The sequence below is a fragment of the Xenopus laevis genome, chromosome 1S (assembly GCF_017654675.1).
Source record: "Xenopus laevis strain J_2021 chromosome 1S, Xenopus_laevis_v10.1, whole genome shotgun sequence".
In the NCBI taxonomy this organism is placed as follows: domain Eukaryota; kingdom Metazoa; phylum Chordata; class Amphibia; order Anura; family Pipidae; genus Xenopus; species Xenopus laevis.
The window spans coordinates 143,096,209-143,207,096 of record NC_054372.1 but is presented as its reverse complement, the minus strand read 5'-3'; the positions used below and the strand labels follow the sequence as shown (position 1 = coordinate 143,207,096).

The following is a 110,888-nucleotide window of genomic DNA, read 5'->3' as shown; positions in this document are numbered from 1 at the left end:
TGGCTTTTAGAATAAAACTAAATCCAATGATCCTGACATTCAAAGCAGTTCATAACTCTAGGTTTGCCAGGACTTTTAAGTGAATGGAATAGTGACCAGCTAATCATGGTTTGCCACCTCATAACCCAGCCTACGATGTCATAGCTACACCCAAAAACATTATTCACCCCTGTGTAGACTCCAGAACCACAAAAGGTGGCAACCCTATCTAGGTGTTTACTTCCTACTCATTACCTCCTCACATACATTCAAGACTAGAGCTGCACCTGTTCTCTAAATAGACCTTCCATGTTGTGTCTGACTTTCTCTCTGTCTTTAAAACCCTGCCATTTAAAACACATTTCTTTAAGGAATCTTACCATCATATAGCCCAAAATATTTTCAATGTGCGCTATATGCTGCTGTATGTAATCTGCATATTTCAGAGGCCTGTGTTTATTATTATTATTATATGTTTTTCTAAGGTGATGTTTTCAGTTGAAATTGGCTCTTAGTGATGTCCCTTGTTCTACATGACATGGACCACTAATTGACAACATAAGGCTACCAGACGTCTCATTGGAGCTTACAATCTAATTGATATCTCATTTGTCAGTTGCCCAATGCAAATATAACATTTGTTGTTCAAGAAGAGCTGCAATTCCCCTCAGTGTTTTTCTGGGATAGATTGGGCATCCTGGGGCCCAACAGACAGCCATATGTATAGGGCCAGTTCTCACCATCATTAGACTTGAACATGTTTGATTACACACACTAGTGATGTGTGGGTCAGGGTTTTCCTGACGAGCACCCGACCCTAACCCGCCCTGCTTCAGCCAGGCCCGCCCGCACACGCGCTTCCAGGGTCCTTTTATAGACCCGCGCCGAACCGCCCCGCGCCGAACCGGCCCGCCGATGACGTCACAATGATGTCACAAAAGGGGCGGGGCGAGCAGACGCGTCACGCGAGACTATAAAAACGGAACCCGGAAGTCGGTATTTGAAGGTGACGGGTGGGGAGAGCAGGAGAAGAGCTCAACCCGCACCCGCCACCCGCGAGAAGCAGTGCGAGGTCGACCCAAACCCGCCCGACCCGCAGGTACCGTGGGTATCGGGTTGGCCCGCACATCACTACCCCACACACACACACACGGTGCTTCAACCTGTCCACATGAGATTTCCGTGATGCGCGGCAGGTTCTGGGTGAGCTCTTCCTTCTGCTTTCCCGGCCGCATCCTGCCTCCAGCAGCCTCTATTTAGAGGCACATATGTCGGGTGTGGGTCTTTAAATAGAGGAGACTTGCTGAGTCAGGTTGGGTTTGGGTTTGGTGCGGTTCGACTTTTTGTTAACCAGCAGATCACTACTAAGAAAGCAAATAAGCAATACCCCCAAATCTTCCCCAAACTAACCTCCAGGTTAACCCCCTTTTTAACTTCTCCACAAATGGGGGACCAGTCTTATCATTTGAGAACAGCTGTTATTTGTAAATAACTTTTTAAAATATTTTAAATAAAAAATTGCAGTTGAAAGTAGTATTTGTTTTACCTCCTGTAATTTGGTTTCCGAATTTAGTTTCATCAAAAGCCACCTCTAGGACTGTTTATCAGCTGGTTTCTTCTACATCTTCTGTTTCTGAAGGGAGAATCGACTAGTTTTGCGCCGAGGACCCCTTTAAATGTTACAATATGGAGTATATCTCAATTTTTTCGTAAAAATGAACAAGCTCTGTTGGTAGTGCAGTGTTGTCTGCTATTTGGTCAGTAACTTTATAGAAAGGTTACCAGATCATTTGAAAATGAATAAATGCATGTTGCAGTGCTGATTGTATTTCAGCCCTTCTAGCTGGATTTTCTAGACATGTCCCTATTTTTTAAGTGATCTGTTAAACCTACCTGGAAGAGAACTGGCGTCTGCTACATAAGCAAGAGTCTCACAGCAAAGTGCAGCCCCAGGCCAAGGATGACGGAGGGGGGGGGTGAGTTCAGCCCATGACTAAGCACCCTGAATGGGTGCGAAACGCATAGGGTGGATGGAGATGCAGATTTCTAAACTTTTAACTTTCTATAAATAAAATATTCTTTTAATTCAATTTCTCTGGTCCTGTGGATCCGTTGAGTGCCAGTCGACCCTGCTGCCTTCGTTGCCGTACCGCTCCCTAAAGCTGGGGGTCTGGGGCTGGTGCACCCGGACCACTTTTACTTGCCAATAAGTGGCAATAAGCTGCTCCTGGTATCAGGTTTTCAGATGTAATAAGTAACAAAATAAAATAATGAAATAACAATTTTTTTTAATTTAATTGGCTTCAGACAGTTCACCAGAAATAAAGAGTAGGACTGCATGGATGTTTTCTGCGCGTTCCAACATGCTGCAACAAAACGCCAGCATCAAATCGCATGCGACGGAAATAAGGTAAGTAATGGAAATGTCAGATGAAGTCGCAGTGTTGATCCGATGCGACTGTTGGATGCAGACGCTGAGTGCAGAGTCTGCATCCGACAGTCGTGTCACATTGGATCAACGCTGTGACACCATCTGACAATGCATTCACTTACCTTATTTCCGTTGCATGCAATTTGACGCCGTTGCATGCAATTTGACACAGGCAGGCAATTTGACGCTGTTCTATATTGATACAATTAGTTGATAAATTTGTTATCTTTGTCCCTGCTCAGCAGAATCCCTGTGTTTCATTAAAGGCAGCTGTTGGAATTGATACAATACTTGCTGATATTCCACAGATACTGCTGAGAAAATGTATCAGCTAATGTAGCACCTAAATGTAGCAAATTGTTCAGACTCTGCTCCTGGATCACTGAGCTGCCAGACTGAAACACCAGAGACAGGAACACTGAACTTTAAGCTTAAATTTTGGGAAAATGGCAAATAATAAAATATTGAAAAACTGAAAAAAGTCTTTGTTTATGGTGAACAATCTGAAAAAAATTCAACTGGAAAAAGTGTTTGGAAGATGAACAACTCCTTTAAGATAATTTCCCCCAGATTGTGCAGGCAAACTGGGGGAGCTAAATCACAAGCAGGGGAGGGACAAGTGCCCAAACTAGGGGTAGGCAGACAGAAGAGATACATACCTTTGGCCCTCACCATTGCACCCTAGGCACATGCCTCTGTATCTATAACCCTTAAATAAATGTGGCATGATCCTTGTGTCATGTAACTAGCATTCCATGTGCACTACCATTGTTTATAGTAGATATACTGGAATGTGGGTATGAAAGTAAGTAGAGCTCAGGAAAATGGTTTGTTCTGAGGCCACAGACATTTGCCTCTGCATAGAAGCAATTTCAAATAAAATTGTGATGTTTATTTATCTAGGAGAGACTAATATGTAGCATTCTAAGGCAAATCCTTGCACTTTAGCAAAGGCTATGAAAAGAGATTGCAGAAGCCCAGTGCAGCATCTGTACTACTTCTGGTATCAATAAAACCTCGGCCTGGAGTCAAGCAGGGTGAGTGACATCACCTAAGGAAAAGAGGGAGTAGAAAATATCTTTGGTTTACACATTTTATGATGTTATTACAGCAGTATGTCCCACGTTGGAATCCTTACCAATAGGCAGGCCTCAGCGAACCCTAAGGTGCAGTTCTGTGGCCGACAGAGAGAGATCACACAGTTTCATATTTTGCTAACCCATTTGTGGGAAATATGATCGTTCAAAATTCAGTGCAGTGGATCAAACCAACTGAGCAGTTACAAATTCCTCCCCTTCTTAATCTCATTTACAAACAAAAATCACAATATGCACTTTTCTGATGTATAGGGTAATACTCATAATGTAGTGTTTTGTCAGAATTAGTTGTAGGGCACATGTTAAGTTATGACTATTGCAATTTGCACAATGCACCAGTATGGAGACAAACTGCGTGTTGTTAGGAGTATGTGTTGGCCAGTTACATCTGCGCTCAGTATTTACCCCATTGCTTTGAACTAGCACCAGGGGCATAACTATAGAGGAAGCAGACCCTGCGCCTGCAGGGGGGCCCAGGAGGTATAGGGGCCCCACGAGGCCCTAATTCATATACAGTTTCAATAAATATTGGTAAAACAAGTCAACTGCTAAAAATTTTGGGGGCCTGAAAAATAATTTGCTGTGGTGCCCAGTAATATCTAGTTACGCCACTGACTAGCACGTTGGATTGGAAATAAGGCTTTCTGTCCTTTCACTAATAATCACCTAGACCCATTTGACACTTTTCCTGTGCTGCATCTTTCTACTTACAGGTTTCTTATCTGTATGTTTCACTTAAATTAAAAATGGCTCTTTGAGACTGTGGGCCATGGAAAGATTTTTGCTCCACCTTCAATAATTAAAGGAACAGTAACACCAAAACACTAATATAGTTCATATAAACAAGCTGCTGTGTAGCAATGGCGGAAATTTAAAAAAGGCTTATGGCACAGGATAAATAGTGGATAACAGATGACACCATTATATTCTGCTATCTGCTGTGTAACCTAAGCCTTTTCTCCTTTGAATGGCTGCCCCCATTGTTATACAGCAGCTTATTTATATAAACAATAGTAGTGTTTCTGAATCAAACACGGCTGTTTTACCTGTCAGGGCAACACTGCATTATATTTGTATTACTTTTAGACAAATTCATTTTTTGATGTTACTGTTCCTTTAAGACTATATCTAAGGACATATGGTTCCTTCTGGCCAAGTAGCCCAGGGCTTTAAACTCTAAGCTGTTTCTAGATGATTACACTTGCTCCTTACTAGCCCAGCTAAATTAGCTTTCATCTTTCTGCTCATTTTTGATCCTGTCTTTGTGTACATTACCTTCCATTCCATCTTCTTAATAATTTGGTGCTATATTTTCCCATAAGCTCTTGCCCTATCCTCCTAGGACCATGGCATCTTTAGCTTTGACTCCCTTCTGTATATCTCTTTCTTGCAATGTACGCTCTACCAGGTATGTAACTAAAGGCCAGTGTATACACCGTATGCCTATTCAGCAATAGCATGTACATAAGATGCCCACCAAGATTTTAAATAAATAGTGCTTTTAAACCTATTTTTTGAACATAAATGCACATACTAAATTTGCCTCATGGCAGCAGTATATTAGAGGTAAGTGAAAGTTTTAACACCTTTGTACGTATTGCTGTTTAGCAAACAGGAAGTACTACAACTTTAGTGTTTGCAATACAACCTCCATGGTCTGAGAAGCAGCAGCATGGGGCTAAAGAAGCTGGTAAGATGCAGACACGTGAGTTCTGAGTTAAGTTTTTATTACCACATTAAAGGGGCTATCCATCCAAAAATTATTTTGAACTCACCTCATCCAAGATTTGCAATTTCTACTGTCACTTCTATTTCAGCTCAATAACTGCTTTCGTGGACTAGTACCAGTAGAACACGGGTGACACTGGACTCTCAACCATGGGCCTTCACAAAGTGGAAGAGGAAGTTAAGAGTGTTGTGCAACTATACCTCTCTTGCTGTTATACACAAAAATAAAGACAGCGGACGCCAGAAGTTCTTGCAAACAACGAAACAAAAAAAAGTGTTAATTGAACATACTTAGGGTTTACTCACAGCAGTAGTGGCTCGGATCAACTCAGGGAAATCCTCTATTCTGATTTCCTCTCCACTGGGATTCCTACACTACAGGCAATTTGGCCTGGCCTGGTACAAAACAAATAAAATTAAAAATTTTCAGCTGTGATCCTTTGTTCAAGCATAGTCCCATCACTGTAAAGTTAGACAAGAGTGCTTGTAAAAAATTCAGATAGAATATATGGGAGGAAATGTGATACACTGTATGTAACCTTACCCACTGTTACACATCAGAGCATTTCCCAAGGGTGTAATGATAGGGGCAGCAGACACTGAATATTCCAGTGGCCTCACACAATAAGTGGCCCTGTAGAGTCCAAAGAAAGAACCAGTGCAAAATGGCAGTACAGTATGTCATACATAAACATGATGACCATTATTATTTCAACATCTTCCTAAAAGTCTGATTGAAGCACAGGCTGGTTGAATTCATTTACACGGGGGCCGTAAACATCATGCTGTGGGGTCCTGTAACTTCTAGTGAGATCCTTTGTGCAGTCAGTGTGTGGGTCAGTGATTCAGTATTTAGCACTGTCTCACAATCAATGGTACTGTTCTGGGAATAAGAGCTTTTTCCCCAATCATGTACTAAAATTACTTTATAGGTGGGGGACTAGATGACATTAGGGGTGTCCAGCCCCCCAGAAACCATTCCTTTCTAAACGGTGGCTGTAAGATAGATCTGCCTGTATCCTTTAGAAGTATGTGATCTCCCCTTCATAACCAATATGAGATGCATGGGGTTGTGAACCCCAGGTCAGAAGGTACATGGATCCATTTTTGTAATATGTATATATACAGGTATGGGACCTGTTATCCAGAATGCTTGGAACCTGGGGTATTCCGGATAATGGGTCTTTCTTTAATTTGGATCATCATCCCTTAAATCTATTAGAAAATAATTTAAACATTAAATAAACCCAATAGGCTGGTTTTGCTTCCAATAAGGATTAATTATATCTTAGTTTGGATCCAGTAGAAGGAACTGTTTTATTATTATAGAGAAAAAGGAAATTATTTTAAAAATATGGATTATTTGGATAAAATGGAGTCTATGGGAAACAGCCTTTCCATAATTCCGAGCTTTCTGGATAATGGGTTGCTGGATAACGGATCCCATACCTGTATTGTTCTGTAACTGATTGACCTGCCTTACATCTCTCTGTGCACCTCTGTCCTGCCCTGCATTAAAAGGGAACAAACTGTCTGGCTGTGTTCTATATTTCTGTCTATTATCAGTCTATTGTCTGTTTATCTAGCTTGTAGCCCTGTTCCACTGAGTACATTGCGCAGACTATATTCACTATACTGTGTTTTCATGGGCACACAATCTAAGCTCTCCGGTAACATAACATGTTATGATTTCAGGTGCTTTCATTTTGCAGTAGAGTCATCATTTCAGTTAACAATTTTCCTTTTGTTAAAACAGTTAAATGTCAGCAGTTTTTGAGTATTTCTCATTAAACTTGAGCCCAGTAAAAAATCTAAACATCCTGTTTGTGAAATGGTACTTTCATAGAGATTCTCTCTGTATCATATACAGTTTAAACAGTCCTCTTCATACAAGTGATTCCTCTTCATTCATAACATTATTCTCCACTCAGTGACTTGTTGTTACTGCTGTCACATGATGCCAGTCACTGTGCTTCTTGTACACTGCTTTTGCAACTACTATACTAGGGCTGAATAGGATATCAACACTTGATGAAGGGGCTTGGCCCCGAAACATTTGCTGGGATCTCACCTTAAATAAAAGAAAAGTCTTGGATTTTTTGCAGAAGCATTGAAGGAAATGTGCCTTTGTTTCTATTTTTGTGTGTATTATTATTATTACTACTATATTTTATTTAAATAGCATCCTTATAATCCACAACACTTTAGAGAGGTTCATGTTAGCATATCAGCAACTATTTTCTGAAAACTACCCTTATTTATTAATACAATTTTCTGAAAATTTCTTGTGCGGGGGAAAAAAACTCATCATGAAAAAATCCAAATACTTTTCCACCTGAATACCGCAACTTTTTCGGATACCCAGCGCAGATCAGGATATCTTTGGGACAACTGCCATTGACTTCTACAGGAACTCCGCAGGTCTGAGTTGAAGTACTTTTTTATTCAGACTTTTAACACGAAAAAATTGTGTTTTCCCCCCAATGAGAGAAAATCATACTTTAATAAATAACCCCCTAAATGGACAAATTACATATTATTCCATGCCATGTGACCACTGTTAAATATGTTACTGTACATATAAATTATTATTGTTGTTCTACAACTGACAGCTGAAGGCTGGTGATGGGTGCTATGCATAGTTCCATAAGTAGTTAAGCAACAGCTGAAGGGTTGCATCCCCACCCCATCTGTAATTTCAATCCCCAAATTTGGAGCCCCAGGGGCCAAAGATAAGGGTTATTTATACTAGAGGTCACATGATGCAGTATTATTGCTAAACTAATCCAGGAAGCACATAATCTATTAGGTATGTGAGGAGGATGCTGAAGAATTTAGCCTTCGCTACCATAGATTTTTGACTGTGACATCTAATGAGGAAAAGTGACCTTAAGGCAATATCATGTGCTAGAAACTCGTAAACTTTTAGGCCTTTATAGAGAAAGAAGTAGATTTCAGAAAGAAATTCAAGGCACACCTGGTCTTGGTACTGAGAGATGGAAAATATAAGAAAACAATTGCCTAATTTAAAGGGGTTGTGCACCTTTAAATTAACTTTTAGTACGAAGTAGAGAGTGATATTCTGAGACAATTTGCAACTGTTTTTGTGTTTTATTATTTGTGGCTTTTGAGTTATTTAGCTTTTTATTCAGCAGCTCTCCTGTTTGCAATTTCATCAATGTGGTTGCTAGGTGAACAACCCCTTTCAGATTAAAGCATTTTATTTCTCAGTGACTCGTATATAAAAGTTGCACTAAGAGCTTCATCTGTACTTCTTGGATTATGGACCTTTTTCACACCATAAAGTGCATTTTGCAAATTTGTTAATCCTGTGCTTTTTACAGGAAGTCCACAAGCTTTGCGAATATGAAATACATCTCTCAGGAAACTGATATATATTTTATAACACATTGTCAATAAACAGGCAGCATCATGACTCAGAACAGCTTTGTGCAATTTGCATCTATGCATACTGTATATATATATATATATATATATATATATATATATATATATATATATATATATATATATATACTAAACAAGGTAGCCCCAGCACTCTCAATATATAACCCCCTGAAAAAATATTCTTGCACAACTGAACTGTAACTTTCTTAAAAAAGACACTATGGGTAGGACTCCATGAGCGATGCAGCATCTGCATCCGACAGTCGGATCGCGTCGGATCAACGGTGCGACACCATGCGACGATTCTATCTCTTGCCTTATTTTTGTCGCATGCGACAATTCGCATGCGTTTTGTCGCAGCGCATAGGATCGCGACAAAATCGCTCGTGGAGTCCTACCCTTTTAGTTACAAAGTTTGTACAAAGCATGCATAAGATGAGAGCGCTGGGGCTTCCTTGTTTAGTATGTAAATTAAGCCTTGCCCAGGTGCACCCAATAAGAAAGGTGAGGAGCGGCATTTCAGCTTGTTTGTTTAAACATTTTATATATATATATATATATATATATATATATATAGAGTTATGACAGTCTCTAAGTATATACATGTGTTCTTTTATGAATGCAAAGCTGTAGCACTTCCTCTATATATAGATATGCAAGGACAAAGAGTCATGCAAGAGTTCCATTGAGGTCCTGTTCACAAAACCATCAACACCCCAGTCAGATGTGTGTTACACCTTCACACATGGTATATTAAATAGAACAATGTGCAAGAGGGTTGTAGGGTGTGTACATATTGCAGTTGTAATGAAATGGATTACTCCATGTCAGCAGGTGCTCGGAGCTAACAGTTGAATTGCCACTGGTACAGACCAATGAATGTGCATGTACAGGTAATGGCACCAGTGCATATACATCATTTTTTATTGTCTGAGACCCACCCATAGTTCTACATACACCAAAGTTTATTTTTGCACACATGTCCTGCAAGTGATTAGAGAGAAGATCTCCATAGGATATATACATGATTTGTATTTGACAAGAAACTGAAGTTCAGAGCTAGCCGTTACACCTTTCCTATTTATATAGACTGACATGCACAACATAAAATCTACAGCAAGATAACTGAAAAAGCTTATATTCCATTGAAAAACTGACACCCAGCACAAGTTCAGACAGGCAACATAGTAACCTTACAGATTAGTTCAATACAGGCAGCTCCAGAGGCCAGATGTAAACATTTTGCAACAGGCAAACTTTGTGATCGCCTCCTTTTCAGTGGGCACTAAAATCGTGTGATCTGTTCTGGACATCGATTTCTCCCATGCTGAAAACTTCTTCGTATTTGTGTGACTTTCTGAGATTGTAGTTAATCAAAAACCTGAGGGCTGTTACTTCAGAAGCTCTAAATATATTAACCCAGATAGGGTCCAATTGCACCATACCCCCATCTTGGCCATTCTGCTCACAACCCACTCCTATCACTGATATTTAAAACAAAAGAACTGCACTTTTCTTTCTATCCTTAAGTAGCAGGTAACTTCCATCAATGGTGTGGCCCACTGGCAGAATTCAGACCCTTAAAAACTCTTTCTTTTCTCTGCACTGGTGGCTCAGACTGTTGATACAATTTAAGACAAGCCAGCGCATCTGAGCTGACCTTACTTTGCTGGGGAACTAAGACTTTTGCAACTTTAAAAGCACTGAAAATCTTTCATAAATGTATATTGGAAAGTTGCTTAGAATTATGTTTTCTTTTACTTTTTAAGTTGGGGTTATGTAGTTACATAGTTAAATCTGGTTGAAAAAAGACAAAGTCCATCAAGTTCAACTCCTCCAAATGAAAACCCAGCATCCATACACACACCCCTCCATACTTTCACATAAATTCTATATACCCATACCTATACTAACTATAGAGTTTAGTATCACAATAGCCTTTGATATTATGTCTGTCCAAAAAATCATCCAAGCCATTCTTAAAGGCATTAACTGAATCAGCCATCACAACATCACCCGGCAGTGCATTCCACAACCTCACTGTCCTGACTGTGAAGAACCCCCTACGTTGCTTCAAATGAAAGTTCTTTTCTTCTAGTCTAAAGGGGTGGCCTCTGGTACGGTGATCCACTTTGTGGGTAAAAAGGTCCCCTGCTATTTGTCTATAATGTCCTCTAATGTACTTGTAAAGTCTAATCATGTCCACTCGCAAGCGCCTTTTTTTCCAGAGAAAACAACCCCAACCTTGACACTCTTCCATCCCTTTAAGCACACACTTATAAATAGGCCCCTAAGCTTTTGTTGACAAGACGCAATGTGTCAATGAACAGGCCATCTAGAATTCTATTATGTATTAAATGAGATCAATGCATAGAAAAAGTTGACATGAGCCATATAACAGTTATACAGAAGGCAAACATAGTAAGATGGAATGCTGCAGGCAAAATGATCCCTTTTATAGAAACCAAAAAATGGCAGAAATTACAGGTTTTGTACACTCTTATCGTTCTTCACATAGAATTCTGCCCAGATATCCCGTAAGATGTAAAGACATGTAATTACAATTTACAACCATATGCCAGTCAAATTAAAAGTATCATTCAGCCCAGAGCATTCCATTTCTCTGCCTCTGACTCATTTCAGGAAAGGACCAAACAGGTACAAATCATCATCTCACTTATAAAACAGTTGTTATAATCTATATTTACAGCACAACTCAGAAGCTTATTTATACACAGATCCTAACAAGTAGCAGTTATTTTTCAGTAACATGAGAACTCACACATATACCTTTTACATATGAGTGGGAAAGGAAAGAACATTCTTGCTTTTTTTGCAACCACAATGAGTCAGAAAGGAAAATGGAGTTGGTTTAAATAGAGTCTAGAGAGTTACATGTGACAAACATGTCCAAGGGGAATCGTGAGAGCAAAACCAAGAGCTACTCTTGCAATAGGACCACAGAAATGAGAGTCTTACCAGCAGGATCATCTTATGGATGCTCCCAGGAACAAGCAGCTGGGCTATGGGGAAATGGTATTATGAACACATCACCTGGGTTGGGTAAGGTGTGGAGACTGGAGAACTCATTACAGCTAGGTTTAAGAAAGCAATGCATAAGGATCCTTAACCCCAGAGACATTATCAAAGTATTTGAATGTTGTTACTTTATATTCTCATATTTGCCATCTCATTTACAGGTGAAAGCACTTGATGGTTGTTCATAAGATGTGGTCTGTGGGTTCTAAATGTCACTAAAGGTTTTCTGTAGAAACTGAGAATACAATATGTTTCATAAAATCTACTATAATTTATTTATTCAGTGTCCTTGCCCCTTTTTTTAACATGACAATCATGAGTGGCCTTTAAATCATTGAAGACAACAAACTCCCTAGTAGGCAAAAGTGTGTCTGTGTAACATTGTTTTAAGCTAAAGCGATTTTTGAGCAGAAAAAGTTGTATGGACTTTATACCAAAACATCTGGAGAGGTCTTGTGCTGGGGACATACCCTTGTGCCATCCTTCAGAAAATACACCACTCAGGCTCATTAATTGTTTGTATTCCATTAGAAATCTTAGCCTGCCCACTGTCACCCGCTGTCCCTTATAGCAGCACAATGCAGAATAAATAAACAGGCTCCAAGTTCATGTCCTATATGGGAGTGGGAGCAATGTTAGTAATTATTCATTCTCTCCAGTTGCTGGACAATAGTGATGTGCAGGTCTACAAAAACTCGACCCTGCCCAACCCTAATCTGCACCGCCAGCCTGCTGTTTATATACCCATGCCCACCATGCCGGTGTGAGTATATAAAAAGGAGCACATTCAGGCAGAAGCGGGGCACTAAAAGGTCACACCCCCTCCACCAGACACCCCGCATGCTGCTTGCAAACTTTAAGTGGAAGTCAGTCTGTAGCCCACAGGCTTTGGGTCGGCCTGTACATCACTACTTGGCAATATGTCTGTGCTAAGTAAATGAAGAATAATTATCATAATGCACTATGTAGTCAAATACTCAAAATTTGACTGCCATGAAATAATGATAAATAAATTGAAGGAAATCACATGCCTGAGCTATTCATTTTAATTAACTCTGCAATTTCTTAATGTAAAGATAAAAATACCTGCAGAGTTTGTTGGCCTTTTCTCAGACAGGCAGCTCAAGTCAGCCCTTTGGCACTATATACTAAACCTGTAACTGCACTTACAAAACGGGGATGTGGTGACATGTTTGGTTAAAGAGTATTTAGTATAGTGCTCATGCAGCAAGTATTAAGCCTTCGGGGGTTTCAAGCTGTCTCTGATTTTCTTGGCAACCAGATAAAAAATGGAAAAACAAAAAGAATAATATATAAATGTAAATAAACGAGTCCCTGTTATGGTGTCACAGTGATGTGGAATAGAAAGCTCTGAGATTCATGCATATGAGCACTCAGAGTTGGTCTGTCTCCTTTAATTTAGTCTATAAGGTTCCAGGGACCTGCTCAGAAGACAATAAACACTAAGCCATGGTGGCAGCTCATAACATAACGACTTACTTGACTGACAGGATAACAGAGCCTCTCAGTACCATTACCCATCAGTTAGAAACGTACTTTTTATCAAGTATTTTTTGTATTCAAGGTATATACATTTTGTGGCCACAGTGGCATCGCTGGGGATCTATACCCCCCCCAAGCCCCGGCACAATGACATCCCCGGTTTCCCCCATATTTATGCCACTGGTTACCCCCAATCACTACACCTCATATTACCACTGGATTCATATTCCCTGGCCCCCAGAATGTATAACTATGGGCTCATACTGCAGTTTTCTCTAATATCTTCTAATAGGAAATAATAAATCCTGTGTATCCCCTTTAGATCCATGTGCACCAGTGTAGTCACATCTTCTGCACCTCCTATGTGGCCATCCAGCTGCTGTTCAACTAGATCTGCCAGCTTTCACAGTCAGCAGCAAATTGAGCTGTTGATGAATAACAGCAAAAGGTTCTTATACAGCATATGTTGAATAAAGACACCTTAAAGGAAAGCTATACCCCCAAATAATATAGGTCATGTTTTGACTTTCTTTGCATCACCTAGCAGTTAGGCAGGTTAAAAGGATGAACATGATGGACGTGTGTCTTTTTTCAACCTAACTTACTATGTTACTGTGTATGTTCGGTCACATGATCCAATGAATGAACAAAGTTCTGCCTTTTAGTCCTACACTTCCTTTTACAGTTAGAGCTGTAGCAGTAGTGTAACTAGGAGGGGGCGGGCCCTGGTGCGTGACGCGTAGCTGGGCCCCGCCCTCCTCCATACGGCCCGCTCGCACCCCCTGCTCCCCCGGTAGTTCCGCCACTGAGCTGTAGTATTTCTGGTCAGGTGATCTCTGATGCAGCACAGAGAATATCATTAAATGGGGGCTCAAATGAAAAGATGTACAAGGGCAATATTTACAGATATATATGGTCCAGTTGGGCACAGGTCTGGACTGAGAATTAAAATAGACCCTGGCATTTTAGGTACACAGAGGCCCAATCAGCCACCACCAGCCCACTAAATACTGACTTTCTATGGCACCTTATAGCAGCCCCTCTGGCAGAACCCACAGATTGCCAGTCGGGCCTGGTTGGGCAAGATTCTTTAATAGGCCAGATAAACTGTTGGGTAAGTGTTCATTCTGGGGGTTTGTTTTCCTAGTAAACTGATATTAAATGAACTTGGTAACTCACAACTATGCTTGGGATCTCAGGTTGGACATCATTGATTTATACTTGTTTTTCCCAGAAAGGGCCTCCAAACCTGATGCATTGCCTGGGGCTCCAACTCCTACATACTCATTAACATCTTTTTTGTTGTCAGCAGATATTTCTGTTAGAATGATTTAAATACAGCCCCAAAGACTGGTTAAAGCTGTCTAAAAGTGACCCTGCAATAATACAAGTTAATGATTTATATGACACTCACTATAGCATTCATTTCTAAGGCAATTTAAAAATGTTTAAATGAAATTGAATCATGGCTTTAAAGGAAAACAAAACAAATTGTTGATATTTATTAAGAGCAAATTAAATGACAAACTGTAATGTAAAACATGTGAAAGCTTGCAAGGTCACGTCAATGGATGCCGTCCTAGGCAAAATGAAAACTATTTATTCAATTTGAGTTCTTGAGATTTGTATCTTTTTCATGGCTTTATTCGACCATGGTTTTTATAATCAGATTTTTTTAATAAATAAGGTAAGATTTGTGTATTTTTTTTTAATTTGTAAGTGGAAAAAAACTAAAATTACACAAATACCATTTTTTATAACTAGGCTTCCCCATATCTTCTATACTAATATTACTAACGAATATAATGTTTATGATGTAGACTGGAACCCCCATTTTACGGTTTTAAGGGGACCTAACAAAATTTATGTAAAATATGAAATCAGGGAAGTTCATTATTATATATTGGTGGGACCACAAAAACATCAGTGCATAATGAGGGAAAACTGAAAATCAGAGAATGACAAATTGCCATTTCACTGTATTACAGAGCTTTTATTAGAGGGGATTATGGGGACTCATTTAAAATATATGGGGACAGAATTTTGGGTCATAGGTTAAGAATGAATCTTCTGAATATACTGTACAATCTACCTCAAAGCAATTGTCTCAGAAGATTAATGACAGGATCAATTATTTACCAGGGGGTTCATGCAGAAATTGGTACAGGTGCCTGTACCATTGGAATATACAGTGGCAGCAGAGCCATGCACCTGTTACAAGCATACATTATGTATGGGGCTCCCTAGCACCTTGTGACAGCACTACTCAGCCTGAGTATTCTAAATAACAACAAGCTATGGGGAGTTCTAGATTAGGCCCCTGTGCTGGTTACCCCCCATCCATCATGCATAGAGCCTTATAGCATTGGATGCAGATTAAAGCACAGCTTTTGGTCTATATCTAGGCACTGTACATGTAATTGTAACATAAGCCTTATTAACTAGTAGGAAAGCTAGAAACACAGACAGAGCAAACAAAACCCGTAAAGTTTTACAATCCATTAATATATAAAAGCTACAAGTGTAATATGACACAAAAGTCATACAGTACAAGTATCTGAGTTTTAAAAATTAGAAGAGAAGAAAGAGGGGTAATTAAGTGATGACAGTATCGCTTTAATTACACACTGTAAATCAATCAGAAAACATTTTAAATATTCCACCCGATCTGCTTTGCTGCCTGCAGCACAGACAGTATGTATTACTGTTATACTAAATAAGATATACATAGAATATGCATTTCACAGCAGCTCACTTCTAATGGAGTACTTTTGTGTCGTTTTTTCCCTTGAGCATATTCGTTGTTTCCGCCTGGTTCAGAGCCAGTTTTGCCCCAAAGCCCTGCTGCTACTTTCCCACAAAGCCTGTGACATCTGCTAATGGTAAAGCTGCTGTACATTGCTATTATTATTATTATATACATCGCTCTCTGGCACAGCAGACTCCTGTCTGGTACAAACATTAACAGCAAATACCATTTGTCTTTCTGAGCCAGCTACTTGTTAACTTCTGCTTATGAGCTGAGAAACCGCATCATTCCTAATAACATCATCTCCAAATGTGTAATATATTCCATCCACTAATAGGACCGCCTCCATTTCCACAATAGGACATGAGCAGCACTGACATCAGCAAAGGATTTTCAGTTAGTGGAGCTTGATGCATCACTGCCTTTCTATTGCAGAGCACCAATCAGATGTATGCCAGTTCTGTGGCTTATGCCTAAAGAGACTGCGGAATATAATATTGTGTAAAGCTCCAAAATCAGTCTCAGGTATTGTGCAAGTGGGCATCCAGCACAGTCAAAAACCCTGGAATTAAAAAGATACTTAATAGTTTGATTTTGGCTTGTACATCTGCATTATACATATGATACCAGTCATCCACCAGCTCACATATAAAATAGGATGCTCACAAGGAACTGAATGCAGAACTTCACCCCCGCGAGACTCCCCCTACACACCATAAGCTAGGCCCTTTCAAATGCATATAAATTCAAATTTCCGGAATTCTCTTGTAGCTGAACTGCATGATAGCTGTAGCAGCGAATCCTGGAACACACAGCAGACATAAGAATTGTGGCAAATGGAAATAAACAATTGGCACATATGGAATGTTGATGCACATATAGCAATGACTGACTCACAACATTTATCTTCAGTACAGTGACTGATGTTCTCTATGGGATAATTAGTCCTGAGATATAGTAAATGGATATTCACTTTAAACTGTGTGCAGCCTGATTGTGAATGACAGTTTATGGGTGCAGTGGGGTAACTAAATGGTGGACTAGACGTGTATTACTTTTGATATTGATTTGCCTTTGTAGTTTTCTGTTTACGGATCTTGTATTGTAGAGGCACAAAAGAAGCTGAGGGGTTGCATTAAGTAGGAAAGATATTGTATTAACAAACTGTTCTTCATCCCAAATATATTATTTTGTGACACTATAAAGCCACAGCTATAAACGCATGTTAATTGTAACGTGCCCCACCCAAATAACCACTGAAGTTGGAAATGGAATTGGCATTGCTAAAGTAAAATTGGGACCTTCTGCAAAACAAGGACACACAGTGCTCTCACAGCAAATGTATGGAAAAGTGGATGTATGTATGTATGTATGTATGTATGTATGTATGTATGTATATTTTTATTTGCATAGAGCTCCTTGAGGGCAAAGCACTGTAGAGCAGAACAATAAAATAGTAGAACAAACAGGGGTCATTGCAATAATAAGTACAAATAAAAACAGAACACAATACACATAAATATAAAGTACAGTTACAATACATAACTGACCCCTCACTGGGGTCATTTATCAACACTGGGCAAATTTGCCCATAGGCAGTAATCCAGAGCAACCAATCAAATTGCTGCATTCATTGTTCGACTTGCAGCTGGCTTTAAAAAGCTAATCACTGATTGGTTGCTATAGGTAACTGCCCATGGGCAAATTTGCCCAGTGTTGATAAATGAGCCCCAGTAAGTGCTTATTGTCAAGAAAACAGAAGGATGGAGGTCCATCCTTTTGTTTTCTTGACAATAAGCTTGGTAACTTACAGACACAGATCAGAGGGAAGGATAAACTATCAGTGATGTTTAAAGGCAAATTAGTAAATAATAATTCTCTTTACATGGCAGCTCAGAAACCAGTGTAATTAGCATCAGAATTGTCAGCCCTGTAGCATCAGCTTATATGACAGACAAACCGAATTTCCTGCTTGATGATTTGCCATCACCCCTAATTTGACCCCACCATTTGTTTCTCAACAGAGAACTCTGAGCATGTGTGTGTCGCAGATACTCCTAACAAATTTCAAGATATGGAGCTTATCTTTGAAGGCCTTGAGTATTATTATTATACAGATGCTGAACTTTTAGGCTGGTGCAATAAGTTTAATATATAGAGCATGGTATTTCAAGTCATATTTACTTTTAGGGCTTAGTTCTCCTTTAACATAGTGGCAGCAGGCATGTTGGTTTTAGTAACCCAGGTGTGAGATTTTCTCCACTGCATTGCTGCCACCTACTCCCACTTCTAATATCTATAATCTCCACCAAATTTCTAACCACGTGCCTTTACACACCTATACCTCTTAATCCCTGCATTTGTAATTGAGCATTGGAATTTTTATATTAAAGTTTGCTTAACAGGAATACGCTAATAAAAGCTAGGATCAGTGCCGGACTGGGACACCAGGGGCCCACTCTCAGTACTATTGTTCTCCTAGTCTCTTTTCTGTACATACTCTAATCTATTATTCCATCTATTTAGCCTCTTCTCATAGAAACAGGGAATGACCATGAAATAGGCCAAATGTTTAGCAGCATGAGGGTCCACCAGTTTTCCTGGTATCCCAGTAGGCCAGCCCAACACTGGCTAGGATATACTGTATACTGCAACACTGCTCACTGGTATATGACTAATTGGCAGATTTTGGGCTCGTCATAATGGCACTGTGCCACCTTCAATAGGGGTTGGTTTAAATCTCCTGAAAGTGCTAGGGCTGGAGCTCAATAGATACACAGACAGACAAGTGAATTAGTATTAGGGATGTACCAAATTCAGGATTCGGTTCCGGATTCTGCCTTTTTCAGCAGGATTCGGATTTGGCTGAATCCTTCTGCCTGGCCGAACCGAATCCAAATCCTAATTTGCTTGTGCAAATTAGGGGCAGGGAGGGAAATTGATTTTTTCATCACAATTTGTATATGGAAATTAGGATTCGGATCAGTATTCGGCTGAATCTTTCGCAAAGGATTCAGGGGTTCAGCTGAATCCAAAATAGTGGATTCGGTGCATCCCTAATTAGAACATATTCAGGTTGAAACACTTCACATTTAATACCCTGCGAGGCATCCGTAACATTTTACGGCAAAGCTTGACTTGAGAGGCCTGGTTAAAAAAGGAAGGAAACTACAAGCCCTACTCCATACCCCTCCATAAATATGACCAATCACTGCCAGAACATATTCCAGTGCTAGTAACTTTAGCATAATGTGTATTTCCATCTAGAGAGACAGTCTGCATTTATATACATGACATATACATACATTAGCAGGAGAGATTACGGGTACAGATAAAATTGTAATTTCTCCCAGTCCAACTGCATTCACAGAATTACCAGGAATAAATGTGATCGAGTTACAATCACATTTATTTTAGGGATGCACCGAATCCAAGATTCAGTTCGGTATTCGGCCATTTTCTGCAGGATATGGATTCAGCTGAATCCTTGTGCCTGGCCGAACCGAATCCGAATCCTTAAAATCATGTGACTTTTCATCACAAAACAAGGAAGTAAAAAAATGTTTTGCCGCGCACAATTTTTTCCCTCCCCTCACTGATTTGCAAATGAAAATTAGGATTCGGATTCAGTTCAGTATTCGGCCTAATCTTTCACAAAGGATTCAGGGGTTCGGCCGAATCAAAAAAAGTGGATTTGGTGCATCCCTAATTTATTTGGACAAGAAGTTGTTGAAAGCACACAGCAATTGCCCCCTTGTACTGTGAAAATTGTAAGTCTGCGCGCATCCGTGAAAATCTTGCTGTTGCTAAGAGACTTAGCCAGGTCAATGGATGGCCAGCACCAAAAGTGCAATACGTGTGAATTGCAGGAGTGCGGTGGCTTCCTCACATTTACCCCTTGTACCGTGCCCATGACACTCTCCTGTTTGCTAACGAATTATCTATCAAAGCTTTACAATCCAAGAAAATGCTTTGAATAAACATATTTAGCTTTATCAGTGTTAGACAAACTAAAGTCATAGAAATCGATAAGGCAGCTTGCACTATTTCCACCAATATTGGCAACTTTAATGGGGCCTAAAGGGAAAAGCCCATGGCGTGTTTAAAATATTATATATAGAATAGCAAGAGAAATACAATATTTCATCAGAATAATAGTAAATATTTACAGTAATATATTTATTTAAAATATATATGTAGAAAGAAAATATCTATTTAGATTTTACCGCATGGTTATATCTGTAAACTGCATTTGTGTGCTGAAGGACTCGCCCATGCATGGACACACTTGGCCTTGGTGCCCTCATGCCATTGTAGCATACCAATTAGTTCCATGTGATCTGGAGCACACACAGAACAAATAGCACTGTGTTCTACATGAGCGGGCACAATGTCAGCCCCTGTACCATCCCTCCTCCATAACACTTACAGGCCTGACACTGATGACTCTGTAGGCACAAGTTTCAGAATTTCAATTGTATTTATTCACTTCATATTTTGTGTCTGTTTGGTAAAAATAACATACAGTGTATAAGGGATCTAGAGATAGTAGATGCAGAATTACAACTAAATCAAGTGTATACAAATGTGCAGTATTCATATGTATTGCATGCTCACGCTGTACTGTGATAAACACAATAAGATGGAACCAGACATAGTATAATGTTTGTTTGTTTACTGTTATAAAATGCAAAATAAAAACCTTTAAAATAAATAAATAAATAACGTAAACTTGTCCGTGTTCAGTATTAAACAAGCTTTCAAAACAGAGATATGAACTGGGTATTTGTATATGGGCCCCCCAGTCAGATGAGAAACATTACTTCTCTAAAGGAACATTGCTATAGAACAGGGGTCCCCAACATTTTTACCCAAGAGCCACATTCAAATGTAAAAAGAGTTTGGGAGCAACGCCAGCATGAAAAAACTTCATGGGATGCCAATTAAGTACTGTGATTGGCTATTGGGTTGGTAAGGAACATGTTGCTTGCGAGCCACTGGCTGGGGATCACTGGTATAGGAACTCTGCCTGTGCCCCTATACAGGACTTGCTGTTATGAATCAGAAGGGATTTGTTCCACTTCATACTAGGGATGCACCGAATCCAGGATTCTGCCTTTTTCAGCAGGATTCGGCCGAATCCTTCTGCCTGGCCGATCCGAATCTGCAAATGCAAATTAGGGGTGGGGAGGGAAATCACGGTACTTTTTGTTACTAAACAAGGAAGTAAAAATGTTTTCCCCTTCCCACCTTGAATTTGCATATGCAAATTAGGACTCGGTTCGGTATTCTGACGAATCTTTCTTGAAGGGATAGGGGGTTTTGGCCAAATCCAAAATAGTGGATTCCGTGCATCCCTACTTCATACTGTATCTATGTCTTTGCTTATATATACACCATGGGTTATAAAACTCAGATTCCTTGTTCTGATTATTTACTCAAAAGTTATGCAAGACATAGGCTTGAGTTCAAAGCTAAGCTGTAGGATAAGGCATAGACCACAACATAAGCAGGACTCCTTTGGGTGAAAATGTGAAAAACACAAAGTACAAGTGAAGTGTAATATGTAAATACTTTATTAATACAGATGTCTAGCCTGCTGGTGTCCAGCTGTTACACTGCAATTTTCAGCATTCCCCTGGAGGCGTGTTTATAGGTTGGACATTATTCTGAATCATGTACAAGTTTGACCCTAGGTTGGGGCCCCTGTATCTCTAACTCCAGCCCTACTAGATTCATTGAAGCAACTCGAAAGTATTAATGGAAATACTCTGCACTTTATTTCTCAGACAGAGAGGTTGGTACCCAAGTACCAAGGGTTTATTTATTTTAAAAAACGACTAGTTGTCCTTAGTGTCCACAATACAGCTTTTTTACTTGCAGTGTAATTACACTTAAGCTTATTCCTATTTCATGAGGCAACTTGCACTGGGTTCATCACTTTATGTGCAAAAATTGCACCTGTTCAGTTAATCTGGTGCAAAGCGAAGATATGTTGATGTGGGCACACAAGAGTGGAAGGCATCAATAATGCCATTTGCACGATTCAACTGATGCAAGCAGGAGCATCTATTGGTCCAACATTCAGATGGAGCCAAGGAATTAGCATCTGCACAAGGAGGATGTCAAGTACAAGGTTCCCTTACACTAAAGGGCACTGCACCATATCCTGTAATACAGATTTACCAGGGGCATTGGTGCACAGTGAACGTATAGGAGAGCTGCTTCATCTCGATAACCTTAGTTGTTACTCTATTTTGGAACAATTATACAGTATCACAGAGAAGGGAATGGCTGTTTAGATGTGGAAGCAGAAAATGTGCATTTTTTTTGGGAAGCAGCAGATGTGCCATGTCTCTGAGCTGCACCACTAAGGCTAGGGTCACACAACACAACATAGAATATGCTGCCCCACTTTTTGTCGCAAAATGAAAACTCTTGCGTTTCAGCCTTGAAATCCACAGAGTCTGCCTGCACCTGAGTGGAGGTAATGATTCTGGGTGCTGGCAGCCCAGCAGAAAATAAGAAGCAGGGCAGTGGATTCCCAGTCTGCATTTCTCTACAGGCAGAGATCTCTGTCTTGTGGCCCTAGCCTAACAGCTCAGCTTCCTACACCTGTTGGAATCAAGGCTTCACATCATGTAATGGGAGTGATGTAACTGTACTGCTTTTCACAGACATCACTTAAAGGAAAACTATACCCCCCAAACAATGTAGGTCTCTATTAAAAGATACTGAGTAAAACAGCTCATGTGTAAAACCCTGCTTCATGTAAATGAACCATTATCATAATAATATACTTTTTTAGTAGTATGTGCCATTGGGTAATCATAAATAGAAAATTGCCATTTTAAAAAATAAGGGCCGCCCCCTGAGATCGTAAGATTCACTGTGCACACATACAAACCACATGTAAGGTCACATGAGCCAATCAACAGACAGAGTTCTGCCTTTTGCTTCCTCACTTCTTCCTGTTACAGTTAGTGTTGTAGTATTTCTGGTCAGGTGATCTCTGAGACAGCACAGATAGAGTCACGAAATGGTGGCTCAAGGCAAGAGATGTAAAAGGGCAATATTTATGTAAATATATATTCCAGTTTGGTAAGATTCTTTAATATGTCATTCAATTTGATATAAACTATCTGTTGCTTAAGTATTCATTTTGGGGGTATAGTTTTCCTTTAAGAGGTGCAAAAACTACATGTAAAGAACATTTTCATTCATCTACTCCTTTTTTTCACTCCTACGTTGCATGGTTTGCAGGTTATGTAATGCACTAAATACTGAGCAAAAAGTCTGCAAATAACTCTGTGTATTAACTCAGCCCCAGGCATTGGCAGTGATACCATAACAGCTGGTTAACATGTTCAGGTAGGAGTTAGATACAATACCTGCACAGGCCAGGGCTAAGCTGGAACATGGAGCACAATTGCCTCTTCATGGCTAACAGCTGGGCACTAAAAATAGCACATGCCAGGCTCAAGAAATGCAACATCTTTTGCGAAACCAAGGCTGATCTAAGAAATACTCAACAGAAGGTTATACAATAATAACCAGATCAGGCAAAGTTACATGAAGCAGTAGCAGGAGAGCAGGTCAGTGAAGGGCAACAGTTCAGGAATATTTTAGGTCCCTCTTAACATATGGATTTGGATCTCTGCTGGGTTTCTTGTTTGCTCCAACCTCATTAAAAGATTCAACATATTTTGGGCAAAATGAAAACATAGAGAAGTATTCATACATACCTATTAATTTACACTGACATGTTTGTGTTCTACACCTGTACAGAATGATTACACTCACACTAGCCTTCTACTCACTTTTCTAAGTCATTTTGATTGGGTCTTTCTTAAGCAGATAAACAGAATATTTAGGGAAAATTTGTTTATTCAGCACAATATCTCTATAAAAACTAAGACAGTGGGATTAAGAGGATATAGAAAAGCCAATATGAGCAAATTTTGCTTGGCAATGAGTATTGCTAGTATGGGTCAAGTTCAAGTTAAAGCAGGTGAATATCCTGTATTGATGGAATTGATCAAGGCAAGACTATTACCATATAGTGTTGGAATACTAGATTCCAGGGATGCCATCATGTCGCTAATATTTTCCAAACTAAGTTGAGAAGTTGCCAACATTCTTTCATAATGGTACTTATGGTACAGGAGTGATTATTTTTGATAGGGTGGAAAGTCGTTCTATAGTTGTGAGGAGGTGATTTATGATTATGACAGCTTGATGCAATGTTTCAGGCCCAACAGGCTTAGTTCTGGTCTAAGTCCAGTTGTCCTATCAGTTTTGATATCAAGGAAATATCTAACTATAAAGGTTTAATCTTTATAGTTTTGTAAAATTCTGTAGGCTGTAGACAAGGACTCTCGCTCTTCTTATATTGCTACGGGTTACTCCTGTTTTACCTGGTATTTCCCAGGCTAACTGAAATTAAGTACTGCATGTATAACCACAACTGAAAATTCCCACCACCTTTTAGAATGGCATTAGTGGAATGACATAATATAATGATGAAAATAATGACGAAGGGGGTTTGAAGAAAATAAGTGGAGGGTAGACATGAGGGTCTATAACAAACTCTTTTCTGCCAAACTTGGCTTTTTACATTTGCCATCTTTCCCATTCTACAGAAATGTTAACAATATACCCTTCTCTCCTATTCCCCTTATGGCTCTTCATGATTCACCAGTTCACTTTTTTCAGAGTATTGTGTCCCCTTGGAAAATGTATTCCTTGTCTTTATAGGAAGATATTACTAGTGGTACATTTTCTCTTTACCTGATGGAGCACTATTTAAAAAACAAGTTATTTTCCCATGGGGGGGGGAGAGAGTTTTCTGTTGCTACTTCAAGGGCAGTTTATCTTTAATTTAGAATGTTTTAAATAAATAAGTAGATTGCCTACTAATGATCACATGTTTAAACGCCATTTCTAGTATATTCACTGGCGGGGTTGCCCATGGGTAGTAGTACTTATAATGTGAAAAAAGAAGAGAGCCAATAAAGACAGATATAAAGACGAACATTTTAATTTGCAATTAACTTGTCCTTTAGGACCTTTTATATGGTGATTTGCACACTCAAATCCATTCAGTTAAAAATATAAGAACATAATTTAACCAAATACACTACGTGATATGCGTTTATTTCATGAGTTTGGAGTGCCTTTATATTGGTCTTTGTTGGCTCTCTTCTTTTTATCAAACATTTAGTATGTAACAGTTTGTAATAAACTTTTTAATTGGTCTGTGTTTTTTATTTATTATTCTTTTCAAATCGATAGTTTAGCCTATTCTGCTTCTTTTCTGTCTGGAACTTTTTTTAGGATCTGTGCAATAAAACTTGCCCCCAAACCAGGAATTCAAAAATATTCACTTGCTTTCAGGCCACTTGCTCACCAAGCCCTTGTCTCATGAGACACTGGTTGGGGACCACTGGTTTACATCATAGACCAGTCAATTTTAAGGTGAACCATACCTAATCTAACTCCAAATTATATGTGCATTGTTTAGCCAATAGCAAAAGGATTCATGTGCGCACAAAAAATTTCCATATAGATAAAACCATTTTTAAGCACTGTTCTGCTACACAGAATAACCTACGATTTTCGCTGTAGCTTAGGATTTCCAGCAAAGTAAAAACTCACAAACAACATTTTCAGTTTCTGGGTTTAAAAAAGCCCTACAAAACTCAACAGGCAGACGGCACTTCTGGAATTAGGTTTATTGGAGTATGGTAACCAATGACTAAGGGATATACTCCCGAAACGCGTTAGGTTTCCACAGCAGTGACTCCAATAAGCCTAATTCCAGAAGTGCCGTCTGCCTGTTGAGTTTTGTAGCGTTCACAGTGGGGACACTGTTCGACTGAGCACCTGGTTTGAGGGAAGAGCGGTGAGCAGTAGCGGTCTCTTGTTGCGCTTTATTTAAAAAAGCCCTAGGTCAGTATCATCCCTTCTCATTTACATTTACGTGCCCTGGAAATCGAAATTGCAGGAACATACAGTACAGTACCTTATAATAATAATTTCTTTAATAGGTCAACTGTACCTATAATGCTTATTTGCTCATTAAAACATTCATGTCTTTTTGGATTTGTGCCTGAGACAGAGCATTGAAACCGTAAATACTGTCACACTTTCAAAGAGATAACACCAAAAGCAAGCCATCACACAGAGGCTGTATATTCTGTAGTTTATTAGCAATTATTTCTGGGGTACATATCAGGGATTTATAAAAGAAAGACAAAAGGAAGCAGAGGTCATGTGTTATGGATTTGCACTTGTTTAAAAAAGTCAATTCAGAAAGAATGTGTTATGCGCCTTTAATGCCTACCAGATTCTACACAGGCAGGTCTCTGATGCTTTGCTTCTTCCTAATAACTGGAGTATGAAATTGTTATTCCTTGTTAAAGGGGTGGTTCACCTTTGAAATAACTTTTAGTATTATGTAGAGAGTGATATTCTGAGACAATTTGCAATTGTTTTTCATTTATTTGTATTTGTGGTTTTTGAGTTATTTGTTTTTTTTATTCAGCAGCTCTCCAGTTTGCAATTTCAACAATGTGTTGCTATGGTTCAAATTACCATAGCAACCAAGCCCTAATTTGAATAAGAGACTGGAATATGAATAGGAGAGGCCTGAATAGTAAGCTGAGTAATAAAAATTAGGAATAACAATAGATTTGTAGCCTTACAGAGCATTTGTTTTTTAGAAGGGGTCAGCGACGCCCATTTGAAAGCTGCAAAAAGTCAGAAGAAAAAGGCAAATAGCTATTAAACAATAAAAAATAATCAAAACCAATTAAAGAATTGCTTATAATTGGCCATTTTATAACATATTAAAAGTGACCTTAAAGGTGAACCACCCCTTTAACTCTCCCCTTGCTGGATAAAATTTACAGCAAAGAATAAATGTTTCCATATGAAGACTGGTCATTAGTATGCCTAATAATCCTTATCAGACGGGTATAGTTGGAATATTTCAGCAGTGTGGTCTCTGTTAAAAGTGAAATAACAAATAGAATGCTAACTTTGGAATGGTTGGCATAATATGACTGCTTCCAGGGTACTCTTCTTCTGTTCTGTGTCTAGTTTATAAGCCCGAGAGATATCAGCAGAGACAGCAGCTACGAGGGAAATGCTGACAGTGTGCATTTTGATTCGGCATGTCTGATCCTTATATTTTATCCTTCCAATGCTTGCTATTTGACATACATGTGTGCTTTTCTTTTAGATGGGGGGAGGAGAAATCATACAGGCAAGTCATATGGCAAGTGCAGTTATTTGGATCTTAGTAATAATGCCAGACTCACAGCATCAGCTTTTCCCTTCTCAGATCATTTATGTGATTGTTTGCATCTAGATTACTGGCTTATTGAATATTGTTAAGGCACCTTGAAATTAAAATGGCGTTCTACACCTTAACAGATGATGTACAGTACATTGTATTGGCAAAAACACGTGGATATTTAACGAACTTAACTAACTAAATTGTTCTCCAACTCATACTCCTAGTGCCCTCCCAGGTATAAGGTGTACACTTGACTTAAACATTCTGTTGGAAAACACAATTTGTTGTTTCCTTCATATAAAAAGTTTAAAAGATATCAGTATTTAACATCTTTCTTCAGAGCATGGATATAAATAGTGCGGCCCTTTATAAGAGGTCTGGCTAAAGTTCAGCAGCCAGTTGCAGACTGGATGCTGAATGTATTAGCTCACTATTACATGTTAAAGGAACAGCAAAAAATGAAGGTTTGCAGTAATGAAAATATCATATAATGTTGCCCTGGTAAAACTGATCTGTTTGCTTCAGAAACACTACTATAGTTCATATAAACAAGCTGCTGTGTAGAAATGGCAGAAATTCAAAAAAAAGACTATATGGCCCAGGTTAAATAGTGGATAACACTATTATGTTCTACAGAGATTGTCTGCTATTTGCTGTGTAACCTGAGGCTTTTTTTCTTTTGAATGGCTGCCCCCACTGCTACACAGCAGCTTAATTATATAAACTAAAGTAGTGTTTTTGAAGCAAACACAGCAGTTTATACCAATGCAGGGCAACACTGAATTATGTTTTTATCACTTTAAAACACTTTCATTTTTTGATGTAATTGTTCCTTTAAGTGACTGAAAAATTGTATTAAAGAGGCAAATTACACCAGTTAGATACTTTTACCTACCGAATGACGGCTTGATATATACAAGCCTAAGACCCTTTGAAAGAGGTGGATTTGTTCAGGTGCTTAAAATCATTTACAGTTAATGCTCTGCATGAAACAGGCCCCTGCACCTCTGTATTGAGCCAGCATCTGGATCCTCAAGCCCTACAGGAAGATGGGCATGTGTTTCTCAAAGATACCTGTGCCCGTGTTTTTCCCCTTCTGAATCTGCTCACCAGGTTCTGCTCCCTAGACATTAGACTCTGTTGCAGCTCTTGGTCACATTGTAACACCATGGAAGAATGGTAACTGCAGTCAGTTTAGTGTTCTCTAGAAAAGTTGTACACATTAAAAAAGTGTTCAGGTTCTCGTGTTAACCCAATCATAAAGGCACTTACTAGAGGAGAGGTACCACACACTGGGGCTTTTTACCAACACTGGTGCGAGTGCAGCCAATGAACAATTAGCTTGGATCATTCTGCTTTCAGCTGGACAGCCCTAGCGTGACTATTAAATGGGGGCTACTGTTCAAACACAGATGGCAGGTTCAGACAACAAGAGAATAAATGATCAGCTCTAACCTTTCACCGTACCTTAAGTTTATAGTTGCATTATCATTTCACAGATTTTTGTGGTTTAAACACCACAGTGACTCTAAGCCCAATATGTGGGTACCTCTGGTACAAAATGGGATGCTAAACTGGAAATAAGCAACAAAACATCAAATACAGGCTTACTACTACTACTAATAATAATAATAATGTAAACAGGACAGTGCAAAACAACATTTGGGACAAGGAAAGGTTCCCTGGTTTCTCTTACTGTATCGTCAATTAAAAATGAAAACATTTAGCAACGTGCCCAGCCATCTAGCTGGAGTGCTGTGTGCAGGTTATTCATATTATAGATGTGAGTATAAAAAAGATTTAGACAAGATACATGGTTACCACGGAAAAAAAGCAAACACTCAATAAAGGACAGACGGGAGGACGGGGACGATGAACCGTTGGAGGGCTCCACCACCGTTTGAGGGTGCCAAGTTCAGCGATAATCCACAGACCCTGATAAATCAAAAGTGAGAGATCAATAACAGTACAGATGTTTGGAAAAGATTTGCAACGTTAGCAGTCTAGATGTTACAGAACTGAAATTACTAGTATTGTCAGCCAAGGATTCTGGGAGTTGTAGTTTAGTAACAGATGGGAGATGCATTCTGCAGATCCTTCCTCAATGAATATTAATGTGATACAAATAAAACCCTGCTTTTCAACATATTAGGGTTCATAAAAGGCATGCCGTTTTAATCATTTTTGAATGATGTTGGCTTTGTAAGCGTTGCCTAAAATCCCTAAACCTGACTGTCCCTTTTCAACCAGTCAGTTAGAATGTCTAACACTAACAGACTACTGAAGCACACATATGGCAGAAAGAGGAAACAAAGAGTAACTTGGGTGATCTCATAGGTAATGTAAAAACATTAGGAATTTCCTTTATGTCAAAATTATAAACCTCATACAAAGATAAAGTTTTTATATATTAAAAAAAGTTTAATTTCAGATGTATCTCTTTAAAGAACAGGGAGAAAGTGAAGCACAGATCAATGAAGAAACATGGGACTCCAACTAAAATAAAACAAAGGATGAGAAACCTGTGACTCTTATTTATCTAAAACTCCCAGCATCCCAATGACAGCTGAAAGCATATCTTGACAAGGTTAGTGCAACTGTATCCTTTGTGCGAATCCTTTGTCTAATTGTAGAGCTCGGTGCTGTAACTACTAAACTGTGTCAGTGCAGGCTTCATGTTACTCCTTTCTCATCTCTAATAAATCTCCCCCATATCCGCCCCAGTGCCCAGTTTGTTTGGATGAGAAGGTTTCAGCAGGACACATGAATGAGATTCCTGGCTCATATAGAGCAGCTGTTAGCGCTTGGCAGACATCTCTACCTTCTTTGGGATCCACAAAAAATTCATACAATTTAGGGTTAAAACAACATAAGGCTGTGAAGGCAGAGTTGATAAAGACACTCATGTAATGCACCTGCATGTAGCCAATGTGATTCTATCACTAAGCCCTGGATGTATGGTTGCACTGGTGTCTATACACACTGCTGGTCACTTAAACACAGGGCATGGAATGTACATAGCTGAGATGCTCTGCCTAATCCTTACAAAGCTTTGTGACCAAGTGAGAGGCCTCCCATCTATGCTGCCATCATAGTAAAGTCAATATTTAGGTTAGATAGGCTATATAAATCAGACTGCATGGAAACACAGACACTAAACACAGAGAGGGAGTTGAAGGCCTGCATTGTGCCCAGATGGGCAGAGCTTGGGTGTTACATCAGCCACTTCCTAAAGAACAAGCACCAAATACATCAAGTGATACACAGAAATCAGCATTATTTATTATGTTGTAGCGACTGGCAGAATAAAGTAATTGACTATGGACATCTTTATTTCCCCCTCTTGATCTCATTCTGTTACCTGGCGTTGTAGTGCTGGAGGGGAAGGAGGAAACACAACTTCTGCTACACTTTTAGGAGTGGTATTAGTAGTGGGGTAAGCAGTGAATGGAACAGCAAGACAGGACAGACATGCTACCTTAATAGCAATCACATTCACAGATAAAATTAAAAACATTTTAAAGGGAAAATATTCCCGAATTTTTACATGATCTCATTTATTTAGTTTGGCTCTGGTAGAAAAGGTGCATAAACACAGAAAATCTGAACTTCCAAAATATATATATATATATATATATATATATTATATATTAATATAAAATATGTTGGCGCTATATAAATACATAATAATAATATATATCACAATTTTCTTTCAACCTGCGGAGCCTCGTATGTCTGTGTAAATAAAAAATACGTTTGTACAGATTTATGGGAGTTCAGAGAGTGTTTATGCAGCTTTTATGCATAAGCCCAACTAACTCGCCTCATGTCAAAAAAATATATATTTTCCCTTGAAATAATGCATATTTGGAAGCTGCTTAGTTCCAATATACTTCAAGTCAAAAAGGGACAATACAAATAGCACAATTAAAGGAAACACACACACTCCATTTATTAGGATTTATCGGAGACAAATAAGAATACGTGTATAATGATGATGTTTTTCAGCAGGTTGGAAGATACATTTCTATTTGCATGACAAGAGATTGAAATGAAAGGGGACAGTAACATACAAGACCAATATTAGTCTGTAAAGGGTAAGAAAAGGGGAGAGAAAAGGCTTTGCCACTCTGTTGATGAAAGGTTTCATTATGGTAACACCTGCAGCACTGAGTGACTGAAGTAAAATGTAGCAATACAAAATAATGTGTGTGAAACATAGACTTCTGTTCCATCATACATAGATTCTGTTTAACAGTACTGAAGGTATTGGTACCACAAAAGGCAGGCTAAGATTCTGTACTACAACACACAGTGGGAGGTAGGGATTATAAAATAAGAATGTTACAATCCGGAAAGGTCTGGTGAATGTTTACTATTAAAGAGCCAAAGAAACAGGATTATGAGTGTTTCTGCTGCCTTCACAGAAAAAAACACAATATATGTTGAAAGGCAGATGTGTATGGAGCTGTGGAATGTACTGCAGTTTGTGCAAGACGACAGCGCCAATTCACCCCCCCCAAATCTTATTTACCATGCAGCTTTTTCTGTATCATATGGGCTACAGGTGGCAGAAAGTTCTGTTTTTTTACTACTGTATTCTTGGAATTAAAGCCACCATCTGGTAGTGTTTGCTAATCTGATCTACTCCTGCTCTATAAATCCCTCAATTCTGCTCTTGTAAAAAGTAATTGTGAAGGTCAAATACCTTGTGGATCTATATTTGTTTTTCTTAAAGAGACATGCAAGCAAAATGCCAGGCTCATGTCCATGCTAACAAATACCAATATAAGAATATAAAATGATTATTTCAAGCAGCATTGGTCACAAGTGTTTATTTCACTAGAGAGATGTTGTATTTACCCTCTGGGACTGGGTAAATGTAACATCCCAGTGAACAGTTTAGAATCCATAGCCAGCAACAAGAGTAGAACCAAGCAAACCCAATAACATCACGCCAACTTGAAGCGCAGCAGTAAAGAGTGACTGATGTTTATCAGAGCACAAGTCACAAGACTGGGGGCACCTGGAAATTTGACCACACGTCTAGCTCTATGGCAAATTTTTATAATTAAATATTGAAAAAAAATCTGTTTGCTTTTTTGAAAAATGTATTTCAATGCAGGATTTTTCTGGAGGAGAGCTATTAACTGCTACATTCTGTAAATTTTTTTTTACAGTTTTGCTAATGAAGGTGAATTGCTGTGGGTCTAACTTCTCCCAAGAGTCCTGTTGTCTTATATTATTACAATTACTTATTTGCTTATCTTGAAATTGTTACAAAAGTATCTTATCAGCAGCTGTGGCTGTTCTGGGCTCTCTGCCAAAAGCCAATTAGGTTAGAATTTTTATTTCTTTATCTGGCTGTTCAGTGCAGAGAAAAATGGGACTTTCCAGTACAAATGAGGGACTGCAGGTTGAGCTGTCAAAAGAGGGACTGTCCCTCTGAAAACGGGACAGTTGGGAGGTATTATATTATGACTGCTTATAGCAGCAAAATTTCCAGATAGCAATTTTAAGCCTGGAAAGCATACCCAGGGCTGGATTTACATAGTGGGCACCCCAAGGTCCACTGCCGTTTGTCACCCCTGTCCCCTCCCCTTTTCGTGCTAATTTTCATTGGGACCGGAACAATGGGGTTTGGAGCATGGGAAATGTAAAAATTATTGTATCTCCTGTGCATCCTCAGTGTTTTTGAACCAATGTGGGTGTGGTTGGGCAGCATGCCGCCCCCTAAAATCCTGCTGCCCTAGGCCCGGGCCTTGGTGGCCTTTCCACAAATCCGGGCCTGGGCATACCCAGTTATATTACCAGTGTAAGTGGTCATACAAAAACTAAATATACAGTTAGGTCCATAAATCTTTGGACAGAGAAAACCTTAAAGGGGATCTGTCACCCTAAGAAACATTTACAAATTATTTTCTATCATGTTAGCTGAGCAAAATAAACTTTACTTACACTATATTTATTATTTCAATTTTGTTTCCTTCAGTCTTGAAATGATACTATCACAGCAAGCAGGCAGCAGCAATTTTGTGGACACTGTTATTAAGATAAATTGTTCATCGCCCCAAAATCTTGTGTAAGCACGAGAATGGGAAACCTAATGCCCATACACAGTACCCTACATAGTTATAGGGCCACTGTTAGAAGTGCAGTGACATGTAGGAAGGGCTGAATGGAAAGTGAAAATAATTGACTGCCCCTCCACTATGCCTCAGGCATAGAGACGGGGCAGATAATATTTGATTGACAGCTCAGATATTTATATAAACACCTTTATAACAGGTATGGAAGTTTTACTGAAAAAAATTATTTGTGTTTCATGTTTAATTTGCAAAGGACTTTCATTATGTAGCTTTTTATGTGTAGATGACAGGTCCACTTTAAAAGACAAATTTGCAGTCAGAAACCTTCATTGTCATAGGGCTGCTGTACCATTTAAAGTAATAAAGCACCACCTATGGAGAAGACGCAGGATTCTTAATACTCTGTGGAAAAGTAGCAGTCCTTTAAGGTATCTATTGCCTCCAACATATGAGCAGAAAAGTCAGCACTGCTTGTAAACAGTACAGGACACCACAGCAATAATGGATTCATATTGTATTGTTGTATTGTTCAACACAAAGCATATATGGTACTATCATAACATGAAGTGGCTGCAGTGAGCATGCCCGCACAAATACTGCTAAGGATGTAGCACTTTCTGTTGCTGATGAGTTTAATACAGATAACTCATTTTGTCCTTTGTGATAACTGTAGCTGTTGCAAACTAATACAAACCCACCCGGTCCCCGCTAAGGATGCTGGGGAAGGCAGTTCAGTTGTAGGGTCATCTCTGAACTTGTAGCATATGAAAAGGACACAAGAGTAGCTGACTGGAGCTACCCAGAGGCTTTGAGACTGGAAGTTTCCGGTGCAGTGGAAAACATAAAAGTAAAACATGCAATAGCTATGGGAGAATAATCAAGGACTTGTGAATCCTTACACTGGAGCCAACGTTCTCCCTTTCAAATAAATCCTATTTATAACTACTCTTTCATTAGGAAAATAAAAAGCTTTGCAAGTTATGTACACATGCAACATGCCAGAAATTTCCCAGCAAAAGGAAACACTTTGAAATGGAATGAAGATGAAGAGGACTGGGACATTACTGAGCTTTATAGGGACTTACAGTTGTGCTCAGAATAACAGCAGTGTGTTTAAAAAGTGAATAAAGCTCAAAATCCTTTTAATAGCTTTTATTTCCATACACGTAAATGCATTGGGAACACTGCACATTCTATTCCAAAAACATGAAGAAAATGTATCAAATATTTGTTATTCCTTTACAGGAAGTGAAGAACATTCACTGTATAAACAGAAAAATCTTTCAAGATTTTGCTTTCCTTTGAATGACTGAACTAATATTTAGTTGTATAATCAGTGTTTCTGAGATCTGCTGCACATCTGTATTGCATAAAGTTCACCAACTTCTGGCACCTGTTACATTACACAATTCTTCTGCATTTCTTGGTTTTCCCTCAGAAATAGCATTTTTTATGTCAGCCCACAAGTTCAAGGTCCAGGGATTGGGCTGGCCACTACATAACATCAATCTTGTTGGCCAATACAGTGCTCACTTACAGAAGAAGACGTAGATCTAAATGGTGGCGCCCATGAGCTCCACTGCACTTACTCTGCACTGATACATGAGCAAACTCTTAAGGGCAATTTCAGGGGTAATTAACAATGCGGGGGGGGAAGCAGGGAGGGGGGCTACCTGGGGTAGTAGGTAGGGGCTTTTCTTATTGGGAGGTTTAGTTCTCCCTTAAGGACACCTGTTTTTTCACAGAATTAATGAGCTCACTAATTGAACTCCACACTGCTGTTATGTGGAACAAGCTATTATTATTTTAAACACTGGTATAATTTGGAACAAGTCTCAATAAATTGAGAAAATATGGGTGCTACCTAAACAAAATTACTGTATATAATTATAATATTGCTGTATTTAGAGAAAGTGGAATTCCTCGTGCTATAGAAGCATCAGTTCATACACAGGGTAAATTCCAGCTGCAAAATTCAGAAGTGTACGATTGGCCCTGAACACCAATTTTTTTAAAAAAAACTTTTATGGAGGGCCCTGGCGTCATAGTTTTTTTTTAACTTATAAGGGGCCCTGACCGTCAATAGCTTTTTATAACTTGTGTGGGGGGTTACCCTTTTTAGCGCTGATGTCTGAGTGGTCTTTTAACTGTGGTGTGGTGTGGAGTGGGCGAGAGGGGCCCAAAAAATTGTTGTCCAGGCCCTGTGATTTCTAATGGCGGCCCTGCCCATGCCTGTATTACATTTTTTTGCTGTTACTGGTCCTTTAAAATCATCACTGATATCACAATACTGCCAGGATGACAGCAAGAAATACTGCAAAAGAAAGTGTCTCCAGCTTGCTGTCGGCCTTATATGGCTTTTCATCTTACTCAAGCTAAACATATGGGATCTGGCAATTTACTCCTGTGACTTACCTAAAATCAAAGCATAGCTTCACCAAGAGCCTTTGCACATTTAATTCATAACATCCGAAAAGTAGTAAATATAATAGATTGTATTTTAAAAGCAATGTATTTTAAAGTGAGGTGGATGGCCCATGACTCTGTTTGAGCTTCTGGCTTTAACAGGTGGTGTCCACATGCAGAGGAGAGAATCTGCACTAGCTTGCTGGAAATACTAAGCAGATGTCTCAGTAAAGTCTTAGTAAACCATACACTAGTTCCTTTAGTAAACAGGTAGTGGGGAATCCAGTTGCCTTTCCCTTATAGTGAAAGTCTTGCAATCCCACTGTGACAAGCTAATTAAGCATCTTCAGTTGTGGGCACCATGTTCTCTATGTATCTTGTCACAGCCAACACACCAACTAAATTAAGAAAAGCATTTTACAAATTAGATTACCTCTGAAACATCTTCATTTTGGGTACTCAGACAAAGGCTCTGAAGGTTCTGAAATATTGCCACACTACCTGATACCTTTAGTCTACTGCACTGCCAGATTCTGAAGTTAAACAGCTGGAGGGCCACGGGTTGAGCTATCTCTTGTCTTTATCTCACCATAAAGGCAATGTCCATGAGGAAATTTGTCGCCAACCACAGATCTCCTTTTCTGCAAACGACTAATTTCCAAATGCTTTCCCACTGGCAATAAAGTGAACCACCGGTAGTAAAACATATATGTTTGCTTCGTTTTTCTGAAGTTGCACACAGTTTCCTCTTGAGACAATTTAGGGCGACTAAACTCCTCATGTGTCATTACCCTAAAAAGTTTTAAAGCCACAGAAAAAATAGTGTGTTGAAATATACATTGGAATGATGTGGCACTTTTGGTGTAAAGGCCTCTGGCAAAAAAGCACTATAATTGCATTTCCACACAATGTTTTGCTTGATACCACTGTTTAGGCGGCCATATACAGCCTGACATTGTACAGTACACAATCAATATGCCAGCCAGTTAAAAGAAGGGCTACAGTGTGATGTTTAGTAAATAGTAGAACTGTTTTTCCATAGATGTGATTTTTCAGGCAAATTGCTAAGTGATTTTAACAGCAGAGATTGAAGAGAAGCTCTGGCTCCTCATCACTTGCTCATACACTGTTCTTTTGTATAAGCAGCATGTAAAAAGATTTTTTAAAATGCCTTATCCTCATGCATTCTATAGTACATGGATAAGAGTTAGGATGAATGTGCTGTCGACATGTACTGTAACTCTGTGGAAGATTATATTGGTATAACTTTAAGCACTCTATAAAGAAAAACGAATGGAGCGTTTTGAAACAATTTTGATGCCAATTATGTTTATACATTATTTCTTGGTAGGATAATATCTCCCAGCATCTGGCCAGAGTCTGTACAGCCATTAGGATTTAGAACACAGCTGAGTCTATAGAAAGCAGCTGAACTTCTAACTGTATGGCCTTTTCCAACAAACATCACAGCCAAGTACTCACTACACTTCAAAGCTTTGGTAGTAAAAGGTTAAACGTTTCTGACCTAAAGAGTTAAAGAGAGAATTGCAACAAATCACAAGATGAAGTACAGCGGTACAGATGTTCCAAGTAGTCACAAAAAATATGGGAGTGGAGAATAAATGAAGTGGCTATTTTTAAAATGGAATGTTGGTCACAGAGACAAAGTCAGGGAGGGACGTGATTAAAGAGAAAAAAAAACTCCAAGCACTTTAGCCTAATCTATTGACAGTTAACCCTTATTCTGACATATTAGACCACTCCCCTTTCCCAAACTCCCACGGATCTGGTTTGTGACACGCCCCAAATCTACTAAGGGTACAGTTACACTAGATGCAGTGATAACTAGCTATGATCCATACAGCTGGGATTTTAGTGCAATTGTGCATCACACCGCTGCCACTGAGTGTTGTCAGTTTTGCTGCTGGAATTTTTTGGATAACCAGTAAAACCAGTTGCTGATTTGGTGTAATGGCACATAAGGAGATCTCCAGAACTTTGTTGCCCCAGCATTTTTTCGCTCCATGGTTTCGGACAATTAAGGCTACAAATCTGCCTCCATTCAATCTGAATAGAAATAACCATGATTCGCCTTGTCCTGTGTATTGACACAAGTATCTCTCAAAAACAAGATATAAAACAGTCTTTATACAGAGCTAGACACATTGTGGCAATTACAATTCACTTTAAAAGTGGGAGATCCACTTATAAAACACGGTAGAAGTTGATGTAGGTAGAGGAAAAAAGAATAAATAACAGTCAGTGATCTCACTGCACATAAGTCCTGACAGGAACCATGCATTCACTCGAATGACCCTCACCTTGTGAGTTTGTGTCTCACTCTTCTCCAGAAGGCTTCATCCTCATCTGTGCCTGCATCCGGGCAATCATCTCCTGCATTCTTCTCAACTGGAAGAGAATCAAAAGAAGAGATATCAGTAAATTTGAAGCCTTTCAGCGTTGTACATCCTTTTATTGGCCTGAAATTCGGCAACTGATATTGCCAGATCTACCAATCTTAAAGTGGACCTGTCACCCAGACACAAAAATCTGTATAATAAAAGTCCTTTTCAAATTAAACATGAAATCCAATTTCTATTTTTTATTAAAGCATTCATAGCTGCTGTAAGCTCATTTAAAAATCTCCGCTGTCAATCAAATATTGTCTGCCCCTCCTCTATGCCAATGGCATAGAGGCGGGGCAGACAATTACTTTCACTTTCCATTCAGCACTTCCTAGATGTCACAGCTCTCCACACATTCCCCCGTTCTCTTAACCATTTAATTGTGTATCCAGGGCATGGGGATGGACATCGGGTCCCCCATTCTGTTGCACAAACAAGATTCTGAGATGATACAAGGCTTGCCTTAATAACAGTGTCCACAAAATGGCTGCTGCCTGCTTGCTATAATTTTCGAATCCCAGACTGAAGGAAACAAGATTCAAATAATTTATATAGTGTAATTAAAGTTCATTTTGCTTGACTAATGTGATAAAATAGGATTTTGAATAATTTCTTTGGGTGTCGGGTCCCCTTTAAGGACAATCCAGTACTATGGGGTTCAGAGTAGATTCAGCATTGCCTATTAGTGGATGGTGGCATTTTAGTTAAAGATCTGCAAAGAAAGAATGTATGTATATATACACACACGTATATATACATCACACACATAGCTCCATCCTGCAGACAAATACAAATATATACATACACACAGACACATTTATTTATCTCAGGCATTTCACTGACACTGTCCAACCAGAATATGCCTTTTTCAGATTTGCTGAGAATATATTTTTCTTGGATTTATCCCCAAGTGCCTATTTTTATCCCTGTCTGGCTGCCACTTTCTCTCCGAATACATGCTCTAGTTATTGGGTCAATTTCCATGAGTGGAGGACAGACAGGAAATGTACCCACTCCAAGGAACCTGGAGATAAACTCTGCTTAGGAACATAAACACCAATAGCTGGAACTGAAAGCACTTTTGGCAAGTTAGAAATCATATTTATGCATACTCCATGAATGAACAGCATACAAATGCTAGGTAATTATTGGGATAAGACCAAAAATATATTTGTTCTTTCACACAGATCCTGGAGTCGCTCTTGCAAGGTGCACTGAATGTAAACTAAATACAGTAATAAAATGGCCCTTAGATTTATCTGACTGTATTAAACCTCTTCATATTGGGCATGTGAAAAATGCAAATTATGTAATGCTGACTATAGACAGGCCATTAAAACCAGAAATTTCTGACCAAATCAGCAGCTTATTGGATGATGTTTTGTACCTGCCAATCTGGCCAAATATTACCTACATTTTTATTCCACAGAGCACCAAAATTCTAGTAGCAGTCCTAATGCTTCAGTCAAGCAGAATTACTATTTTAGATTGAGGAAGGGTTAGTCTTACTTTTACACTCAATACATAGTTATACAACTCTCTTTTAATTGGCTTTTTTTATCTAAAATGTGCTAAATTCATTAGAATTATTTTGGGTGGATATGACCCTAATGGGCATGATGCACAAATTGTGTCAAACCATGATCAGGTTGCTAGGACCCATCCCAAATCTATCCATTCTGCTTCATTTAAAATTAGTTATAGCAAACAAAGAATAGAACAACGGCACAAGACAAAGACTGAATCTCCATACATAGTTTAAAACACCTTTACAGAATCAAGAGAAAACCTGGAACAAGAGCATAACTTTTATTTAAAAATAAAGTTTTTTGATAACATTACTACATTATCTTTATGTCATGGTCTATCTATGTCCTAGCCCCCAGTGCATTTTACCAGACTCTATAAACTGTTCATGACACAAAGCACTTTCTCACCACCATCTACCCTCAACAGTTACAGTTTGTATAGCTAGATGGACGAAGTTAGGGCTTTTCAGAGTATACTGTGAATATAATAATACAGTAACCTGTTTCTGGGAGGCATGATTCATATTGCCCCTGTAGTAGATAAATAAATGGCAAGCTATAATATGATTTAAATGAAAGTCTACAGATATACAGTAACCTGTAAGTACCAGTGTATTTATTCCTTTTGCATCTTGACTTGTAATGAATTATACCAGTTGGGCTCTGTCAACCGTGTGTATGTACTTCCTTATGTATTTTAGGGCATTGTGTAGATTCTAATATTTAAACATTCTTACTCTAGTTGGCAGTGGTGAGGTTAAGTATACTTTATAGTTGCTGACGGTAATCTAATTGACCTCTATTGCCCAGCTTTGACAGCAAGCATAGGGATACGGGAAACAGAAAAGATTTTTATAAGGGGGAAACGGCCCAAGACTGACAGGATGTTCCCACGATGGTCGCTGCAGAGCTAGTTTAAAAATACCTTTACATTGGACAATGACAATAAAAAGAGTAAGAAAATGGTCAAAATCCCATAGCCAAGAGCAACAATTTGTAAGCCTATACTGAGAATGCTGACGTGTAACATAATAAAATGCACCAAGTCTAGCAACCAAACAGATATCATTTAATAAGCAGCTGCTTGATAACAAACACAAGACTGGTGATACGAGAAGGCATCACAAAAAAAGAGAGGAAAGGACTAAAAGAACAAGAACCACTATGATCTTACAGTCTTAAATATTAATCCACCTGGACAGAGACATAACAATTAAGAAACAGCTTCATTTGCTGCTAGGGAGGAGGCTGAGAGAACTCAACAGATATCCATGCATGTGGATAAAAATAATTGGTGTAATATTTTAGCACACTGCCATCTGGTGGTCATATTAGTAAAAGTAGAAACTAACAACAATGCAATGTATTAGTAAGATATGTTTATTTAACAACCAGGCAGTCAGTACTCATGCTTCATTCCCTTATACCAAAAGGTTGATTATAATTGACTAGTATATCTCAAGCTATTGACTAAGTAGACCAAATGGGTGTTGATATTTTAAATACAACTCTGCCTGTCTGTCTCTCAGTGTAATGCAGTGAAGTACCAGTTTCTATAGCGCTGTAAGTAGACCCTTCAACGATTTTGGATAGTGCATTGCACATCATCAGATTACATTTTTAAGTCTGGTATTTTGTACTCCAAGAGGACCACATGACAACATGTCAAAAATGTCCTCCAACCTGAAAAACCAGTCCAGATTCCGGATCAAATCTGGGCATATATGGGCAACAGTCTCATACAGTCTCAAGATCCTGCATAAGCTGGAGCAGATGGTGAAAATACAAACCAGTGATTGCTTCATATCTTCACAGCAGGTTGCTCCTTCATGTGCTTGCAAGTAACCACTTTCGGGAAAGGGGGCTATGGAACAGTTAGCTGTAATGTTAGACCTTACTGCAGTAATTACTAAGGAACTGGGAATTGTGGGTGTACTAGTGGCACCTAAATATGCTACAAACAGGTTCATCCTCATGTGCTTGTATTCTAGGAAGAGGCTTATTTGCAAGATCCACTCTGCCCACAAAATTGTATTGTCTTGAGCATGTCTGGCTGCTGTAATTTTTTTACTTCTCTCTTTAACTATAACAGATACCAGTCACTTTACTTTATCTTGTTTATTACTATATTCTTCTTTTTTGTTGTATTTTGCTGTATAAATGTGCAATAAATCTAAGAGGAGTTTTGCCTAAGCAATGGGCGTCAAGACTTCCAAAGCACTATACATGCTAGCAATCCTTATGCTCAACTCCCTCCCTAACACGACCTATGTGCACACGAGCGTGCCCGAGGGGGAGGGGCTAGAGGAGAGAAGACTGCAGATGGGGGGCCTGGGCGATGGTGCGTGGGCCCTGAGGCTGGAAGCCCGGTGGGCCCCCCATTTCAAAGCTGGTTATACTTGCCTATGCTATAGGACAGGGGTCCCCAACCTTTTTTACTCGTGAGCCACATTTAAATGTAAAAAGAGTTGGAGAGCAACACAAGCATGAAAAAATCCATGAGGATGTCAAATAAGAGCTTTGATTGGCTGTTTGGTAGCCCCTATATGCACTGGTAGCCTACAGGAGGCTCTGTTTGGCAGTACATATGGTTTTTATACAACCAAAACTTGCCTCCAAGCCTGGAATTCAAAAATAAGCACCTGCTTTGAGGCCACTGGGAGCAACATCCAAGGGGTTGGTGAGCAACATGTTGCTCGCGAGCTACTGGTTGGGGACCACTGCTATAGGAGCAGAGCTGTCAGCATTTATAAAAGAGACACTTACTTCAGCTTCTTTTTGCTGTAGGATCATGTCTTTGTCAAGGACTTCTTCTTCCACCGGCCTGCAAAGAGCAGAGGGAAACACATCAAGATGCCTTGCCTGTCCCATGAATCTCGTACCATTTTAAGCATGCTGAGCTGACAGTTTAGTAAAATACGTACTTGCCAGTGCGTTTTAGCCTTTCTGACCGGAAGTTTTCATAGTGAAGATCCTGAGTGACTTCCTGGAGATCTTGCATGTGTGTCCTGTGTACAAAATAAAGAACTTGTGCCTTAACCCATGTACCAATAAAAAAAAAGCAAGGAACACTGATGCCAGCTATAGCGTTGCTACACATATTTCCACCATATTTGCACCATATATTATTTGCAGTCAGAGCCATACTAGACAAGAGTGTGGAAATCAATAACAGCCCCAACAGTAACTCAAGTAATCAAAGAGGCACAATACAACATGACAATGGAAGAGCTGATGGAGAATGACATCAAACGGAAAACTAAAAATGCAGACTTGTGGAGAGTCTGGAGATAAACACAAGTATTAGAAATGTGCAGACAAATGCTGCCAAGGCAAGTAGCAAATAACAGTACAACATAAACGAACTGAAATGGGTCAACATAGAGTTAAATGCTGCAATAGGTCATAAATGAAGTGCCTCCTCTCTTTTTTCCCTTTACCTCGATCCCTTCCAATCGTATACTAGGAGATATATTAGAAAATATGTACAACATGGGAAAGTATACGGTCTTGTTCAGTTTATTTCTTTGTCAAAAAACCAATAAAGAACCAATAAAGAAAGATTTGAAATAAAAGAAAGCAAGGGACTTTGTGGTTCATTTTTATTATTTGCCTTTTTCTTTTGAGTTTGACCCCATCTAAAAACAAATGCTCTGTAAGGCTACAAATGTATTGTTATTGTTACTCATCTTTCTATTCAGGCCTTCTAATATAAATCAATGCATGTTGCTTTGGACCGTAGCAACCAGATTTCTGATTGCAAACTGGAGATCTGCTGAATAAAAAGCTAAATAACTCAAAAACCACTGAAAACCAATTGCAAATTGTCTCAGAATATCACTCTCTACTTGATACTTAAAGTTAACTCAAAGGTGAACAACCCCTATAATAATAAAATCAAAGCTTTGCCTTAAAAAAGAAGCTGCATTCCACATATATATATATATATATATATATATATATATATATATATATATATATATATATATATATATATATATATATATATATATATATTTTATTTTATTTATTTTTTGCACAATAATTTTCTATTTATATTTTTGACAATAAATTTGACAGGGGAAAATAAGAATACATATGAGATGCCACGTACAATAACAAACACAGAAAATGTTATTTGAAAAGGCCATTCTCATCAGTTACAGTGCATGTCGTTTTTCTATGAAAACTAGGAATAAAATTAATCCATATTTTTGGGGATATGGCCACATGTAGACTATTTTGCTGAGGGTTTGGCGAATACTGAACTGATTTCAAGCCTAGTTTGCAAACCTATATTTGAGAAAAATAGAGATACAGGTGGTGCAGCTATCGGGGCAGGGGGTATCTGCACAGTGGGCCCAAAATATTACATTTGTACTTGGTCCCAGAGGGAACATTATCTTATTATAGGTAATAATAGATGTAAATCAAAATAAAGAAAAAAGTTATAACATATTTGAACAGTATTAATTCTTTGTAAAGTAGACTCGGCTTTCCAACACTCCCTCTTTAAGTTCCTAGTCCTAAGGCTTTACATGTCTTTATACAAATTAAGGCATTTTTTTTACATTACATACTGTAATAAATTAAAAGGGCACCCAAGCCCAAGCCCTCCAAGCCTTTGTGAAGCCAACCCTCTGACACTGCTAAAGGATCTTCTACGTTGTTTCAGTGACACTTGGCTGGGTGCAGAGCAATCCTTCCATAAGCTTAAGTCCTGTTTTAATTTGTAATTAGCCTATGGAAGGATTGCGCCCCCAGTCCAGCGTTTTTTAAACATCCAGATGATCCATTAGCAGTGTCGGTGGGTCAGCTTAGAAAAGATTCCAGGGCTGGGGGCGGCTATGTGTGGGCTTTTAGAGGAAAATATACAGCACCTCCTTGATATGGACACATTTCTATGATTTTTATAGGAACACGTCGGTATCAGTTTAAGGCACAGAGTAAAAAAAGCTGTTAAGAGTCGACACCTGAGATGCATGGTAAAATAACAGGATGGGTCAACTTGTAGGACAGGAGGATTATGTGCATTTAGCAGGAGCAGATAGGAAAATGAGATTTGTTTAAGAAGTGAAAGCATTTAAACTGCAAAGAATTAAGTTGACATCAAGCAAAGAAAACACATTACCCTTTCAGACTGCAGAAATCACTGTTTGATATGTTCAAACACACTTATAAGGCTAGTGTGGTCTTCAAAAATTCAGAGCAGACATAAAAATGCTGATAGATGTGCAAGTATTGGATCCGTTATCCGGAAACCCGTTATCCAGAAAGTTCCGAATTACGTAAAGGCCGTCTCCCATCTACTCCATATTATCCAAATAAACCACATTTTAAAAAAATTAATTCCCTTTTTCTCTGTAATAAAAAAACCTGTACCTTGTACTTGACCCAAACTAAGATATAATTAGCCCTTATTGGAAGCAAAACTAGCCTACTGGGTTTATTTAATGTTTACGTGATTTTATAAAAGACAAACTATGAAGTTCCAAATTAAGGAATCTGTTTTCTGGAAAACCCCAGGTCCCGAACATTCTGGATAACAGGTCCCGTACCTATACTATATTCCTGCTTAAAATACACTTTCAAACTGCCACCAGGGGGATCTGTATAAGCTAAAAAGCACTGCTTAGCATATTAATAACACCAGGAAGTGCAAGTGAATTTTTATAATTCTATGAAGAAATTACATACTGTCCATGGCACCCAAGCCTGGGGCTCAATAAAAATGTAAAAAATGTATATAAACTGAAAATTGTCATATAATCCTGTGTCTACATCAAGATGTAAATTGTTCCTTTAAGGGTAGTATTAACCAAGCAGATCTAAAGGCAAGAATTGCCTTAGCATGACAACCACATCTAAGCCACTTACACCAGCATGGTACGGAGTTTCAGGAAGTCATTATGTTCAGGGTTCTCCACCTCTACCACTCCCCAGGGGTACAGACGCCCTCGGATCTTTTTACCCTTTACTTCAATAAGCTGGTTGGAGCCGATGACTGCGAATGGGATGCTGGCCTGAGAAAGGAGGCAAATATTTTTACAACATTTTGCTTTGGTATTGTTTTTGAAACAGTTAGAAACATGTAAATAACTCTTTAAATTTTTTATCTTGCAACAGATAAGGTTTTTAAGCTAAAACTCGTTTAAAATGATTTTTCCCAGCTCACTTAATGATCTCACTGGGATGCTGGCAGTCTTTAAAAAAAGAGCAGTGATCTAGAAAATGGGGTAAATACTCTTAATGAATGTTTGTAAGCATTGCAAATATTAAAAACAAAACATACAAGACTGATGAAAGCTGATGCACAATATTTTTCACTTCCCCTCAATCGACTTATGTCCTAAGCAGTGATCCTACTTATGGTATACAACTAGATAGCCTAGAGAACAAGTCCAAAGAGCAGATGCATATATTCTGTATAAAGGGAACCTTAATCTACGTATATATGTTACCTTTTAGGGTAGTAAACTTTGCCGCAAGTCTAACAGAATTTAAAAAAACAACAAAAAAACACCTATATGTGCGCTAACATAAACAGCAGTTTTCTTGGAATTTTTTTAGTTTCATCAAGCAGCAATGCCCTTCTTTACTCAATAGGTGGGGCTCCTACTCTACCCCAATATTGACAGTTCTTTTTTAAAATCAGGTGTTTAGTTTCCAAAAAAAAAAACAGCCTCTAGTGAACACAGTAGGGATTTTTTTTTCTTTTAATTAACAGGCACCAGGTTTTATGAACTGTTATTAAAAGCAAATACATACTGGAAGGATGTTCTAGTGCTAGGCAGTTAAAAGGCAATTCGATTTTTCTGCTTAGAATCTAATAATGCTAATTAAATATAAGCGTCCCTATTAAACGTACTGAATAGGGTGAGGCCACAATCATAGAATTTATTCTATACCGGCACAGATTGCTCACCTTTAGCACCCGAGTCTGTTCTTTGAATTCTTCATCTTCATCAGAGTCTGCATCTGGGAGTTGATATATGCGGATCCCATGCTCTGCTATTTCATCCAGGACCTGGAGAGAGATGGAGACCAGCAGATATTGTATAAGATTACGCATTAGAGCAGAGGACAGAGACCATATCGTTTCAGGATATGAACACAGTGTTTCTCCCAAGGGTAAAGAACATTACATTTTCAGTGGCACTTTCCTTTTCCTACAATAAAATGGCTGCATTGGCAGGAGGCCCCTGAATTTGCTCTAATGGAAAACTAAGCGCTCTTTGCTTTGTTTGGGAACAGCTACCCATACCAAGATCTCAGAATGGGAGGGAAGTTTCACCACAATGTGCCCACAGGTGATGAGGAAAGATAAAGAAGTGGCATGTAAACTAAGATGTACTTTTGGCTAGTAGCACTTTGGACAAACGTCAAAACCCATTTGAAGAAAACATTTCAAAGGAAAGAAACTGACTAAAATAATAAACTCTTCAGTGTAAGCCTTATTTGGATAAAGAGGACTTTTTTGCGCTCACTTCCAGTTAAGAACTAAAATTTCCAAACAAAGCAGATTTTATTGTATACTTAATAATTATGGGGATAACTATGCAAAGGTTATGTAAATACAGTGTAGTGAATGTGACGGCATTTGACTACATGTAAATCCTGAATTTCTGTCTATTGTGGATTCACTTCTCACCACCATTTCAGAACATACAGTAGGTGCTTGTTGAACAAATATATTATTTTGACTACATTAAAATGTGTGGGTCTTGTAAGTTGGGAATAACAATCCTTTTTTTAACATAAGTTCATTAATGTAATGGGAATTTATACTATTTTGTTTAGTAAGGAAAAAAAGTAGGCATGCACCGAATCCACTATTTTGGATTCAACGGAACCCCCAAATGCTTTGCGAGAGATTCGGCCGAATACCAAACCGAATTTGTATATGCACATTAGGGGTGGGAAGGGGAAAACATTTTTTACTTCCTTGTTTTGTGACAAAGAGTCACGAGATTTCCCTTCCGCATATGCAAATTAGGATTCGGTTCGGCCAGGCAGAAGGATTCGGCCAAATCCAAATCCTGCTGAAAAAGGCCGAATCCCGAACCGAATGCTTCGGTGCATTCCTAAAAAAAATGTTTTTATTATTTCTTGTGCTTCCTGGTTCTTACAAGCAACTGTGTCATGCTAGACAATGATAATCCCTTTATGATGTCAGGCAGACATGGATATAAACTGTGAAATGTGAATTCTCTTGGCTTTTTGTCGATAATTTTAGTAACAAATACAAGCAATAAACAGTTCTCCTCAAATTAACATTTGTCTCTAGCTTTGTTCATACAGTGGTAACACAGGGTTCTTAACTTAACAAGCTTTGATGGGTGATATAGGTGTATGTAAAGCACATCATGCCATGTCGTCCCTTGGGGCTACTCCAGGCACTGACTCCCACCAGGGATATTTTGTCACTATCTCTAGAGTTTACCTTGGGTTTTGTCAAGTTGACTAGGTTAATCCAGGAGTCCCTTGTGGGAGGGGTGGGCCCCATCCAATGTATTAGTATACATTTAGCATAAAACAGCAAAACCCAGAACCTCAACCTTTCATGAGCTGTGGGTACCAGGTGGTCCACCACTCAAAATAGACACATATGGGGGAGAGTACTTGCGGGAAGTCTAGGGGGGCTTGCTTTTTGGCAATATCTGCCGTGTCTGTCTGCACCTAGGTGGAGACAATCAAGTTGATAGTGTGCCATCATGGCATGTGCCATCATGCTGTGCAGCCTCATGGTAATGGGACAATGAAGGTGGTTGGTGGAATGGTGGTGCGGTATTCCGGCCTCTTTCTGAGTAAACAATCACACATCTATGTGTGGTGTGTCACTTATAAAATTTATATAGGACTGTTAATTGTAAAAATGACCCACTGATGGCTATTTATTGCAATATAAACGACACATAAAGCTGCTGCTATTGTGTTTCCAATCAACCCCTCAAAACAATGTGATTCATTTGACAAAATACTGTCTTAGGGTATGCAGAACATAACTTTATGTCCAATTTAAAGCAACAGTAATACCAAAAAATAAAAGTGTTTTTAAGTATTTAAAATATAATGTAGTGTTGCCCTGCATTGGTAAAAGGTTATATGTTTATATATATATATATATATATATATATATATATATATATATATATATATATATATATATATATGTTTGCTTTAGAAAGTCTACTTCAGTTTATATAAATAGGCTGCTACTGTATGTAAACATGGAGGCTGCCATTAAAGCTGAAAAAGGAGAAAAAATACAAGTTCAGGTGGCCATATACGGGCGGATTAAAGCTGCCGATATCCATCCTTTTTAACCGATTCGGCAGTTTATCTGCCAGTGTGTGGGGGCTTCCACCGGGTCTCCTCAATTGATATCAGGAATTGGCCTGATATCAATCTGGCAGGTTTGATTTTTTCCTGCAATCGGAAGACCACATTGGCTAGTTGACACGGTCCTGTGATCCGTCGACACCCATTCTCTTTGTTGTAATCCAATCATTCAGCCCGCGGATTAAATCAATATCACTCTGCCGTGGTTGGGAATATTGGGAAAAGATCTGCTCGTTTGGCAGGGTTTCAAAATGAGCGAATCATATTGTGGATGGCCACCTTTACTTAGGAGATAGCAGCTTAACTCTGTAATAGAATACAATGGTATTCTACAGAGTGCATCTATTATCTGCTATGTAATCTGATCCTTGCGTGGCTGCCCCATGGGTTTTTTATATAAACTATAATAGTGTTTCTAAAGTAAACACACTAGTTTTACCAGTGTAGGGAAACAGTACATTATATTTAATTACTTTAAAATACTATCATTTTTTGGTGTTACTGTTCCTTTAAGAAATCAATATAAAAGACTTGGTGCTGTATATATTTAAACAAACCCCGATTGTAAGAATTTTTAGTAAACTGTTGCTAAACTCCCTGCAAGCCTGGGACAATTGACAACATCTTTAATCAAACCTATGCTGAAAAATTGGCTGCTGTCATTGTAAATGTGGGATACTGCCTAATTATAAAATGGATAACGGTCTAATGCTTCTAATATTAAAGAACCAAGGTAGGTTACTGCCTGCAGCTGGACACAAGTGAAATGTTTCCCACTAAGGGCCAAAGAAATACCTCTTGTATGCTATATAGCTGCAAAAAATACCTGAATCTATTAAACAAAACAACTGAAAATGGGATTACTAAATAACCGTATCTAAATCCTTCACAAACCCTCCTCCCCAAAACAAAAGATGATGGTGTAGATGACCTTGCATTTTGAAACTTATACATTGGTAAAAGGGTTGTTTAAAACTGTAAAAGACACTTAGAGGCACATTTATCAAAGGTCGAATTTCGATTTCATGTTAGTTTTTAAAAACTCCCCCAAACTCGAAATACGACCTTTGATAAATGTGACTAAGTGTCTTTTACAGATTTTCGAAAATCTAATTTTTAGAACTCAGATGAATGGAATCGACCCGAAAACTTGAATTTGATTCTAATTTTAAAAACTCAATATGAGTTTTTTCTCCGAAGGAAGGTTGCAGACAACTCAAAATTGATCCCTGGACCTCTCCCATTGACTGAAACAGCAATTCGGCAGGTCTTAGGTGGCGAATACTCGAATTCCGAGTTCTTAAAGGGCCAAAATCTAATTAAAAAAAACTTGAATGAAATTTGAATAACTGCCTAGTCTAATATGACAGTTTTGACCATAAAAACATTTAAAACTTCAAATTTCGAATTCAAATTTTTAATTAGGTTTAGGGATTGTGGGCTGATCCTCCATATATGATATGCAGTATGGAGTCACATTATACTTTGATTGTATAAGTAGAACTCATCAGCTTTCAATAGTGCTACACCACTGGGCTTCCTTTGTAAAAATAAATAAATAAAATAAAGCACATTTAGCAACAGACAAGGGATTGAGGTGTCCCACTGCAACTTCAGTACTTTATGCATGACCATAAAAGCTCAGTATGACGTCTGCTTGGAGGATTAACCCTTTTGTTATTTTACCAAACAATCCCATAAACAATAATGGTCTGTTACCCAGGACATAGGGAGGGATGGGTTAATTAAGTAAAGCAATCCTGGATTAAAATCAGAGTTTAAATAAGCTTAGAAAATGCTTTGTAAAAATGGTTAACTGCTGAGCTACTCACGCAGTGCTCCCGATTATGGTCAGCATGTTATTCAACCCTTTCCCTGCTAGAACCTAAGCCAGTGCCTATCAGAAAGAGTGGTCTTTAGAAGCTTTGAATTTTCCTGCAAAGATGATATTGAAAAGCCAACGCAATAGCCCAAACAATAGGGAACAAGAGACGTCAGCAAACTTAGATTCTCTAGATAACATCCTGGTGGTTGAACAATGGTGGGGGGAAAATAAAAATCACAACAGGCAGTGAGAGGGGTAGTGTCAGGAGTGCTGCAATAATATTGAGCATGGTTTAATCCTCAACTCTGATGCCAGGGAAAACAAGCCAGGGATACCGGCAGAGGATGAAAAAAGAAAATCCAGTCTCATTCACTTATTCCTAATGAATTATGAGTACAAGGGAGAAGAATAACTACTGTTTTCCCAAGGGGTCTATCTCCTTAGTAGCTCTGAGGTCAATTCTAAATGTAAATGAACACCTTCAGCTGACTTTGATAAAAAAAAAATATTTGAATTGAATAGCATTAAGAGACATATTTATCACATGGTGAAAATGCTGAATCCTTTATGCGGTTATATTTAGTGAATGGAATTATACACACTTTAAATTTAGATTTAAAGGGTCCCATGTTTTCTTTAAAGGGATTGTTTACCTTTAAAATTAACTAAGTATGATGTAGAGCAGGGGTTCCCAACCTTTTTTATTACCCATGAGCAACATTCAGTTAAAAGAAGTTGGGGAGCAACACAAGTATGAAAAATTTTCTTGATGGTGTCAAATAAGTACTGTGATTAGCCATTTGGCAACCCCGTTGTGGATTGGAAGTCTACAGGAAGTTCTATGTGATAGTACACCTGGTTTATATGCAACCAAAACTTGCCTCTAAGCCAGTAATTCAAAAATGAGCATCTGCTTTGAGGTCACGGGGAGCAATAGCCAAAGGGTCGGTAACCAACATGTTGCTCACAAGCCACTATTTTGGGATCAATGATGTAGAGAGTGATATTCTGAGACAATTAGCAGTTGGTTTTCATTTATTATTTGTGGTTTTTGAATTATTAAGCAGCTTTCTGGTTAACAGTTTCAGCTATCTGGTTGCTAGGGTCCAAGTAAAATTTGAGTAAAAGACTGGAATATGAATAGGAGAGGGCATAAATAGAAGGATGAGTAATAACAAGTAGCAATAACATTAAATGTGTAGCTCTACAAAATATTTGTTTTTAGATGCGGTCAGTGACCCCCATTTGAAAGCTGGAAAGAGTCAGAAGAAAAAAGCAAATAGTTAAAAAACTATACGTTATAAATAATGAAGACAAACTGAATTAGAATTTTGCTTAGAATTAGCCATGCTATAACTTACTCAAAGTTAATTTAAGGTTGAGCCACCCCTTTAAGACAAACCACCAATTCTAGAGCCATGCTCTAGAACAGGGATACACAACCTTTAGAATCTGTGAGCAACATTCAAAAGTACACCTGTTTTTTTTATACAGCCAAAACTTGCCTCCAAGACTGGAATTCAAAATAAAGCACCTGCTTTGAGGCCACTGAGAGCAATATCCAAGGGGTTGGAGAGCAACATGTTGATCACGACCTACTGGTTGGGGATCACTGCTCTAGAATATTAGGTGTTATTCCATCATACAGGCACTAAAGATTCTAAGGTTCTGGGTTTCCCTTTGCTCTGTGCTGTGCCACATGTTTACTGGCAAAACACATCTAGCAAGATCAAAGACAGATAACCAGGAAAGGGTTAACATCCATTACCAGGTATAACCTTTTCAGGGGTAAATAAGGTGACTGGAATGAATGAACCAACCACTGACAGCACTAAAAATCACTTTGTTCTGGTTTATGGCACACAGAATCACGTATATTGAAAAAAGCTGCACACCATCTCCCAAAACAAACTACAAATTAAAAAAAAATAATAATAATTCTGCATATTTTGTAATCCATCATCAACTCTCACGCTTGTGTTCCCCGGGGGCTCCCAAGAGGCATTCAAAAGAATCGCCTTTGTTTTATGTGCAGAACCTGTTTGCCAAGCACAAATCACATGCAGCCCCAGTGTCTGGCACAGTACAATATTGTGATAACGATTTTTATGGTTTCCTCTCAGGCTTGGAATGAAAGTAAAGGGGGAGCTACTGAAAGGGAAACTGTCAAAACCCAAATTCACACTTCTCTAGTCCTTGGCCATTTTCTTGCCTACCTTCAAACCAACAATTATAGTTTTAATATACTTTTATGCTCTTTTATGGCCAATGGTCCAGCACTTCATTGCTCTGTGCTGGGCAATTTACTTTTTACCCTTCATGAGCTGCTTTACAGAGCAATATTGGTTATTTCATATGAAAATAAAACATTAAGCAGCTATCCTACAGAAATATTATATGGATGAGGCCCCCATACACAGGCCAATAGGTTGTGACTATGAAGATTGTCCAAATAAAGTCATAGACACTAATAGGTAATGGTTTGTAGTAGAATTATCAGGTCTCAGAGTAAAGTCTCACCAAGCCTATGATTAAGTATCCTATTGATATGAAACGCGTAAGGCTGTATCCTAGTGCACTGAAATAAAAATACCTTTTAACTGACAAGTCTGCCTGGAAGATTGGTCTTTGGAAGTGCCTGCTCATCTTTTCTATATGAAGATTGTACCCCTAACAATTATTTTTTATATTAATTCAGAGCGAGAAATAGATTCCATATAAGGTCTGTGATTGGGTAATGGTAACCCCTATGTGGACTTGCAGCCAACAGGAGGCTCTGTTTGCCAGTATACAGTTTATTATGCAACTAAAGCTTGCCTTTAAGCCAGGAATTCAAAAAGAAGCACTTGCTTGGAGGCCACTGGGAGCAACATCCAAGGGGTCGAAAAGCTACATTAGGGCCTTTATATGCACTTGTAGGAAGTTATAATTATAGCATTAAAATGTCCTACTTCTCTCTGAATATACTGGCTTGGTCCTAGGCAAAATGAATCCATGGGTCTTAAATAAACAAAAAAGTAACAAGTAAGGATGCTTATAATCTATCAAATTACTGTCTCTGCATTGCGTTTGGAATGCTCTGCTTGTTATTCTAAAAAAAACATTATATTTTCATGGAGAAATTAATAGTCCATTTCACACTTACCCTCCTTTTCAGCCTGTCCCTCTCTTTTAAGGTCAGCGTGTCTGCTTTTGCGATCACAGGGACGATGTTCACCTTTCCATGAAGGGCTTTCATGAACTCCACATCCAATGGTTTCAATCTAAAATAAAGGACATACTGCAGATGAGTGGAGACACAGTTCACTGTGTACCCGGGGTGAATGCCAACACTGCTGAACATGATGTACAGAGCCTCAAATGCGTCACTTTCTTCAATGCCATCCTTTAAGGCTGCCTATTAGCTACATTTAAGAAAAAAATTTTATTATCTCAGAGCAGAATCAATATAATTTGTGACAATATTACGTAAAACATTGCATACTTAGTTTTCTTTAGTAAGTTTAAAGATAGAGTATGCAAAATATGTTGCCCAGATCTCTCTCCCTATTGGGGTTCAGTAGAAAACAATGACATGCTGAGTACCACTTATATTCCATCACTTGGTTACAATCTATGCAAACAGACTTCTAGAGGTCTAATTCTTCGAAGCAAAGAGTATTAATAGTATTAGGTTTTCATGCAGATGCAGATAGGGGTAGGGGTGGCGTAAACCAGTCACTTCATTAAGTAAAATTTTAAATGAACCCACCTAAGTCCAGAATGCATTAATATGGTCTCTTATCACTGAAAAGCAACATTTTACAACACAGTGTAGATCAGATTGTTAGTGGGTGAGCCCCTGCTACTTTTTTCAGGTTAGGAAGGCACTAGTATCTAAAATATGTGATTTACCAGCGCTAAAGATATTGTGATAAGTTGTGAGTTAACACCCAACTATATCTATAAAAATAACAAACTTAATGTATCTAATAATATTCCAAATATTTATTAGATGCATGTTCAATCTAATTCTACTTTAAAGGGGAACTATTGTGAAAATGAAAATTTAATATTAGCTTCAGCATATTGAAATAAGAAAATTTCTAAGTACAATCAATTAAAAATTCTGTATCTTTTCTGAAATAATCAAGTTTTATCTTCACTATTCCGAAGGTGGGTGTCAGATCTAATATAATATATCTTTTAGGGGGGGCTCCTTTTGCCTAGAAGATGTATTAGAGCTCATTCTTTTAAAATCACCAGGAATCCCATCTCTTTACATGCAGATTTTGTGCAAAAAGCAGTTATTTTGTTAGATTTCGTTTGTACTATTATTTGAGTGAGCTCTAAAACATCTTCTAGGAAAGGGAGCCCCCCTATAAGATATATTGGATCTAACTGTCAATGAATATCTGACACCCAACTGCTGCATGAAGACAGAATGAAACAGATGCTGAGAGAGATATAGAGAATATAAAATTGATTATTTCAGAATCAATGCAAAATTTTTAATTGATTGTATTTAGAAAGTGTCTCCCTTAACGATAGCCACTCTGGCAACACTATATTGCATTTGTTTCAAAGTATAACAATAAAAACTATTAATTATAAATAATTGTGTTTTAGCTATAAAATGCATTAAAAGCATCAGGATGGTTGTGTTAACACATTTCTACTATTCTAGATGGAATCCAATATAATAAAAGCTTGCAGTGGTGATAATGAATGTTACCCATGTCCAAAAGGTGAGATGAAATAGAAGCAGCAATGAACACGGTTATCAATGATGTGCCGCCTGTTAAGACCGCTCTCGTCGTGAAGGTAATGCTCAAACTGATTGTCTATGTAGTGGATGATGGTTTTGAAGCTGCAAAACACAGACAAGAATACCTTGTAGTAGACATTTTTTTAAAATACCTCACTTTCAACCTACCTGTAATTCAATTATAAATCCACTGCACGTGAATCCACTTCAGGTGGATTCGATTCAAATATAATTTCCTTACTATCTCTCACATTTGGTTGTATTTCAAACATGTCAATTATGTTACCATTTTATATTGTCCCATCTATACCATTCTCTCCTTTCCAACTGCTTATTCACTCTCCCCACAAGTTGAATGATATGAGCGTGGAACAGATTGTAATGGGAAAAATAACACACAATGAATCATTTACTAACAAAACTGCACTGTTTTATTCAATAAAACCCTACTTACAGTCATCTATACTTGAACCATACACATTCAATTAACTATAGTGCCTGCTGTGATTTATGAGGTGCACCATACAACATGTACACACACGTACAAGTATGCAATGGAGGCCTTTCTTCCAGGGCTCCTTTTTACAATTCTCTGTGCTACACAAAGGCCAGTATTGGATATCGGCACTTCACCCAGCAAGCAGGTTATGCTTCTAGAATGCCACCTGAAGTGTTTGCCATTGACCATCTCAGCTCATACTGCAGCACACATTTAGAGTATTTCATGGTTTTTAAATGCTTTAGAGAAGTCCCACTCTTGCCTCACAACATTTTCTTTTTCAAATAATAGGCCATTGTCCAAGTGTCCAGTCTTTTTGTAGGAGACCTTGGTCTAGACTAAGATGGCTCTGAAATTATATCTTAAATCTCAAGGGTTGTCAATTATATACCACCCATTAATAATGTAGAAAATTCTTATGACCCCAGTTTCTTAGCATTACTGTAAACTTGCTGCTAAAATCTCTGCCATGACATGCTGGCAGGCCTGGTACATGGAACGCTGTTCCCTGCAAATTAGGGGCATGAATGGGCAGTGTACATACATGAAGATTTCTAAACCTGTTCTGTTTAGTTTTTTTAAGGTAGTAAAGCCTCTAACCTGTAATTGCTGTCTAGTACAGGAATTGTGTATATCCAGCCTGGCAACACGGAGCAGCAATTGGAAGTGGCCAGGGCCAGGATAGAGTTTTAATGACATAATGGGTATTATATAATCAAATTTCATTGCTCCTTATACAAGAGTACCTTGGTAAGATACTACTGGAAGCTATTTGTGTACAGACATGTGATTAAATAATCTGTAGAAGTGCCCCCAGTTGAGGAGGGCTTTAAAAGCTGCCAATTCCATGTAACATAGTATGTAAGGTTGAAAAACAGGCACACGTCCATCACGTTCAACCTTTTAAATCCATATATAACCTGCCTAAGTGCTAGTTCAGTGATCCCCAACCTGTAGCTCTTGTGCAACATGTTGCTCTTTGACCCCTTGGATGTTGCTCCCAGTGGATTCCAAGCACGTGCTTATTTTTGAATTCCTGGCTTAAAGACAAGCTTTAGTTGCATAAAAAACCTGTATACTGTCAAACAGAGCCTCCTGTTGGCTGCAAATCCACATAGGGGGTTACCATTACCCAGACCTTATCACAGACCTTATTTGGAAGCCCCAATATTTTTTTGCATGCTTGTGTTGCTCACCAACATTATTTTATACTTGTGGCTCATGGGTAAAAAAGGTTGGGGACACCTGTGCTAGTTGATACAGAGGAAGGCAAATACCCCCATTTGAAGCCACTCCAATTTACCTCAGCTTTACCTCAGCTAAATGTAGGTACCTGTTGAATGTATGTTGTGTATTGCCCTTTTAAATTTGTTTTGATCGTGGTTTGATTGGTTAATAATGTTATTTTTAGCTGTTCTGATCAGTCTTCATAAGCCTTTCGGTGTGCATTCAGCCAAACAAATTCAGAAGCCTAGTTTTCATGTAAACCTGCATGCAAACATAAGGGCTCTTACAGACGAGCGTTTGAAGTTGTGCTCCGCTGCATTCCATTTTTATGCGTTCAGCTGCAGGGGTGCACAGGAGTAGACGCATTCAGTTTTTTTCAATGGGGCTGTACTCACACAGGCACATTTAAGCGCCGAACGCAGGTTGAGACGCAACATGCTGCATTTTTCCTGCGTTCGGTGCCTACATGAGCCTATGTGAGTACAGCCCCATTGAAAAAAAACTGAATGCATCTACTTCTGCGCTCCCCTGCGGCTGAACGCATAAAAACGGAACGCAGGGGAGCGCAGCTTCAAACACTCGTCTGTAAGAGCCCTTAACAACATGTTCTTGCTCACACAATCCATTTCAGCATTCAGCAATACTAATTGTATGAAAATTTCCCAGTGGCCATATATGAGCTCTGAGATGTTGTACTTTTTTGAGGAGGGTGCAAAATATTGGACCAGCAAATGAATATCAGAACATAACAGACAATATGACTCTTTACACATGATTTCTTGCTGCTTAGACACTGGGATGGTCAAATGCAAATGTTCTATCAGGTATTGTTATATATAAGTTAATTGGATTCCAATGAATATGGACCACAGTGTGTAAAAACGTTATACAGAACACAGGCCTTTAATATCCACTGCTGCAGGGACTGATGTAAATAATAACCAATACCTATAACTAATAAGTTGGCAGCATATAAATAAAGATGGCAATACAAAAATCTGCTAAAATCCTAACAGGACTGGACCATATAGTTTGTTAAAACAAATAGTACGTTTTAACAAACTATCTTTCACTACTTGAGCTGGATTCCACACTGGGTGCTATGTAATGTACAGGTTGTAATGTGACATGTTTCCATTCCCCAGTATCACACACATTCAGGTGAGAGAGTTTTGCAGCTGCAGACATCTCCTCCATCGACACCTGGAGTGTCAATTCCAGGAAATCTTTGGGAATGAGCCACACTGCCTGACCTTGCTGCTGAATTGAAGCAGCTTCCTGAAGAAATCCTGTGTATTTCTATTAGGCTCTGCTCCATTTAGGAAAATACAAAAATAAAGTTGTAGTGTGATTGGTCCTATAGATTAAGCAAATATTTCATAAGAATGTTTTAATGTATAATTACAGCTATTAACCAATTCTTTATACATTAAAGTTCAGACCTGGTCCGTTTATCTGTTTTTATCTTGTGATGTAAACATTTTACTGTTATTAATAAGGTATGTCATATTTATGACTGTATGTTCTATTTAAAAAAAAAAAATGCCTTTTTCAAAGCATTGCTGTATTCTTAATGATGTTTACAGTATGTTGTTTGTATCACTATGTGCACTTGGTATACTTACATGCAAGAGTGCTGCGCCTACCTTCTCTATCAGCCCTTATTTCATTACTTAAGCAACAGTACCCTATTACCGCATATTATATGCAAATATGCATAAAGGGGATGATTTTCACATATATATGCTACATATGGGAACTAAAATAAATAAATAAAATAAGCTCACCAAAGTCAAGCATTCAGGATGATTTAAATATAAAAGGAAGCTTTCTGTGGTGTTGCCAGTGTAGGGAAAGGAAGTTCCTACATTTTCCTGAGTTACTATACATACACACAGGTCACTTCAAGAAAAAAAAAAAAAAAACTTATCTGCATGTCATGCAATAAAGTGCAGGAAAGATATCTGCACAACAGAGCTGGGGCTACTATCTTGACTTAAATGTCAGCAGCATTGCCCATGTTAGCCATTCAAATCCAGTGTGTTCTATCTGTCACAATGCAAGAAAAGGTCGTAAAAGCCACTTAATATGTGACCGGTATAAATAGTGGTGAAAATAACTATAGCTCTTAAACAAGCAGGGGCACATTTACTCAGTTCGAGTGAAGGAATAGAATAAAAAAAACCTTGCATTTCGAATGTTTTTTTTTGGCTACTTCGACCATCGAATTGGCCACTTCGACCTTCGAATCGAACGATTCGAACTAAAAATTGTTCGACTATTTGACCATTCGATAGTCGAAGTACTGTCTCTTTAAAAAAAACTTCGACCCCCTACTTCGCCATCTAGGCTTTGGTCGAAGAAAAATCGATGGATTAAAATCCTTCGAATCGAACGTTTCGAAGCATTTAATCGTTTGATCGAATGAATTGCGGTAAATCCTTCGACTTCGATATTTGAAGTCAAAGGGTTTACCTTTGGCAGTCGAATATCGACCATATGTAAATCAGCCCCGCAATCTTGCTTGCATCCATCCTGTGTACCTTTGGATTTCTTTCTGTGGACAGGTATAAATAGACAATTTCTTGACACAACAAAACCTTCTCGTTTTTGAGTTTAGAAAATGCCAGCGCAACCATTTTGTTCAACTGTTTGCAACAAGGGTCTAAATGGATAGTGATAGAGAGTAATTTAACAGCAGCACACCTGGAAAACTCAAGCACCCTAGAGGAAAATAGGGAATTGAGATGAGAAATGATGTCACAGCCTTTGCTATCAATGGAGATGTGAGACAAAGCATAAGAAACAACAAGACGAGAAGGAATGAGATCACTTCCTGCTGAATGTTTTCTTGTTGATGGGGTTTTGAGACATTTGAAACGACAGTGTCATTCAATGGGAAGCACCTGGTCTGTGAGGGCATATCCTGTGCTATGCCCCAGGAAATGAAAAACCATGACAAGCAGAAGTAATTAGTGCTAAAGATATAATAACAATAATTAGATACTGCTTGCAGGAAGACTGCCTATATTTAAAACAAAAGTAATTACATGTACGCAGGGCAGTCATCAGGGGGGACAGGGGGGAGAGTTGTAGGGGGCCCGAGGGTAAGGGGACCCCGGCCATGCCACACTTACTTGAATAGCCGTGCCCCCCTGCTTTCTGAGAGCTGCTGACTTTGGGAAGGCAGGGCGAGAGCACAAGGGAAGGGATCTTCTGTCCATTATTTCCCCTTATTAGTCACTGAGTTTAAGTCCGGGATGAGCTGCTCAGGGATTGGATAGTTGAGGTTTGAATTTCTCCTCCAGCTCATCCAATCACCATGCAGCTTTACCAGGACTTGAAATTCTGTGACCAATAAGGGAAGAAAACGCTGTCACTGGAAGAAGATGCAGCCACCTGTGCTCCCCTCCTTCCTTCTGTAGTTGGCAGCTCACTGACAGCAGGTGGGCCACACTAATGAAGTAAGTGTAACATGGCAGGGCCCTTCTAAAGGTAACCCTTTGTGGTCCCTGTTGTGTGGTGGGGCCCTGGCCACCAATTTTCTTATAACGTGGGGGGGGGCCCTGGCCTCCAATTTTTTTCACCATGTGGGGTCCTAACCACCAATATTTTTTATGGGGTGCCCTGACCGAAATGTTTTTTTAATGGGGGGCCCTGACTACAAATGTTTTTTTCAATTGGGGGGCCTGACCACCAATATTTTTTTTTTTATTAACATGTGGGAACCATAGCCACCAAAGTTTTTTTTTTAGTGTGTGGTGGGGGATGGACCTGTGGGATGGGGAGGGTGGCCCCGTAGGTGGGGCTTGTGGTGGGTGCAGCCCAGGAAATTTTTTCGTATGGGGCCCTGCGGTTTCTGATGGTGGCTCTGCATGTACGTACTGCTTAGATACAGATCTGTGCTTTGCTGGGATCCTCTAAAGGCCTGATTACAGAGCCCCTTCCATACAGCAAACTAGATGTCCAGAACTCTGCTCTTAATGAACCATACATATATGCATCTGTTTGAATAAATTACAAAGAGACTTATCTTTTATCCAAAAATTAAAATAGAGCAAACAATTTCCATGGCCTGTCAAACTTATATCAGCAGCAGCCAGCCAGCCTAGAACTGCCTTGTCATGTGATTCAGCTCCATTTAGTCTTGGTCCTCACTAAAGTTGGCCATAGATGCAAAGATATGAATCAAAAGTTTTGTACGATTTTCGGACCGTGTGTGGATTGTCCTGACATTTTCCGTACCATGGCAATCAGTCGTTTAGTCAATCGGACAGGTTAGAAGATTTGTCGGCTAACAATAATTTCTCTGCATGTGCTGCCTATCTGACGATATCAGTCACTACTATTTGTCAGACATACCTTTCGTACGATTGTTGTCACAGCCAGAACATCGTCTGATTTGTTCTTTCACTACTTTATTTAATCTGAAATCTGGTTAGTGGCAAATCGGAAGATTACAATGCCCACAAGGCTAAAATCTGCACGTCTATGACCAGCTTAAGGCTAATGACACACATGGCATTTCCTTCCCCAGTTTGAGAACAAAAACTATCACATCTATGTAGTGAAAGGAACGAATTATATTAATCTGTCACTGAATAGATGGGAAAGATTTTGGACAGAAAATGCAAATATGAACGCCAATTGTGCTGATCTCATTCATTCCTGTCATAACAAACATGAAACAGATCAGCCTTTATCGTGTCCTTTAAATAAGTTCTAATTAAAACATACGGTCATTGATCACTGTCAGCACAAACTGTTATTTTATAGATCTAGATATAGTGTCGAAGTTGCTACACTGCTTGCTCTGCTGGGGTGACTACTAGTAGAGATCACACATAAATACCATGAAACCAACACCCAGTGGCCAGATAATTATAAGCAGTTTGGGTATTTAAATAACTTTTGAATAATCTCTCAGACAGGGGGGTGCCAATATATTACTCCAGAAGAAAAACCATGAACAACTTCTATTGTTTTTAAAATACTAGGTAGTCAGCATAATGCCCTTTTAATTACATATTTATAATCTCCATTGTGTTGCTTGAAAAAATAAAGCGAAGTGCTGTGTTAGTTTAGCAAACAGCATTCACAAAATGTTCAGAAACACTGAAAGTCAGGACAAACATAAATATTCTCAGTAAGTGCCAAAATAACTAAGTGAATTTCCAAAATATTTTCTGCTAAATTCAGACAAACCAAGGGAGATTTAAATGACTTTTCTTTGGGAAAGAATATAATGATTTAAATACACTATGCACTTCCATTCTATGTATAGCAGATATTTAGATACATAATAGGGAAATCAGATCATGTGGGGTGCCTAGGGTTGTAGTTAGTAAAGTAAAGCTCTGGCTGATAAGAAATTTTAATGTTTCTCAAAAAAAATCTATCCAAATTATGGGAAGCTGTATTTTGCTGGGGTCAGAAACCACCACTGAAAACAAATGTAATCTGTGGTACAAATATTCTTCTGGAATATGTCAAGTCCTAAGAGCAGAAGGCAAGTGTCAGTGTGTTTGTTATATATTTGTATATATAGCTGTTTATGACGAATTTGGTCAATGTTTTGCGGGTCTGTATTCAAGTTATTATTCATGTAATTTAAAGCATTGGCAACGAACACATGGATCCAAGAGCCAGAAACATTTCAATGGAATAAACAAGCTGAATTAGCACACAATCAACAGGAAAGGCTCCTTGAAATACAATAATCTGGCCGGGAGCTCATGCAGGGGCAAGACGAGAGCGGAAGGAAAGGGGAGACTCCTGCACATCGCTCTTTGCTTACCCACTGCAAGCCACAGAGTTTTCATTTAACCCTTCAACTGCTGGAAAGACCCTTAACGTGATCCAACTCTGGAATTCATTTATCATCATAGTGTATATGGTGTATTTTGAAAAGGAAAGAATATGGGAAAACATTTTATTCCCAAGGGAAGAAAATGTCCTGCCTATTCAAAAATAATAGGGGCCAGCTTCCTACATAAGGAGATTGTTTTGTTCTTAGAGTGGTTACTACTAGAAAAAACTGGTTCACATCTAGTATTAAAACAAAGGGAGGCAAGTAGCTGGTAATTCAAGTAAAACGTATATAGAGCTTGAACTAGAGAGGATGCATTATTCAAACTGACCTAGATGATGTTTTATTCAAACAATGAGCAAACAGACATACCAATCCTGGCTGTTAATGGCATCACCATATCCTGGTGTGTCAACCACAGTGAGACGCAGTTTCACTCCTCGTTCTTCTATCTCCACAGTGGAGGCTTCAATCTGAACAGTACGCTCAATCTTCTCTGTATTAAAATAAGATGAATAAAGCTTATACTTCGTTGTCTAATAGGCAGAAGTGTTGCATGACCATATGCATAGAACATAAAGGAAGTTTATGACGAAGTTTTACATTCAAGTTTTTTTTGTGCTTATTAAATACCAAACATTCGAGTTTTTGAAAATATAATTGGATTTAAGCTTTAAAAATGTATGCAAAACTGTGAATTTTGATCTTGATAAATCACCCTATAAGTGTGTGCAGAACCCATCACAAAGGTAGAAAGAGCACAGAGCCTATATCATCTTTGTGTTGCAGTTTCATTCTAGATATGAGCACGTGGGGATTAAAAATCTGGTAAGAGGTGCTGAATGGACCACTGGATGTTAGGAGACAGCCACATGTGCATTATGAGCAAACTAAGGCACTCACTTAAGCACCTCTAAAACGAATGGTGTTTCCCCAGTCCAGCAGTCAAAGAGGGCTCTCCTCCACCCTTAAAAGACACTTTTCAAGATAGCTGTATACCTCAAAGGTAAAAACCATTGAGGGGGAAAAAAAACAGACAAATAATATAGTGAAGTATAGTGGAGTAAAATGTCCACATATACTCTAAAAGTTGTTCTAAGTGCTAAGTTCACACCCAATTTTTTTTGTACTGCATGTCACCTTAAAGGGATACTGTCATGGGAAAAAAAATTTTTTCAAAATGAATCAGTTAATAGTGCTGCTCCAGCAGAATTCTGCACTGAAATTCCTTTCTCAAAAGAGCAAACAGATTTTTTTATATTCAATTTTGAAATCTGACATGGGGCTAGACATATTGTCAATTTCCCAGCTGCCCCAAGTCATGTGACTTGTGCTCTGATAAACTTCAATCACTCTTTACTGCTGTACTGCAAGTTGGAGTTATATCACCCCCTCCCTTTTCCCCACAGCAGCCAAACAAAAGAACAATGGAAAGGTAACCAGATAGCAGCTCTCTAACACAAGATAACAGCTGCCTGGTAGATCTAAGAACAGCACTCAATAGTAAAAACCCATGTCCCACTGAGACACATTCAGTTACATTGAGAAGGAAAAACAGCAGCCTGCCAGAAAGCATTTCTCTCCTAAAGTGCAGGCACAAGTCACTTGACCAGGGGCAGCTGGGAAATTGACAAAATGTCTAGCCCCATTTCAGATTTCAAAATTGAATATAAAAAAATCTGTTTGCTCTTTTGAGAAATGGATTTCAGTGCAGAATTCTGCTGGAGCAGCGCTATTTACTGATGCGTTTTGAAAAAAACATGTTTTCCGATGACAGGATCCCTTTAAATACAATCCCCTATAAACAAAGGGTATTGAAAAGTAGAAATTGCACCCGTGGTGTCTAGTTGTAGTTTCTCAAGGGCCCACAATCTGATTTCCTAGTGAGTTTAGCAGGTGATCATACTTACAAGAAGTGAGTTAAAGAAAGGTAGATAGGTAGGTGTCCTGGTTCGGTTATAATCTTCTTGTATCCTTAGTGGGTAAAATGAAGCAACATGGGTGGAAGCGTTTGCAGTTTTAATAAATAGTAAAAATTACACTCACAAACAATTCTTCTTTAAAATCGCTTTAAGAACAATGCAGCGCATATGGCTGTTTGCTCTTTGGAAGAAGACAGATGGCGAAACATGTCAGCGGTGAAATAGGAGTGTGGAAGCAGCAGCCGGAGACCCAAGACATGCTTGCTGGAACAAAAGAGACGCTAACAGATTCGGATCACCAGACAGATGCGCTGCATTGTTCTTAAAGCGATTTAAAGAAGAAATGTTTGTGAGTGTAATTTTTACTATCTATTAAAACTGTTTAAACGCTTCCACACATGTTGCTTCATTTTATCCACTAAGGATACAAGGATACTTCTTGTGAGTATGATCACCTGCTAAACTCACTAGGAAATCAGATTGTGGGCTATTGTGGAACTACAACTAGATACCACGGGTGCAATTTCTACTTTTCAATATCCTTTGTTTATAGGGGATTGTATTTCATAGAATGCATATGTATTAAGGTGACATGCAGTACAAAAACATTGGGGGTGAACTTAGCACTTAGAACAACTTTTAGAGTATATGTGGACATTTTACTCAGAAGTACTACACTATATTATTTGTATGTTTTTTTCTCCCTCAATGGTTTTTACCTTTGAGGTATACAGCAGTCCTATCTTGAAAAGTGCTACTTCTTGGTGCAAGGGCATAGCACTATTGAAAGCCCCATTTGGAGATTGGGCGAAGCCAAAAAGAAAATTCATGTGAATGAGATGTGGCAACAAGTGGAGCACCACTGCTTTCTAATAGCACCAATGCAGTCAAAAGGCAGCAATGGCAATCGGTCTAAATGTCTAAGTGAAAAAATGTACCAGTCTGAGGTGCTATTCTCTTGAGAAATATTCTTTAAAGGGATACTGTCATGGGAAAAATTTTTTTTTTCAAAACGCATCAGTTAATAGTGCTGCTCCAGAGAATTCTGCACTGAAATCCATTTCTCAAAAGAGCAAACAGATTTTTTTATATTCAATTTTGAAATCTGACATGGGGCTAGACATATTGTCAGTTTCCCAGCTGTCACCAGTCATGTGACTTGTGCTCTGATAATCTTCAGTCACTCTTTATTGCTGTACTTTAAGTTGGAGTGATATCACCCCCTCCCTTCCCCCCCCCCAGCAGCCTAACAACAGAAAAATGGGGAGTAGGGATGCACCGAATCCTGGATTCGGTTCGGGATTCGGCCTTTTTCAGCAGGATTCGGATTCGGCCAAATCCTTCTTCACGGCCGAACCGAATCCTAATTTGCATACGCAAATAAGGGGTGGGGAGGGAAATCACGTGACTTTTTGTCACAAAACAAGGACGTCTAAGATGTTTTTCCCTTCCTACCCCTAATTTGCATATGCAAATTAGGATTCAGATTCGGTTCGGTATTCGGCCTTATCTTTTGCAAGGATTCATGGGTTTGGCCGAATCCAAAATAGTGGATTCAGTGCATCCCTAATGGGAAGGTGACCAAATAGCAGCTCCCTAACACAAGACAGCTAGTAACAATCCAGGTCCCACTGCAACACATTCAGTTACACTGAGTAGGAGAAACAACAGACTGCCAGAAAGTGGTTCCATCCTAAAGCGCTGGCTCTTTCCTTATTGGTTCAGGAATTACATTTTATATTAAAGAGTAAATTATTTGCACTGTAAACAGTTTAATTTAGAAATAAAAACAACACCATAAAAGTCATGACAGAATCCCTTTAAAGTATAAAAGGAGGCAGCGTCTGGAAAGAAAAGCAATTATGGGTAACTGCCCCACAAAACCTGCCCATTAAGGTTGGACACTGGAAAGAGAAGCCTCCTCCACCTTCACTAGTTACACCCCGCACAACACTAAAGCTCCAGACTTAGGTAAAGACAAGTCAGCGGCCACGGCACATGTTTCCAACTCTAAAACCAGTTAGGGGGGTAAACAGGTATTGAAAGTAACAATACATTTGAATTAATATTAATATATTAACTTGTAAACACACTGCCCTTTGTTTGGCCATTCACACCAAGAGCATAGAAGCGTCCTGATCTGTTCTGGAGGTTGCACTCAGGAGGGATGATATTGATAGTACTGGTAGGGTTGCTGTATTGCACCTTCTGTGTAACGATTTAACTTTCTGTGGGCTCTTAGGCTAAAGCTGGCCATAGATGTTGAGATTTTTAAAAGATCCAATCGTCATCGTGAGACCACGATTATCTCGGATTGTCAATCAACTAAAAAGACCAATTTGCCAGGAAAACAAAGGGTATCTGCCTGCTTGGCCCTGCAAACATTTATAAATTGCACTGGGACCGATAAAGATTTTTTAACCTGGCCGATCAATTTCCTGATAGATGTCGGCCGAAAAATCGTAAGATGTTCAATCGTTCGAATCCCACTAACCGCACGATATTTTCGAAGGATTGGTCGGACTTTGCTAAAATCGGTTGTTTGGCAAGAGAAATCTTTGCGTCTATGGGGACCTTAAGGCTACATGGGAGAGTTAGTTGGGCTGCATATTAACTTCGGCAGAGAAAAAGCCCATCCTGCTCATATTGCAGCCTTCTATGTTGGCCTGGTTGCCGAGACACAGAACGGATTTCAGTGCAAAATCTGCTCTCAGAGTCTGATTTGGGCTGCCACAGTGGGTCAAATCGAGTGATTCTCTGCCTGCGCTTATACACAGACTGATTTGCCAAGAGTCAGCCCTGGGTAACATTAGCTTTAAAAATATCCCGTTTCCTGGAACTTAGAGGCAGCATTGCTTGCATGGGCTTAGGAAATAACAGCTTTTAAACGACTTTGACTTTATAGATTGTACTTTATAGTTAATTTAAAAGCTATTTGCAACAAAATATTGAAAAGTAGATTCCATCTTAGTTCCTTCTTGAGAAATAATCAAAAGGATCTTCCCTCTTACAAGTCAAGAATAACTATCAGATGTTTTAAAACTGCTTTATACTTGCCTTTTGTTCTTTAAAGACAGCTGTACAATTTTCCCTGTAGGCCTCCAATTCTAGTAAAAATATATATGACCCATCTGGCTCCCCACCTCATGACAAGCATAAGTCCAGGTAAGAACACCAAGAAGGTGCCCTTTAACCTTTTGCATTCTGACAGATCTCTTGGGAGCAGGACAGCAAATCTCCAGACCACTCTGCTATAAGTAAACAGAAACCTGGAGACATAGAAACTAGGCTGCTGACAAATCTGTAGTATGTAAAGGGTTAAACGTAAGGATTTACTCTGACAGAAAACTATTTAAAAAAAAGTTTAGTAGCCCAGTAAAGTTAAAAGAATTTTCCATTTCCAGTTTAGCCAGTACATACCTGCAGCGCCTGGTATGTATCGTTCAGGATACAGGTCAGTTAAGAACAAACTATTTATCAAGGTCGATTTTCCCAAACCAGATTCTCCTATAAGACAAAAAAAAAAAATAAATCAGTTAGACAACACCCTTAAGGTGGCCATACACAGGGAGATCTGCTCTTTTGGCGATGTCGCCAAACGAGCAGATCTCTCCCTGATATGCCCACATTTAGGTGGGTGATATTGGGCTGACGATCAGATCAGAATGGAGGCGATATGGGTGGTTGGATCGCAGGACCGCATCAGCGAACAGTTGTGGCCGCGATCTGACAGGATTTTTTACCCTACCCGATCGACATCTGGCTGACTCCACCTACAGAGAAAACGCAGGCAGAGAGAAGCCGATGTCCTCCCATCTGCTCTGCTGTGTCTCTGCAGTGAGAGGCATGGAGTAAGACTGTGTGCAGACATACGAATAGGTAAAGTCTTGAGAATATTGTGCTGATCTAAGCAAAGATCCCATGGATAGTAAGCAATGGAGTGCAGCACTCACTAGATTACCCCCCCCCCCTTCTTGGCAGTGCATGTTTCAGCAAAGAGGAGAGCTATTCCATATAAGAAATTATAATCACTATGTTTGCCTAATAAATGACTAATGACTAATCCTTTACTTGGAGAACTAGATGGCACGTTATATTGGAGAAAGGAAGACGTAAAGGTAACACAAAGAAACACTTCTTTAACATAGGGGAGATAAACATATGGGATGTGTGGTGGACTAAAACAATAAAGGAATTTAGCCATTCTAGGGACATATACAAAGCAATTTTAACAATGCAATCAAGTTCTATGTGCCAGTGTCTACATTTAATGCAAGTTCCAGGTGCACTCAAATTTGGGTCAGTTTATTAAGAACTGGTAAATTATAAGATTGTTAAAGTGATTAAATTAAAGTGACAGTATATTCACTTTTCTAATAAACACATCTCAAGAGTACCAGGAGCAGATAACAAAAAAAGAAAGAGGGAAGGAAAGCATGGAATAAAAATAAGTTAGAATCAGTGCCATTAGCTGGTCATACCACTTACCCACAACCATAAGGGTAAATTCAAAGCCTTTCTTTACAGATTTTCTGTGGACCTGATTTGGCAGATTAGCAAATCCCACGTAGCCAGCTGAATCAGAAAACTAGGGCAATAAAGGAAGCATTACAGAAGATAAAAGGAAGCATCAATATAAATCACAATGAAACATATTTCAGTGCATTAGGGTAAGGCCCATCTGGAGATTCGGGGAGATTTAGACGCCCGACTAATCGCCTCTTCTTTGGGGTGACTAATCTCCCCGAACTGCTTCCCCGTGTCTTCCGCCTGCTTCAATGAAAAAACTCCTGCGCCAATGCACTCACAGCGCTTCGATTTCCGAAGTCATCCGAAGTTTACTCATGAGGAAACTTCGGGCGACTTCAGAAATCGAGGCACCGCAAGTGCATTGGTTCAGGCGTCTTTTCATTGAAGCAGGCAGAAGAAATGGGGAAGCAGTTTGGGGAGATTAGTAACCCCAAAGAAGAGACGATTAGTCGCCGGGCGACTAAATCTCCCTGAATCTTGTTTTAGCAGGAACAGAGGGTTGTCTACAGCAGCCTAATAATTCTAAAATCGCTATCAACCTCATAGAAAGTAATAAGGCTACTGTTATCCGTACTGAAAACATGCAGCAACCAAAATCCCTAGTTACCTAGATATAGCAGATGGGGGCTCTGGCCCCCAAAACAGAGCTAGAAGTTTTATCTACAAAAGGTTCCTTGGGATGGCATCACTACCCCTGCCTCTAGTTTATGCTCACGTTTATCAGTTCTACAAAGGAAACTTCAATCTGCAGCAGAAAGAACAATATAAAGGTGGTCTCTTTCAAATCGAGATTATTGAAACCATCCTAATCTGCCCTTCTCAATCCAGCCTAAAGTTACAATAAGGGGGGCTTGAAGGCCCTATCCCGTCAGAAATCCCATCAGTTATTGGGATCTAGGAACATGGTTCCACCAACTCTAAGCAATGGGTATCCCAGGGCAGTGCATAAATGACAGATTCTGTGCACTCTGGAGTGTATTGATGATATTAATGGTATTTTTTGGTCCTAACTCACAAAATGTATGGGTCCTGTGTGTTTTGGGAAAACATATGTATCACTATCTGGCCCTTTCAATGTTGCTGTTTCTGACTGGATTTAAACAGTGCAGCAGAAGCTAGCTCTCCTCCAGCCAAAACTCAATTGTACACAAAACAATGTGTTCTTGTGCACGGTTACAATAACAAGTACAGAGAACATTAAAAAGCAGACAGGTATTGCTTAAAATAGCAACTGCATTAACAACTTTAAAACCACAGCAAATGTGTAATAAATGTATATTGGAAAGTTGCTGAGAACTACATTTTCTTCCATAAAGCAAAAAAAAAAAAAAATTGGTGGGTTTACACCCCTTCTGAGGCTCTGCTAAAACTGCTAGGAAGAAGACTTGAGCTTAATTCATAAATTACGAGCGTGGGACTACTGTGTGTTAAAAAGGGAGGAAACAGTCAACAGTCACTAGTACAAAGAATTAAATTCCTCAAATTCCAATTAATGGCATAAAGAAGAACGGCTGCATTTGCCTTTTGGATATCGCTGCTATTTAAGGCTAAAGTAAACTGCCAATTTTCTATCCAAAAACATGCACTGTTACATTGTGGTCATTTGTAAGCAGTCGTTAATACGGATGTGCTCAGTGGCGGAACTACCGGGGGAGCAGGGGGTGCGAGCAGGCCAGGGCCCACACCCCCTCAGGGCCCCCCGGCAGTTCATGTGCCGCTAATTCCCGGCCAGTTCCGGGCGTACGGAGGGGGCGGGGGGCCAGGATGCGCGTCCTGCGCCAGGGCCCGCCCCCCTCTTGTTACGTTTCTGGATGTGCTGTATGAACAGGAGATGCAGCAACCACTGCAAGGAATAAGTTACAGAGTTGTGGGTGCAGGGTCTGCAGGCGGTAAGTATAGGGTCCAGCTGTATCATCAGTTGGTGCTACCAAACAGTCATATGAAAAAGTTTGCGAACCCCTCTTAATTATTTGGAGTTTTGTTTTTCATTGGTTGAGCTTACAAAGTAGCAACTTCCTTTTAATATATACCATGCCTTATGGCAGGAGTGCCCATACTTTACTAATGTGAGGTCTACTTTTAGTGATGTTTTTTTGCACAGCCAGTTTTTTACATTTGATTTAATTTCATACAACTGATTATTGCCTTACTAAAAATCTTTGTTTAGAAAACACCCCAGTACTCTGATGTTCCTGGGAAATGAAAGACATACAGTACCACTGTTACCTTTTTTGTTGAAAGTGGAGTAAATTATTGTGCAGGCTGAGAGGGGTTCCCAAACTTTTTGATATGACTGTATGAATTATGGGAATGCAAAGGACATCCAAGGGGATGCCTCAGTACTGCCTCCAGTCCACCCCTCATGAATTGAGTGCAGCCTACCAAATACAGGCAGTGTTGTATGGGTTGGAGACGTCCAGGCATTTGAGCTTCACTATGGAGAGCAAAGACATGCATTTATGGGTGCAGTTCAGAGTAGGGTCCCATGTCTAGATATTTTTCCATGCAGTGGGTTAATGTATCACATGCCTTTTTGTACGATGTGGGCTTAATAAATTTCTTTTTGTGCACTTTTGCAATTCAACACAGTGTGCTGCTGGTTTCCTTTTTGCATATTATTATGACCCGGCGACAGGAGTGGGTCTTCCAGTTCAGCACCTGACACTACAAAAGTGTGCATCTTTGAGGTGAGTGTTCCGCAATAATAAGAATGTATCACATGCCTGTGATGATGTCATATAAAGACGACCCCTTGCTCAGTCCATAGAAATCCCTCGGCCAGATGGCAATTGCAGGGCTACAGTTGGACATCCTTGTTTTAGAAAAATTGTGTCCTGCATCACAATTGATATTCTAACTATCTTTATAACTGCAATGAGACTGCAGTGGTCAGAGATCCTATCAGAAACCAAACTTTGCATTATTTTGAGCCCATATCAGGATTAAATATCACTATCTTCTTGATAATAAAAGTGAACAACCCCTTTAATGTACCAAACTGCAAACCTTTGCTAGGATTTGTCTACCAATAAACTGGGCCGAATTAGGCTGATCGAATATTTGCCTCAGGCCAATAGTCATAGTCACGTCATACCTTGACTTTCTCTCCAGTCTGAGACATGATGCTTTGATGTTACGCCAGAAATTTCTTGACCTGTGGAACAAAATAATAAAATATAAGGTCACTTTAGAACAGTCTCTGTGCACTGAAAAGAACCTTATAACTGAAGCATAAAGCACGAATCTAAAGCTAATGGCATATATCCTCTCACACACACAACTCCGTGCCTGTCAGTGCAAAGACACACGGGAGCAGATGAGGGCTATACAAAAAGCAGCCAACAAATACTATTAGCTACTGTTTTTAGTTATAGAAAAGCACGGCACAGAGTAAAGAATATTTTGCACCAGTACCTGACAATATAAATATTACATACATTTGATAAGACAGCTTTTCTAAACAGGGCTACCCTTTTGGTTTGGTACAGATTATTGCATTACTTTCTGTCCTAGACAAAAAGAAGAGCCCAATGAAATAAAATTAAAATGTTAATCTTGCACTTTATTGCTTTCTCCATTCCAATAGTGTACAGAAGTGTAAAATGTTTGTACAAATCAGAATAAGTACTGAAATATTTAGCATGAAGCAGCAGTGAATAAAATGTCATATCTTGTTGCCTATAACAAGCAACTTCATGCTTTCAAGTTATCATTTTCCAATAGCCTTTGGAAAGATATAAAGTAAAGGAGCCAGTCCCATGAAAGCTAATTATAAAAATGAAAGCCACATTGCAATGCAAAGCATGCATTCTGTAACTTTAATGTTGCCTTCCAGTACATTTCAAATCATTCTGTGAATTCTTCAAGTTTTTCCTTCAGAAATTTTTCAGATGGCTAAAGCTGTTCATCAGCAGTAGAACTTAGTGACAATGCCTGGGAAGAGAAACAAGTCCAGGTAGGGATGTTTGTTTAGGAACTCAGCATTCCCTGCACAGCAGTAGGCTTTTTTAGGGGTGTGATTTCCTTTCCACGTAGCGCACGTAGGGAATGAAAAGGATCCTGTACTAGAAGGAAACGTGTAATGTGGCGCTTAAAATATGTACCTTAGAACACACACGAAACAAAAACTAATAACCTTGTTTGGGAGTTCTGCATAGGATCTCTACATGTGGTGTTAATAGTCTCAGGCCCCCTACTCATAAATGGCTCGCCACATCTCTTGTAAGACCACACAAGAATGTGCACTGCCAGCAAATAATATTATTTATGAAGAGAACTACAGAATCTGATTTAAAGGAACATTCTCTTTGGAAACAAGACTTTCTCAAAACATTTTCAGCCTGACTTAGAGCAGAATAAAGTCCTAAACGATGATTCACATGTTACTAGATTTTTATTATGCTTTATTTATACAGCACCGACACTTTTATGTAGTGCTTTACAGAGAAATATTCACTATTTGCATAAAACCCAGAGATAATCAGAAATTACATCAAGAATTGAACGACCACTTGTGGAATAAATACATTAAAAATAGAGGTCATATCTTAGAGCCCTTTTTGCTGTTCAAAAGGTGACATTCCTGCAGCTTAAACAAGCTTACAGGTATGAAAATATGTTTGGGAAAATCATTCTGCTCAAGCTAAATCAGCAAATAAGCAATCACCACTGAATTTACAGCAAAGCCAGAACCCTTTACTTCAGCTGCTTTAGGTCACTAGTAGGGGCTTTATCCTAGTAGGCTATTTATATCTCCAGAGATCCCACGATATTTGATATCTTATAAATGGGTAGTGGTTGGTTTCATAAATGTATATGTACATTTTTATTTATATACCATATATTTTAGCATTTATTGATATAGGTATGGAACCCATTATCCAGAATGCTCAGGAACAGGGGTTTTCCAGGTAACGAATTTTTCTGTAATTTGGATCTTCATATGTTAAGTCTACTAGAAAATCAAGTAAAGATTAAGTAAACCCAATAGGCTGGCTTTGCTTTCAATAACAATTAATTATATCTTAGTTGGGATAAAGTACAAGGTACTTTTTTATTATTACAGAGAAGAATGGAAATTTTTTTTTAAAATTCTGATGATTTGGATAAAATGGAGTCTATGGGAGATGACCAGGGCCAGATTTACATAGCAGGCGCACCCTAGGCCTGCTGTCATTCATCGCCCCTGTCCCCTCCCCTTATTTGCTCAAATTTTCATCATAGGGACTGGAGCAATGAGGATTGGCACATTGTAAATTTAAAAAAGTATTGTATCTCCTGCTCATCCCCAGTGTGTCTGAACCAATATGGGTTTGGTTGGGCAGCATGCTGCCCCCTAAAATCCTGCCGCCCTAGGCCCGGGCCTTGGTGGCCTTTCCACAAATCCGGGCCTGGAGATGGCCTTTCTGTAATTTCCGGATAGCGGATCCCATACCTATATGCATAGCACCATACAGCTGAAATAAACTTTGCATGTCTAAAATAAAACTTTAATTGTTGCCACTTCCATGGTTCATGTGGGGTGGTGCACTTATAATCATGTGCAGTGTTTGAGGTTTTGGTGAATTTTGGAGTAAAGCTGGCCATAGACGTGCAGGTTTTATCCTTTGTAAGACAAAAGATTGTTTTGTGTCATAAACTTTATATTCTTTATATACTGAGCACTTTTGTGAAAACAGGCTTTCCCTGTCCTTTAAAACCAATGATATCACTCTGCTAGAGTATGTCTGACATAAATCTGATTTAAAGAGTTATTTTTTTGATGGTAGGTCTCCACTTTTTCATACATACACTGTAGCAATAACTTTGTATTACCAGAGTGGTACATACTATAGCTCAGTGATCCCCAACCAGTAGCTCGTGAGCAACATGTTGCTCTCAAACCCCTTGGTTGTTGCTCCCAGTGGCCTTAAAGCAGGAGCTTATTTTTGAATTCCAGGCTTGGAGGCAAGTTTTGGCTGAACAAAAACCAGGTGCACTGCCAAACAGAGGCTCAATATAGGTTGACAATCCACATGGGGTTACTAAATGGCCAATCACATCCATTATTTTGGCACCCAGGAACATTTTTCATGCTTGTGTTGCTCCCCAACTCCTTTTACTTCGGAATGTTGCTCACGGGTTCTAAAGGTTGGGGATCCCTGCTATAGCTCATGAACCTAAAAAGTTACATAACCCAAATAAAACCAAAAATGCAGTAAACAATAAAAAGGAATTAGTCTCATTTCCGGTATTCATTCCAGGGAAAATTAGTAAATGCTGTCAAAGACTGGAGCTGGAATTTCCCATTACGGGCCGCTGTTAGCAACATGGGCGAGTATGAGAATAACTTCTCATTATTATCTGCAATAACAGCATGAAGAAAAAGCTTTCCTGAGAACTGCTATTGCAGCGCATACTTTATACACTCACAGGCATGCGGCTCTCCATCAGGGGTAAAGGTTACCAGTCCCACCAGTGCTAGTGATTAAAAGTAGCAGTACACCCATTTCTTTTTAAACATTAGTGCAATCAATAGGTCTTGTGATGAACAAACATTCAGCTTACAGTTTTAATTTAATTGCAGTAAACAGGGTAAAATTGGAAATTGAACATTTCAGATTCTGTTTAATGAGCTGCTTTTTGTCTCAAAGCTTAACACAGGCTGCATCTTGGGAAAAGGAGGGATTTGCTTATATAGAGAGACTTCTCAGTGGAGTACTGATTTGTTTTCATTGTGCCCATACGAAGCACGAAAAATATTGGGTGGTTGTAACAAATCGAGATAAAAGGTAACTTTCTTACAGATGCTATTTTTTGCACTAAAAACACAGATGTGGTGCACACATGGTCAGAGATAATAGGAACCATTAACTACCCTGGCACAAGTGCACAAGTGCAAAAACTAAGAAATGGAAAAAAAAATGCACAGGGTCTACGCACACAGCAATTGGAACACAGCCCTGCTGAACATAATCAGCACTGTACTAAAAGCAAAGCACGGATACAGCACAATGTGTAAATGCAGAAAAATGGGTGCTTTGCGCTCACTTATTTGTCCTTTTTATTGCATGACAACAACCCTTAATATTTTACAGGTACCCAAATTATTTAACTCTTTGTGAACCAGAGCAGTGATAACTTTTCAAGAGATAATTTTTTAGTATGTACATTAACATAAGTCATTTCACTGCTTCCAGAGCTAGATTCTGATTGGAGAATCAATAGATGTAAGTAATCCAGTACAAGCAGGGACTGATTTATATTTATGCCACCTTTGGTCAATCTGAAAAACATTCACTTTTACAGTGCTGGTATATTTCCCATTGCCCCAAGCCTTATCCAGAATGTGCTGGTCCTATCTACAAAACTGGACATATTATGTGACCTGTTATCCAGAATGCTCGGGACCTGGGGTTTTCTGGATAATGGATCTTTCTGTAATTTGGATTTTCATATCTTAAATCTGCTAGAGAAGCATTTAAACCCAATAGGCTGGTTCTGCTTCTAATAAGGATTAATTATATTTTAGTTTGGATCAAGAATAAGGTACTGTTTTTTTATTACAGAGGAAAAGGAAATCATTTTTAAAAATTTGGATTATTTGGATAAAGAGAAGTCTATGGGTGATGGTCATTGCGTAATGCTGGGCTTTCTAAATATATAAATATATATATATTCAGCATGTCAGCATACATATCACCGGATCCTGCGCTTAACACGTTTCGTGGCTTATCACCACTTCTTCGGAAGCAATCACCTGATCCCACTGCATACCTTAAATGAAATACCTATTAACCCCACCCATAAAAACATTAACCATTACACATCACCACGGATTAGATCCTATGTTACGTTCTACAGGGTATGCATATTAATTTGAAAGCATTATTTTCATTACAGAATTACAGCATCTAATACATTCATAAATTAGTAATATTGTCTATAGTTCCAATTGTAACAACATCATGCGGAAATCTACAATACAACCCGACCAAAAGGATAAATCAATAAATAAATTAATTCATGTATAATATACTAGTCGATTTAATCAGTCACCATCAAGCTGTTAAGGATTATTGTAGAGATTCCCACATAATGTTGTTACAATTGGAACTATAGACAATTTTACTAATTTATGAATGTATTAGATGCTGTAATTCTGTAATGAAAATAATGCTTTCCAATTAATATGCATACCCTGTAGAACGTAACATAGAATCTAATCCGTGGTGAATGTTTTTATGGGTGGGGTTAATAGGTATTTAATTTAAGGTATGCAGTGGGATCAGGTGATTGCTTCTGAATAAGTGGTAAGAAACCAAATGCGTTAAGCACAGGTGATATGTATGCCGACATGCTGAAACTACTTTTTAACATGGATTATTAAAGTTTATACATTTTTAATACACCACTTCTGGTGCTCTGTAAGTTGTTTTTTTGTCTGGATTTGATCCGAAGGCGGACGGAAATTACGTGCAGCGCGGAGGTGAGTGTGTGAGAGAGGTGATATGTTTCCCGTACCTGGATGTATATTATAGTAACAATTATTAGTGGTTTGCCATAAAAAAAAGGAAATTCCAACCCAAAGCTTTTGCAACAATTGTTTCCATCCTGCATCCGGATGATGTGTTGAAGTGGCAACAGTAACAACAGGCAATGTGATCAATTCACAGCGGCAGAAGGAGGAGGAAAAATAAAGTTAGCGTTTCCTCAGTGACTTTATTTTTAACAGATTCATATGGATATTTTTATGAATTCATTTGGGACATTAACAAATTAATCAATTAATGAACTAACCAATTAATGAATGTATATACCTCAAACAACCAGTCTACACTATAATCAAATGATTGTGCATTATGATGAACTATGAATAACAGCTTTTAACAATCTCATTCAACATGAAATAATGAATGCCATCAATTTTGATTAATCTTATGTGTGGAAATCTTTTGCACTTTATAAAATTAAAAAATATGTGTTTTTTTTTGCATACGTGTAAATTAAAAAGGTGATTTTTTGTACTAACATATGTGTAACTGATTTATTGAATTAAGCGGTTGTGCGAGTAACTAAAATGTAATATAACTACTGATAGACAAAATACCGAGTGCAGATTTTGAGATACTTTATTATATTATTTACTTCCAAAGCTTTTGTTTCCCAGGTAAAATAACATAAGAGGAATGGACCTCCCCCTGACTCATGGCACAAAAAGGACTGTCTGCACTGGTATAAACTGTAAGTTTGCCTCCAAAACAATACTACTGTTCATATAAATTAGTTGCTTTTTGGTCAGCTATTTACAATGAAACTGGACTACAGGGTTCTCTGCAGAACCACAGAATGGGCAGCATACCTCCCAACAATTTGTAGGTGCTGAATTTGGCTGCAGTTGCCAGTTTCTCATCCTTTTCTCTGTATTGTTGGTCCACCAGTCTAAAGACTGGTCAGGAAAATGCTACTACCCCCAGAGAATAGCACACAAAAATAAAAAGGAAAGAAGGTTATTCTGGTACATGGGAGGAAATAAAGGCAAAGATGATAAAAACACAAATATCAGGAGAGCTCCAACTTTTAACATGTTTACACTCTCTTTCCTCCATCCCCTTATTGTTGTTTTTCAAGTATTTTTGTAATGCGAGATATTGCTTCCTGCCTCCATAGCCAGGCTGGAATTACAATAAGACACACACAGCATAAAAAGACCAAATGGCTTATTGTTATTTATTATACAGTGTGGACACTGGCTGATGTGCAGCAGGTCCCTGTTTTTTCTGTGTTGTGATGTAGGGGGAGGTAGTTCACTATAAGACTACTATAATATTATATATTTCTTGAGTCATGAGATTTGCAGAGCCATAATAAATAGAAATGCATTACTATAAATGTAAAGATTTCCCAGGTACCTATAATAAAAGTGTTAAAGGAGACATATAGGATAAATGAAAAACCCCTAATTTTGTAGGCAATTATCAGTAATATATGGTGTTGCTTTTACATGGTGCTAAAAATTAATATCTTTAAAAATAGCCCCTTTATTGGAGCTCCCTATAGAATCGATGTTCACTGGTCCCTGTCTGTGTCCTAAAGGTCCCTGCCAGAAGCACAATAGGATGGGGACAGCCAATCACAGCCCTGCAGTCACACAAGCAAAGACAGGCTTCAGTTCCCTATCAGGTCCTGCTAGCTGCTGATTGGTTCCCATCCTACACAGTGCAGTGAGCTGAGAGCCACCAGCTCCCCTGCTAGGGTTGCCACCTTTTCTAGAAAGCAAATACCGGCCTTCCTATATATTTATCTTTTTTCCTTATTAAAAACATTGGGATCAATCGACATTTTTACAGGACAGGCCAGTAAAATACCGGCCAGATGGCAACCCTACATACCTTCCAACATTTGAGATTAAGAAAGAGACAAAAAGATCTGCTGCGCCTAGCGTGTCAAAAAAACAAAATTGACCACACCCATTTATAGCCACTCCCCCATAAGTCACACCCATTTCACAAAAACACACCCCTTTTCCTTATTGAATACTAGTGTAATTAATTTTACTGAAAGGCATTAAGTGGCATTTATTATAAAGTCTCATTATAAAGACAGGCATCAGAATGCAGTCAGTAGCAGAGCAACATGTTTGCTGTAGAGAATCAAGTTCACGAGTGGAGTCCAGCTGACACAACTACAAAGCCCAAAGGCTGCTGGGAAGGGATACTGGGATTACACAAATGTCTCAATCACTCATGAATTGTGTCACCTCCACTACCATCCACATTTGTGCCCCAATGGCAAATTACACAGTAATCTTTCTCACCTTCCCGGCTGTCTTCCACATTGTTCACTAGACTTCTCTCTATAGCCACACCCCTCCTCTGGGTACTCAGGGTCACCTGAGCACTGAGCCTGGCCCTGACGTCTCCAAGTCACACCCACCCACACAGTCAAGCCAGCGAAGCTGCAGGGAGGGGGTTGTGCTGTGGGGCAGCACAGCCGCAGTCTCTCCTCGACTCTACTCTCCAGTGAACTGACGTCACTAATCTTCACGCGACTATGCCTGTGTAAAAAACCGGAAGACCCGTGAGCTGCACAGCAAAGGCAGCGCAGCGGGACATTCAACTGCCCAAACCGGGACAGCGGGATGGGAGGTCAAAAGCTGGACTGTCCCGCGAAAAACGGGACAGTTGGGTGGTATGACCCTATCCCCTGCACAGCCTGGGAATTCAGGAATCAGAAAGTGGAAGAGAAGGGAGGGATTATTAGGGGTTTTGCAGAAATATTCAATAAATCAGCCCAAAACACTACTTTTTAAAGCACAATTCTTCTATATCTAAATGAGTATAATGCACTGGTACGTTCTTATTTTTTTACACAAAACGTCTCCTTTAATAGTAGTTCTATTAAAAAAATGTTTGGCTAAATGGAACTTTTGGTACAGAGATCTGTTCTCAAAGTTTTGCTGAACTACAACTCACAGAATTGACAAACAACTATGGAAAGCGTCAATTAAAGGAACTAGATATTAGCAGGGCGGCATTAATCGCTGGTTTACATAATGTCACAGATTTCTTTCAGCGTTACTGTAGCCCCTGATGTTTCAGTGACCTGCTGACCTACTTGAACACATTAGCAGCAATAGCCACTCAGAAATGGAGCCTTGCTATTTCCCTGTTTGAAGCAGCTTCAATATACCAGTCAGTGGCCCTGGCTAAATGTAAGTACTATATGATCACATGGCTCTCACTGATTGTCATCACTGCTTCCTACATACATACAAAGTAACTCAGTACATACAGGAAGAGGCGCACTCCCTCACTTCGCTACAACCTCACAGATTTACATTAAATGGAAACATGAATTACCCGCACTTCCCTCTCCTGAAATTTAGTACCCCTCTATGCTCACCTTTTTTCTGCCGGTATAAATTGGATCACGGCTGCAGTCACTTCAGAGATACGGTCCCCTCCCTAACGCAGTCATCCAATATCCCACAATGCATTGCTGCCACCTACCTCTCTATGGTTCGCCAGTTTGAGTGAATGGTAGAGAGGAGACAGCGGGGAAAGAAAGTCTCAGTTGAAGTGTGGAAAAGTTGTTTAGGGCATAGTTATTATTGTCATTTATGATAAGTCACTACTATTTATATTTCTAACATTCTTTAGAGATGTTCATTCGATTAGAAATCGACGGTAGGTCCTTGCTGGCTACGAACATTCTAACTGGGAAAATATATTAATGAATATAAATGAATAGTTTGCAAAAACGTCCATAGCTAAACGTAGAACTATCCCAAAAAGGAAAAAGTCTCAGTTGAAGTGTGGGAAAGTTGTTTAGAGCATGGTTATTATTACTAAACCCGAACACAGGGGGCGGGGCAGATAGAATGGGGGGCGGGGCAGTGATGTAATAACAGGCATGATGACATCAGAGGTGGGCACAATGATGTTGCTGGAGTTATGACACCAGGGCGAGGCTATTGCATGTTTTAAAGTGTTGATGCCCCGTTTGAAACCCACACAGGTGGCAACCCTATCTCTAGCTATATTCTGCTTGATGAGTAAGCCCAAACCTTTAGTTACGGGTATGAGTTCTATTATACAGAAATCAGTTATCCAGAAAGCTCTGAAATACAGAAATGCAAATTTAGAGAAAAATCTTAGTTTCAATTGATTTGCTTTTTTTTTGCATCTATAATAATAAGAAATTAACTGCACTAAGCCATGTTGAGGTATTAGTATTTAAATTTTTTTCATGTATTGGCCAGATTATTGTTCAGGTTTCATAAGGCTAAAAAGCAAACAGAAAGTTGAGCCCCGAACAGGCCTTACAAAAACTGAACTGTTCGGGTCAAAACCGAACAGGTGGCAACCCTAGTTATTATTGTCATTTATGAAAAGCCACTATTCATTTATTTATTTTTCTAACATTCTTTACAGCTGTACAATCAATTAGAAACTTAAAGGAAAACTATACCCCCAAAATGAATACTTAAGCAACGGATAGTTTATATCAAATTGAATGACATATTAAAGAATCTTACCAAACTGGAATATATATTTACATAAATATTGCCCTTTTACATCTCTTGCCTTGAACCACCATTTTGTGACTCTATCTGTGCTGTCTCAGAGATCACCTGACCAGAAATACTACAACACTGAGGGGCACATTTACAATGCTCGAGCTCGAGTTCGAATAAAAAAAACTTCGAATTTCGAAGTGTTTTTTGGCTACTTCGACCATCGAATGGGCTAGTTCGACCTTCGACTACGACTACGAATCGAACGATTCGAACTAAAAATCTTCGAAAAAAGTTCGACTATTCGATCGTTCGATAATCGAAGTACTGTCTCTTTAAGAAAAAATTCGACCCCCTAGTTCGGCAGCTAAAAGCTACCGAACTCAATGTTAGCCTATGGGGAAGGTCCCCATAGGCTTGCCTATGTTTTTTTGATCGAAGGATATTCGTTCGATCGTTGTATTAAAATCCTTCGAATCGTTCGATTCGAAGGATTTAAACGTTCGATCGAACGAATAATCCTTCGATCGTTCGATCGAAGTATTAGCGCTAAAACGTTTGACTTCGATATTCGAAGTCGAACGATTTTAGTTCCTGGTCGAATATCGAGGGTTAATTAACCCTCGATATTCGACCCTTAGTAAATGTGCCCCTAACTGTAACAGGAAGAAGTGAGGAAGCAAAAGGCAGAAGTCTGTCTGTTAATTGGCTCATGTGACCTTACATGTGGTTTGTATGTGTGCACAGTGAATCGTACGATCTCAGGGGGCGGACCTTATTTTTTAAAATGGCAATTTTCTATTTATGATTACCCAATGGCACATACTATTAAAAAAGTATATTATTATTATAATGGTTCATTTACATGAAGCAGGGTTTTACACATGAGCTGTTTTACTCAGTATCTTTTAATAAAGACCTACATTGTTTGGGGGTATAGTTTTCCTTTAATATTTTTAAAAAAATGATGGCCAGGGATTTAAAGAAAAAAAGACCATTGGTGATCAGTGGAAACCTTTAAAATTTGGCCAGCGGTCTTCTTCCAGCAGCTTCTTCTGTTCTTCTTTGTGGCTTGCAGCTTCGGCGCCAGGGGGATATCAAGGGGCCTTGCCACCACCCCAGCACCCATTGCATACCATTACAAGTACCGGAGTGGGTGTAGTGGGGCCGCATTACTAGCATGGAAAGCATGATTGTAAACAAGCAAATCTTAAGCTGGCCATAGATGTTGAGATTTTTAAAAGATCAGATCCTGATCGTGAGACCACGATCTTCTCAGAACGATCGTACGATCGTACGAATCTACCATCAACTAAAAAGACCAATTTACCAGGAAAACAAAGGGGAGCTGCCTGCTTGGCCCTGCAAACATAGAGAGATTGCACTGGGACCGACAAAGATTTTTTGACCTGGCCGATCAATTTCCCAACAGATGTCGGACGAAAAATCGTAAGATGTACGATCGTTCGAATACCACTAACCGCACGATAATTTCGAAGGATTGGTCGGGCTTCCCTAAAATCGGTCGTTCGGCAAGAAGAATCGTCGCGTCTATGGGGACCTTAACAGTGTATGGCCACCTTTAGAGGTAGAATACAAACTCCCCCTATAGCCTGTTTGCCGCATGGTGTCATGGGGAAGACAAACTCTTTATAAAAGTAGCACTGCTGCCTACATGAAGTTCATATGTTCTCCCCATGTGTGCATGGGTTTCCTCCAGGTACTATGCTGTACTCCCATGCTCCAAAAACATACAGGAAGGTTAAATGAATCCTAATAAATTTGGCCCTACTGTGTGTGAATGTGACTGGGCAGACATGAATAAATTCAGTAGCCGAAGGATTCCTTTTGAAATACAGAGTTTAAAGATAAGAGATCCATCCCTCTGTCTACTACTTTGACAGCATCATTTATTGTACTTCTAACACAGATTTAGCAGACACAGACACTGCTCATTCTTTGAATTATCCCAGCCTCCAATAGGGTGTCACATTTTAAAGTGTTTGACCAGGAGTGGATAAACTCACTGTAATCCCAATCTCACATAATTTCAATGTCATTATTTTGGATCTTTTGAACTAGCAACTTCTTGTACTTTTGTGATACTGTAAGGGATACTGCCATGGGAAATCATGATTTTTTCAAAACACATCAGTTTATAGTGCTACTCCAGCTGAATTCTGCACTGAAATCCAATTCTCAAAAGAGCAAACAGATTTTTTTATATTCAATTTGGAAATCTGACATGGGGCTAGACATGTTGTCAGTTTCCCAGCTTCCCCCAGTCATGTGACTTGTGCCTGCACTTTAGGATGGAACTGCTTTCTGGCAGGCTGTTATTTCTCCCACTTTTTTGAATGAAAAAAATTCGAATTTCAAGCTATTTTTTGTGTACTTCCACTAGGGAATCGTCCACATTCGATTCAAATTTGAAAAAAATTAAAAAATTCGAATATCAAAATTTATCATATACTGTCTCTTTAAACATTCAACTTTGACCATTTGCCATCTAAAACTTGCAGAAAAATCGAAGGTTTTTTTTTTTGGTTAAAACTTTGAATCAAATTCGATCGAATGGGCTATTTCTTCGATTCGTACACTTCTAATTCGGCCGAATATGGAACTATCTGATCAAAAACGGACCTATTCGACCAAAAGATAACTTCAACTTAATTTCAGTTGGTCTTTTTGAATTCGGATTTTGAAGTTTTTTTCAATTCGAAATTCGACCCTAGATAAATATGCCTCCAAGCGTTACATCTTCAAACATGGCAGCTTGAGTCTTAGGTTTTAATTATATATATTTTTTTTAACTCTCAATCAAAGCTGTACAGGTATTGTACCTCCTGCGCAGACTTGAAAGTGCCTATACTGGAACTGTCAGGCATCTCCCATGCAAGTGAATATGAAGAGGTAGGAGTAATCTAGGACTGATATATACATGAGATCAGAGAAATCGCCCATTGTGCAATCAGCCTACAAAGCCAGCAGAATATATTTATAAAATAGTAATTAGATAATTCAGTTCAGTTACGTGAAAGAGCACACCATATATCTATGTACTTGTTCAAGACTTCTCTTCTGGTGAACTGTTCTTCATGCCCTTTGACAAATATGCCACTCTGATGTTTCATTGCACACCTAAATGTCACAATAAAAATGGCATGGATTTATAAATGCAGTGTGCATGCGATTCATTTTTCTTTATGTGAATATTGGATTTACAACTATTTTTATTGAGAGGCACCTGGCAGTGGAAAACTATTAGTGGTGCAGACAAGCATTGTACTGAGATTATTAGAAGCTAAATAGAGTTTTTATGTGTCCAAATAAGTTTTTTCCACAAACCTATGGTCTACCATTTCAGTTGAGAAATAAGATGTTCTGAATTGAAAATGAGGTATTCTGTCTTACCAATTACTGACATATAGTGACACCATTACACCTATACCTAATGATGCTAGCTTAGTAAGAGCTTGTTATATGAGAACTTAGCTCTAGTGCTGGGAGAGAAGGGAAACTCTGGGATATCATTGCCGAAATCAGCAGGAGGGTTTGGGTGAATAACAGCACCACAAATTATTCGCTGTCCTGCCAGAGTCCTTTTCAGTGTATATGCAACATTAGCTATAGCCAGAAATGCACATACAGGGCCAACAAAAACACTGGAAAATGCTACCTGCACACCGAAAGGCCAGTTGAGCTGGAAGTATTGGCCTCTGTATGGCCTAACATTGATGTGGACTTGCACAAAAAATGTAATGTAGGTACTGAACACACTACATAAAGTAGTTTGGTCCGCCATATTTATAGTCAATACATTATGCACTGAGCTTTCATAGCAATGTGATGTATACTTCTGTGCTTACAAAAATGTACAGCACTATTCTAAAAACACTTTGCTCACGAAATAAATTTTTACAAACGCATGACCTACAAAAACGTATATTATACATATTCAGCTGCAAGATTTTCGTATAATAGGTGGAATTTTACAACTAGTGACTGAAAAATATTTTGTTCTTGTTGAACATACAAATCAAGCCCAAGGTCACCAGCAGCCTGGCACTTTAGTGTTCTTCCATTTCAACAGCTTTTTATATCCACACCCTTCCAGCAAATTTGGATCCCAATGCTCCTCTCATTTGCTCATATTTATTTCCTGAAGAACATCTTCCAGACCCTGATACCTTCCTTCCTGGGTAAACCCAGCAGTTCCTGTCTTCTGTGTCAAGAACATTCTGCAAGAAAAGAAGAGTTCTGTTATAATTAGTGTTATTTCACTTGACTGTTTTTATCATTGGGCAAATCACAAAACCAACAATGTCATTGGTGGTATGTAAGTATTTTAAGTATTTGTTTTTTTAAGCCTGTTTTTGTAAGCTTCATCCTAATGGATAAACTCAGTATTATTTCAAGTGCTTTAGTGCACAGTCACTTGCAAACAGAGCAGGCATGAAACTTTTATATTGGAAGATTGGGGGTAGTAGAAGTATGAAATAGTGACAGTAACACTGGCCATACTCTGGCTGACCTGTGTATTGGTCGACAACAAGGCAACCCTGAACAAAATATGGTTGGGGCTTGGATACAAGTATATATGGTTAGCTTAACACTGGGGTAAGAATCAACAGGACTTTCAGCTGCAATGATTTCTGGTGGAAAATAATGTTATTGACATGTTTTTTTTAGCTGGGAAAACACTAAAAAATATATTTTCATGAACAGAGGTGTATTAGTAGTAAATTGATGCTGACACCTCAGTATCACATTTCGAACTTATACAGAAGTATACGTGGCTGTCATGGGGAGGCCACATGTGCCATACACTAAGGGGTCTCATCGAATTGTGTGGTTTTCCTATATTTTTAAAAAGCTCTAAACATTTAAAATTTATTAAGTGAAAAAAAACACAAAAACGTTTTATACCAAACTTTGCCAAGTAAAAGTTGTTGAGGTGCTACAGAAGTCAGTGGGAGCTGCGCTGATCTTATTGGAGGTTTTCTGATTTTCTTTTGCTAAGATTTATACGAAAAACATTTTTAGAGGTTTTCAAGAAATTATTTCAAATTGGTTTTTTTTACCTCATTGATCGACTGTTTTTTCGTACTTTTTATATTCGGATCTTTTAATAAGTTCAATGACCATCATGGTTTTAGAGTTTGTGAGTTTAGTTGTGGTTTCAATAACCTCTAAAACCACTAAAATCCCACCTTTAATAAATAAGCCTCCACAACTTACCCATATTGTACTACTGCACATCCATCCAGCCCATACCCATGCAAACTGTTTACCATATAATTTAGAAGTACAGTATTCATTGCACGGCAGAGACATACAGTATATAGCTGCCGGTTTTTGAATAGTTTGAAAAAAAATTTAAACCTAAGATCACTAGTATGCAGGGATATTTTGGGTATTTTTCCACCCAAGCAGCAGGTCAATGACTGGGATAGCTCTCAATTAATTACTTAGGCTAAAGGTACCCACGTGTCTCAGGCAATTGTCACTCCAAAATGCCATTGCCCTGATAATGTGATGCAGACAAGAGAAAAGACTAAAATCTCATATCCATACAAATTGTCAAAACAAAGGTATTGCAAAAAAAAATCCTAAAATGAAGCAACTATTCAAGATCAAACTGGTATAGATGCAGCATAGATAAGAGTACAGAATGGCACAGGCCAGGAAGAATGAACACATTCTTTTGTGCCACAATTTTAGTGTAGTATGCTTGCTGTTAATTACTGTATAGTACCTGGATTTTGTTGCACAGGGCATATACTATAAATATAACTGATTGGCATTCCTTTTTAGTCTTTATTTAATAGGGTGTGACAGTATTGCCAAACATTTTCCCAAAGTGGAGCAGAGGAATAAACTGAATATTTGACCTGGGCGTACATTAAAGCAGTCCTGTGCATATTAAACATCTTAAGTGTCTGTGGGAAAGGCACAAGAATCATTTGCTCCAAGAGCCTTTCAGTGGAGTCTGTGCTGAGTGTTAATAGTGTTTTAGTCTCATGAAAGAAATTCTGGGGCTCGGATAAACTGTGTGAAATTCTCTAGGATCAGAAGCTTATCTAATACTTGTCACCGGCTCCAGGACGTGCTAGGGACATAGTAAAGGTATCCAGATAATAACTCTCTCCTTTAAAGGGAAACTATAACTAAAATGCCAGCTGCTCTTGTGAGAATATTTTGAAATATTCTTTGTTCCTTAGGATGAAGCAGTGCTTTCTGGACTGTATCAGAACAATGGGCAATTTCTACTATTATATGGCTATAAAAAGGGCAACTGTCAACAAAAAAATACTCATCAAAATTCAAAGCGTTAACTTGTGCCCAAAAGAATATGTAAAGAGTGAATGGACAGGTGTATATTGTTGAATGTGGACAGTTTGTATTGGTGCATGTGCATGCACTTCATTTAAAGAAAGACAGGATGTATAAATATGTCATTATGTGTCATGGGTTGACCCATTAGCATGCACATTGTCTATTTGCAAAGGTAACATTAGGGTGTAAAACTGTAAATAATTCATTAATAAAATAAATGCATTAATGTAATAATGCTGTTTAATGGTAAGTGTCTCAGCCATGGCAAGTGGCATAACAGCTGCCTATATTGGGTATAAATAAAAATAAGAGAAATTATAGTTTGTGCAAACCAGGGGCCCACAACCTTTTTTTACCTTAAAGCATGAAAAAGTTCCTTGGGGTGGCAAATAAAGGCTGTGATTTGGTAGCCCATATGTGGAATGGCAGCCTAAAAGAGGCTCGACTTGGTACTATACTTAGTTTTTATGCAATTAAAACTTGCTTCCAAGCCTGGAATTCAAAAATAAGCACCTGCATTGAGAACACAGAGAGCAGCATCCAAGAGGTTGGTGAGCAACATGTTGCTCACGAGCTATTAGTTGGGGATCACTGCCAGTATAAGAACTGTCAGGCCACCTCCACTAAAGTAGGATAGAGGAGTTATAATTTATATCATGAGCTGTGCAAAACATATTGCAATCTGGAATAAAACCATTGTGTTTAGGAACTACTTAAAACAAAAAATCCTGAAAACATGTTTCTGATACATTTTAAATATCCTGCTTAAAGTAGAAGGAAATGTCTTTTAACTTTGGGGTGCCAAAAGTTTGGAAAAGAAAAAAGAAGAAACCAGAAGATGATCGATCCGTGTTGCTCGCTGGAAGAATCCCGGGAGGGTGCATTTCTTCTGATAGGAGCACTGGCCTTGAGTTTCAGGTAAGTACATGCGATCACTTAAGGGTGCTGAACTTTTGGCACCCCCAAGTCAAAAAACCTTTTCTTTTCCTTTAATTAGTAAAATAGAAAAATCATTGGCCTGTGTGATAAAATGTGGTTGACCTCTCAGGGACAGTGAACTGCAATAATTAAAATGATTAGTACTTGAATAACCTTTTCCACATTTTTTCTTTGTATTTATTTCACTTTGCTTTCTCTTTTGTTATGATTATTATTTGTGATAAAACCAACAAAATAAAGGGTTTAAAAAAAATGATTAGTAAGTAGTTGGACAGGCTGATTCCAAATTTAAGATTTACATAAATGCCCACAATTCTAAAGTTGTTACAAATACTCCAGTTGTTATACAATAAACACAAATAAGACAAGGCAGCGGATTTAACAGCCCTGTCTATGCTAGGGAACGAAGGAGTTAAGCAAATGCTGCTCTTAACAGCAACTGTTTTTATAAAAAACTTTAAAAGCATTCAACATTTTTAATAAATGGATATTCTAAAGTTCCTTAATGTCCTTTTTCTGAATATAATATATTTGACAACGGATAAAAATACTTTAGCTTTAATTTCCCTTCACTTTATGCTCAAAATCAAAGATATTAACATTCATTAGCCAGTAAGTACGACTATACAATACTGCAATGGCTGCCTGTACCAGACATGAGTAGATATGAACAAGTTCAAAGACCTATTGTTCAACTTCCCAGCATTATTAAATGGGGTAACATATAGTAATCCTACTGAAGTGTATGTCCCTACTCAGCAGGCATACTGGCTTATTTCTCTAGTAATCCTCTGTCGGCCAACAGCTGTGTATAATTTCTCTTGCTGATTAAAATAAAAGAATGTTGTGGTTTGATATATATACCTTTTAGAGCTTTCTAGGCTGATAATATCCAAGGCTGCAAAGCCAGATACAGAAATTGATCAAGCAGATCTGGTATGTGAGAGCTTAAATTAAAACTCCTTTCAGAATGTTTGTTCCATCTATGGCCCAGCACTGATATATTCTCTGCTTCTTTTGGTTTGTTTTTACTGAAGAGATAACCTCACTGATAAACTCTGATAAACAGCTCCTTGTTTTACAAATCTTAGCTCCATTTATCAGCATGATGAGGCTTTCTGTACATTTTGCTGATTAAATGCATACAGCTATTCTGCTTTACTCGCCAGCTGGAGGCCTGTGTCTGGCAAGCCTTCATTACCATACTTTCTTATACATTCATAAGGGCTGGTATAAGATGCCATAGAGTCACTAGTTAGTGGCCTGGTGGGCATGTGGGCTTTTTGGGCTTTTGTGTACTTGAAGTGCCAGGGTCTATTTTGAATCCAGTCCAGTCCTGACCCTAGACATCATGTTCTTTCTCCTTTTTTATTTTTGAAACTCCAACCACCCTATTTCTCATCATACCCTGAGGTGGCCACAGTGAAAATAATGTTGCCTGATCCTTACTTTCCTCCATATTCAGACACCAGCAAATGTCTCTGTAGATGTCTCTGTAGGGACTTGATGCCTTTTTATAGGATTACATCTTTAAATCCAGACAGATAATTATCCAAAAATGCCTTGTAAGGTCTCCCTATCTCTGCATCCATATGAGTAATTGTCATTTGAGACACTCAATTCAAGCGACATTCCTCAAGCAAACAATTAACTGCTACTTACCACTAAGGTGTCCATGGTCTATTGTCAACACTGGGAGTCAAGCAGTTGAATGAAGATTATTCAGATGTTGGTAATAGCATTACAAAATGTTACAGATGAAAGTCTGGCCTAGTAAGGAAAATGCCTAAACCACCCACCCAGTTTTCAGAAGGGCTGCCGGGTCTGAAAAATTCTGGCCCTTGTTACGCAAACTCTACGAGGATCTCATCTCACAGGTAGCATTAGGCAGGCAGAGTATGGCACACACATGGAGCATAGGGCAGTCACAATATGGCACACACAGGGAGCATAGGGTAGGCAGAGTATGGCATACAGGGAGCATATGGCAGGCAGAGTATGGCATACACAGGGAGCATATGGCAGGCTGAGAATGGCACACACAGGGAGCATAGGGCAGGCAGAGTATGGCAAACACAGGCAGCATAGGGCAGGCAGAGTATACTACACATAGCGAGCATAGGGCAGGTAGAGTATGGCACACAGGGAACATAGGGTTGGCAGAGTATGGCACACACAGGGAGCATAGGCCAGGCAGAATATGGCACACACAAAAAATCAAAGGGCAGGCAGAATATGGCACACACAGGGAGCATAGGGCAGGTAGAGTATGACACACACACAGGGAGCATAGGGAAAGCAGAGTATGGCACATACACAGGGAGCATAGGTAAGGCAGAGTATGACACACACAGGGAGCATAGGACAGGCAGAGTATGGCACACAAAATGAGCATAGGGCAGGCAGAGTATGGCACATACACAGGGAGCATAGGGAAGGCAGAATATGGCACACACAGGAAGCATAGGGAAGACAGAGTATGGCACACACAGAGAGCATAGTGCAGGCAGTGTATGGCACACACAGGGAGCATAGGGCAGGCAGAGTATGGCACACACAGGGAGCATAGGGAAGGCAGAATATGGCACACACAGGAAGCATAGGGAAGACAGAGTATGGCACACACAGAGAGCATAGTGCAGGCAGTGTATGGCACACACAGAGAGCATAGGGCACGCAGAGTATGGCACACACAGGGAGCATAGGGAAGGCAGAATATGGCACACACAGGAAGCATAGGGAAGACAGAGTATGGCACACACAGAGAGCATAGTGCAGGCAGTGTATGGCACACACAGGAAGCATAGGGCAGGCAGAGTATGGCACATACAATGAGCATAGGGAAGGCAGAGTAACATAACATAAATTTGTAACTAAAAACCCCTGTTTTGTAAACACATGCACTTGCATTTATACTGAATTGCTTATGAGACAGGGGACCAGGGAAGTGCATTGTAAGTAGCACTTCCATTATACTTAAATATACTTTGATTTAGCCTTAAGGGTGCTTCCACAACCCCCAAATTTGGTATAGAGTATGGAACATACACAGGGAGCATAGGGAAGGCAGAATACAGCAGGAGACAGGGAAACCACTCTAAAATGAACAGTTCATACTGTGATTCATACAGTAGTTTGTATGAGGTGTGAAAAGATGGACAATGTGGGGACTTTCAGTCTGGGTCTGAGGTGTGAACAGTACAGGGCTTTAGGGGTGTAAAAAATAGAAGTGTTACAGGTGTGAGTAATGCAGGGGGGATTACAGGTGTGAACAACTGTCTGAATTACTATCTGAATTTTAAATGTAAACAATGCAGGGGCCAGTTAATCTCTGTACTGATACAGTTGGACAGCACTGCCCTAGATTGATGCGGTGATCGACCAATTGTCGATCCCCATTTCTTCAAACCGCCCTGTAATGTCATCGCCCCTGGTAACGTCAGCTGCCTTCCGCCACCCCTCCAGAAAGGGGGATGGAAAAAGGTGCCAACCGTAGTCCAACACCATATTTTTTCACACCTAACTGCTCACTTTTTATGCCCTTTTCCCATCATTGAGTGCTATTATGCTGAGATTCCAGTCCCGGCTGCATACTCCCAGTAAATAACATTGCAGCTGTTTTAAATTAATCAAATTCGCAAAATATTATGTATTTTATAACTTTGAGAGGTCCTGTTTTTATACAGTTTAAGTAGGTGATATGTCAGGGGGGATGGTGTATATACTAGCTTTTAATTCATATCTGCTGAGTCACAGTTCTTTGGAAAACTTGTTATATCCCCAGATTTGCAAAGGCTTATTATTGTTTTGCAACACTTTCTTATCATTGGCATTTGGCATTGGCATTTTGTTTTCCTATATTAATTTTTACTTATATTTGTTGTATTTTGCCCCCATATATTTTGCCCCCATTTTGTGATACTCTCTGTGCTGCCTCAGAGATCACATGACCAGAAATAATGCAGCTCTAACTGTACCAAGAAGAAGTGTGGAAGCATAACATAACTTTGTCCGTTAATTGGCTTGTGAAACCTGTATGGTTGCCCTTATTTCTTAAATAAGCAATTTTCTATTTAGGATTACCCAATGGAACATACTACTAAGAAAGTATATTATGATGAAAATGGCTCTAAAAAGGGTCAGACTTGCTGAGCAAAAAGCTTTGCTAAGCCAGTCTGACCCTGTGTTTCTCCCCATCCCAGGGTAGCACAGAGTAGCCTGTAGAGGGGGGGGGGGTTCTGAATGATAATGAAGCACCTTGCATATGTAATTAACCTCTTTATAAGGTCAGAATACTTGTTTAAACCATATGTTGGGAGTAAAAATAAGGGAATCAATTCAGCAAGTTTCGAAATCTCATGAATTATAGTTATCCATTGCTGGCAGCACATTTTGCAAATAAGCTTCTAGAAATATGTTTGGCAGATATTTTTCAAAACATCTTGAAAAGAGCTGAGAACCCAGAATGAAGGGATTTCACACAGATTAGATTGCATCAGATTTTACAATTTATTCAAACTGCCATGCCATAACAGTGCGTGCTAGTGAAAGATGCTGCTGTGTTTGGGGGCAACTGGGCCAACCATATGACTATACTTTTGCTTACAGCATGGGTCACAGACAAGGTTACAACATAGGTAGTGTTCATTTTTCTACTCTGATTTTTCTTCACCCATGGAAATAGTAACTCTTTGGCATTAGCCACCCACAGATGTTGTAAATGCTACTTGCAAGACAATAGTGAAAAGATTTTGAAAAATATTATTAAATTTATTTAAAAAGGCACAAATATACTGCTCATATGCATCTAGCATATATCATTTCTCAGTGGGAAGTGGCAATTTTAGTCACTTTTGAGCCAGATTTAACTGAAATCCACTCCATCTGCCATTGACCTTGTAGTGGCAATATAAATAAATGTTTTAAGTGGAGTGTATTGCTGAATAAACCAATTCAGGCCTGGACTGGCAATCTGTAGGTTCTGGCAAATGCCAGAGGGGCTGCTGTCAGCTGCCATAGAAAGTGACTACTAAGTGGGCTGGTGGGGGCTGTTTGGGCCTTTGTGCACTAGGAATGACAGGGCCTATTTTAAATCCCAGCCCAGTCCTGAGCCAATTGTTTACAAAAATGCACAGATACTTAGTAGTAAAGGTACTATATTTGGTAAAATTTAATAGAAACAGAGCAAAATGTGCTGGATAAAGGACAAAATACCAGAGAAGGGACTTGGTATATAGTTAAAAGCAGGACTGAATGATGGAATGATCAAAATAGAAATGTGTTGTACACAGAACAGATGGTGGAGGTGGTGAAATCATCCTTCTTGTGTGTTGGGAGTAGGTCATTTCATTGCCATTCTTAGGAATATGGTACACAGGGAGTTTTGCCACTTATTATGCCTCATGTGAATAACAAATAACGCTCAATACTGTGGATATCAGAGATCACATGTGATACTCACTCAAAGACACTGCATGTTTCCAACTAATTTTGAGTTCCACTTAGGGAATCAGTAAATAGAGCCGCTATACTTTTGACAATTGTGTAAATGGCTGAATCATACACTATCCAACCTTTAATGCTGGTCTTGACTAACTGCTTCATTTTTCTTTTGCTGTATAGAGCTGTGTACCATGCTTTTGCCATGAACACTTTAATTCCGCTGTGTTGCCTGTTTATTTACAACCCTTTGTGGTCATGAATTTATTTCTGTGACGTAGATGTGCTGCCACAAGCAGAAGGGCATGCTCTTATAAAATTACCCATTTGTAATAGCGTTAATAACTGGCCGCATAAGCCAATACTGCCCTCCAGGGTGTCAGTGTAAAGTATAACACTTGGGACTTTATGCTAGCCAACAATATAGCACAACATTATGTGATTAATATGTATAAAATACATATTAGGGAAGTATAAACATTTGCACTCCAGCCATTTCCGATTTAGAACTTCTAGTATTCTAGCAACAACAGAATGCGGTTGTAAATACTGAAGCTTGGAGTTATGGAGCAACTTCAGCAAGAGGACTGTGTGCTGGGCCTCCCTATGCATCAGCCTTTTGTTTATTTTGTTTTTAGAGTTAAGTGTCCAGCCTTCCTCCCTTTCCACTTCCTGCAACTTTTTTCTTTCTGCTTTCAGCATTGAGGGCAATTTTCTAAAAATGTTGCATAATCACTTTTTAAAGTGCATGGGGACAGAGTATATTCCTATCATGCCTCAGCACTTTGTCAATAATGTATCGTTTTACAAAAGTATTTTAAAGTAATTTCAAATATAATCTAAGGTTGCGCTTTGCTCTTAAAACAATTGCAGTAGGGACAGCCATTCAAATTGTAATAGGGTCTAATGCTGCAGGTTAAATAGCAGAATATTTTGGTTCTTACACTAAACTTATAGCAAATCTGCTATCTGCTATGCAACCTGTGCCTTTTTCCATTTTTCGTGGCTACACAGCAACTAGTATATATAAACTCTAGTAGTGTTTTTGAAACAAACACACCAAGGGGCAAATTTACTAAGCCGCGAAGCGCCGAACGCTAGCGTTAATTCGCTAGCGTTTGGCATTTTCGCTACTGCGCAAATTCACTAACGAACGCTGGCGTAGTTTCGCTAGTGTTACTTTAAAACCTTACGCCAGGCGAATCTTCGCTAGCGACAAAACTACGCAAATTCACTAACTTGCGCAGTGTAACGAACGCTACCTTTTACGCTAGACTTCCTTCGCCACCTCAGACCTGGCGAAGCGCAATAGAGTAGATAGGGATTGTTTAAAAAAAAGTCAATTTTTTTTCTAAGTCCCAAAAAAACGCTGGCGTGTTTTCTACATGATGGCTGATAGGCTGAAAAATATCGAAAAATTTTTGGGGCTCCCCTTCCTCCCTCCTACATTTCCTGACTCATGGCAACTTACCTAGACAGTGGGCACATGTGTAGGGCAAAATAAAATTTTTATTTGCTGATTTGAAGGTTTTGTAGTGCAGATACGTGTTCCTCCATTGAAATTTGAATTTCGCGCCGTATGCAAATTAGCCTTCGCTAGCGTAACTTCGCTTTATATAGCGAATCAACGCTAGCACAACTTCGCAACCTTACGCTACCCCTGTGCGCAACTTCGGATTTTAGTGAATTTGCGGAGCCCTGGCGAAACTACGCCTGGCGAAGTGTGGCGAAGTGCGGCGAAGTTGCGCCTGTCGCAACTTCACATCTTAGTGAATTTGCCCCCAAGTGTACCAGTGCCGGGAAACAGTACATTATTTTGTATTTCTTTTAGACTTTTATTATTTGGAGATACTGTTCCTTTAAAGCAGACAGGGCCGGAACTAGGGGTAGGCAGAGTAGGCACGTGCCTAGGGCGCAAAGCTGGAGGGGCGCCAGGCACGCACCTTCTCTGCTTCTGCTATCCCCTAGTCCGGTCCCTGCTCTGGCCGACGTGCGCGTTTGCGCATGCGCGAAAAATACTAGTGTGCATGCGCACTCGTATTTTTTCGCGCATGCGCACTTCTGTCTTTTTGCGCATGCGCACTCGCCTATTGTTCACTTTGCCGGCCAGGCTGCCTAGGACACCTGCCCGCGTTGGCCCGGCACTGAAAGCAGATAATAAGTAAACCTAAAATACAGACTTGGTGAGAGCTGAGAGAGTTAGAGTTAATGATTCCAGACAGGTCCCTTGGGAGTCTTCAGTATAACATAAAGGCCTATGGGTGGTGCATCAAGGTGTAATCACCATGATTTTACACAGAAAAACACTGCCAATAGTCGCTAATGGCTTATCAGGTGGTCTCACCTGGCAACGAAACAAAGTTCATCACCTGCTAGAAGTAACCATATCCCAGAAACAGGTTTAACCTACATTACATTCTGGAGCTAGCCAGTTGTTAGAAACAAGAAATATTCATTACTTGCACAAAAGATGAAATGCTAAAGTAAGCGCTAACAAAAAAAGCCTAACATTTCAGTAAGACTGCCACATTGTTTCCTACAGATCCTGTAGAAGTAATTGAGTAATAGTGGCCCCTTAAAACTTTTGCTTCTAATTTAAAACGGGAGCTCCCGCTGTGAGCTCTGGCATGGGCAATTTTTTCAAAAAAATAAACTACTGTTACCCCCAACAGGAGTGGGGCTCTATTAGCCTGCACCTTTTAGCTAGGGATAATATTTTGGGCCAACAGGTTCCCTTTAAGTTTAGTTGACAAACATATTGGCTCTATTAGCTCGCACCTTTGGCTAGGGATAATATTTTTGCCTAACTGGTGCCCTTTAAGTTTAGTTAACAACAATATTTTGATAACACTGTACACTGTAACTTTAAGGCATGTCTGTCACACAATACTATTTGTGGAAAGGTAGGTAAAGTTACAAAGAGGGTTATATATTATGTATGTCAAGTGAAACACAACCACGACTGCATCATGTCTCCACATCTTAGATCAGGAGTTTTTTTTTTCTTTCTTAAAAAAAGAAACACAAAACAGATTGTGAATAAATATGTTGGGGCAAGATTTAGGGGAGAAAGTGGAGAACGAGTAAAGGCAAAACATACCATTGTAGGACTAAACCCTCTTCTGCTGCAAATATAAACCTTGACCAACATGTACTTTGCAGTTTGGATAGACAGTCACATTATGTTTGGCTTTTTACATGCAATTTAGAGTCACAACTTTCAAATTCAGCAGCAGAAATGTCATTGAAATTCAACATAAAATTGTATAAGAGAATCAGTGGTTATACCATAGCGTTGCACTTACATCCATCAATTTACCCAGTGCAAACATTCACAATGAATTCTGTAGAGCTACTTAGACATCAGTGTAGTCTGAAACATATATTTGTGATAGTTAATGATAAGTAAGGAATAAATTAGAAACACATATTCACAGAGACCCCACAACAACAAAATATTCCAGGGTCCCCTCATGCTTAGCATGTGACCAGTTTGGAGCATAAACATTTTAATGAAATTGAACAACAGTTAGGATTATACAATGGGACCTCTTAAATGCTGGTCTACCCCTCATTTGATATAATGTACTCATCTGAGAAATATGTTTAAGAAATGGCGTTTGTGTGTGTGTGTATGGGGGGGGGTGTTATATAAACACATCCAAAATGTTCTGTAGAAATATAAAATAAGGACTAAGTAAGGCTTAAGTGAGCCCAAAGTAAGGGTCACAGGAAAGCAAATGACAGCCTGCCGGAAATATTTTCCTTACATATTGTGTGGTCTTTAAAGGCAAATTTGCAGGGGAAATTAACTCTCTGCAGAGCAGAAACAGTTGCTGAGAAAGGCACTTTATCAGCAGAGCCCAGGTAGGTTAAATTTGTCAGGCAGTGGGGGGGGGGGCATTCCTCCTTTCTCTACCTGAAATATACCAACAACTGTTGAAATATAATATACAAACAGTTCAAAAGCATGTTTATAGATATAATAGAAATTCACAGATACACCACCAGATGAACCACATGCAAGCGGACCTTTTATATCTCTAATTTCGTAATTTCCTTGTTAATACCTCAGACAAATCACCATCCCTTTAACTTTTGACTTTGCAACTGGTTTTGAGGGGGTTGTTTGATGTTTGTGTGCAGGGGCGTAACTATAGAGGAAGCAGACCCTGCGGCTGCTGGGGGGCCCAGGAGGTATAGGGGCCCCATGAGGCCCTAATTCATATACAATTTCAATAAATATTGGAGAAACAAGTCAACCTCTAAACATTTTGGGGGCCTGAAAAATAATTTGCTGTGGGGCCCAGTAATATCTAGTTACGCCACTGTTTGTGTGGTTGATATCATGTGTAGTTTAACTATAGCAATAATATCACTGAGATGTAAAACCAGCTTCCTCCATGTACTCTAGAACTACAGCTCCCAGCATCCCCCAAGAGCCAAATGGATGCAGGATTAAACAGGATTGTACCTTGTTTTTTTATTGTAACTGTACCTGTGGTTTCTATAATCTGTTGTATTTAATGGCTAATAATAGAACTGTAACCAGTGATTTTTCCAAAGGGGAAATGAAAGCACCCCACAGAAGCTATTTTAAATCTATAGTCACACGTTACCTTCTCCGCTACCTACCACTATGATACATACAAATTGGGGATTAGTGTTTTATATAGCGGCCTAAACCGTGGTATATACTGTTGTATATAATTAACTAAAGAATAATAGTTTTCCTTTTATACAGTGTGGTGTAACTTGTAACACATAAATTAGTGTTAACACTTGAGACCACAGTCATGGTTATCCTGCCTGCCTTTGCTTTGTGATGTCCCTTGATAGAAAAATACAGGTAGTTAAACTTTGGGACAACTTCACCTCTCTTTCTTTTCCATTTTCCAATCTATTTTCATGAACTGGAGCAAGTGGTAATAATTGTATCTCATATTGGTGCTGGTCAAATTGCTTTATTTATTCTCCTATTACCATTTGTATTTTTAATTGGAGATTTTTATTATATGGATATTTATTGCACTGCACTTTATATGGATGAATTTTGATCCTAGTTGATGGAGATTAACTTGTATAATAAGCAATAATTAAATTGTACTTCTTAAGTTTATAATTAATTTTGGGTTATTCACTTAATAGCACTGCACTTTATTATTAGAGAACCCTCGTCGGTTTCCTATTAAGGAAATCATACAAGTTACACCACACTGTATAAAAGGAAAACTTTTATTCTTTAGTTAATTATATTTGTATGTATCATATTGGTAGGTAGAGGAGAAGGTAATGTGTGACTATAGATTTAAGATAGCTTCTGTGGGGTGCTTTCATTTCCCCTTTGGAAAAATCACTGGTTAAATTCATTACGCCTGACTCAAGTCAGACCTCAACAGAAACTAAGAGATACGATTATAAATAGGGAATTGGGAGTACTGATTTGCTCTGCTATTAGGGCTCTTACTGACGAGCGGTTGAAGCTGCGCTCCCCCCGCGTTCTGTTTTTCTGGGGAGCGCAGTAATAGACGCATTTAGCTTTTTTCAGTGGGGCTGTACTCACACAGGCGCGTGTAGGCGCTGAACGCAGGAAAAATGCAGCATGTTGCGTCTCAACCTGCGTTCGTTGTCTACACGCGCCTGTGTGAGTACAGCCCCATTGAAAAAAGCTAAATGCGTCTATTCCTGCGCTCCCCTGCGGCTGAACACAGAAAAACGGAATGCAGGCAGGGGCGATCCTGCCCCCCCTCCCCCAGAAATTCGCTCTTAAAGTACCAGGAGCAGCATTTTTGCTGCCCCTGGTACCTAGTGGGGCGCTGCCGTCTGAGGCGACAGCCTCAACTTGCCTCATTGGCGAAGCACCCCTGAACGCAGGGGAGCGCAGCTTCAAGTGCTCGTCAGTAAGAGCCCTTATAATAATAGAACCGTGACACATTATATACTACTATATCTCACACTGTGTAGTTTACATGTGTATTTATGACTATTTGTAGATAGATGCTTGGGAATTCAAATAATTAAAAAAATTAAAATGAGGTGGTCTTTAGTGGTCACAGGGCAAATGGCAAAACAGACTTTGCAGGGTCCAAAACTGATAAGCCTTAATACTACCCAAACTATTATTTTATCATAGTGAAATTGCAACTCCCAGAATCCCCCCTCCCATTATTTTGGGGTGCTAGAAGATGCAGTTAAATACAAATAAGCTTGACTAACACTGTTAACACTAGCTTTGCCACAACCACAGTGCCTCCTTGCCAATGTTCCCTCTAAGGTGTGTGTTCATGTGTATGCTGCTGCACACAAATTTTGAGGCCAGGGCACACAACAAATTGGGGTGCGCACAAAGGATTTTCCGTGAAAACACATTTTGTATTAATTCTGACCTGAACACACTGTTTTTAAAATCTGCAAATTAAAGTTTAAAATGTGTCCACAAATGAATATTTTTGCGCACATATATCTGAGGAGGAATTAGGGGAAATGTTGCTCCTCATCTGTGACTTCTGTTTCTGAAGCTCCATGTTGATCTTCCTTATCTTGTCTTGAGTGTGTGACTGCGGTAAGGACCATGATGAATCATCTTGCTGCTGCTCGGTCTTACCTGTCACTCCTGGGACGTCTATACAGCCCTCGCACCTGCTGGCGGCTTCAAGTGTCACACACTCAAGAAGCCGCCAGCAGGTGTGAGGGATGTATAGATAAGGTGCCAGGCAAAGCCGCAAGACCGAGCTGCAGCAATCAGGATGAAGAGCCGCATGAGGCTCCAGAGCGTGTGTTGCCTACCCCTGGCTAACCATTGATGCCAACTGGGGAGCAAACAGCAAACCCAGCAGGGTGGTACTTGGAATACACACAGCCTATTATTCAGGCAAAGTTCCTCCTAAAAACATGTTTATTCAATAGAAGTTTCTGTAAGTGGTGCCCAGGCACCTTCCTATGTTCTGAGCGCTTGCCCTGGGGATTTCATGCCTTGCTGCCCTATTGTTTAGTGGCACCTTCCTCTGTCGGAGCAGCGGAGGGACAGCGCGTTCCACAGGGCACATACTGTTTTCCCACTTCTTTTTTTCTTCTTTTCCCTTTGATTTCTCGGCCATGGCAGCCCCCTCCCATTCAGCAGGTGCTCCCTGCCCTGAAACACTGGCTCCTCTCCAACACAGCCCTTCCCGGACTACTCTCCACAATTAGTCACTACTACACGTTCGCCCCCCATTGACAGGTCCCCCGCGCAATGATTGGTGGGCGCGAGATGCTGTCGCTTGTGATTGGCTGTCCCTGAAGGAAGGAGGACCAAGAGCAAGAGCGCTACTTATTGAGGGACCGGAGAGTTAGCGGCTCAGAGAGCTGCAGAAGGAGCAAAGGAGAGAGTGGGGGGAGCTGGTGGTACCACAGAAAGGGAAGCTCCGGCACAGGAAAACACTTATCCAGTTGTCTACTTGGGCCACAGAGTGAAAACTAAAGAAGCTCCAGAGAAGCAGCAGGTCGCACTTACAATTAGCCGTGAGCAAGTGTGGAAATGGCATCGGTAGGAATGGAGATCCTGGGTCTGTCGCTGAGCACCCTGGGCTGGGTGGGGGTGATCCTGGCATGCGGGCTCCCCATGTGGCAAGTGTCAGCCTTCATAGAGAATAACATCGTGGTGGCGCAGATTATCTGGGAAGGTCTGTGGATGACTTGCGTGGTGCAAAGTACGGGGCAGATGCAGTGCAAAGTCTACGACTCCATCCTCGCCCTTAGCCCTGAGCTCCAGGCTGGCAGAGCCCTCACTGTACTGGCCTCTATGGTGGGGCTCATTGGGCTACTGGTCACCGTGGTGGGCGCTAAGTGCACCAACTGCCTGCATGGGAGCAGCGTGAAGGGCCGGGTGCTGCTCGCCGGGGGGATCATCTACATTCTGTGCGGGATCCTGGTGCTCATCCCGCTCTGCTGGATCGCCAATATCATCATTACCGAGTTCTACGACCCTCGGGTGCCGGCCCCCCAAAAGCGAGAGATGGGGGCCGCTTTGTATGTAGGATGGGCGGCCACTTCCCTGCTCATGCTTGGGGGCTCCCTCCTGTGCGGCTCGTTCGCTATGAAAGATGGAATCAGCAACCTGCCCGTCAAGTACTCCGCGCCCCGCATGCCCACCTCTAACGGGGACTATGACAAAAAGAACTATGTGTAATAGGGGAGGGGTCGCAGGGAACACGAGATCTTACCCACTGCTGGACTGTGACCTGTACATACAGTAAATTGGCTCTTCCCTCCGGCAGTAACTTCCCCCGTGCGGGTTCAGACACTTACCGACCTGGTGAGCAGCTTCTTCTGTCAACTGGTACCCAGTCAGCTGTGTTCCATGGACTTGCCAGCGACCCCGTCCGGTTGGGTTCATTTCAGATGACCAGCAATGTAAAAAAAAAAAAAAAATATATCATATGTCTAAGGGGTCGGCAATAGATAGTGGCACAAGACTTCTGGTTACTTTGGGATCCTGTATACAAGTGCAGTGTACATATACTGTGTATATTTAGTTACATTGTATTAACCTTCTGCACTGGCAAAGTCTCATCTTTCCAGCTCCTGCTGGGCTGTAAGGCAGGTTAATGCAGCCCTCTATCTATCTGCCAGACTGACCCAGCACTGTCACATTTCTTATTTCTGCCCTTTATTCTGTGTTAAGGGGAAAGCAGAAATTATTATAATCTAGGCTGGAGGGTTCGCTTTGAACATAGGCGCTGGATACATCTCATTTTATAGCCATACACATATTGGCTGTTTCTGTTTTTCTTGGAAGATGTATGAATTTGGGTAGAATCCACCAAGGTGTGTTCAAGCAGATAAGCATCTTGTAGGAGGGTATCCCCTTCTCATGTACAGATTGTTTAACTACTGCAGTGCACTTAGCCAGAGAGTGGGTTAATAATGAGACGTATAAAACCAAAGTGCAGACATTTAAAATATATAATTTTTTTATGTGTTTAAGAGGTGGGTGCAATGTCCATACATCTCTGTCTGTTTCGGAAAGGATTTGGTGGTATCAGCTATGTCAGGGATTTACTTATGAAAATGCCTTTATATATTTTCTGTGCTACAGATCCCTGTAGTGCATTGCCTTAACCAGTGCATCTCTTATCACCCCAATACTTCCAAAGGTTATTTGGAAACAGAGTGATGTGAATTGTTAATGTAATTCCAAACAAAGGTTCCGCTCGCACACCCTGGCCTACAACTCGATGCCTGGTGCTCGGTGATGGAGGGGTCAGCACTCTCCGAAATGTACAATCAAACAGGAATCACTGGCACTCTAAGGCAGGTGCAAGCAGGGCCAAGCTCTTGCGTGTTTAATCAGCAGAAGAATGCAACGTTTCGGGGTAAACCCCCTTGCTTGACAAAGGGGTTTATCCTGAAACGATGCATTTTTTTCACCGAGCACCTGCCTCAGAGTGCCAGTGATTCCTGTTTGATTGTTAATGTAAGACATAGCAAGTCATTGCCTTTTCTCAACACTACTCAAAAGGAGAGTATGTCCTTGCACAAGAGCCTGTGTTTTAGGGTGCTGGCCTTCCAATCCCATACCTCTCAATAGCATGAGTAATAGTCTCCCAAATGTGCCAAAGCTGCACACACAATTCATCGCAATAGAGTGATTTATTTCATGAGAGTGGCTGGGATAACCCAACTGGTGACCATTTGTGGTGGGAAATTAACAAAACAGATATAAATATTATCCCAGAGTAGAAAACCCACTGCAGTCAATCAGAATTTTAACTTTACAATGTTATTTAATCATTGATTGCTATGGGCAACAAATCCAGAGGAAAATAACACCAGTTTTATAAATTGTATTCCAGATATTTTATCACAACTGCCAGTACCCAACTGCAGGTTAAACTCATTTTCTGCAACAATTTGGCAACGCTGTCCCCCATCCCTCCTGACACTGCCATGAAGGTAACTGGATTTATTTCTGTGTTGACCATTTTGTACAATGCAGGGCTGGATTTCTTTGGTACTGTTACAAAAATGTGCTGCATCCATTGCTTTATTTTTGTATTTGTCTTCAGTTAATGTTATATTCAATCAAGTTTTCATTTATTATCGTGTATGCATCATTTTGTGCAAATCTATTAAATCTCTTTATATTATCAAATTAATTTGTTTTTTTTTAAAATACTTTTGAAGGTAAACTTGAATGCAAATACGAGTTCATTGTAATGTCTATTTTACTTCCATACACTGAATCTGCCATTTAACATATAAATAAACCACTGTATGTGATTTTTTTCTTATAAATATTAAAATGCTCAGTTAGATGGCTGTAAGGCTTAAAGGGCACAGGCAGTCCCCCATTTTACTACAGGGGTTGTCTTACATTTGTTATTTTTGCTTTTTTTTTGTTGCCATTTGTAGCAGGGACATTTTCAGTATGAGTTATATCTACACAGTGAGGGGAATTTCCCAAAAGTACAGCTTTGCACCTCTCTAATAATCCATAGTAACCAGTCAGACTTTTGCTTTCACATGTCTGCTGCTGTGAAATATAAATTTGGGCTAGTACCTCAGTTGACCATACATGCTCTGGTTCTCCCAGGTGAGATGAATACATGGCAATTTGGCCTGAAGCTCCATATTCAAGATAGGGTAAAGAAGGAATCTGTTCCAGGCTCCAATGATGAAAAAAATGTACAAAATACAAAAAAATATGTAATTGAATGCTACCAGTATATTTGTAAGTGATGTCCAAGCAGGGTGCTGGGAGCTGTGCTTGAGGACTGCAGATGAATCACCCCTTATCTTATACATTCTTCCCTCAGATTGGGGCCTCCCCTTATTGTTTGGGCCACACATATGGAAGGTCAAGAGTGCAGAAATCAATTCTTGACTTTCACCGTTCATGTGTTACCTTTCTAAACAGTGTCTGTTACATTCATTTGACAGGGAGAGAATGTTGCCCTACTGGCATTTTAAGATCATATGCCAAACTAAAAAAGGTCTTTAAAGGGAAACTAGTGTAAAAATGAAAATTTGATCTTGTCTTATTTTTACAAGTTCCCTTTGAACATAGAGGAAGTAGATCAATATCAGACTAATAACATGGGGTTTGTTGGCCCCTCTGAACCTAATTACGCAAAGTATAGCTCATGACACCACCATGAGTAAAGAAAAATACATACCATTGAGTTGCATAGTTGCATATTTTAAGGGTGGTGGCACATGGTCCGACAAATCTCTTCTTCGGGCAACTAATCTCCCCAAAATGCTTTCTCGCCGGCGGGATGGCATTCGGATCGATTCGTTTTCCGAAGTCGACTTTCTAGCCGATGGGAAGGCATTTTTGGGGAGATTAGTCGCCCGAAAAGAGGAGAAAACTGTCGCTGGGCGACTAATCTCCCCAGAATCACGGCATCTGCCACCAGATGAGACATATTTCTTTCCGGGAGTCCAGTTACATAATACACCCTGAACACTGGGTGCCAAAGATGTGCTCACATAGTTTGCGAGGCCTCACGGAGTATATCTAAAACAATAAATGCCCATGTGTCAAATGCTCTGACTACTTTTCCTTTTCCCGTTCCAAATTCAGGACCTTCCCAAGGACTCTGTTATACAGAAGAAATTGACAGTTTGTCTACTATTCTCTAAACAGCAGAAGGGGCATATTTAAATCAAGGACACCACTTCTTTGTATTGTTCTATTGCCATGGATACCCTAAGGAGGCACATCCTAATTAATCCTAGTCATTAAAAGATGCTTCAGCAGAGGCAATAGTTTAACCCCTGAAAACACCCTGCACTCTTCTTCCCCTTATACCTCATTGCTTTCTCTACTAATTCCACACTAGCAATAATCCGTCCCAAAAACTAATCTGGCAACATTCATCCCATACAAAGCCAAGTGTTAGGAATCTAAGTACATATTTCCACAGCTTTGTAAGGCTGTCCTGTGGAGAGAGAAATGATTTGCAGATTGCAGCTTAGTTTGTTGGTACAGATGTGAATAGAAGCTAAGGATAAACAGGCAAGCCCTTAAATTATATTAGTACTATGAATTTAACCCACACAGGGGCCAAACTGGCAGAAATTTAATTTAGCACAGGTTTTCTTTGGAATATTGTACTTCTTTCTGATTTTTTTTCCATAGCTTTTTTGCTTATTTAAGAAAGGGCAAATAAGGAGCCTAAAAGACAAACCTCTATATGTAATAAAAATGTGCTAGTTGCAGTAACTCATAGCAACCAACAATATGTTTGATTTTAAACAGGTGATCAGTAAATGCTTCCTGTTGCTAAATTCAATTGCTATGGGTTACTGCACTGAGTGCCTTTTATTACATGACCCCAAATGGTTCAAATAGATTCATAGGAAAATAAGCTACCTATCCCCAAAAAAATTAATGACCTGGAAAAGTACATAAATTTTACCGTAATAATAAAAGTGTTAATAATCCCAAAACACAACTTCAGCCATTTGTGTGATTCACAAATGGAACTCCAAATTCTTAAATCAAAACTCAGCATTTGTGAAACTAGAGTGATGTTTTTGTGTTACTCCATTAATCTTTTCCCCCCCCAGTTTTACTTTATTTCACCTTTACGATTAGTACCTCCCAGTGCTGTTTATGGATAAGAACAGGGATTAGGGGGAATTTTGATACTTTTGTAGGACTACAACTCCCAGTGTCCTCCTGTAGCAGAGCAGTCTGGAAAATGTTTATAAATCCTTTCACTAGATAAGAGGGAAGTTCTTCCCCAAAAGAGTGCAAGGTCAGGGAGATGCCATGGGCCCACCAGAAAACCCTAGACCATGGGCCCACTTTCCAAACTATCAGAGCCGGGCCAGACCCGACAGGCGCCCTAGGCAACTTTGCCAGCCTGTTGCAGCTGAGCCCGCGCATGCGTGAACTGGTACTTCTGTGCGCATGCATGAGTTGACGCTAGCACGCACGGCCATGCACGGCCGTGCACGCCGGCGCAGAAGCGCAAATCGCTGTGCGCACATGCGCAGAAGCGCAATAACATGCAAAGAGATGCGACCAGACATTGGGGTAGGAGACAGAGCAGGTACGTTCCTGGCGCCCCCCCCAGCTTTGCGTCCTAGGCATGTGCCTACTCTGCCTACCCCTTGGCCCGGCCCTGCAAACTATTATTCCTCCTTTTCTCACTCAACCTCTTTATTCTCCTAGTCTTTTATATGTACTAACTATATTCTTCCAGTATCTATCATCTATCTATGTTATCTATCTACCTATCTACCATTTATCAATTTAATCTATCTATCACCTATCTATCATCTATCTATCTATCTATCTATCTATCTATCTATCTATCTATCTATCTATCTATCTATCATATATCTAATCTATCTATCTATCTATCTATCTAATCTATCTATCATCTATCTATCTATCTATCTATCTATCTATCTATCTATCTATCTATCTATCTATCTATCTAATCTATCTATCATCTATCTATCTATGAACCAAGACCAAGGGCTCTATATCTCCCTCTTCTCCCCTAAGCAACAATGTTAGCTGTGTGTGTGGTAGTGCTGTCTTTTGACACATGGAGACTTTTGCATAGTGTCCAGCCCATACCACCACTTCAAAGGTCAGTGTCATTACCAGTGTCAATTCTTCCAAATCACCTCCCTCCCTGCTATTCCTTTTATTCAAAGTGGCAGAATAAAAGGCCCTGAGAAATTCCTGTGCTCACAGCATGCTGGTTCCTGGAAGTTCAGCTCTCCCACTGGGCTAATGAAGGGGAATGGGGTGGGCAGGACCTTGTTGTGTTACCCCTGTGACAGTAAATGAAGTGTCTGTAAGTTATGGACCTAAACTGTAACCTCTGAGACCCCACTCACACCGGAGGTACACACACACACACAGCCCCAAAGACAGGAAATGTTCCATGTCTAGAGACAAAAGAATAATGAGACCTTGGGTCCAGAAGCCTGCAGTGAAGGTTCAGTGTGTGGAGTCAGCATGATCAGTTAAGACTTAAAAACATGAAGGAACACAGAGATAACAATGAAACATATACTACCCCCAACTGAACTTCCTTCTGAAAAGGAACACCAACAGTTAAATGGAAGTTGTTCCTGTGTTGCACGATTGCCCTTTTGTCCATTGTGCTGTGTTGTGTAGCACACAATATCCAGTTATTAGATACATTTATATATAAGATTATTAATATAATCCCTGTGTTTTTCAGTTAATGTAGAGGATTGATCTAAGGATACTCTCGCCTCAAATGCAGTAATGACCTTTTTTTGTTGCTTTTGATCACATTTGTACCCAGGACCCTGCTAGTTCTAATTAGGGTTGCCACCTTTTCTGGAAAAAAATACCCGACTTCCTATATATTTATCTTTTTTCCCTATTAATAACATTGGGATCAACTATCATTCTTACCGGCCAGGTGGCAACCCTAGTTCTAATCATGCCAGGTTAATTGCATGCTATGTTGGGTAATATAGTGACAATAACACTAGTTTGTTAAACAGGGCACTAGTAAAAGAGTGCTGATGATAGAAATACTTGTACCAAACACATAGTTTCACATACAAAGTTACATAGTTCATTTGTGCTGAAAAAAAAAAAACCATTGTCCATCAAGTTCAACCACTTCAAATGATCCCCAGTGCATATATTAATATACATAACTATCTATACACTCACATATATATATATATATATATATATATAACATATATATATACCTAGTCTAATCACAATAGCCTTACATATTATGCTTGTTCAAGAAATCATCCAAGCCCCTCTTAAAGGTTTCTTAAATGTACAGGCATGGGACCCATTATCCAGAATGCTCTGGAGTTGGGGTTTTCCAGATAAAGGATCTTTCCATAATTTGGATCTTCATACAATAGGTCTACTAGAAAATCATATAAACATTCCAATAAGGATCACTTATATCTAAGTTTGGATCAAGTACAAGGTACTGTTTTATTATCACAACAAAAAAGGAAATCATTTTTAAAAAATTTGATTATTTGTTTAAAATTAAGTCTATGGGAGATGGTCTTTCCGTAATTCAGAGCTTTCTGGATAAAAGGTTTCCGGATAACGGATCCCATACCTGTACATACAAGTTGATTATCACCAGACTCCTCTTTATGTGTCAGTTACTGAGAAGATACAGTTTAGTCTGGTTTATGAATAAAGTCCATGCTAGTTGTTACTAATTTACTGTTAATAATTGTTACTAATTTATCTAAATCAGCTAATTGCAATGAACTTGTTACAATGTAAACAGTGATGTCCCAAATAATGTTGTTGCTTCTCTCTCTTATTTCCATTCAGATACATACGGAACATTACTCTTAGACTTTTTTCCAGTTTTGTTGTTTTTAGATATTCAATATCTTCATCATAAGGAGCAGTGTTACAGGTTAGTAGTCTTCTTAGGTAGAATTAAGGAGGAGGGAACAATGGGGAAACAAAATTACCATTTTCCCAGGTTTTGCAAGAAGCAAATATGTTATTGTTCCCGCAATTTATTATCATTGCCATTTATTTCGCCACACAGAGAGCTTACATAAGGTACTTGCTCCAAGTTTAAAAAAACCTTGAGCAACTTTTTGTATTAATACTTTCATAGAATGGT

At 39.3% G+C, this 110,888-nt stretch overlaps 2 protein-coding genes across 4 annotated transcripts; one reads left to right on the top strand and one right to left on the bottom strand.

Moving 5' to 3' along the window:
• Nucleotides 1-26,124: 26,124 nt before the first annotated feature.
• Nucleotides 26,125-81,580, bottom strand: LOC108707132 (septin-2A). Of its 3 annotated transcripts, none has more exons than XM_018244120.2 (13): nucleotides 81,450-81,580; nucleotides 72,661-72,720; nucleotides 69,525-69,624; nucleotides 68,457-68,543; nucleotides 63,487-63,610; nucleotides 55,547-55,681; nucleotides 53,978-54,095; nucleotides 46,591-46,692; nucleotides 45,543-45,688; nucleotides 42,590-42,673; nucleotides 42,432-42,489; nucleotides 38,053-38,140; nucleotides 26,125-29,171 (listed from the first exon to the last, which is right to left on the bottom strand). In XM_018244120.2, exons 2-12 carry the CDS (start codon nucleotides 72,685-72,687, stop codon nucleotides 38,069-38,071), a joined length of 1,053 nt encoding a protein of 350 aa, XP_018099609.1. In that variant the 5' UTR covers nucleotides 72,688-72,720; nucleotides 81,450-81,580; the 3' UTR covers nucleotides 26,125-29,171; nucleotides 38,053-38,068. The 3 variants fall into 3 exon arrangements, with proteins under 3 accessions (XP_018099609.1, XP_018099611.1, XP_018099612.1); XM_018244122.2 differs by having other exon boundaries at nucleotides 81,557-81,578; XM_018244123.2 differs by lacking the exon at nucleotides 81,450-81,580 and adding an exon at nucleotides 80,362-80,497.
• A 21,049-nt stretch (nucleotides 81,581-102,629) lies between these two features.
• Nucleotides 102,630-103,689, top strand: cldn5.S (claudin 5 (transmembrane protein deleted in velocardiofacial syndrome) S homeolog). Its single transcript, NM_001092351.1, is given in 1 exon segment — nucleotides 102,630-103,689. A coding segment is annotated over 1 exon segment (651 nt). The 5' UTR covers nucleotides 102,630-102,796; the 3' UTR covers nucleotides 103,448-103,689.
• The last annotated feature ends 7,199 nt before the right edge of the window (nucleotides 103,690-110,888 follow it).

What these genes read in the sequence shown, in the direction of transcription:
- LOC108707132 (XM_018244120.2), bottom strand. Translation starts at nt 72,687, where the DNA reads ATGTCTCAGACTGGAGAGAAAGTCAAG. An exon ending in AGACTGGAGAGAAAGTCAAG is followed by an intron (nt 69,625 to 72,660) that starts GTATGACGTGAC and finishes TTATTGCCCTAG; the next exon opens with TTTTCTGATTCAGCTGGCTA. An exon ending in ATCTCACCTTTTGGACATGG is followed by an intron (nt 54,096 to 55,546) that starts GTAACATTCATT and finishes CCTTTATTTTAG; the next exon opens with ATTGAAACCATTGGATGTGG.